Source organism: Talpa europaea, assembly GCF_964194135.1.
Source record: "Talpa europaea genome assembly, chromosome: 10".
NCBI lineage: Eukaryota > Metazoa > Chordata > Mammalia > Eulipotyphla > Talpidae > Talpa > Talpa europaea.
Window position 1 is genome coordinate 73,668,601 of NC_140077.1, and position 121,896 is coordinate 73,790,496.

The following is a 121,896-nucleotide window of genomic DNA, read 5'->3' on the forward strand; positions in this document are numbered from 1 at the left end:
AGTGAAGTAACGAAAACAGGAAACTAACAGCCTCAGATTCTCCACTAGTCACCCATACCCTAAAATATGCTAATTTTCAAAAGGTACTACTGAGCAATCCATAACCTCCAAATATTTCATCAGCGACCAATTCAAATTTATGGATGTTGATACTGTTTACTCTTTTCCTAGCATGACATTTTAAAAAATAATCATTTCGGCTCTGCATAAAAATCCTAGAGTCAGTCAGGATTTTTAGTTACATGCCCCATTTCAATTTTTAAAAACTTAAAGGAAAACAGAAATGCCTAAAAATGATTTACCTGCTTAACTTGTTCTGGAGAGATCCTGCAAGCACTGTCAGACGTTGAACACTGGGCAGAGGTGGGAAATGATGTCATTTTGGCAGTGAAGAATTTGCAGTTTGCTAATAAGTCTAAAAAGAAAAGAATAATGTTTTCTAAAATAAAAATTCTCTCTTTGGCATTCCACTGTGCAGTTATAGTAAAAAATGTATCAGGGCATCCACACAATGTAATACACTGCCTGATTCTGCAAGAACCACAAGCACACAATTAAGAGTAAGAACCACCTATGCTGCCTTCAGGTGAAGCCTGAAACAGAAACAGGTTCGGGAATGCTCCAGCCCCCACACCAGTGATAATGAGTAAACTGTTTGCCCTGAAAGTCAAATTTACAATCATTATCACCCCAATGGAGATCAGATGGGTTTTCATTATTCCTCCCCTCTTAGATCATCCCCTGGAAGAGATATGCAGAACTGGGGGAATTAACAGGATTAATAGATTTAAGATTCCAACAGGCTGGCAAGGAAAACCTCTGCAACAAGTTGGAGCACGTCCCGGCAAGGGACCACAGGCAAGGGAGAGTCAAAATAGCATGAGACAAAGCAGTTTTCAAAATACGCCAACCCCAAAGAGTATAGGAACTAAATACAGAACGGGTTAAACCAAGGTGGACATGATGGAGGACAAGAATAGAAGACTGGAGGGAGGCCTAAGGAGACTAAAACCTGACTCACACATGGAGGTGGGGGTCGAGAGGAATAACATGATCATTAACCCAGCTATAGAGGTTGTCTGTTATAGGACAGGGAGAGGGGCAGCCCAAACCCCGCAAACCTGCCTATTCTAAATGGGTTCTGCCATCTGCCGCATCAACACAAAACATAGGAGACTTTAATGAGAAGGAACTTTAATAAAACTAGGAAACAATACAGGTAAGGCAAAGAGTCTAGTTTCTAAATCAAGAACCCAAAGTTACCCGTCCCCTCGTGGGTAAAACTCCATCCAAATGGGACTGGCCCAGAGCAAGGCACCAAAGCCTGCCACAAGTCTAAAGCATCTTCCAGTGGGGACCCACAGAAAAGGGCCAGAAATAACCAGACAAGCCCGGAAGGAAAAGAGCAAAATCAACATCAAGATAAAAGCTGCCATTGTCCCCTCCCCATGGGTCTCACCCACATCTGTGTCACCCAGTCCACAACCAAAAGACAAGCGCAGTTTCTTCACGTGTCTCTAGGCTCCATGCGCCTCCTCCAGGTCTCCTGGCTCCATCCTGCTTCCTTCCTCAGTCTCTTCTGCAGCTTCTCCTCTTCCTGCTCAGCTCCACCCTCCCTTGGGTGGGGCAGGGAACCTCCCCCTTTCCTGGGGACCACCCTGTTGCAGTTGAACTCTTAGGCACCAGTGTCTAATCACAAGGCAGGAGACCCAAGCAGGATCAGATGCTACAGGGAGTACAGCACAGGCCTGAGGATAAAGATATGGAGAGTGGGTCCACCCTGGAATCTCTGGTCCCCTTCTAGTTTTGCCTGTTACCCAACATCAGCAACAAGCAGGCTACTCCACGGAGCAGTGACCCCTCCCAAAGAGAAGAGGACTATATCAGTGCAGTCTCCGCACAGGCTCAGGGCAGCACTCCTGTTATAGGGCAGGGAGAGGGGCAGCCCAAACCCCACAAACCTGCCTATTCTAAATGGGTTCTGCCATCTGCCGCATCAACACAAAACACATGAGACTTTAATGGGAAGGATCTTTAATAAAACTAGGAAACAATACAGGTAAGGCAAAGAGTCTAGTTTCTGAAAGGTTTGGCGCAGTAAAGAAAAGGAGAGCCAGGCTACATTTCTCAAAGGGAGGGAAAGTTTATTGCGCCCCGGGCGGACCTCACAGACCCAAGGCGGGGGTCAGTGGAGTCGCGCACGTTGTTAGGGGGAAGCAGGGTTTTATAGGGTGGGGAGAGGTCAGGTGGGTAGTTGGGCTCGAAAGGCGGGAAAACTTTGTAGGGCAGGTAGAGGTTCTTTGTCTGAGATGAGACTCGTAGGGGGAGGGGGGAGGCTCATTGCCTGAGTCCTCCAGGCAGGTATCCGCATTCCTGCCCCCCAGGTGGGCTTCCGGGTAGGCTTTTGCATTCCGGCCTGCTGCATGGACCTTTCAGTTTCTAAATGAAGCACCCAAAGTTACCCGTCCCCTCGTGGGTAAAAGTCCATCCATATGGGATCGGCCCAGAACAAGGCCCCAAAGCCTGCTACAAGTCTAAAGCATCTTCCAGTGGGGACCCACAGAAAAGGGTCAAAAACAACCAGACAAGCCCGGAAGGAAAAGAGCAAAACCAACATCAAGATAAAAGCTGCCATTGTCCCCTCCCCACGGGTCTCACCCACATCTGTGTCACCCAGTCCACGACCGAAAGACAAGCGCAGTTTCTTCACGTGTCTCTAGGCTCCATGCGCCTCCTCCAGGTCTCCTTCTGGCTCCATCCTGCTTCCTTCCTCAGTCTCTTCTGCAGCTTCCCCTCTTCCTGCTCAGCTCCACCCTCCCTTGGGTGGGGCAGGGAAACTCCCCCTTTCCTGGGGACCACCCTGTTACACTCCCACTGCCCACCTGTGACGATGCAGGTGCTTCTTTTCACCAACTCTCACCCTCCGCAGGGCAGCAGCTTTCTGGCTAACAGTGACCTGTTCCATGCCGGGATGTCTCTTCACTGACCTCAGCGGAGGCCACTCTCCTCAAGGCCGCTAGCCTGCAACCATGCAGGCCTCTTAGAGCAAACCTGTCCCTTTCCCTTTCCCTAATAAACCTATTCTTCAAATATAACTACCGTCTCTATCTCGTGGAGAAACTCACCTGGGGAACTCGCCGCGTGCCGCTGAAACGGGAACTCTGGGGATACCTCTCCCCAGAGTGAACCCAAGGACCCCGCACTCTACAAAAACCACATCAGACATATATGATCAAGGGAAGAGAGAGCATGAATTGAAAGGGTAAGATTTAATTAAAATTTTCACTTCTAACTTTTCTCCAGAAAAAGAGCTACAGAGTTGAGACAATATGAAAGTGTGACATTTAGAGCTGACAGCAGCTTTCCTGTCCGCCTGTAACTATGCTGGTGCCTCTTTCGCCTTTTCCTGATAAACCTGTCCTTTCTGAAATGTATAAAAACAAACACTTCAAGCCGACATGGAATCGCCCAACATTCAGTTTAAACAAGTGGACTAAATCTCGAGGCGGCAGGTCACGGCCTAACATCTTGTTTACATAACCTCTGCCACTAGACTGACGACAGGTGACGCATTTAGACAAATGGTGCGATATCCTGACAAACGACTGTTTCACAAGTTCCTGGAAAGAGGGGACGGCTGAGGGCCCTGGCCATACAGATGATGGAAAAACCTGACCTAGAGTGACCGAGGTCTCATAGCGCGGCCCTGGTTGGAGATTTAAGATGCTAAAGTGACATGTGATATATGAAGTGTGGAACCCACTGCAATGCCAGCAACCATGCACAGAGTGAGGCTGGCAGGCCTCCCAGCCCCCCGCAAATCTTTACTCTCTCTGGGCTCTCTCTGGTGTCATCTCATGGTCTCTTCCTTTAGCAGCCGTCGCTCATCTTCTCAACGTTCTCCAGCACAGCCGTTTTCTGTTTGACACTGCCCTTATAGCCTCAGCCTCCAAGCTCAGGTGTGCCCACTTACACAGGCCCACACCATACTCCAGGTGTCCACCATCAGGCATGTGTACCCTGATGCCAGCTCCCAAGCACTTCCTGCATTCAAGGCCGCAGGAGATAGCCACAGGGGCTAGAGATGTAAAAGCCTGAGTATCACTTCCTTACACATGGAATTGCCCAACATTCAGTTGAAACTTACCCTCTGCACATGCCTCAGTGCAGTCCACCCTGATTAGATCCTTCAAAAATCCTTCCCTAGGGGCCTCCCTGATGGCACAAGGGGTTAAGCATCAGCACTATGAAGCTATCAGCAGCTACTGCAGCACAAGTTCAATCCCCAGCCAGGGAGCTGACCCATATGGCATGGCAGACCTCTCTCTCCTGTCTCGTCCGCTGCTCCCCTCAGCAGTGTATTTCAGTCAATCCGCCTGTTCTGCTCTCCACTCTGTCTCTGGTGAATCCTCTCACCACCCCCTAGCTCCTTTTGTAGAGTCAGCCTGGAAGGGTCCCTTTTCAGCACCGCTTCCTTGTGTTCAAGCTTAAGTCTACCATAGCCTTGTCTGGATTATAGTGTGTGGTCTCGTTAAATTCCTTTTTTTTAAACATACTTATATTTACTGCTTTTTTAAAAATTTATTTATTTATGCATATAAGAACTGGGGTACCTGCCAGAGATACAGGGGATGAGAGGATTCACCAGAGATAGAGTGGGGAACAGAACAGGCAGACTGACCGAAGTACACTGCTGAGGGGAGTAGCGGGCAAGACAGGAGAGGTCTGCTGCGCCATGTGGGTAGCTCCCTGGCTGGGGATCGAACTCGTGCTGCAGTAGCTGTGGACAGCTTCATAGGGTGCGTCTTAACCCCTGCACCACCAGGGAGGCCCTCGTTAAATTCTTTTACAATGAGTCAGAACCTCTGCAAAGCCTCCAGGTCCCTAACAAAGTTACCTTCACACCTTTTTCTAACAAAGGTGACAATAAACAATCAGTGAAATTTATGAATAAGCCACATCTCATAGAGGGTGGAAGGAGCATTCAACTGACATTTCAAACCTTATAAATAAAATACCAATCCTGATCTCCCCAAACCTACAAGTTGCGTAGTCTTCCTGTAGAGTTAACGATGGATCCCTGCGGTCCTGAAAGCATGTGTGGGCATACAGAAGTGGGTACACCTGGGCTGAGACTGGGCTTTTAAGGGCGGTGTCACTAGGAGGCCAGTAGGACACCAGAAGGGGAACGAGTGAGAGAGCATAAAGAGAAACAGAAGAGAGAGAACTAGACCACGAGAGAACACCAGAGAGCCCAGAAAGAGTGATGATTCGCTAGGGGCTAGAAGGCCTGCCAGCTTCCTGCCCCCACCCCCCCACCCCCCCACCCCGCACCCCCTGCCACCCCACCTGCTGTGTACCTGGTGAAATCCCAATAAAAGCCTGAAAAGGCACCGAGGGCTCCAGGACTCTCCTTTACCTTTGTGCCCTGGTCATGGAGATCCTGCTCTGTGCCTTGCTGGCACTACACCATCTCTTAACTGTATTAGCCTCCTAAAGGTTTTAGCTCCCACCCCTGGCCCTCTAACTCCTAACTTCCTCTTTTTTGTCTTTGCTCAAGTATCAGTTTAGAAAGGAAACCTTCATGACCACCCATTTTTAAAACTGCAACTCCCAAACCACAATCTTTCCTATCTCTTTCCTTGCTTTGTTTTTCTTCATGGTCCTTGTTACCAAATAACACACCACACATTTTTAATTATCAAGTAAAATACAGATGCAAATATAGACAGGGGCTTGCATTAACTGATCAATAATACACCCCAGTGCCTAAACTGACAATTACATACATATAGAGCGCATGATGGCCAGAAATAACAGGATGGTTACAAAAAGGACACCCAATGAACCATATCCCCCAACTGGTACTGTGACATATGTTAATCAACAGAATGCAGCAGAAGTGATAATGTGCCAATCCCAGGTCTGGCAGCTTCAAATTTTATGCTTGTGAAAGCCCTTGCTTTCTGTCTACTCTACCTGGAAACCATGCAGAAAGAATATATGGAAAGGATCAATTGTCCAGTTTAGCTTAGCTTTCTGGCCATCAGGGGCCACACATCTTGGCTATTCTAGCCCAACCTGTCACCTGACTACTGCAGGACAGACCACAATTGAGAAGATTCATCTCAGTCTACAGAATGGTTAGTGGTGGTGTTGTTTTCACTCATTACATTGTTGGGTGGTTTATTACATAGCATTAGATAATCAAAACAAAGGCACACTTATATAGAACTTACTCTGTACCTGCATACATATTAACCTATTTAATACTTAAATAATCCTATGGTATAGGCATTATGTTTATTTTACAGGCGAGGCAAGAGAAGAAAAGAAATGTTATTTGCCTAAAATCACATAGCAAATTGTTGGGGGTCAAGATTTCAAACTCAGAAGAATTCTGAAGACCCTATTTAGATATTAGATTACAATCCTTTCCTTCAAGACATATTATCACTGTTCATTCAAACATGACCTGCTTTTTTTAAAAAAAAGATTTATCCATACAAGAACTGGGGTACAGGCCAGAGGTGTGAGGGATGAGGATTCACCAGAGACAGAGTAGGGAACAGAACAGGCAGACTGACCAAAATACACTGCTTAGGGGAGCAGTGGGCAAGTCTGGAAAGGTCTACTGCACCATGTTGGTTGTTCCCTGGCCGGGGATCAAACTCATGCTGCAGTGGCTGCAGATAGCTTCTTAGGTTGCGTCTTAACCTCTTGCACCACCAGGGAGGCCCAAACATGACCTGCTTCTACTTGATTCTTTTTAACAGTGCAATATTCGCACCCACAAACTAAGATTTGGGGGGCACAAGGGTTAAGACACAACTTATGAAGCTATCCACAGCCACTGCAGCACGAGTTTGATCCCCGGCCAGCCTGGAAGCAATCCACATAGCACAGCAGACCTCTCCTGCCTCACCCGCTGCTCCTCTCAGCAGTGTATTTCAGTCAATTTGCCTGTTCTGCTCCCCACTCTGTCTCTAGTGAATCCTCTCACCCCCCACACCTCTGACCTGTACCCCAGCTCTTGTATGCATAATTAAATCTTTAAAAAAAACTAAGATTTTGACAATGATCTATACTTAATCATATATATATACCCCCACCACATTCCTCTGCCTCCCCCAACAATCATCCTGAATCCTGTTTTCATTTTCTTTCTTGCCATTTTTTATGCATTTCACTACCTCAAAATGGAATCCTAAAAAGTACATATTTTTGGTTTAGTTGCTTTCAGCTTTAAAAAAATCCCACAAGTATGTTAGTGATATTTCAGTGATTTTTATATCACTATAATTAATTTCTACCACCATGTCACTTTAAAACTGAACTGCAGTAAAAATTAACCATTTTTGGGCCTCGCTGGTAGCACAGGGGTTAAAGACAGTGCTATCAAGCGATCCCCGGCCAGGGAGATACCCACATGGCACAGCAGACCTCTCCTGCCTCGCCCGCAGCTCCCCTCAGCAGTGTGTTTCAGTAGATCTGCCTGTGCTGCTTCCCACTCTCTGGTGAATCCTCTCACCGCCCCCCGCCCCCCACTGCCCATACTTCTGGCTTATACCCCAGTTCTTGTACGCATAAATAATCTGTTTTTTTAAAAATCAACCATTTTAACTACTTTTAAGTATATAATTCAGTGACAGTAAGTACATTACAATGTTGTCCACCATCACCACTAACCATTTTTATCACCCTCAACTGAAACTCTGTACTCATTATACGATAACCCTGCAGTATCCCTCTCCCAAGACCCTGGGAACTATTCTATGGTCTGACGCAATGAATATGCCTATTCTAGGCACCTCCAATAATTATACAGCATTTGTCCTTTGTGTCTGAATTACTTCATTTAGTGGAATGTTTTAGAATTCACTCATATAATAGCATACTTTTATTTCATTTTTCACTTATCCTGACTGCCATATAACATCCTAGTGTATGATGGGACATCTGAGTTGTTTCTATGTTTTCACTCTTATAAATATTTCACTATTAACACTCTTATACATGTTATTTGATGTACATGTGCAAAAAGTATCTCTTGGGCCTATCTACGAGAGAAATTCCTGGGTCAGAGCATGTATGTCTTTTTTTTTTAAAACATTTTATTTATGCATGCATGCAAGAACTGGGTTACAGGCCAAAAGTGGGGGGGGGGGCAGGCCAAAAGTGGGGGGGGGGTGAGAGGATTCACCCGAGACAGAGTGGGGAACAGAACAGGCAGATGAGGGGAGCAGCAGGAGAGGCAGGAGAGGTCTGCTGCTCCACGTGGGTCACCTCCCTGGTCCGGGATCAAACTCGTGTTGCAGTGGCTGCAGATTGCTTCATAGTGCTGCGTCTTAACCCCTTGCACCACTAGGGAGGCCCCCATATATAAATCTAATACGGAATTCAATTTAAATATTTGTACCAATTTATAATTCAGAATGTATAAGATATTCTGTCAATCTACCTCTCCTTGAAAATTTGGTATCATAAAACTTAATTTTTGCCAAATAGGTATGACCTTGATTTATATTTCCCTGATCGCTAACGATGCTGTCTTTACATGTTTGTCAGCCACATGCATTTCACCTGTGATAGATGTTTGTGTCTTTTACACATTTTCTAATTGATTTTGTTATACTTACTTACAGTAGTTCTTTTTAATATTAGCTCTTTGTCAACTGGGTGTTCTACTAACATATTCTCCCAATTTGTAATCTGCATTTTCCAGAAGGCGTTTTTATGAGCAAAAACTTAATTCTTTTTTTTAAAGATTTATTTTTTTATGGATGTAAGAGCTGTGGTGCAGGTCAGAGATGCAGGGGGTAAGAAGATTCCAGAGACAGAGTGGGTAGCAGAACAGGCAGATCCACTAGAAATAAACTGCTGAAGGGAACAGCAGGTGAGACATGAGAGGCCTGCTGTGCCATGTGGGTCACCTCCCTGGCTGGGGATCCAACTCATGCTGCTGTGGCTGCGTCTTAAGCCCTTGCACCACCAGGGAGGCCCAAAAAACTTAATTCTACACATATCAAATTTATATTTATCACCTCTTTTTTTTTTTTTTTTTAGTCAATGACCTCCAGCTGGTCTAGCTAAGTAATCTTTTATTTCCCAAGGTCTTTTTAAAAAAAAATTATTTATTTATACAAGAGCTGGGGTACAGGCCAGAGACGTGGGAGGGTGAGAGGATTCACCAGAGACGGAGTGGGGAGCAGAACGGGCAGAAGGACTGAAAGCACTGCTGAGGGGAACAGCGGGGAGAGTCAGGAGAGGCCTGCTGTGCCATGTGGGTTGTTCTCTGGCCGGTCAGGGATCGAACTCGTGCTGCAGAGGCTGTGGATTGCTTCATAGTGTGGTGCTTAACCCCTTGCGCCACCAGGGAGGCCCCACCCAAGGTCTTATGTTTATCTATACTTTTTACTAAGACTGGCAGGAAGGCCTGCTAAAATTTTTAAACTTTTATGACATTTAAATCCTAATCCATCTGGACCTGACTTATTTTTCTTTTTAGAGATTTTACACAAGTGTCACTTTTTTCTTTCCATTTCAATGGTCATTTTTCCCAGCTCAATTTAACAATACCTTTCTGGACCATGACCTCTGTCATTTATCAAATTTCCCTTATATGCACCTCAGAGTTCTCTACTCTATTCCACTGATCAACCTTTCTGTGTTTACACAGCACCACGCTGTCTTAATTCCTGTGAGTCTTGCTATCCAGTATGGCAATCTTCCCCTCCCTGTTCCTTTTAAGAAGTGACTAGCTATGCTTGGTCCCTTAACTCTTCCATATAAATTTTAGTATCATCAAGTTCTATGAAAATCCCTGTTGGGATTTTGAATATTACATTTATAATGCAAATCAAATTGTTCTCTAATTCATTAACATGATATATTCTTCTACTTATTAAAGACTTATTTAATATCTTAGCAGTGTTCCTTGCAGTTCCTGAACATTCTCCTTAGAGGGCTAGTACCACTGCATTACAGTAATTTCTAAAATAGTTATGACACGATCATGCCTTCTCTTTCATTGATTTTTAGTGGTTTGTGCCTATGTAAAGAAATACAAATGACTCATTAATCTTATATCTAGTTCTCTTGCAAAAACTCACATAATTATTTCTATTAACCTATTTTTTCAAATCATTGTTCTCTATGTAAATGATCCTATCATCTGCAGGTAACAGAATTTTATTCCCTCTTCCCAATTCTTGTGCCTCTAATTTCTTCTATTTGTCTTACTACTTAGGACTATCAATGCAATGTTGAATATATATCAGGTTTCTTTGTCTCTGACTTTAAAGGAAGTGCTCTCATTGTTTCCCTACAACATATTTGCTTTTTTTTAAACAGCTACTCTTTTATTAGCTTAGAAGTCTCCCTCTTTTTCCTCATTAAATAAGACTGTAAGAGTGATTTATAAAGAGCTTTTTCTTTATTTACTGAGATGACCATTTTTGTCTTTTAATCAATGTGAATTTTGGATTTATGGATTTTCTAAATATTAAATCCTTACAAGGCCTCCCTGGTGGCGCAAGGGGTTAAGCACCACACTGTGAAGCAATCCAAAACCTCTGCAGCACAAGTTCAATCCCCAGCAGCCAGGGAGCAACCCACATGGCAAAGCAAACCTCTCCTGTCTAGCCTGCTGCTCCCCTCAACAGTGTGTTTCAGTCAGTCTGCCTGTTCTGTTCCCCATGTCTCTGGTGGATCTTCTCACCCCCCACATCTCTGGCCTGTACCCCACCTCTTGTGTGCATGAATAAATCCTTAAAAAAAAAAAAATTAAATCCTTATATACCTAGGATAAACCCAACTTGGTTTCTGGGTATTACCCTTTTTTAATAACCTGTTAATTTTGATTTGCTAATTATTTTGCTTAGGTCCTAAATCTATATAAATGAAATGGGTCTGCAATTGTCTACTGTTTTTGTCTCATCTTGATGTTAGGGCTATCAGGCCTAATAGAATGAATTTTTGAGTAGTACCTATTATTTTACTGTCTGAAAACTACAAAATGGAGATGTTATGGTTTTTGAAAGATTGGTAGAATCCACCTGCAAAACTGATAAAAGCCAGTGTTTTCTTTGTGGGAAGATTTTTAATCACAATTTTAACTTTTTAAAAAGATTTATTTATTTATGCATTACAAGAATTGGGGTACAGGCCAGAGGTGTGGGGGGCGAGAGGATTCACCAGAGACAGAATGGGGAACAGAACAGGCAGGTTGACTGAAATACAATGCTGAGGGGTGCAGCGGGCAAGTCAGGAGTGGTCTTTTGCATCATGTGGGCTGCTCCCTGTCCAGGGATCGAACTTGTGCTGCAGTAGCTGTGGATAGCTTCACAGGTTACGTCTCAACCCCTTGTGCCACCAGGGAGGCCCTCACAATTTTAACTTCTTTAATAAATATTATTCAAAATTGAATGCTGGGCCTCCCTGGTGGCGCAGGGGGTTAATACGCTGCCTATGAGGCTGTCCGCAGCCTCTGTAGCACGATTTCAATCCTGAACAGTCAGCAGGAAGCCAACATGGTGCATCAGACCTCTCCAGACTTGCCTGCTGCTCCCCTCAGCAGTGTATTTCAGTCAAACTGCCTGTTCTGTTCCCTACTCTGTCTCTAGTTAATCCTCTCACCCCACCCCACCCCCCACACCTCTGGCCTGTACCCAGTTCTTGTATGCATAAATAAATCTTAAAAAAAAAAAAATGAAATAAAATTAAAAAACAAATTGTAATGCTAATTCAAATATATTCAAAATTTTTGTTTCTGCTCCCATTTTGTTTTCAAAATTGCTAGCATACACTTGATAGGGTTCTTTTTTTTTTTTTTTAAAGATTTATTTATTTATTTATACAAGAACCAGGGTACAGGCCAGATGTGTGAGAGGGTGAGAGGATTCACCAGAGACAGAGCAGGGAACAGAACAGGCAGACTGACTGAAATACCCTGCTGAAGGGAACAGCAGGCAAATCAGGAGAGGTCTGCTGCAGATAGCTTCATAATGCTGTGTTTGACCCCTTGTCACCAGGGAGGCCCTATGCTTGATATTCTTCATCCCTGCTTATTTCAATAAGGATATTTGCTAATATTTCCCTGTTTCTTTTTTTTTAAATATTTATTTATGCATACGAGAACAGGGGTACAGGCCAGAGATGGGGGGGGGGAGAGAGGATTCACCAGAGACAGAACGGGGAACAGAACAGGCAGAGTGACTGAAATACACTGCTGAGGGGGGAAGCGGGCGAGACAGGAAAGGTCTGCTGCTATGTGGGTTGCTCCCTGGCCGGCCGGGGATCGAAGTCATGTTGCAGAGGCTGCGGACTGCGGATTGCTTCATAGCGTGGTGCTTAACCCCTTGCACCACCAGGAAGGCCCGCCCTGTTTCTTTTATAACTACCAGTCTAACATTAAAATGTTGGTCTGTTAAATTATTTCTGTGCTCTTCAACTGTCTTTGTGTTATTTTTCCTGGAGAACAGCAGCTACTCTGACAGGCAAACCATGTGGAAGAAGACTAGATTCCAACTCACATCAGTTGCAGTAAGATGAAGCAAGGTAGGAAATGAAAAAGTGGCAAGCGCAAGCTCCAGAACATCAGTCACTCTACACCCCATACAATCGCCACTGAAATCAAACATTCACCTTTGTTCCTCAGGGAGAAGAGGCATCATAATAGGGACTTGGAGCGACCTAAGGTATAAGAGGATAAGGGACAAAGTGACTGAGGAAGTTCAGTACAAGACTGTCATTGCTTGTTTTTCTCGACAAGATGAGACTCCTACAACACCCTGATTTACTCCTGAGGAGAGCAGGACTAGGGCTCTGTTGACAGCAAGAGTAGAAAAAGGTAATTTCAAGATAATGAGGGAGATGAGAAACTAAAACAGTAGTCCAACAGTTCCCTTCCCCATGGTTTTCTTCTTCTACAGCGGCGCCAGGCAGACTCCTGTCCTAGAGGTCAATACCCACACCTCCAAAGGAAACACACACACACACACACACCCCAGTTCAAAACACACCCATTTGTTTCCCATAGCATTTTTTTTAATAGTTCAAGAATGATTTCTGGGGAAAGGAGGCAGTAGTCACACAAATTCAGCATTCGAGTAGAAAGAGGAGCATTATAATAGGGACTGGCAACTCTGAAAATTTAAACCTCACAAGTTACTTGCAAGGCAGAGGAAGAGTAAGACAGAGTGAAGTAGTAGTGGAAGGACTTGTAAATGGGAGAATGCTGAGAAAAAGGAGAGAGAAAACATCATGAACAGAGTCTTTGTTCAAGGACATGTGTGAGAAATAGAGAAATCTTGTCCCTCTTCTACTTGCAATCCCTCTGAGTATAGGAAGGATTAGGTACTGTTATCTGCTCCTTAAAAGAAAAAACTAAAGGCTTAAAGAAGTAAATAACTTGCCCAAGCCTAAAGTTTATCATTTTTCCACTACACCCTGCTGCCAGTGGGTAGTTACATTCAGTCACGCAGACCAGAAGTTAGGATTCATCTTGACTCCCTCCTCCCCCTTATCACATCACCAGACCCTGGAGATTTTAAAGCCATCCCTTCTCTTTCTCTCTGTGACCATTTCCCCAAACCAAAATGTGTTACTTCTTGACTACTTCAATAAGTAGCAATAGACTCTTAACTGGTCTCTCAATCCAAGCTCCACACTATAGGCAGGATTCAAAAAACAAACCAAAACAAAAAAGCAAGTCCACCGCGCCCGCCCTGCGCAATAGCTTACTGCTGTCCTCAAGAGAAACAGTCCAGCCCTCCAGCCGCACTGTCTTCCCCCAGCTCCTGAGTCACCCTGACATTTTGGTTTCTCTACCAGGGCCTCTGCTTCCTGCTTCAGGGCTTTTGCACAGTGTCCCCTCACTAGGAGCACTGAGAGTGAGTTCAGTACAAGACTGACTCATCCTAAACATTCCAGTCTCAGGTTAAATGTCATCTCCTCAACAATCATTATTAGATGTTAAAACCATCTGATAGAGGGGGAAGGGGAGATTTTAACACATATGCAGTAGGATTAAGCACTTGACCCACTGACTAAACTTACCTCTAAAAATGTCAATCACACATCATACACTTTCTGATGTGAAGTATAAGAAGCACCCAGTACTTCCCCTATGAAATATTCTTTTTTTTCTTTTTTTTTAAAAAACTTTTCTTTTAAAGATTTATTCATTTATGTACACAAGAGCTGGATTACAGGCCAGAGCTGGATTCACCAGAGACAGAGTGGGGAACAGAACAGGCGGACTGACTGAAATACACTGCTGAGGGAAGCAACCGGAGAGACAGGAGAGGTCTGCTGCGCTATACGGGTCACCTCCCTGGCTGGGGACCGAACTCGTGCTGCAGTGGCTTTCTACAGCTTCATAGTGCTGCAACTTAAACCTTGCGCCATCAGGGAAGCCCTATGCAATATTCTTGATCCAAAAAATATATATTAAAATCTAATCAAACCTCAGATCTAACTAACTACATGTTTGTAGGGAAAACGAAGGGTAGAGGAAAGTACCTAATACTCACATAGGACTTCGGTTGGGTAGGAGAGTTGAACTAAGGAGATTGTTACAGAGACTTAAAAACACACACCTAAGGGCCTCCCTGGTGGTGCAAGCAGCTCAGACTCAGCACTATGAAGCTATCTGCAGCCACTTCAGCACAAGTTCAATCGCCAGCCAACGAGCTAACCCAAATGGCACAGCAGACCTCTCCTGTCTTGCCCACTGTTCCCCTCAGCAGTGTATTTCAGTGGATCTGCCTGTTCTGCTCCCCACTCTTTCTGATGAATTCTCTCACCACCACCACTACCCGTACCCCTGGCCTACACCCCAGTTCTTATATGCATAAATAAAATAAATCTTTTTAAAATATAAAATAGGGCCTCCCCTGGTGGTGCAGTGGTTGAGCACTGGGCTGCAAAGCTGCCTGTAGCCTCTGGAGCGCCAGTTCGATTCCCGGCCGCCAGCAAGGGGCCCAGATGGCGCACAGACCTCCCCTGCTGAGCCTGCTGCTCCCTTCAGCAGTGTATTTAGTCAGTCTGCCTGTTCTGTTCCCTGCTTTGGCTCTGGTGAATTCTCTCACCTTCCCTCGCTTCTGACTGTACCCAGTGCTTGTATAAATAAATAAATCTTTAAAAAATAAATAAAATATAATAAACCTAATACAGTGTGTATTCCTGTTCAAGTCTGGATTCAAGCAAGCCATGTGCAAAATGTCATATTTTTCTAAACAGTCAGGAAATTTTGAATGATGTAATATACAGCAGATACTATTAGAAACGATTAACTGAATGCATGGCAATCATTTTTTTTAATCCTGACCTGATAAGATATACATTCTGGCATATTTAAAGGTAAAATGATATATCCGTGATATGATTTAAATTATCTCATTTTAAAAGCAGGATAAACAGAAAAAAAATATGAATTGAAAAAACAGCTTTTAGTTACTTTATTGAATGGTATATATACCAAATGAGAAAATCACAAATATTGTGTTTATCTATAGTATCTTGAAAAATCTAGCCCTCTTAGAAAATACTTCAGTCCTATTAAAAGATTAAGTGTCATTGCTTTAACTCTCTGAATAAGTTTCTTTCCAATTAATAAACCCTAGGGATACGTAAAGAAAACTGAGAAGAATTTGTCTGCTTTTAAATGAAAGCAGAAAGCCCTTTTTGCTATTTTCTGTTGCTGTATTCAAAAGGGCCCTTCCTCAGAAGAGGTGTATTTACTGAAAGAAAAACCAATTTCACTACTTCTCCCATAATATAGAACTAGGAATATCCCAAGGTAGAGCAAAATACCTTGTTTTTTCAGAGCACTTAAGGAGCAAAGGACTAGCCGACATGGGCATGCAAAAGAAGCGTGCTGGACCCACAAAACAATAACTTATCAGAAGTTAGCAGAACTAATCATTTTTACCAATTCTTTAGAGCCCTAGGGATCTCTATTAAAAACTACTGTCTGATTCTCCCTCAACTACACAGAAATGATTAGATTTTTTCTTTTAATAAAGAAACTACTTTTCAGATCTTTTAGTTCTTACCAAGCCTACTTACTACACACCTACAAAGAATAAGTGTGTAGCAAGAGTAAACTCCAGCACAGTTTGCAAAACAACCAAGTCAGGAGTCAACCTAAAAATCCACCAAGGGGGAACTGATTAAAGAAACTATTGTATAATCCTGTAATGCAATATTATGCAAGTCTTTAAAGTATGATTTGTAAAAAAAAAAAAAAAAAAAAAACACTAAGTATAGTATGTATGCTTTATGGAAAGCTGTCCATGACATTGATATTTGAAAAATTTAAGATGCAGAAGAATACATACAAAATGATCCCAATGTTGTTTTAAAACGTTATGCATAGGGCCTCCCAGGTGGCGCAGAGGTTGAGCACTGGGTTGCAAAGCTGCTCGCAGCCTCTGCAGCGCCGGTTCAATCCCCGGCTGCTCCCTGGCCACCGGAGGAGGGTCCCACATGGCATGCAGACCTCTCCTGCCGCCCGCTGCTCCCCTCAGCAGTGTGTACTTCAGTCCTTCTGCCTGCTCTGCTCCCCGCTCTGGCTCTGGTGAATCCTCTCACCCTCCCGCGCTTCTGACTGTACCCAGTGTTTGTATAAATAAATAAATAAATCTTTAAAAAAAAATAAAAATAAAACGTTATGCATAAAAATAGAAAAAATATTATAAGACAGAAAAAAATCAAAGTCAACAAACAACTATAAACCAGAGACACACTATGGGGAGGGGGGGCAGGGAAAGGAGGGATTGGAGCCAAAATAAGGGGGGTGCAATTGTATGGGGAATATAAAAATAAAAATAAATAAATAAATAAATATAAAGTAGCTAACTGCAAGAGGTAAAAGGTTAGTAAAGATGGACAGTTAACTTTACATACTTCTATACTGTGTGCATTTTCTCAAACAGGTATGCACTTTTTTTAACTATTAAAAAAGTTATGATCATAACCAGTGCTTATCATGAAATAAATATTTATGTTTCAAATTACTTTTTCGCATCAGAATGTACGAGGGAAGAAGAGGAATAAACCTAAACTGAGAAGTAAAGTCTCTGACAGATTTTTGTTCCACGTGTAGCATCCCAAGGTATGCAGGGACTTCGCAACACAGACCTCCCCCTCAAAACAGCGGTTTTCAAGCTTCGTGGGATAAAAAAAAACAAACGGGAAGCTGATGACAGAAACACACATTCCTGAGCTCCATCTCCCGATACTCTGCCTGGGAAGCCTGGGCGTGGCCACAAAGGAGCTTTCTTCAAACGAGCCCTCAGGGTCTCTGAGACAGATGACCCGCAGCTCCGAGATTCTCGAGAGACACCCCAATGTCATTCTCCCCGCTTCCCTCTCTCGCAACCTTTTTTCCTCCCAAGTGCCTCAACATTCCTCCAATTCTGCGTCCAATTAAACATCGTCAATACCAATATTTCGATTTTAGGTTTGGAGCCCGGTAGCTGAATAGGTGACACGTCACTTCACCTCCATTTCATCTTCCTGGGGGGCTGCTCCTCTAATCCAGCCCCCAGCCCTTCTTCCGCCCGGCGCACCCGTCCCCACGCCGCCACCCACCCGCAAGCTCCTTCCGCCCGCGGAGACGGCCGCGCCGCCGCCCGCTCCCACTCCCCGCCCCCCCGCCGGCTTAAGTCCAGAGCCACACCTTAAGGCCGCTCCATGAGTCGCTCCCCCGCCAAGCGCGGGACAGGGGGCGTCAGTCACAGGCCCCGAGGCCTCAAGGCCTCAACCGCATTTTGAAACGGCGAGGAAAGAAGGCGCAACTTCCGGCTTCTCCAACGCTCCTCACAAGCGCTTCCGGTGAGGCCTCCGGAAAGCATCGATAGGGCAACTGGAGGGCTAGAGAGTTAGACCGGCCGCGCTCTCCTACCATAGAGTAGAGGCTGGTCCGGAGAGAGAGTCGCAGAGCGTGGGTGACGAGGAGTTGTAAGGTTTCAGGCGCGAGCATCTTGAGTACTCGCGGGGCCTTGAGGCCTTTGTAGACGTGCCCTAGGAGATCGCAAAACTGGGAGAGGAAAAACCCGAGAGGGTAATCAGAGGCGTCCTTCAGAAAAGCGCCTCTCCTCAGTTCCTCGGTGTTAACTTACTCTTACTCCCCACAGGAGGCTGAAGAGCGGAAACGCAGCGTGGGCGCTTTTGGGGGAGATCAGACTAGTAGACACCGGGCGACTGCAAGATGTCATGGGAAATGCCAAACGAGCAAAGCACGATGAAATGGGGTCCTCTAGTCTACGCTTTCGCAATATAAAAGTACTGTTATAGAGCAACCCCGATATTAACCGGGTTCCTGGCTGTGGGTCCTCACCCGCGCGCTTTAAAGGGACTTATGGGGCCTCCCCGGTGGCGCAGCGGTTGAGCGCTGGGTTGCGAAGCTGCCCGCGGCCTCTGCGGTGGCGGTTCGATCCCCGGCTGCTCCCCGGCCACCGGAGGAGGGTCCCACATGGTGCGCAGACCTCTCCTGCCGCCCGCTGCTCCCCTCAGCAGTGTACTTCGGTCCTTCTGCCTGCGCTGCTCCCCACTCTGGCTCTGGTGAATTCTCTCACCCTCCCGCGCTTCTGACTGTACCCAGTGCATGTATAAACAAAAAAACAAAGAAAGAAAGAAAACATGCCTCTATTAAAAAAATAAATAAATAAAATAAAGGGACTTATGAATACTCTACTACAGACACACACAAAAGGGTTAATAAAAGGTTTATTTACAAGAGAAAAGGAAATAAGGAAAATGTACAACTCAGGGAGAAAATAGGGAAATAAAGTCTTTAATGCGTCCTACCCGATCCGACGACCTGGAAACCCAAAGTCACTCTCAGAGCTGGCGGAGAGCCAAAATGGGGGGTCCCCAAAGCCCACGTGTCTGCCTTTTATATCCACCTCTGCCTTTTATATCCCTCAGGTCCCAGCCACCTTCCCTTTGGTGGTGATGGGATTTGGAGTTCCCAGTGTCTTTGACTTTGACCTAGGGTGGGGGTGGAGTCCACAAAGCCTATATGGAATTAGCTTTGGGACATCCTTTTCCCCCTAACAGTACCTTCAAACCTGTCGGACTGACTCTCTTCGAACTCTTGCTGGGACCAAGCGGCATTACCGCCCCTAAATACCTCATTCCGTTTAACTTCAGGGAGATTCTACCAGTTAGAGGGAGTCCTGAGCAGAGATAATGTTACTTTGCAATTTCTAGTGATTATAGTTCTCCTCTTTGGAGAACTGAGTAGTGTCTGTTCGGTTATTTGAAGACAGCTAGCATAAACCATCCCTACAAACTAAAAAATTTGATTTTCTACAAACTAAAAAATCCCGTTAGAGTCTCCAGCTATTTCTATTCGGCACGGCTTCAAGCCCCCTGCCACCTAGTCACCATCTTCTGAACAAGTACCCATTTGTCCCTTTTAAAATGTGGGGTTTTGAGGTACACACGGTCTCAGGCAAATGAAAATGGGGCAGTGAACTTTAATTTGCATATCGCACCTTCCTCTATTTCTGTCGCTGAGAGTTTCAGAGTTCTGTAAATAAGCTGAAGAAACTTTCTTTTTCACAGTTGTTTCCAGAGAGCTTTAAGTCAGCAACCACTCCTCTCAAAAAAATAAAGGGGGGAGAGGGGACGGAGGTGCTCTTTTAGGCGAACCACTGTCAACTCTTTCACCTGTGCAGTTAATTTTAATTTTTTAAAAATTCCCAAACAGGAATTTGTTTCTTTTAAATAGTTTCAGGTTAGCTTGGATCCCTTCCTACTGTATCCTGAACTTTTGAATTATGATCCCTCCTTGCAATTAAGCTTGTTTAAGATGGACATATATTTGTTGAATACCTACTATGTGCCAAGCACCAAGGTAGAGGATTCCAAACCTAGAAGACTTGGAATCTGTCTAGTGGAGGAGTCAGACTGTCCAGATCAAAAGAATGTGGTAAGTGTAGTGATGCATGGACTGCAGTTAGCCTCTCCTGAAAGGCTGAGAGAGATTAATTCACTTTTGCATTCTGCAAAATTTTTATCAACATATTTATCATCATTTAAAGCCTTCATAAATAAGTTGAATGAGACATGGTTAAGAATAGAACTTTTTCTCGTTAGAGTTGACACCTGATTCATGAAAATCATTCATCTTCCAGTGTTTTTCTTAAACCTCCAATGATCCCACATATTAGTGGTCAACATTTGGCAACATTTCTCTATCCTTTCTAAAGGAGTTCATAAAACTTCATCAAACTACATGCTATAATGAAAATAAACCATATCTGGGCCTCTCTGGTGGCGCAAGGGGTTAAGCACCACACTATGAAGCAGTCCACAGCCTCTGCAGCATGAGTTCCATCCTGGGCCGGCCAGGTAGCAACCCACATGGCGCAGCAGACCTCTCCTGTCTCATCCGCTGCTCCCCTCAGCAGTGTGCTTTGGTCAATCTGCCTGTTCTGTTCCCCATTCTGTCTCTCAACCCACCCCCCCCACACACACCTCTGGTCTGTGCCCCAGCTCTTGTATGCATAAATAAATAAATCTTAAAAAAAAAAAAAAGAAAGAAAATAAGCCATACCTATAATATCTTTTACCAGTCAAATAACCTTACCAAAAAAGAAAATGAAATTGGCTTAACATACTCATAAGTGACTTAATGGTCACCACTTCCTTCTCTTAGAACTAGACTCACAAACTACTGAATAAAAAGACAGGAAATCTGAGTTTAGTCTATTTGTAGAAACCAGAAAGTTACACAGATCTTCAATTTGTAATACACTGCTGAGGGGAGCAGCGGGGAGACAGGAGAGGTCTGCTGTACCATGTGGGTAGCTCCTTGGCCAGGGATCAAACTTGTGCAGCAGATGTTGCGGATAGATTCATAGTGCTGTGCTTAACCCCTTGCACCACCAGGGAGGCCCTTATTTTATATATTTTTTACATCACTCTTCATTTTTGTACAATGTATGCTTGCTTTCTCATCTCAGTTATAGTCCCTGTGAAATTCCCACCACCCATTCACCCATGTACCATCATCATAGTCCCTTGTGCTCTTCCTACCCCTGTTTTGATCCTACTCCCTTCTCCCCACCTGCAGAATGTCTCTGGTTTATAGTTGCTTGTTAATTTTGATTTTTAATTTATTATAATTAATTTTTTTTCCTAATCACATATTTGGTTCCTCTACATTCCTCCTATCAGTGATACCATCCAGTATTTTTCTTTCTGGCTTATTTCACTGAGCATGATCCCTTCCAGCTCCATCCATGTTGCTGTGAATTGCATGAGCTTATATTTTGATTGCTGAGTAATATTCCATTGTGTATTTATACCACATCTTCTTGATCCAGACATCTATTTTGGGGGCATTTGGGTTGTTTCCATAGATTACCTATTGTAAACAGTGCTGCAATAAACATGGGGGTGCAGGTGTTCTTTTGAATTAATGTTTTTGTGTTCTTTGGGTAGATATGTAGGAGTGGAATTGCTGGATCATATGGAAGATCCATTTTTGTGTGTGTTGTAGAGAGTAAAGTCACATATACATTATCCACTCTATTGGATCATGACAAAGCACTCTCCAGAGTAACAGTGTAACAGGGTGGTCCCCAGGAAAGGGGAAGGTTCCCTGCCCCACCCAAGGGAGGGTGGAGCTGAGCAGGAGGAGGAGAAGCTGAAGAAGAGAAGGAGGAAGGAAGCAGGCTGGAGCCAGGAGACCTGGAAGAGGCGCATGGAGCCTAGAGACACGTGAAGAAACTGTGCTTGTCTTTTGGTCGTGGACTGGGTGACACAGATGTGGGTGAGACCCGTGGGGAGGTGACCATGGCAGCTTTTATCTTGATGTTGATTTTGCTCTTTTCCTTCCGGGCTTGTCTGGTTGTTTGTGACCCTTTTCTGTGGGTCCCCACTGGAAGATGCTTTAGACTTGTGGCAGGCTTTGGGGCCTTGTTCTGGGCCGATCCCATTTGGATGGACTTTTACCCACGAGGGGACGGGTAACTCTGGATGCTTCATTTAGAAACTAGACTCTTTGCCTTACCTGTATTGTTTCCTAGTTTTATTAAAGTTCCTTCCCATTAAAGTCTCCTATGTTTTGTGTTGATGCGGCGGATGGCAGAACCCATGTAGAATAGGCAGGTTTGCGGGGTTTGGGCTGCCCCTCTCCCTGTCCTATAACAACAGGAGTGTGTTCTGTTGCTCCACACCTTTGCCAATCCTTGGTATTATCAGATTATTTAAAAAACAATCTGAGAGATGTGAAATGATTTCTCATGATGGCTTAATGTATATGTTCATGATTATTAGCAAGGTTGATTTTTTTCCCATATTTATTGATTTATTGTTTCTCATCTATGAGTTCTTTTACCCATTTTCCTGTTGCATTGTTTGTCTTTTGGTTTTTTGTTTATTTGTTGGTTGGTTGGTTTTTAAGATTTGTTTTATTTTTATACAAAAACTGGGGTACAGGTTAGAGGTGGGGGGGGTGAGAAGATTCACCAGAGACAGAGCAGGGAGCAGAACAGGCAGACAGACTGAAATACACTGCTGAGGGTAGCAGCAGCGAGACAGGAGAGGTCTGTTGCGCCGTGTGGGTATCTCCCTGGCCAGCCAGGAGTCAAACCCGCACTGCAGAGGCTGCGGACAGCTTCACAGCGCTGTGCTCAACCTGCTGCACCTACTGGGAAGGCCCTTGTTTGTATTTTGGTTTTGATTTGTAAAAGTTCTCTTTATAATCTGAATATCAATCTTTTAATCCTTGATTACATGCATTGCAAATAAGTTTCAAAAAATATATATATAGAGAGAGAGAGCTTGTTTTTGCTTTTTCATGTTTTCTTTCAATGAACAGAAGTTTTTAATTAAGTCAAATTGATTATTTTCTGTGTGTCTTATTTCTTTTTCTGTATATTATTTAGAAGATTCTTCTTGTATATTATTTAGAAGACATATCTTTATGTCTTTGAGTCATAAAGATACTTTCATATATTTTCTCCTAAGAGTTCTAAAGATTTTCTTTTCACATTAGGCCTTTAACTCACTTGGAATTGATTTTTGTGCACAGCATAAAGATCCAGTTTTATTTTTTCTATTTGAGTAATGTGACCATAAACTGAATGTCAGTCTAGTTTCTGGAATTAATCTTTTTCCTTCTTATTGCGAGTTTTATAGACAAGGTATCATTTGAGTGGGACCTTAAAATACTAATATGATTTCAAAAGGCAGAGATGGGAGAACATTTGAAGAAGAAGCAAGGCATAAATAGTGAAGAGAAGAAAAAAGATGAGGAATTAGAAGACATAATCTGACAACTGAGAAGAGTCCACTTTGATTGAAGTGGAAGATTTGATTGTGTATTAAATCACACTGTCCAAAATGAGAGTTACCAGCCACATGTGACTTGAAACTCTCCTGTCCAAAAGATGTACTATAAATGTAAAGTACATATGAGATTTCAAAAATTTGGTATGAAAGAAATCATGTAAAATATCTCAGTGTTTTATGTTGGTTGCACATAAAAATAGTAATATTTTGGATATATTGGGTACAATAAAATATTAATAAAATAATTTTGTTTTTTATTTTATTTTTTAAAAGATTGATTTATTTATGCATACAAGAACTGGGGTACAGGCCAGAGGTGTGGCGGGGGTGAGTATGAGAGGATTCACCAGAGACAGAGTGGGGAACAGAACAGGCAGATTGACTGAAATACACTGCTGAAGGGAGAAGCAGTCCAGACAGGAGAGGTCTGCAGCGCCATGTGGGTATCTCCCTGGTGGGGGATTGAACTGGTGCTGCAGAGGTAGTGGATAGCTTCATAGGTTGCATCTTAATCCCTTGTGCCACCAGAGAGGCCCTTATTTGTTTTTTTAATATTGCTAATGGAAAATTTTAAGTAGATACATGGCTTGCATCATATTTCTATTAAAAGGTGCTGACATGGAATCCTAGCAAAGAAGGATGTGGAGGATTTTGAATGCTGCTATAAATAAATAGTATAGAATCAGAGGGTTTTTTTTTTAATATTCAAAAGGTCAGGTTTGTTATAAAAAGGGAAGGGAAGTAAAGGATGCTTGCACAAACACACGTGGGCAGAAGGAGCAGCCCCTGAAAGGGACAGGTTTGTTAGGAGAGATGCCTGCATAGTCATAGGTGGGCAGCAGAGCGACAAGGAGAGCTGCCTCTGCTGCTTTGCAAAGGGAGAAGGTTGGTGAAGCACCTGGGTAGTTAGGTAGAACATTAGTGAGCCAAACTGTTGATAGTTCCCTGCTATTTAAGAGAAAAAGCTATTCATTTTTTGTCAAGAATTAATCTAATATTGTTCTCTGTCAGTTCTCTGTATCTCCCTCTACACCAGTCAAATATGTTAAGCCTTGTTGAAAGGTGGAAAGGGTGAAAGAATGATAGAGCAGAATCCATAGAAGCTTTTCTTGTTACATCATTGCATTGTCTTTGTGACTTCATACATTCTTATTATATGTCACACTGTTCTAAACAACTTCCATAGACCCATGTACTATTTCACCCAAGTAGCTTACTCCAAATCCCATGTGGTGTGAGGACTCAAACAAGGTACCTAACTTCAGAACCCAAACATTGCAGAAGCATTTATCCTTATATTGTACATACATTCAGTCAATTAAAAAAAAATTGATTTGAAATATTTCCTAATTTTAACAATATTTTGCAATTTTTCTCAAGTTGTATGGTTCCAGACATTAGTAATGGATGCATAACATTCCATAATAAGGCTGTACCATAATTTATATAGTTTGTTATGTCTCTTCCATTTTTTTCCAATTAAAATACCATGACGAGCTCTCGCGGGGTCAGGTCTGTTCAAACATCCCAAATTATTTCTTTAAGACAAATTCCTAAAAGTGGAATTGCTGGACCAGAGTAATCAGTTTAAGTCAGTTAAAAACGGCATGAAGAAAAGGAACATCATCTAACAAAACCCCCTTAACTCCCCACTCTAAACCCCACCGAGGGTGACTGTCAAGGCCGGGCGGGGCGCAGGCCCGCGCTCAGGCCGCGGAGGCCGCGGAGGGAAAGAACTGTCCGCGGCGAGGTCAGTAAAGCCCCGTGTGCGGGCACCGGCACCGGTCCCGTCTCCGGCTTTGCAGGCTGCGCCCCAAGGCTGGAGACCCCTTCAGGGTTTGCGTCATTTAAAATTACGCAGATGCCTGCAGGAGACCTACAGGGGAAGCTCCTGGCCCCAGACGGAATCCGTCTTCCGCGGCTAACCGCACAGTTCAACCCCGTTAGCTGCAAAACTGCGCACTCGTGCTCTCCCTCAAGCTGTTCATTCCCCCGCCGCCGATCAGACAGTCCTCGTGTCACTACAGTTCCCAACGTGGTAGACTTCGCCGTTCTCTCAACCCTGGATCAGAGGCCGCCATGAGAGGTTACTGGGCACATGACTCTCCGGCGCTGCTGGTGACGCGGCTGGGAGGCGCGCGGCGTCGCCTCCTCTTCCCGGACTCAGGAGCCGCGAGCGTTGTCTGGTTTACGGCGATCTCTCGAGCAGCGGCGCGCGGAAGCGGTTACACCAGGCGCCTCATTCTTATGTAAGGCATTACAGTAGGGGAGCTCCGTCGTGAGGGCCCGGATAGCTCAGTCGGTAGAGCATCAGACTTTTAATCTGAGGGTCCAGGGTTCAAGTCCCTGTTCGGGCGCTTATCTTTACCTGTCTTTTTCACGTTTTGTTTTTGGTTTCCTTTATTCTTAGCAATCTGAAAAAACTAAACTTCTTGCTGGGAAACCACCCTGCGTAAACCTGCGTATACTCTCCGAAAAGTTTCGGGATTTTACACTTTCTTTCCGTGAGAACAAACTTCTAGCAATTTCTGAAATCAATACTGAGATAATTGTGTTCGATTTAAAAAGAAGTTTGCTTCAGTGTTATAATTTTGCTAATAGAAAATATTTAGTAAGCTGTAAATGTGCAAAAGCTACAGACGCCCGAACAGGGACTTGAACCCTGGACCCTCAGATTAAAAGTCTGATGCTCTACCGACTGAGCTATCCGGGCGCTCTTGCGATAGGCTTTTCTTTTATTCACTTGATATAATTCTAGTAAGTTGTTTCTCGTGAATTAAAGCTAGATTCCAATTTGGCTTTAAAAATATGTATATTTTTGGCGTGATAAGGTGACGTCAACATTTGTTTTCCTTTCACGTAAGACATGTGTTCAAGTTCTTTCATATTTCACGTTTGATCAGTTGCCAATATCCACTAAACCTTCTAATGTTAAAAAGTTACCCCCCAAAAAAGGCCAAGACCATCCAAAATTCAGACATACAGTTGTAACCTTTTTTATTTTTTTTTTAAAGAGTTATTTATTTTTATACAAGAGCTAGGGTATAGGCCAGAGGCGCGGGAGGGTGAGAGGATTTACCAGAGATAGCAGGGAGCAGAGCAGGCAGATAGACCAAGGTACACTGCTGAGGGGAGCAGCAGGCGGCCGGAGAGGTCTGCCACGCCTGTAACCTCTTTGAACACAATTCTTCTGAATTTTATCTATCACTTCCCTGATAAATTCTCTTAATTTTAATAATTTCACTGAACCAGATTATAATACCTTTGATGAAAAATACACTTCCATCCATGATATGATGTTGCCATTAGATGAAGCATTCCTTACCACTAAAGAAGGAAAGATAAGTTTGACTCACGAATAGGGGCTCTAATAAAGGAAAATGAAAGTGACTATGAAAAGTGGGTCTGAATTGAGACTAAAGAAAGGAAGCTTAGATCCTGAATATAGACTTTTGGTTGATTCTTTGCCTTTCCCCCTCTTCCAGGCAAGTTGTAGATTTCAAGTCAGGCTCACAAAATGAGTCCTTCTAAAGCCCGTGCAGTGTTCAGGATGGGAGCAACTTGGAACCTGAAGAACAAAATTTTCCAGATTGGTCTATTTTTTCCTAAAATCCATTTCACCAATCCTGACACATAGGGTGTGGAACACAGGGTTATGAAATTTAACAGTCTGGTGAGAGAATTTATTCTTGTTTCTGGGAACTTGAGGCTTCTGAACACAATGGACAACAAAACAATTCAGCCTTACTAGGAAAAATTTCTTTCCTACAATTGTCTGATTCTTTCAAAACAAAGACTAACAAATTGTGTGATCCTGAATAGGCCTGGGTTTCCACCTCTAAAAAATGAGGGGAATTGATTAGATGACCTCTAAGATACCTTTCAATCTAAAGTTTCACCATTCTATTACTTTTCTCAGGAGGATAAGGTTAGACTCAAACTACCAGGAAGGAATGGTTTAATTCAACAAATATGTATTGATCATTTATTGTGGTTTCCTTATGGGCTAGTTCCAGACTCCAGAGATAGGTAAGACAGATTCTGTTCACAATGTAGGAAAGAAGGCAGATACACTAGCAAATAATCTTAACATATAGTAATAATGGCAGCAATAAAAATTCAAATACAAGCTTTGCAGGAGATGGGTATGGAAAGACAGAAGTTACAAAATGAGAGCAGGAGACTGAGTTTTTAGTCAAGGAAAATACATGATCAGAGTTAAGTTTAAACCAGTCACTCTTAGAGGTAAATAGAAACAGGCAACAGAGACATTCAGTTATCTATGCAGACATCTTGAGCAGCCCCTATGTTAGACAAGGAAAAACTTCTTGCTCTGTTTTTATGAATGAGGTGTGGAAATGTATAAAACCTAACATTTTTAATGAAAGTAAATGGAGTTCTGTCCCGGCCACTTTAAAGGAGCAAGAATAAAGGGGCCTTTAAGTTTTATCCTGCCCAATGATTTTGTTACATCATATTCACTTTCCTTCAGGATAATAAACAACCTGTTAACTAGATGGCATGGGGTTAAGCCATTAAGTTGCTTATTATCTACCACTTTCCTAACATTGAGGTAGGCACAGTGGGAAGGAAAATGATAAATCTGGAAGGAACGTGGGGAGTGCAAGCTGTGTTTGGGGGATGGTGAATAAATTAATCTGGCTGGAATGGAAGGAACTAGAGAGAGAAGGTGCCAGATTGGAGACAGCTGACAGGGTTTATTTCAGGCTTGGGAGAATAATTTCTTCCTGTAGGCAAAGCTTGACAGTTGAATTGAAAGTTCGGCTCGTTAACACTGCAAAGTCCCACCTGAGGCAGTGTGACCGGAATTGGCTTCATTTCTCTGCTGCATTTCAAACACCACAACTGTTACCTCTACCTTATTAAGCATAAGCCTTTTTCCAAAGTGCTTTTTGAAGCTTCTCACTTCACATACATGGTTGAATTAAATTCTCCCACTAGAGGACAGTCTAAACCCACAGATTCTTAAGCCTCCCTCCCCACCCCCTTTCCTGTTTCTTAAGCTTAACCTCCCCCACTAATTTTTTAAAAGATCCATTTTAACCTCCTACTCATCAGATACATCTGTCTTTGAATATCAGCAACCACTCTATCAAAACTGGGGTGGAGCAGACAGGCTTATCATCGCAGTTCTTGGCCCCAAGTGGCCCCGTTTGTGGACCTGAAACAGCAAGCCTTGGTTTAGCACCTTGAAGAGGTAACTGTTTTCTCCTGTGACTTGGGGTGAGATACTGTATGAGATTCCTACAATGGCCCATGGCTGTGTATCTAGCACAGAAATAATCGTGAGTTGAATATAATTATATTAAAGATCCAGAAAGCACATCTCCAATGGTGGGATTTTAGGGCAATGAGGGAAAGGTTTAATTTCAAGAGAATTAAGAGAATGGGGTCCTTTCTTTGCTTTTCTTTCCATGAGGTCATTCAGGTCTCCAGCTCATGATCTCCTGGTGCCTCTGACCTCTTTATAATGGATTCTACATCATTAGCCTAGAAGGTTGTTAGCCTAAAGGGTTTGTTAGTGGTGACAACTTCATTGCATTTAAAGTATGTATAGGGTAGGGGCTCCTTCTTTGAGATAGGGACAGTCACATCAGAATGTAGGTAGGTGATCTTGTCTCTCAACTTCCCAGTGCAGAAAAAGCAGTCCCAACACCCTTGATTAATGCTACAACCCAAGCATCCATCTATTAGGTGTGTCTAGACACTCAGGCACCCTAAGGAAACTTTTGGAAAGCTAGTCATGAGGTGCATTAGCTTACTATTGCTGCTATAACAAATTACCACAAATTTAGTGGATTAAAAAAGCACAGGTTGGACCTCCCTGGTAGCGTAGCGGGTTGAGCGCCGCTCTGTGAAGCTGTCCGCAGCCTCTGCAGCGCAGATTTGATTCCCAGCCAGCCAGGGAAAAACCCACATGACGTGGCAGACCTCTCCTGCCTGGCCCGCTGATCCCCTAGGCGGTGTCTTCAGTCCGTCTGCCTGTTCTGCTCCCCGCTCTGTCTCTGGTGAATTCTCTCACCCTCCCACACCTCTGGCCTGTACCCCAGTTCTTTTTTTTTTTTTTTTTAAAGATTTATTTTTATGTATGTATGTATGTATGTATGCAAGCACTGGGTACAGTCAGAAGCGCGGGAGGGTGAGAGAATTCACCAGAGCCAGAGCAGGGAGCAGAGCAGGCAGAAGGACCGAAGTACACTGCTGAGGGGAGCAGCGGGCGGCAGGAGAGGTCTGCGCACCATGCGGGACTCTCCTCCGGTGGCCGGGGAGCAGCCGGGGTTCGAACCGGCGCCGCAGAGGCCGCGGGCAGCTTCGCAACCCAGCGCTCAACCGCTGCGCCACTGGGGAGGCCCTGTACCCCAGTTCTTGTATAAATAAAATAAATAAATCTTAAAAAAAAAAGCACAGGTTTATTATCACACAGTCTATAGATCAGAAACCCAACATGGATTTCACTTAGCTGAAAATAAAGCAGTTGACAGGGCTGCATTCCTTTCTGGAGGCTCCTGGGAGAATCTGTCTCCTTGCCTTTTCCATTTTCTAGTAGTTGCTCACATCCTTTGACTCTGCACCTTCATCCTTTAAAGCAAGCAGTGTGGTAATTCCGACCATTTTTGTCATCACTCCCTTCAGCTGGGAGCAGAATTCCACTTTCAAGGATTCATGTGATTGGAATGGACTCACTTGGGGGGCCTCTCTGGTGGCTCAAGGGGTTAAGATGCAACCTATGAGGCTATCCTCAGCCACTGCTGAGGAGTTCGATTCCCTGCCAGGAAGATGACCCACATGGCACAGCAGATCTCTCCTGTCCCGCCCGCCAGCTCCTCCCCTCAGCAGTGTATTTCAGTCAGTCTGCCCGTCCTGTTTCCTGCTCTGTCTCTGATGAATCCTCTCACCCCCCACACCTCTGGCCTGTACCCCAGTTCTTGTATGCATAAATAATAAATCTTAAAAAAAATAGAATGGACCCACCTGGGTAATCCAGGCTACACCCCGCCCCCCATCTCCATGGCCTTATCTTATTCGCACGTGAAAATTCTTTTACCATATATTCATAGGTTCTAGCATTTAGGAGGCAGATACTTCCTCCTCTGGGAGGCCATTATTCTGCCTACCACATAGACAGCATATATATCAGGGAGCAGTCCTCTCTAGGCAGAGGGAGGAGCTTGTAGGAAGGTGTCCAGATGAGGATTGTGTGTGTTCTAGAAGCTGCAGGGAGTATAGTAAAGGCCAAAGCAGGGTCTATATTGAAATGAAGGAGGGTGTTATTCATTCAACACACTTGAATACCTAGTACATGACAGGCACTGCTCTGCGGATGCAAGGATTAGTGAAACAAAGTTTCTGTTCTCCGAGGCTACAGTGAAAATCCAGGGCCAGAGAGGAAGTGGCCCTGATTGTGGACTTGAGGTTTGGACTTTACCCAGGAGTTATGTGGAGCCATCCATTTGTTTGACAAGCTTTTCTTGAGTACCTGTTATGTCCCAGGCGCTGTTCATTCTCTGCTCTGGGAATTCAGGCATTTAAAGCACAAAGTAAAAAATCCTGCCCTCGCGAACATACATACTAGTCAGTTTTAAGCAAGGAAAACAGATGGTTGTGTTAGAAAGCACTTTCTGGCCAGGGCACCGGAGTGGCAGGCCTTAATGCCCATGTCAGCATTCATAACCTTCCTGCTTTGGCACCTCCTTTTCTTTCAGGAGCCCTCTTTTCCTTTTGTCTTTCAACTGGGTACCCTGATTTAACGCTTAACATTCCCAGTGCTGTAGAAGAAAATGGAAATATGGGTCATAGCCACTACATGATAAAATGGCCCATCCCAACAGGATCCTTGTCTCTGTGGGCAAGTTCCTTTCTTTTTTTTTTTTTTTTTTAAATTTTTTTAGAGGCATGTTTTATTTATTTATTTGTTTGTTTATACATGTACTGGGTACAGTCAGAAGCTCGGGAGGGTGAGAGAATTCACCAGAGCCAGAGCGGGGAGCAGAGCAGGCAGAAGGGCCGAGGTACACTGCTGAGGGGAGCAGCGGGCGGCAGGAGAGGTCTGCGCACCATGTGGGACCCTTCTCTGGTGGCCGGGGAGCAGCCGGGGATCGAACCGGTGCCGCAGAGGCTGCGGGCAGCTTCGCAACCCAGCGCTCAACCGCTGCACCACCGGGGAGGCCCCAAGTTCCTTTCTTGAAGGAGCTACCTTCTCATTCCTTCAGCAGCTATATTAACCTTGACCACTTTCCTTAAACATTCCTCCCCATTTCTCTCAGTAATTTCTTAGAGACTGTCAGGCAGCAACCAGTCCTCTCAAGGCCTAGTCTCTTGTGTATGACTCTGCACAGACATCTCCTTGTGCACCCTCCTCTCAAAGATGCCCAGGCAATGTCACCCCCTATTCCTGGACCCCAAATCCTCTCGCTCCTCTGGGGTTTTCTTCATTAATCATCTTCCTCCTTGGTTTTACCTTAACAAAATAGCATGTTTAAGTCTTTTCCATCTGAAAAAGAAAAAAATCATAAGATCTTCCTCTCGACCCTGCACCTTCCCCATCTACTGTCATATTTCTCCTTCCCATTCATTGCCAAGTTTATAGAAACAATGATCTACACTCATGTGTCTCTTTTTTTATTATTTTTTAAGATTTATTTATTTATTTATGCATATAAGAACTGGGGTATAGGCCAGAGGTGTGGGGGGGGGGGTGAGAGGATTCACCAGAGACAGAGTGGGGAACAGAACAGGCAAACTGACTGAAATACACTGCTGAGGGGAGCAGCAGGTGAGACAGAAGAGGTTTACTGTACCACGTGGGTAGCTCCCTGGCTGGGGATTGAACTCAAGCTGCAGAGGCTGTGGATAAGTTCAGAATACTGTGCTTAACCCCTGCAACACCAGGGAGGCCCTTCTCCATTTCTTTTGCAGGCCTCTTCCTCTGCATGTCCACTGAGGTGATCTCAGACATGCCCATAACTTCATTTACTACCTATAAACCAAGCAGTCCAAACTGGGTATCATTTGCCCATGCCTCGACTATGAGTTTAGAGTCTCAATTCACTGTCTACCAGGCAACCCCCCCTAAATATTCCACAGATAGCACCAACGAACACAAACTCATGATCCCCCCCATAGTTAGACACCCCTCTTTCCACCTTAGTGAACTGCCACCAATTCCTAATGCATCCAGTGGGGAACAATTTCTAGATCCCCCTCTCTCCTTAATTCACAACTTCCAACACATAAGCAAATGTTATTGATTAGGATTCCTAACTATCTCTTATATCTGTCATTTCCTTTTCATCTTAGATGTACCCTGGGCACAGTTTGGAGATTCCCTGATGGCACTCCAGAGGAAGCCAGGGCTCCCAGTCTGGGCTGCTAACCTGTATCAGGTTGGGGCAGGAAGCAAATTTGCACTCCAATTTGAGGAGTAATTTAAAGAGAGTTAAAAAAAAAAAAAGAGAGAGAGAGAGAGAGTTTACAAAGGACTGGCAGGGCCTAGGAAAACCACAAGGCACAGAGTGCAGCAAAGCAAGTTTCTTCATTTCCCCCCCTCCTCCAAAGGAAGTGGGTGATTACGAGAATTAAGAGAGAGGAGGGAGAGGGAAGGGGGAAGGGAGCTATGATCTTTGGTTGAAGGTGGCCACAGCCCACAGTGATCCCAGAAAGAGGGATTCTGAGGAATAAATATCCAGACCTCCCTGAATTCCAGCTCCCCTTCCCCCCATTACTGCCATGGCTCCCCACTGGTAACTGGTTCCAGGAAGCAGAGGGCCCAGAATGGATCTGGAGGGCCAGGGGGAAATAGTGCATCTTCCAAATGCTGTGTAATCCGCCAGCAAGTTTTCCAGATCACATCACTCCCAACTTCACCTGTCTACACCTGTGTCCTCTGTCACCTCCAGGACAAAATCCACTTGTGACTTTTCACCCCAAAATTGTGCCACAATGGGTCCACCTATAGCCACCAGGCTATGGGGTTCTCTCAGGCTTCTGAGCTTAGCCTGAGAGCAGGCACAGAATAAGTGTCATAAATATCTGTATTATGAACAGGGGGAGACTGGGGAGTGGAAGAATGACGGCTTTAGCCTCTGTGGATCTTAGGGATCAGGAATAGGGTCCTATGGACATTATGATTTATGTTATCAGAATGGTTCACTTCCATTCTCTCCTTAGATCTGCTCACACTGAGTGGTAGGGGAAGCTACGGTTATTGCAGCTCAGGGGGTGACTGGACCACCCAAGGTCACATCAGGAGGGGCAGAGAGGAGAAACAAACCTGTCTGCCCCTCACAGGCTTCTCCACCCTTTTTCTCTCCCCAGGGTTACCTGCAGGGTTACTTTGCATTTGCCCAGGTTTCATCTTATAAGAGACCAAGAAATCCTTCTGAATTGTCAACTCACTTTTTCCATTGCTTTCTCCCCTATGTAGGATGGCCTTTGTTTATTCAAATTCCATTTCCAACAAATAGTTGTCCTTTTATAGCACTTTAGAGTCTCTTCCAATTTTATAATATGAATCTAAGAATTCTGTTTGGGGTTGTTGTAAGCTTTTTAGTAATGAGGAACAATTTAAAGGTCCCGAGTCTTTAAAAAAAAAAAAAAAGTCCTATCTGAAACTAAAAGCTCTCATGAACCTCTAACGGACTGGAATAGTAACATCTTGGCAAATATTTCCTCGAAAACACGGAAGAAGATGGTTGGCAGATGTTTCTATGGAGCCCTGATTGGGAGTCTTGAGACTTAAATACCTGAAGGGGAGTTCAGAGGACAAGGCTCGGAACAGGTGTGGATTCACAGTCGGGCAAGAACTAAGGAAAAGGCAAGCAGTGAACTTTGAGATCAGATATCAGTCATTATGCAAAGCAAATGCAAACTGGGAGCTGGTCAACTGGCTTTCTTGAGGTGACTCCTGGGGGAGAATTCTTCTAGATACCACGCCTCCAAGAAAAAGTCTACATTTTAGGTACGACCTACTGTAAGAAAGAGGGCTCCCCCACCCTTTCCACCTGCTTCCCTCCTCAGGTCGTTGATTGCTATTTTCTGAGGCTCTGGGGGGAGCTTCCATTTGGGCGAACAGAAAAACGAATGGGGTCGAGTGGGGAAGGCGCGAGACAGCCCCCCCTCACCTCACCGCGGCCCCGAGGTAGCATCGCTGTGGATACGAAGGGAGAATTCCTCGAGCCGATAACTGGACCCCCAAACGCTGCCGTTTGCAGCAGCGCGGTTGGCTTTCACCTGACCCGGCGCGGAGGGAAGAGGAACGACCGTCGGCAGAGCCCTCACCTAAGCGGGGAGTGGAGACCTGGCGCCGGGGATCGCAGGCACAGCTAGACGCCGGCGCGCCGCGCTTCCCCTGCGCGCAGGGGGCGGAGAGGGGCGAGGTGAGGCGGGGAGGGAGAGGTGGAGGCCCCAGGCTCCGGGACCCGCCCTGCCTCCCGCCCGGGACGCGCGCTGCGGGCCGCCGGCGGGGTCTGGGGCGCGGGGCCGAGCCGAGCGCCGGCCTCCGGGAGATGGCTGCTCCGCGCTCGCCCGCGGCTCCCGCTATTGTCTCGCGCGGGGTGGCCTGACCGTGCGGGCTCGCGCACGCCCTCGCCGGGGACCTCTCTCTGCTGCGAGCTGCGCCCGGCGCCCTCGGCGGCCTCCCCCGCCGCCCGGGGTCCCCAGGGCCGCGTGAACCCGCGGAGGGGAGCGGCCCGGGAGGAGGCGGCGCGCGCGGCTCGCGCGGGGCCCCGAGCCGCCCGGAGCCGCCCGGAGCCGCAGAGCCGGCCGCCCGGTCGCCGAGCCCGCGGCACGTCGGCTGGGGCGGGAAGCCCGCGGAGCACAGGTAGGACGCGCCCCCGCCGACGGCGGCCGGGGGGCTGCGGCGGGCCCGCCGCGCTGGCCGAGCCGAGGTCCGGGCGCTCTCTCCAAACATGGCAACAGCCGAGGGGCAACAATGGAAGGAGCGAGGGTGGCGGGCGACCGCCGGAGCCGCGGACGCGGTAGCAGCCGGAGCCCCTGCCCGCCGCGCCGAGCAGGTTGCAGACCCCCGGCTCGCGCCGTGTCGGGGCAGCTCAGGCCCCCGGGGGGTCCTCGCCGACCACTTTCCCTCTAAGCACACTTCCTGGCTCCCGGCTGCAAGCCGGGAACCAACCAATGATTTGGGGATATGTTTGTTTAAGATGAAAAATAGAAGCCAGACCTGCCTCGAGTGGGGGGGGGGCAGGGGTGGTGCTTTCTCTGGTAGTGGATGAAAAGTCAGCGCCTAGTCTGGGGAATGCAAACATCTCTCAGCCAGAGGATGGTAAATGGGCCTCGTGCCTTATAAGGATACTGCAACAGAAGGAGAAAGCTTGGGAGAGGGACCCTCAGGCCTGGGTCCTCGGCCCTCAGGGTCGCTCTGCTCTCCCTGCCTGTGCTTGTCTCTCATTTTCAGCTCCTGAAAGCTGTGACTTTGATGTTGGGGAGCAATCGCAGCAGCAGGGAGGTTGCCAAGCTGGGGTGGAGTGGGGTAGGGTGGAGTGGGGTAGGGTGGGGAGCCTGGGGGCTTGGCAGGCTTCTGGCTCACTGGAAGAGGTTACCAAATGTATGAGGTTAGTTTTTGCCCACACCCTAGTTGGCTGAGGTGTGTGTGCTTGAAGAATCTGCCACTGCTCTTGCTCCTCCAGCCCAACCTTCTCTACCTCCATCTGCACTGCTTTTGGGTCTTTGTGGCTTCCCTGCCCAGGTTCCTCCAGCCATGCTTGGGGTGAAATCACTTGTCTGCAGCTGCCCTGATGTTTTTTCCTCAATTTCCTTGGAGAATTTTGCGTGCAAACTCTGCATACAAATCCCTGCCCAGCACCAGATTCCTTAGCACACAGCCACCTGGGCTTCCAGAAGTGGGCTAACAAGGCCCCTCCTTCTCTCTGAACTACCTGCCTGTCTGGGCTGTGGCCAAGCAGATGTAAGCAATTTGCACTGAATTCCAACCCTCTATCAATCTTTAAATGAAATGGAAAGATATTGGGAGAGAAATGTCCAGGGAATGACAAACCTGATTCCCAAATACTTCTTCTCCTCCCACATCTCCAGTGTGGGTCCCAGAGCAGAGGCTTTGGAATTGCAGCTCCTGCAGAGCCTGCCAGTCCCATCTGGGGTTGTGTCCATGGAAAAATTAAGTAGAGGTATATTTTATTGCTCTGCCTGGCAGCCAGCATCTGAGGAGATGGTAGCGCTGAGCTGGAGCCCCAGAAGCAGCTGCCACTGCTTCTCCTTTGGCCTTGGTGAGCCCAGGGCTTGATTTCCATGGCTCTGAGTTTACTGCTGAGTGTGCATGGGTGTGTGTCTGAATTTGATCAAACTCTCGGCCCTGGCCAGAAGGAGCTTATCCGTTTCCTTCTCCCTAGACAGGTCTTTGAGGCAGGCCCAGGGGTGTGCTGGGATGGAGAAACCTTTGTTTAGCTGGAGCCTTGGGCTTTTCCTGGGTTCTTCAGAATTGTCTGGGTGCTTGGAATGCCTTGGTCTTTGCCTTGAACTAGTGGCGCTCTGGCAGGTATCCCAGACCCTGTGGGCCTTTGGTCCCCTCTCTGTTTTTCCCTCCCTACCTAGGCATGGTGCTTTGCAGGCAGCATGTGTATGGACAGCCCTGCCCAGGCCTGGGGGGGTAGGGGCGGAGCGGCAGGGGTGGGGGTGGGGGGAGTGAGGCATCTTTGTTTCTGACCATAGACTTCCGGCTCCACGTGCTCCTGGGCTGTGAACGTGGACATGACCAAATGATAATATGGAGTAGTGGAGGAATGGCGGATGGGTTCAGTTTTAGGAGACCTAGCTTTGAGTCCTGGTGTGACTGACTTCCTAGCTGTGTGAGCGTGGACAGCTTGTGAAACTAAGATTTGGTGTGCATATCTATAAGATGGGGAAAAACAAATACAGGTTCACAGGATTGTTTTAAGAATAAAATTACACTGCTTACCATGAACTGAACAAAATCATATATGCAAAAGCACTCTGAGAACTGCAGAGTACTATACAAATGTTGGTTATTCGTCCTGGTTTAACCTCACTGACAAGGGAAGGAGAGCTGGCTGGATGGGGGAGGGGATCGGAGGAGAAGGATGGAGTAGAGAATATTCTGGAGCCTTTCCTTTCTGGCTAAGGGAGAGTGATATGACAATGCCAAGGGAATTCCATGGGTATTTCTCTTTAAATGGAGCTGGCAGGATGGGAACAGAGATGTGGAAAGGCTGCTTAGTGACATTTGTGGGTAACTGGAGAAGGACAGACACCCTCCAAAGACTAACTTCTGTCAATGGAGAGATTAGTGCTGAATTGGCAAATAATACGCAATTGCTAACACTTCCTGATTTCAGCCAGCTACCAATTGACGCAGAGGGATTAAAACAGGCCAATTTACTCCAGACCCTGCACTTGTAACCTTGATGCCATCATCTGGGAGATGTCTTGGGAGAACAGAAAGGGACAATGTTGCAGAATTCATTTATGTTGGAATCCTTGACTTGGCTTTCCTGGGCTATGAAGAGACTGGGCATACCTTAGGTAATAGGCCTCTCAAGGACAGGGGCCCAGGAAGACAGCTTTCCTCCACCCAGTTCCAGTTCAGTATAGAACCTTCTCATTTTCTAATTGTTTTGTGGTTGGAGCACATATGGGTGTGAATTTCCTGTGGCCTTACTCTGCTTTGTTATTTATATACCTCTCTTCAGCATAAAGAGAAGATTTGGAGTAATTAAATCAAGTTATTCTGCCACCTTCTGGGCAACTCCAAAAAGAGGTTTGGGACTTGGGCGGCCCTGGGACAATTAGGCAAATCTTTTGATATTTCCGTATCTGCTTTATTTTGTGTCTGTTGAAGGGAGACTTCTTGCTTTACCTAGGATCACAAGAGGCATTACAACTGGAAAGGATTTTGAAAATCATTTCCATGAGAAGTGATTCTCCCCACTAACCACAATATGAACAGGAAAAGGACCTTCCCTTTGGCATCTCAGAATCTTGTGTCCTCCCTATCAGCAGCTTCACTGTTAGGAAAATCCCTTCTCTTAGAACTTGGTGAAGGAATTTACTCACCTTAAATCTACACGCATTGGTTAAAAAGATGAAGGATGCTGAAGATACCATTTGTGCAGAGGCGCTCAAGCTCTGGAAAAAGAAGGAGAGAGGTTTGAGACAGAATACAGAACCCCCGGCCACAGGGATCTTTAGCAGTTCGCTCCTTCCTTTTCCTGTGAACTTCCTATAGGAAGTCACACGTGGCAAGCTTCCATGGTGTGTGGAGAAGCCAAAGATCATTTGCCTCTTTGGAAACTATTCATCTTTATCACTCCTGCTACCATTCCTTCTTGAAAACATTGCCCAACTCCCTTGGTCCTGACCCTTTCTCTATTTTTTTAAAAAAGATTTATTTATTTATGCATGCAAGAACTGGGGTAAGGCCAGAGGTGCTGGGGTGGGTGGGGGACTGTGAGAGGACTCACCAGAGACAGAGTAGGGAACAGAACAGTCAGACTGACTGAAATACACTGCTGAGGGGAGCAGTGGGTGAGACAGGAGAGGTCTGCTGCACCATGTGGGTACCTCCCTGGCAGGGGATCGAACTCATGCTGTGCTAGGTTGTGTCTTAACCCCTTGTGCCACCAGGGAGGCCCGACCCTTTCTCTATTAACCCTAACCAGCTCTAGTCACTGTGGGACGTTCTCTGGGGTAGGCATTTCTTCTCCACAGCTCTTCCAACTGTTCAGTGCCCCCACAGCCTCGTCCTAGAGGTCATGTCTGACTCCCTCTCCTCTCCCTGCATCCTCCCACAATGGAGGTGGGTGTCAGCATAGTAACTGCTCCACACATGTGTCTGGTTCCCCACAATACCTCCCTGGCTGAGCCAGGCCCCCCAAGACTGAGCTTGAGTAAAGCCATCCTTTGCAGTTAGGGCTTTTTCTCTGTCTCAGTCTAGTTAGTATCCTTGGCAGCAAGCCAGAAAGCAGAGAGTGAAGGGGAAAAGCAGACAACCAGGGAGATTCTCTCTTTTGAGGAAGTACTATAGTTTACCTTGCCAGGCAGAATAAATAAATATGGTCAAGCTCTTCTCATCTTGGGTCTCAAGCTGACCTAGAGCTCAGGTGAGAGTGACAAAGCCCTTCCATGAGTGTAGCTTCTCTCAGGAGCCCCGCTCTTCAGGAGACAGAGTGTCTGTCATGTTCCTGACTTGCCAAGCTGTCATGTCTCCCAGGGTAAAGGGAGTTAAAGTGACCCGGAGTGCCGTAAAAGTGTGTTGAAATCTGATCCAGAAAGGAGAGATGGTTTGCAACTTGGATATCATGGGAGCCTGGAAGAAGGTGATTTTATTTTATTTTATTTTATTTTGTTTTGTTTTTTAAAAAGATTTATTTATGCATACAAGAGCTGGGGTACAGGCCAGAGATGCAGGGGGTGAGAGGATTCACCAGAGACAGAGCGGGGAACAGAACAGGCAGACTGACTGAAATACACTGCTGAGGGGTGCAGCGGGCGAGACAGGAGAGGTCTGCTGCGCCATGTGGGTTGCTCCCTGGCCTGCCGGGGATTGAACTCGAGGCTGTGGACTGCTTTATAGCGCGGTGCTTAACCCCTTGCACCAACAGGGTGGCCCAAGGTGATTTTATTTTACCCCCAAAATTTATAACCAGGGAGGGTAGATTTCTACCCTAGACCTCAAGAAGGCAGAGAAAAGAGATGCAGTTCTCTGATGAGAAACTTTGAAAGACAGAGTAGTTCAAAGGGCTACCAATTTCTCTGCAGTGCAATTGTGACTGTCCTGTTGCAAGATGATCCCAATAAGGAAGGCAGAAGGAGCCACTTGAGCAAAAAGTCGAGCACCAGGAAAGAGCACGTGATAATATAGTCCCCAGCATTGACGGTCCACTCATAGATACTCAAACATTGTCTCAATTTTTCTTTCTTCCTATCTCTGTTGGAGGTAGATGGTGATAAAGTTGTCTCTTTCCCCCTTTACAGATGGAAGACTGAGGTTTAGATTCAAAGTAAGGTTAAGCAACATGCCTGAGATTTTACAACTACTAGCACACCCCAGAGATATTGTGGGTTTGGTTCCAGACTACCACAAACAGTGAGCGCCACAATCAAGCGAGCGCAGCAATAAAGCGAGTCACTGGCTGGATTGGGTTTCATAGTGTGTATGAAAGTTGTTTATGCTACTCTACAGTGTGTTAAGTGTGCAGTAGCTTTATGTTTAAAAAATGTACATACCTTGGGCCTCCCTGGTGGTGCAAGGGGTTAAGCACTGCACAATGAAGAAATCTGCAGCCTCTGCAGCGAAAATTCGATCCTGACCGGCCAGGAGAGCTGACCCACATGGCACAGCAGACCTCTCCTGTCTCGACATCTGCTCCCCTCAGCAGTGTATTTCAGTCAGTCTGCCTGTTCTGCTCCCCACTCTGTCTCTGGTGAATCCTCTCACCCCCTGCATCTCTGGCCTGTACTCCAGCTCTTGTATGCATGAATAAATAAATCTTTAAAAAAATATGTACATGACTTAATTAAATAAATTCTGTTGCTAAACATGCTAACCATGATCTGAGCCTTTAGCAAGTTGTTCTCTTTTTGCTGGTGGAGGGTCGTGCCTCCACCAATTTGTTGGCTGCTGACTGATCAGGGTGGTAGTTGCTGAAGGCTGGGGCGGGTGTGGCAATTTCTTAAATAACACAACAATGAAGTTTCCCTCATTGATTGACTGTTCTTTTTACAAATATTTCTCTGTAGCATGTGATTTGGTCTGATAGCATTGATCCACAGTGGAACTTCTTTTAGAATTAGAGTTAGTCCTCTCCAGGCCTGTGGCTGCTTTACCAGCAAAGTTGATGGTAAACTTCAGTCCTTTGTTGTTATTTCTTTTTTTTTTTTCTTTCTAAGATTTATTTATTTGTGGGCCTCCCCTGGGGGCGCAGGTGGTTGAGCGCCATGCTATGAAGCTATCCGCAGCCTCTGTAGCCCCAGTTCAATCCTGGCTGGCCGGCGAGGGTCTCACATGGTGCAACAGACCTCTCTTGTCTCACCCGCTACTCCCCTCAGCAGTGTATTTTGTCACTCTGCTTCTGTCACTCTGCTTCTTGTCACTCCGCTCTGTCTCTGGTGAATTCTCTAACCCTCCTGCGCATCTGGCCTGTACTCTGGTTCTTGTATAAACAAAAGAATAAATCTTTTCTTTTTTAAAAAAGATTTATTTATTTGTGCATACAAGAACTGGGGTACAGGCCAGAGGTGCGGGGTTGGGGGGTGAGAGGATTCACCGGAGAAAGAGTGAGGAACAGAACAGGCAGATTTGACTGAAATACACTGCTGAGGAGAGCAGTGGGCCAGTCAGGAGTGGTCTGCTGTGCCAGGTGGGTCAGCTGCGCCATGTGGGTCAGCTCCCTGGCTGGGGATTGAACTCTTGCTGCAGTGGCTGCTGTGGATAGCTTCATAGGTTGCAACTTAACCCCTTGCTCCACCAGGGAGGCCCTCTTTGTTATCATTTCAACAGTGTTCACAGCATCTTCACCAGGAGTGGGTTCCATCTTAAGATACCACTTTCTTACTCATCCATAAGCAGCACCTCCCTTATCTGGTAAAGTTTTATCATGAGATTATAGCAATTCAATCATACTTTCTAGACTTTGTTTCTTTTTCTAGTTCTCTTGCTATTTCCACCATATCTGCAGTTACTTTCTCCACTGAACTCTTGAACCCCTCAAAGTCATCCATGAGAATAGGAACCAACTTCATCCAAACTCCTGCTAATATTGATATTTTAACCTCCGTCCATGAATCTCAGATATTCTTTTTTTTTTTTTTTAAGATTCATTTTATTTATACATGCATATAAGAGCTGGAGTATAGGCTAGAGGTGTGGAGAGGGGAAGTGGTGTGAGAGGATTCATTAGAGACAGAGTAGGGAGCAGAACAGGCAGATTGACTGAAGTACACTGCTGAGGGGAGCAGCGGGCGACACAGGAAAGGTCTGCTGTGCCATGTGGGTCAGCCCCGTGGCTGGGGATCAAACTCATGCTGCAGTGGCTGCTGATAGTTTCATAGTTCTGAGGTTTAACCCCTTGCGCCACCAGGGAGGGCTTGAATATTCTTGATGGCATCTAGAGTGGTGAATCTTTTCCAGGCAGTTTTCCATTTACTTAGATCAGATCCATCAAAGAAATCACTCACTGTGGCAGCTAGAGCTTATGAAATGTATTTTTTAAATAATAATACTTGAAAGTTGAAATGACTCCTTGGTTCATGGACTGCAGAATGGTTGTTGTGTTGGCTGTCATGAGCATTAATCTCCCTGTACATTTCCTTCAGAACTATAGATAACCAGGTTCAGTGTCAATGAGCAGTAATATTTTGAAAGGGATCTTTTTTTCTGAGCAGTAGTTGCAATAGTGAGCTTAAAATATTCAATAAATGTGTTGTAAACATATCTGCTATCATCTAGGCTTTATTGTCCTGTTTATTGAGCATAGGCAGAGTGGACTTAGAATAATTCTAAAGGGCCCTAGGATTGTTGGACTGGTAAACAAGCATTGACTTCCACCTAAAGTCACCAATTTCATTAGCTCCTAACATGAGAATCAGCCTGTTCTTTGAACACAGACATTGACTTCTCCTCTCTAGCTATGAAAATCCTACATGGCATTTTCTTCCAATAGAAGACAGTTTCATCTATGTTGAGAATCTGTTGTTTGGTGTATCACCTTCCTGTATTACCTTAGCTAGATCTCCTGGATAACTTATTTCAACACTTGTTTCATTTTATACTTTGATGTTATATAGACATCTTCTTTCTTTAAACCTCATGAACCAACCACATCTGCCATCTTCAGACTTTTCTGTAGCTTCCTCACCTCTCTCAGCCTTCATAGAAGTGAAGGTTAGGATCTTGTTCTGGATTCGGCTTTGGCTTAAGGGAACATTGTGGCTGTTTGATCTTCTGCCCAGCACACTAAAACTTTCTCTATATCAACAATAGGTTGTTTGGCTTTCTTATCGATCACGTGTTCACTGAGTAGCACTTTCAGTTTCCTTGAAGAATTTTCCCTTTGCATTTACAACTTGGCTGACTAGTACCAGAGATCTTGTTTTGACCTAACTATCTCGGTCTTAGACTTGCTTTCCTCACTAAGCTCAACCACTTTTAGTTTTTGATTTCAAGTGAGAGACATGCAACTTTCCCTTTCACTTGAACACTTAGAGGTTCTGAATTGACATAACTTCTTTGTTATATCTCAGAGTTTAGGGAGGTAGGGCTAGGGGACAATCCGCGGAGCAGTCAGAACACATCATACTTATTGATGAAGCTCCTTGAGTGAGTGTAGTTTGTGGCACCCCAATTATAAGAGTAAGATCAAAGGTCACTGCTCATGGATCACCATAACCAATAGAATAATAATGAAAAAGTTTGAAATATTGTAAGCATTACCAAAATGTGACAGAGACAGGAAGTTTCAAAAATGGTGCCTGTAATATCGCTTGACACAAGGTTGCACAGACCTTCAGTTTGCGAAGACAACATCTGCTAAGAGCAATAAAGTACAATAAAATAAGGTATGCCCATAATTAGAGAAGAGCCAAAGTCTGAATCTAGGTCAGAGCACCCTCAGACCAGCATTCCTTCTGTGCCAGTGCGACAGTAAAAAAAAATCAATGACCCCAAGTTCTGTATGAGGTAGTGCTTCCCCAAAAGCCAGTGACAACAGAAAAGGCCTCTTAAATCTTCTCTGCAAGAAGAGTGATCATACAGGAATAGAAAGTCTGTGCAATAATGTTTAAAAAGAACTCGCTGGAGTTCTTCTAGTGACTTTAGGTACTTTCAACAATCCAGACAGAATTTACCAAATGGGAAATACAGGCAAGTAAGTGTGCTGCGGTAGGGGCTGTGGGGGTTCTTGGAGAACCCATAAGTGGGGCTTTCTGAGAAAATACTAAATGTTAGCTGAGATCTGATTGTCTAGAAATTGGGGTGGGGTGGGGGGTGTAGTAAGTGGTAAAAGAAGTGAAAGTGTTTTGTTTTTTTTTTAAAGATGTTATTTATTTGTGTGTACAAGAGCTGGGGTACAGGCCAGAGGTGTGGGAGGTGGGAGGATTTACCAGAGTCAGAGTGGGGAGCAGAACAAGCAGACTGACTGAAATACACTGCAGAGGGGAGCAGTGGGCAAGATAGGAGAGGTCTGCTGCGCCATGTGAGTAGCTCCCTAGCTGGAGATCGAACTCATGATGCAGAGGCTGCGGACAGCTTCAGAGGTTGTGTCTTAACCCCTTGTGCCACCAGGGAGGCCTGTGAATGAAAGTGTTTTAATCTGACCAAAGCCATCGAAGAAGTTTGTTTCGTTTTTCATTCCTCCATTCATTCACCCCATGTGCGAAGAATGTGCAACATGCTTGGGTCCTGCCCACCGCAGCCGATGAGGAAGGTGACCCCCAGCTTCTAGGACTTGTGTGCTGGGAGAACTTGGCTCACTAAGAATAAATCAAATCAAACTTCTTTGTTTTACTGACAAGGATTCCATACTGGTAGATCAGGGACATATTCTGGCTGACGTCAAGGAAAATTTGAGAATGATTTTTGTGATATTATTATGGATAATATAGGTTAGGTTAATTAATGGTTGGTAATTTTCAAATAAGAGCATCTTCAGTGCCTCTGCTCATTCTTTCATTCATTCATTCAATCATTCATTCATTCACTGAGGGGCAGTATAAGATCTACCTGGCTAAGACTTTGGCTCTGGAGCCAGATTCCCTGGGTTCAGAGCCTGGCTCCCCCACTGCTAGTAGCTCGACCTTAGGAAAGTTGCTTCATCCATCTGTGCTTCTGTTTCCTCACATGTCAGATGGGGATGATAATAGTACCAGAGGGGATAAAGGCTGTTGTGAAACAGAAGTGAGTTCACTGATGGCCTACCTGGCGTGTGTGGCAAGGGCTCGGTAAGTGGTGGTGGCTACAGTTATTTTGTCATTCCTCAGTAGCAGCTTTGCGCTGGGGATACAAACTTTGCGCTGCGTCCTGAGTTTGAGGTGACCGTGCTACTCCAAAGAAAGGATAAGATTCCTTTCGGAGTGGGGTAAACCTGTAAGCTCAGTCTGAGCCAAGCAGCACATGGAGTTAGGGAATCTTGGGCAGCATTTCATAGGCGTAGAGGAACTAGAACCAGAGAGCTTAATGTGGGGGAAGGGAGGCTCTAAATTCTGAGAATCTGCTAAATCGACCTGGAAAAGTAAATTACAATTTTGCTTTCTTCATCGAGTCCCAGAATCTCTGATCCCACAGCAGGGATGTGTTAACTCTCTGCTTTGGGCTGGCCCAGACTCCCTCAGAACACAGTATAAAGTACCTACACGGATAATAGTTATTTTTATTCCCATCACTGGGGGGGATAAATGAAACAATACAAGTACAGCAGAGAAGGCTCTGACAGAAGAGCAGACTTGTAGAGGACAACCAGTGTTCTAGGAGACTAGGGTGAGTGCAGGTTTGTGGGAATACTTGGGGCCCTGGGGAACGGTTAATAACCATCAGAGTTTGGGGGGACCAGGAGGCTGGGTGGTGCCTCAGTGTGGGGAATCTTGAGTAAAAGAGTAAAGGAGAGAAACAGAAACTTTTCCATCATAGAATGTCATTAGAGCTGTGTGGTGGGGTGTAGATAGTGTGGAGGGTGGCAGGGGAGACAGAGACTAATTAATTAGGATGCTGTTTTAATCATTGAAATAAGAGAAAGGAATAACAGTTCTTTCGCTGCCTAATTCATACTTTATAAGATTATTTCACTTAATGAAAGCAATCAGAAGCTTGGTAAAGAATGGACCAATTTGAGAGAGATTTGAAGCAGGATTTCCTTTCCCTGGAGGGTTTTGAGAAGGGGAGTGAGACTGGTTGGGGCTCAGTCTGGAAAGTTCTGGCACGGCCTCTGACCCTCCTTCCAGCAACTGGCTATGTGACTTCAGGCCAGTCAAGCCTCCCCTCTGGGCCATGGTTGGCTTAGCAAAATTATGCGCTTGTTTTTTCTTTTCTTTTTGAGTGGCCTGGGAGGGTGAAGTGTTTTGGGGTGTGAGGAGCGAGTGTGGGAGTGTTCCAGAATAATCACAGCGTTCATGTGAACATTTGGTAAACTGTGATGTGCGGGGTCTCCATGGCAGGATGAGGAAGAGACTGAATTTAGGGCTTAAGCAAGTTTCGCTTTGACTCTTGAATCTATTGGTTACTAGTTGTGTGGCCTTGAGCAAAGTACTCAAGACTTTTCCTGTTTTTTTAATCCATAAAATAAGGATAATAATATCCACATTTAAGGATTGTCATGAGGATTAAACAAGACAATATTTGGCACAAAATACTAGCGGGGGTGGAGGGGGGTGGGGAGGCAGGTCGGTTTCCTTCCTTCCCTTTCTGTCATTTACAAATTCACTTAGCTGTCTCCCCCACACCCCTCTCTGCCTACTTCTCTCTTCCTTCCACCAAAACAAGCATGATTCCCTCCCTCAGCTCTCCCTGGGGGTCCTAACTCAGTAGGCTTTGTCATGGTGTTCATATATGTGTAGTGGGGTTTCAGCAAGGTGCCTGGGACTTGTTCCCTCCCCTGTGCCAGTGCACACGCCTGCCCCCTGGTCACACTCATGCGACTGTGACCCTACTGGGACCGGCCTCCATTCCTACCCCGGGGTCCTTCTGGGGCTCCATGAAAGTGGGGCTGGTGGAAGAAGAATGTGCTCCACCATGCCAGGTGGCAGCTGAGTGTGCTGTGGTGCACGGAGGCTTGTCCTTGAGACCTTACTGTGCCAAGTATCGGGTAGAGGCAGTAGGAAGGCATCTGGGCAGGAACGGAGCAAGGCTGCCGTGAGTCCTTGCTCTGCTTCTCACCCCCGGGTCGCTTCTTACGTAGGAAATAAATCTTCTTGATCCTTCAAGCACAGAGGTGTAAAACAGTTGTTTTAACCCACCCAAAGCCACTGTGTCACTCCACCCAAGACACCAGGGCCATCATTTTAATCAGCCGTGTCACATGTAGCATCAGAGTGTCACGAAGCCCCTGAGAATAGAAGGAGTAAGGAGAGATGGAAAGGGTTGACTCGGGAAGGCTTCTGGAGTCGGAGTGGAAGAGGAAGGTGACCCCAGCTGCAGCCATAGCTCTTAGGCCCCGAGAGTCTGGAGGGCTGGGAGGAAGGGCCCGGGGCAGCCCTACCAGGCTGTACGTACGGAGGAGCAGGGCCGAGGGCCCTGGAACCCACTGATGGGACGAGTCCAGGGGGTGACCTGGCCGGGATCCCTGGTTCCTTCAGAACCAGTGCCTGCTGCGCCCCTTCCAGTCGCCCCATCTAGGTATCCCCTCCCTTGTGCTTTGAGGATTCTGGACCCCGAGAGGCCATCTTAGGGAGGCTCTCGTTTCCCATTTCCCTTGTTGGGCCCTGCATCCCAAGTGGGATTTTTCCCTTGACCTGGGTAAAATTGGATCCTTGGTGTCCCCGCTGGGTTCAGTGTCCTTGGCTGACCGGAGCAGGATATCCTCTGGCTTGCCAGCAGGAAAAGTGGAGGTTCCCTGCTTGGGGACTGCGTAGCTACAGGGAAGGCCTGTGGCCACCCAGGTCAGCATGGGCTGGCAACAGCCATGGTCAGGGGTTGGAGGGTCAGTGGCTTTCAGGGTAGGCTGGATAGTGCACAGCAGGCGGGGGTGGGTGGGCTCATGTTCTGGAATCCAGAGATTCCTGGGGCTTGGGAGCTAAGAGCAGGGAAGGCCTCCTTTTTAATGTTGAGAGAGTCCTCTCGGTGCTTCGAGAACCTTCCCATACCAGTTCCAGAACTGGTTGGGTTGGGCACTCCTTAGACTCTGCCCTTTAAATGCAAATGTCCCCTGGGAAGGACTGACACCTTGGTCTCTAACACCCCAGTGCAAATTACTATCTGAGGTTTGATGGTATTTTGGTTTTTGTGTTTTTTTTTTTCAAGTCTGAAATGTGGGGGCTGCTGGAGAGCTAGTGCCCCTTTCCTTTCCCACTCTAGTCAGTGGGGACTCCAGGGCTTCTTATCTCTTCCCAGATTTTGGAAATAACTGGCTACCCTTGGGGCCTGCCAGAAGCAGGTGGGGTGGGGGTGGGGGGAGGGAAGGGATGGTGTCTTTGGGTAAAGACCCTCCTGGGCTCATTGTCTGGAGCCTTCTTCCCTGGCATTCTTGTCCCCGGGTGCTGTCTGGCCTGCTGGGCCTGCCCCAGGGTGCTGGAATGCGGCTAGGCAGGGCCTGTTGGGGAAGGCCCTGATGGCTCCTGAGTTGAGCGCTCCTGTTTTGTTTTTTTCTCCCAGGTTCCACCTTCTGCCTGCTTTTCTGACTTCTTTGCCAGTGACACTAAGACTGCGACCTCATGGTGTCTAGGCCAGCATCCTTCCCTCTCCTTGGGAGTGAGAGAGCTGGCAGGTGTGTGGGGTGTGGGGGGGGCATGGGGAAGAGGTTGTGGGTATGTGTCAAGGGTGTGGGGGTTCTGGGAAGTGGTGGGTATGGAGGTTTGCATGGTGTGGCAGAGGTGTGGGGTGGGAAGGGGCAGTGTGTAAGGTAGGGAGGGGAAAGCTGAGGGGCTTGGGGTATGGGGAGGTATGGGGTGTGGGGTAAGCGTGGCATGCATGTGATGGCCATGACTTCAGGCCCCTGAGAATGACTACAGTCTCTTGGGGCTTTTCTTCCTTTTGGAGTGGGCAGGGCTGGGGACCCCAAGGGAGGGAAGGCAGGTCCCCTGGGCATGGTGTGCGTGCACATCTTCAGCTCCTGGCTGGTTCCCATGGGCGTCTGGCTGGCCTTTTTCTGCTTGATTTCCTTTCTCCTCTGAGCCGGGCAGATAGCAGATCAGCTGCTGGCAGCCCACCACCCACACGGCCTGTCCCTGTCCATGGCTTCTGCACCTGCCCCTGCTCCCAGGCAGCCTCCCGTCCCTTCCCACAGACACACCATCCCACTGGGCTGTTGGCCCACCATCGCCATTCTGTGGGAGACCATTGTGGCAACCACTTTCCTCCCAGGCTCTGGCATATTTGTGCCACGTGTGTGCGGGGAGAGCACAGGGTGGGGGCCAGGACTGTTTTTGAGGGTTGCCACCGTGGAGCCTTCATCTCTGCTGGGTTCCAGTGTGAGACCCCAGGCAAAGCCACTGGCCCTGAGGGGGCCTCATGTTTCTTACCTCTGACAGATTTGAGCGCCCTGCCATGGAGGAGAGATAGGGCACTTTTCAGAAAGGGGCACCAGAAAGCAACCCATGTGCCTTATAACAGAATGAATTGAAGATGCTGCCTGAAAATCAGAACCTTGATCCCCAACCGAGATGTCCTCCTTCAGGGTGTGGACAATCTGGCTTGGCTCCCGTGCAGTTACCCTGAGGCCACCGCCCCCTTGCCTCCGGTCAGGCCCACTGTGGTGCCTTCAGTGTGGCTCTTCGCTGTGCAGACTGAGCCCGCCCAGTGCTGAGGATGTGGAGTCAGGTCCGAACTCCCCTCCGCGAGTCCTCCATGTGGAGCAGCAGGGCTAGTCCTTGTTCTGGTGCTCCCGCAGGGTAGGAACAGTGACCTGTTTTCTGGCCCCCTCCAGGCAGTTTTCCCAGCCCAATTAGGAATCCTGGAGAGCTGGACTTCAAAGAGCATCAGTTGGGGAGCTGGACTGGAGGCTCAGCTGGAGGTCACACAGGCTACGGAGGGCCTAGCAGGAGCCTTTGGTTGATGGGAAGCAAATGGCGAAGCTGAGCTGAGGAGGGGCAACAGATGGGGCAGGACAGGACTAGGGGGGCTACTGTGCCCTTGGCCCAGCCGGACCCATCTCCTGACGATCTCCTTTATACTTCATGGGACCTGAGTTCTCTTCAGAACTACTGGGAGCTCCTGGACATTGCTATTGGAAATGTTGGCATTGTTTTTCTGATGTGGGAGGGGCTGGTGGTAAAGGCTCATAGTTTCCTCGTGAGTCCCCTCAGCTGGAGGCCAGGATGGGTGAGAGCCCCACCTGCCAGGCCCCACCCACACCACCCTCTAGTGTGCTGAGGAAGTTGCATGCTTGATTCTTAACCACCACGCTCTTTAGAGGGAACTGGCCCTTCTGACCTAGAAAGGCTGTAGTGACGCAGAGCAGATGAGGGTAGAAAACTGGAAAGATGGACCAGACTGAGAACAGCTGCAGCTTCCTTGTTCCTGGGGTGGTTCCGGGTCAGAGAGCATACTCTGCCAAGCCCTTTCTCTCCTGTTGCCAAAGCTCCCATTCTGGCAATTGGCAGCTCTTGACCCTGTCATCAAAGTCACTGACTCTAGGAAGGAAAGTCTCTGGAGGGGCCACGAGCCTTTTCACCTCTTTCAGCCCTGTCTTCATGCTCAAATCCCCAAGCCTGGCCGAGTGTGTGGTAGGAGCTGAGACTATCGGAGATTCTTTGTGTGGGTGAGAACAGAACCAACTGCACAAATGGTTGCTGAGCCAGGACCAGAGCCTCCAGGGGCCTCCAAGGGGCTCCAGGGCTCTGAAGGATCTCACTACCTTATATCCAACCCCAGGCCTCTTAAGCACCTTCTCTGCTCTGTGACACTACAGAGTAGCCTCTACTGTTGTGTTTTTTTTTTTTTTTTCCCCTCCACTAACTCTTGTATCCTCTTTGGCTTCAAATTATTGGAAAGTCCAAGATGGGCCTGGGAATAGAGAGCTGGAAAGTAAGTTCCTGTAGCAAAGGCTTAACCATGTGGGTCTGCTTTAATTTGGCTAAGGGGGCATTAAGAAGGGGCTGTGTGAGTGGGAAGAAAACACAAGCAGTAATTTTCTTTCCCCATGTTGGAATCCAGATGAGAGTCACTTGGAAGGAATATGGGCTAGATAAGAGAAAGACCTTGTTGGTGCTTGTGACTCAGTGGAGGGCCTGACGTCGGAGAAGCTTGGAGAGCTGTATGTAACTGATAGGTTCAGATAAGGACAACAAGGATGCAGGAGTCAGATACATGTGGATCCAGGCAGAGAGCCGACCTCCTTGAGCTTCCTGATAATCCTTCCTGCCGGAAGAGTTGATTCCTGGCAACGCAACGGGGCACATTGATCTTCCCTGTAGGAGCTGGGGCTGTGTGAAGGGAGAGGGCTGCAGGTGTGTGGATTGGAGTGGGGGGAACGGTCCCTGCCTGCAGAGCCACTGGGACTTGGGGCACTGGTGAGTGTGGCTTTTGGGGAGGGGGGTTGGATAGGGACAGGGCTCCTGTTGGAAGAGAAAACTCTGGAATCAAAAGGATCAAGTCCTAATGGCCTCCAAACCCTTGACCTTATTTGTCCTGAGGGAGGTTCTCGAGACACCTTCCTAGGGCAGTGCTAGAATGGAGTCCTCTCCCTTTAGTAAAAACTACAAAAGGTGGGATGCCCACGGCCAGGGGCTCGAGACCCTCTATGTTTTCACCATCTTGCCCAGTGAGGATGGGCCAAGACCTGTAGTACTTCCCTGCTTTGTGCCTTAGGGGTGGGGACTGAATTGTTTATGTCTATGTCTGTCACCTTTCCTAGATCTTACATGCCCTGAAATTGCGCCACAATTATCTGAATACTTTAAGGTCTAGCCCGGCTCCTGGTATGTAGCTGGAACTCAGTGCCCACTGGAAGTCAGTTCTGTGGCTCAGGCTGGGGGGAGAAGGTCACCCAAACCATCAAGTTGCCATGGCCCCCAGCGGCGCAGCTCTGATACCCTGGCCTGCAGCAGGAAGCCCTGTCCACAGCTGGTATTGCTGCTGGCGCCAGGCCCGCCCTCTCCTGCAGAGACCGAACACAGCTAGCTCCGCTGGAGGGAGTATTCCCTCCTTCCCCTTCATGCTTTGACTCTGAACCATTGTGTGGCTCTGCCCTGACCCTGTTTCCTCCCCTGCGGGCTCCAGCCATCTGTTGGCAGCTGTGGGGGCTATTTGGTGCCTGGTGCTGCTCTGACCCTGGCACTGACCTGCTCAGCCATAGCACGCCCTTTGCCCTCACCAGCTCACTGCCTGGTGCTCTCTGGGATCTCTTTCCCCAGTTCTCTTTTGCCGCCCTGGGGGTTCTAAAGCCCTTGTCTGTGGCATCAAACCTGGCTGCACATCTGAATCGCCTGAGGGACTCCAAAATACTGAGTCCAGGGACTCTCCCTACTGAAGCAGGCCTTTCCGGGAGAGGGCCAGGGACTTGCAGTGACAGGCTGATAATTTAAGCCTTTCAAATATGGATAATGAGAACCCTCTCTAAATTAGATAATACTGAGTCAACATTAAGTTCCATGGGTATGCTAATGACATTGTGTTATATAGGAGAATGTTCTAGTTCCTAAGAGTTTCAGGCTGAAGTATTTCATGGTAATGTGTTTGCATCTTACTTTCAAGTGACTGATCAGACAAAGAGACCAAATGTGGGGAAATGTTAACAATTAGTGCATGCGGGTGCCGAAAGGAAACTGACCGAACTTGACCTTTCAGACCATTTCCATCTGCTCTGAGAGATGGATACTGGAAGAGAACACAAGTCATCACGGCGCACAACTCCTTGGGGTGCCTTTCATATGGTTCTTTGTTGTGGTCAGAGGGTGTCCTGCACATAGAATGTAATGTGAGGGTGGTCCTGTAGTTGTGTGGGGGTGGTGCTGGCCCAGCCATGTCTTCCTGGATGAGCCACAGAGCAGCAAAGACCTAGGCCCTGGTCCAGCTCACCTGTTTCCTGGGACCTGCATAAATACTTGCTTTTTTATAGGATCCCTAAGGAATGTCTAATTTGTCAACCCAGCAGAAACTGGTAAAGAGGAGCTGAAATGGGGAGCGGGGAGGCAGGGAAAATGAGACTCCTGGGAAATGAAATTCAGGGCTTACTGGGTGAGCAAGCCAGCTTGCTCTGGCCTGGGGTCCCTGGGGCCGTTGGCGCTCCTGCTCTGACCTGCCCTTACCTTAGGCCAGCTCTCCTGGCCCTCAGGTGATGGTGCTTATCCTGCCTCCTTACCACAGATTTCTCAGGATCAAAATGAGTGAGTGCTGAGCCCTTTGGAAGCAAGAGCTGCCAGTGTGGCTATGGGCAAGAGATCTGTGGACAGGCCTGTGTGGCTGAGACATAGCGTGGTGGCTTCCTGGCCTGGAACCAGGGGTAGCTTGATTCCTTCTCTGACTCCCTGGAAAGAGCCTTAGAGCCCAGCCTGCCAGATCACCCTCAGCAGCGCCTTTTCCTCCCCAAGAAGCAGCCCGAGCCCTGGGGTCTGACTGTGGAGTCCTCTGAGAAATTGGCCTGAAGGGAATCAGTAACCCCAGGGCCAGAGGCTCTTGGTGTGGTGGTCTCGTCCATGTGCTGGCCTGCCTTTTCACATGCCAGCCTGTGTTAGACAGACCCCAGGGGAGGGTATCACCTCACTGTCTCCACGTCTGAGAATTCTCACCACCAAGATGCTCTGCCCCCCCCCCATCCCTCTCAGGTTCGACCCTCTCAGTGGGAGCAGGCTGATTCAGAGCGTGAGGAGCCTGGAGGCAGTGACAGATCCACACACTGAACTTTGAATAAAATATTTTAAAATTATGTTTGCTATAAAGAGCCTTAGTCCAATTTGAGGGTGCAGAGAAGGCTTCCTGGGGAACATGGTGTCTGAGCAAGGGCAGAGACAGCCACACAGAGCACTGGGAAGGGAACACCCAGGGAGGGAGGCTTCTCCTAGGCATCAAATCCATGGTGATATGTGCTTGGGGACGAGGCTGGTGGGGAGTCAAACAGCCAACCTTTGAAGGGGTTCAAGCAGTGAGTGGGATGATGGGATTTACACTCTACAAGAGCCCTCTGGCCACTGGAGAGAGCCTCAGAGAAGGAAAGAGGAGGAGGAGGAACTGAGGCCCTTGTAATGCCCAACTGAAAGATAAAGGTGAAAATAGGGCAGCAGTTAGGACAAAAAGAGGCACTAGACTTGGGACATTTTATTTGTTTGTTTATACATGCACTGGGTACAGTCAGAAGCGCGGGAGGGTGAGAGAATTCACCAGATCCAGAGTGGGGAGCAGAGCAGGCAGAAGGACCGAAGTACACTGCTGAGGGGAGCAGCGGGCGGCAGGAGAGGTCTGCGCGCCATGTGGGACCCTCCTCTGGTGGCCGGGGAGCAGCCGGGGATCGAACCGGCGCCGCAGAGGCTGTGGGCAGCTTCGCAACCCAGCGCTCAACCGCTGCGTCACCGGGGAGGCCCCTAGACTTGGGACATTTTAAAGAGGAAAACTGGCAGACCTCAGTGATTGCATGTGGAATGGAAGGAGGGAAGAACCCTGGGGGACTCTAGTTCAGGTGACCGGTGTGCTTGAACCAGGAGGGACAAGAAAGTCTTGGGCAGGAAAGAAAGCAACAGTTAATTTTTTAAAAAAAGATTTATTTATTTATGCATACAAGAACTAGGGTACAGGCCAGAGGTATGAGGGTGGGGGTGAGAGGATTCACCAGAGACAGAGTGGGGAACAGAAGAGGTGGATTGACTGAACACACTGCTGAGGTGAGCAGCAGGTGAGACAGGAGAAGTCTGCTGCGCCATGTGGGTTGCTCCCTGGCCAGGGATCGAACTCGTGCTGCGGTGGCTGTGGACAGCTTCATAGGTTGTGTCTTAACCCCTTGCACCACCAGGGAGGCCCCTGATAGTTCATTTTGAATCCTTGGGGCTTGGGATAGCGGTGGGCCTGTACACTTGAGGGGGGAATCTGCTGGGAGTCATTATCATGTGAATGGTATATGCAGGTAAGATTGCCCAGGCAGAATGGACTCTTGAGCCAACGGTAACACTTCAGAGGTAGACGAAGAAAAGGAGGACAAAGAAGGAGGTGGAGCACAGGTGCTATGGAAGCCGGGGGTTGGGGATCTGAGGAGGAAGAGAATGGCCTGTTGAGACAAATGCAGCAGCTAGAAGTGTCTGCTGAATTGGGTGGACAGGGCACTGTTGCTGGAGCAGTTTTTGTGGAATGTCGGGACAGCAGCCAGATGATGGTGGAGGAGTAATGGGAAGGGATGTGTTGGAATCTGTGTGTCATCTACCCTCATGCAGCTCGGCTGGGACGGGAAGGAAGAACAGGGAGGATATCAGCTGGAGGACAAAGTCAAGGGAAGATGTTAGAGAGTAGGTTTCTCTCCTCCCTCTTCCCCTCTCCTCCCCTCTTCCCCTCAGAGGAAGATACTGGGGAGCATCTTCCTGGAGGAGGTGGGTGGATGGGGCAAGAACTCTAGAGGGTTGTTCTGCAAAGGAAGAAAGGGGGGTCCCAGTGCAAGTGCTGATGTATTAGTGGGTAAGAGAGGTAGGAAGCTGAGAGAGGTTATTTCCAGTGTCCCTCTCCATAGTGTGCCAGGCTAAGGCAAATCTTAATACTCGGCTTGTCCCAGCTCCTGGCTGAAAATGCAGGGTCATTCTCTGGATTAAGAGAGGGCCAAGAGGGCCTCCCTGGTGGCGCAGGGGGTTAAGATGCAACCTATGAAGCTGTCTGCAGCCACTGCAACATGAGTTTGAGCCCCTGCCAGTGAGCTACCCACATGGCGCAGCAGACCTCTCCTGACTCGCCCACAGTTCCCCTCAGCAGTGTATTTCAGTCAGTCTGCCTGTTCTGTTCCCTACTCTGGTGAATCCTTTCACTCCCCACACCTTTGGCCTGTACCCCAGTTCTTGTATTCATAAAAAAATCTTTTTTTTTTAAAAAAAGAGAGGGCCAAGAGGAGGCAATATTTTGACATGCCTGTACCCTGTCAAGCACCTGGTTCTCACCTGTTGGCAAGCTTAGTTTTATTGTACATGTAGGTGTTTGGGGGGGAGGATCTTAGTGCCATCTGGGGTCTGTTTAGTAGGCTATATTGTACTTTTCATTTATCACTTTATTGATGCGTAATTGACATACACTAAACTGTGCATGTTTAAAGAGTACAATTTGAGGACCTCCCCTGGTGGCGCAGGCGGTTGAGCGCAGTGCTGTGAAGCTGTCCGTAGGTTCAGTGTAGGTTCGATCCTGGCTGGCTGGTGAGATACCCACATGGCACAGCAGACCTCTCCTGTCTTGCCCGCTGCTCCCCTCAGCAGTGTATTTCAGTCAGTCTGCCTGTTCTGTTCCCCACTCTGTCTCTGGTGAGTCCTCTCACCCTCTCGCACATCTGGCCTGTACCCCGGTTCTTGTATGCATGAATAAATAAATCTTTAAAAAAAATGAAGTGTACAATTTGATAAGTCTTGGCATGTGTGCATCTGTGAAACTATCAGATAATGGACATAGTCACACTCTTTCAAAAGGTCCAGTGACTCTTGCTATTCCATTGCTATTCCCACCCCTGCCCGGATCACCTCTGAGCTGCTTCTGTCACTGTGGCTTAGTGTTCATTTTCCTGAATCTTATGTAAGTGGAATCCTACACCCTCAGACTCTTTTGTCTGACTTCTTTTACTCGGCTTAGTTATTTTGAGATTCAGCCATGCAATGGCACGTATTAGTAATTTGTTCCTTTTTGTTGCAGAGTAGTATTCAATTGTGTGGATTTAAAACTTTTTTTAAGTTCATTTGCCTGTTGACAGACATTTGAATTTCCAGTTTTTAATGGTATGAATAAAGCTGCAATGAATATTCACATACAGTTGTGGTATGGCTCTGTCTTTCATTTTTCTTGGGTGGTAGCTAGAGGAGAGGGATAGTTGAGCCACAGGGTAATTTACCTCTACAAGAAGCTTCCTGTTTTCCATATTGTGGTGACATTGTAGATTCTCCACCAGCGGTGTCCCTTTTAAGCTGGTTGAAGGCCCTTGTTTTCTCTCAACTGATGCGCAGGGGCCCTCTTTTTCCTGGGTTACATGTGAGAGAGCTGAGGACGGGATTAAAGACCAGAAGTGGAGACATGTATACATGAATGGAAGGGGAGAGGGATGTAATAGATAAAGTTATCTTGGTATCTCTTTTCTCTTTTTTTTTTTAAGATTTACTTTATTTATGCATGCAAGAACTGGGGTACAAGCCAGAGGTGCAGGGGGTGAGAGGATTCACCAGAGACAGAGTGGGGAGCAGAACAGGCAGACTGACTGAAAGACAGTGCTGAGGGGAACAGCAGGCGAGGCAAGAGAGGTCTGCTGCACCATGTGGGAAGCTCCCTGGTTGATGGGAGATCCAACTTATGCTGTAGATGTGGATAGCTCCTCAGTGCTGTGCTTAACCCCTTGTGTCACCAGGGGGTCCTGGTATCTCCTTTATCATTTTTCTCTTTCTTTTCATCTATTGTAGGCAGTAAAGCAACAGACAGGCACAGGTGCAGATTGTGCTACCTGAATTAGATCATTAATATCTCTCTTTTTGCCACTCACCTACAGGTGCCTGGACACCATGCCACAACCCTGCAGACCTGACACTGGCAGAAAGTAGAGGCTGCTTGTCTCTCCATTGCCCACCCTCACCATGTCTTCGACTCAGGGCAGTGGGGAACACTGGAAGTCCCTGGAGTCGGTGGGCATCAGTCGCAAAGAGCTGGCCATGGCTGAGGCCCTGCAGATGGAGTATGACGCTCTGTCCCGGCTCCGGCACGACAAGGAGGAGAGCAGGGCCAAGCAGAACACAGATCCGTCCCTCATCAACTGGGACGAGCTCGACCTTGACTTCTACAGTAAGAACACAGGAAGGCGGAATGACCTCAAGCTCTTACGCGGTCTTTCTGGCTCCGATCCCACCCTCAATTACAACTCCCTCTCGCCGCAGGAAGGGCCGCCTAACCACTCTACCTCCCAGGGCTCCCAGCCTGGCCCCGATCCCTGGCCCAAAGGCTCCCTGGCTGGAGACTATCTCTTCCTTTTTGATGGTTCAGATGGGGGACTCTCTTTGTCCCCAGGGCCAGGGGACGTAGATGACTCCTCTAAGAAACTGTCCCCTCCTCCTCTGCCTCCCCGAGTCTCCATCTGGGACACCCCTCCCCTGCCTCCTAGAAAAGGGTCCCCCTCATCCTCCAAGATCTCTCAACCCAATGACATCAACACTTTTTCACTGGTGGAACAACCTGAGGGCAAATTGCTAGGGCATCGGATCCTCGAAGAGGAAGAGGAGCCGCGAGGTGGCGTTCCAGGGCGCCTGCTGGGGTCTGTGGACTACGATGGTATTAACGACGCAATTACCCGGCTCAACTTGAAGTCCACCTACGATGCGGAGATGCTGCGGGACGCCACTAGGGGCTGGAAGGAGGGCCGGAGGCCCCTAGACTTCAGCAAGGATACTCCTGGCAAACCCGTGGCCCGGAGCAAGACCATGCCTCCACAAGTGCCCCCTCGCACCTACAACTCCCGCTGCGCTAACCGCAAAAATGCAGCACCTGGGAAGAATCACCGGATCTCTGCTGCTCCGGTGAGGACCTGTGCATCTTCTGCCCCTCTTTCCTCACATCATCAGCCATCAAGAGTCCTCTCTCTCTCTCTCTCTTTTTGTTGTTGTTCCAAATCCAGATTTGCAAAGCGCTCTCTTCCCCTCCTCTCCCTTCACAGAGCCCCCGGCCCTGGCATGTGTCCTCTCGGTGGTGTAGGACCTGGACTGGTGACTCTGCCCAGTTGGCCAGTTGAGTCTGCCCGTCTGTCTCTTTTATTACCATTTAACCATTTCTAAGTGTGCAGTTCAGTGGCATTAAGTGCCTTTACATCGTGTGCAACTGTCACTACCACCCATTTCCTTTCACAGTGGAAATATTTAGAGAAAGTATGCAGGGTGACAATAATTCACTTTTACCAGTACATAGTATGAAATGACAACATAGCTCCACAGAGCACGGGGTAGCTCAGGGCAGCTTTGATCTTTTCTTCTGGGTTAAAAAGTATTATGTCCATGGTGTGTTTCGCCCTCCTCCCTGGAATCGCTGGCCTCAGGGGGCAACAAGAGGCACCTCCATGGCCCATTACTTCCGTAGTGACATTGCACCACCTGATTCCATGCCTGATCCTTCCATATCTATTGCCTAATGATCACCTTGTGTTGCCTAAGGGATCACCTGGTGTCCAGCAGCTGGGATCCTTAACAAGTCTTGGAAATCACATGGTCCTTCTTTCCTGGGCTTCTGCTAAGAGAGTCTCCCCAAAGCCGAATCAGCTCCTAGGATCAGTCCCAGCCCCGGAGCTTCGGGCTTTTTAAGGCCCTGCTCTACGAGGTGGGGCTGCTCCGGCTATTTATAGGGACAGGGAGATTCCTGTTCCCAGGGCACTGAGCTGGGCCTACTCACTGAGTCAGGCGCTGTGGTAGGTGGTCACCCCTCTTGCTCCCTTTCTCTCCTGCTTCCCCCCACTTCCTCACCCTTCCCCCAGCCCGTGTGTCATCAGAGTCCTGAGAGGGAGCTTGGTCCATAGTCTCCTTGAAGACGCAAGGACAAGCTGAAAGCTCTTGCCAGTTCTTGGGGGAATGCGGCCTTGGTCCTCCCCACCTCCACTCAGGAGGAGAGACCCCTTGGGCTCTCGGCCTGTACCACCACCCCGCCCTCGCCGGGCTTCCAGCCGGAATGATACTCCTTATCCCAGGCCTGTGGAGCCAGCTCTGGAATTGGCTGGCTCCAAATGTCAGCCTGGTACCCCCGCTGCCAGCCTCTGCCCGGCAGACCCCCCCAGCCAGCATCGGGCGATGCCATCGGGGCCTGCCAGCAGGGCAAACGTAAGTGGCTTTTGTTTTCTTGTGGAGCCAGTGAGTGGTACTGAAGGGGCCTGAAAATGGCCTTCAGTAGCCACTGTGTTCTCTACCCCCTCGCCTTCCCTTGCTTTCTGGTTCCTCTCCCTCTGTCCTTCTCTCTGTCTCACTCTTTGTTTCTCTCTCTCTGTCTTTGTTTCTCTGTGTGTGTGTCTCCACACTTTTATGGGTTAATTGCTGACAGTGGTGCTATTGTTTTGACTGGGACACAGGCACGAACTTGGCAGAGCTGGGGCCTCACATGTCATCTGCCCCCGCTGCTGCGCCCCCTCCATGCTCACCCAGGGGAGCAGGGCTAACGAGAGAGAGCGTCAGAGGGAACAATCTGGATATTCAAATGACTAGCTCAGTCGCTGCCATCTGCCCCAAACTGAGACTAGCCAGTGGGAGGACGAGAGGTGAGGTGTTGCCATGAGCAGAGACATAGACTTGATCCCCGGAAGCAGCTGCTGACCCCATCTGCCTTTACCGGATGTGGCTGGGCGCTTCATTGGAGCCACAGCTTCATTCCCTTGGGGTGGCTGCTCTGGGCAGCTGCTCAGGCAGAAACCCGTCATGCACCAGCTCTCCCTCTACTTCCTCCTGCCAGGGCTGGGCTGTAGGCCCTGTTTGGGGGTTCCTTTAGAAGTCTTCACAGGTGACTGAAAGCAGCTCTGTGATGGGGGACCATTCGAGGTCTTGTCCGAGAGACTATGCCCTCCTACCACACACATGCTCTTAGATAAGAAATGGGACCCAGGCTGACTTCCTAACATTCAGAACCAGATGACTTGGGAGGCAGGAGAAGCTAAGCTTCCATCAGGAGGAGCCTCCACCAGGTTCTGTCCTGCCGAGACAGCTGCTTTGACACTTTCTTCCTCAAATAGCATTGACCCAGAAGTCACAGGTGTCTGAGTCACTGCCTCCATCCAAGGGCTCCCACGAGGCTGTCTCTGCTTTGGGTCCAGAAGGCTTGCCACGGGTGTCGAGGCTTTTGCCCAAGACCTAGCTTCCCTGGGGACTACTGGGCCACACACTGGCCCTGGTTTCAGAGGTGTTTCAGGGGTGTGGCAGGGAACAAGTGCCTGCTCTGATCCCCACCATGCCTCTGGGAGCATCCCCCTTAAAGCCAGTTGTTAGCCCAGCCATGCTGCACTCTGTTGAACCTGCTGGATTGACCTTATTAGACTGCCCTCTCCGGAAGTGACTTCGGCCACAGTCTTGTCTGTCCTGCCCAGGCCTCTGTACTCAGCCAAGTTTTCAAGTCCTCCTTCTTGACTTGGCTTTCAGTATCCTAAGATGGCAAATATTTTCTTAGATTCCCCATATTTTCTTGTGCTAATAGTCACTGAACGTTGAATGGCTAGAAAAGTCTTTTTATTTTTTTAGCATGGATTTTTACCTCCTCTGGAGAATCAGTATCTCAAGTAGCTATTTTATAGAGTGAGGGCAAATTTTGCATAAATTTTTTTTTAAAATCAAAACATCTAGCACCAGCCATTAAACCCCCTTGGCCCTTTCTCACACCCTCCAACTTCTTCCTCTCTGGTAACTTTAGTTCTGTAGTACTGCTTTATTTTGTTTTGTCCATTCATCTGCTTTGTTTCTTTATATTGTACATACAGTTGAAATCATCGAATATTTGTCTTTCTCCTTCTAACTTATTTCATTTTACATAATCCTCTCCCATTTTGCTGCAAATGGCAAAATTTTCATCTTTTTCATGACTGTGTAGTATTCCACCATAGATATTTACCACATCTTTATCCAGCCATCTACCAGTGGGCACTTAGGTTCTTCCTATATCTTAGCTGGTCTGAAGAGTCCTGCAGTGCACTGTGGTACATATAATTCCATGTGTTAATGTTTTCATATTCTTTGGATAGATACCCAGAAGTGGGATTGTTGGATCACATGGTAGCCCTAATTTTAGTTTTTTGAGGAAGATCCATACTTCTTTCTAAAATGGTTGCACCAATTTATATTCCCACCGACAGTGTACCAGGGTTCCTTTTTCTCCACACCCTCACCCACACTTTACTGTCTTTTTGATGTAAGTCATTCTCACAGGTATGAGGTGAAAGCTCATTGTGGTTTTGATCTGCATGTCCCTCATAATGATGTGTATTTCTCCACGTGTCTGTCGGCCACCTCTATGTCCTCTTCAGAGAAGTGACTTCAGATTACCTGCCTGTTTTTTGATTGGGTTATTTGTTTTTCTGTTGTTGAGTTGCATGAATTCCTTTGAGAGCTTGGATATTAACTAGAAAAGTCTTGACACCTAGAGGTTAGGAGTTTCAGACTGGGAGCAGCCAGGGGAAGGTGATGCCGGCAGGGAGATGACACAGCTGCTCTTCTCTTAAAGGTGGGCTCCCGGCCCCACGCCGTCGCCAATGGCCATGAGTTGTTTGAGGTCTCAGAGGAGAGAGATGAGGAAGTTGCTGCATTTTGCCACATGCTGGATGTGTAAGAGTTAAAGAATGGGGGATTTGGGCGGGTTGTGGGGGTTGGGGGGTGGCTACCCCTTTCAGAACTTTCTTAGGAAGGAAGAAGAGCCTTGTTGATAACTCTCAATGTACAGCTCCATAGAGCAGGTGTGTGCAGGCTTTATGAAGTTTTAGCTGTGCTGTGTTTTTTGACAACATGCATGAAACTTTCATCTAACAGTTCAGTTATCCCAGTCTCTTGAGACTCAGTGGCCCTGAGGAGCAGATGCAACCCAGGAGGAGATAAGAACATCATCTAGAGAAAAAAGAAAAGAAATGGATTTGGAAATTTTCTTTGTTGATTGTAGTGTAGAAAGCTTTTTCATTTTAGAACTACCCCTACTGTTCAGCTCTGTTGGGGATACCATTTACAACTGTAGCAAATATGTGAAGAACATGGTTTTCCAGGGCTGCTCCCTCACTGCCTACCTGCAGACCTGGAGGGCCTTGCCAGCTATGTGAGCACTTAGGGGCTCCTGGGCCTCAGGGTGGAAGAGTCCCAGTGGGCCTCTTCTGGACTGCTCTCTTGCACAGCGAGGGTCCTTCTCTCTTCCTGCACAGACTTCGCTCAGGCTCTGACATTCAAGATTACGCCCTCACTGGATACGTCTGGAGTGCGGTGACCCCAAGCCCAGAGCACCTGGGGGATGAGGTCAACCTGAAGGTGACTGTATTGTGTAACAGCCTTCGGGAGCCACTCACATTTACCTGCAATTGTGAGTTAATGGGGAGGGCAAGGGCATCCCTGGAGGTGGGGCTGGGAGGACCGCAAGGTGGTGTTGGGACTGTGAACTCCTTTGTCCTTGATTCCCATGCTGCCTTGTGGCCCAAAGAAGAGGCCGTGGGGCAGCTCCTCTGGAGTGACTGGCTCTACGGCAGCCTTTTAGATCCACAGTTCCCCGCCTCTCCCCCACGCTGCTGTATCTGCCTGCTCTGCTCTGGAGCGTGCTTAGCTGGGAGGAGTCCGCGTGGGGAGGTTGAGCCCCACCAGCCCAGTACCTACCTTCACTGCTCCGCGGGCCCACCCTACAGGTTCCTCCACTGTAGATCTGCTCATCTACCAGACCCTGTGCTATACCCACGATGAGCTGAGGGAGGTGAACGTGGGTGACTTTGTGCTGAAACCCTGTGGGCTGGAGGAGTTCCTACAGAAGTAAGTGAGGGGCTGGGTCATGTGGGGTAGGAGGTGGGACCTGCCTGTAGGCAGCAGGACTGAAGGATGCTGGGGAGGGCTGGTGCTTGGCTCAAGCTCTGGGCTGGCAGCTCCACCCCAACCCCAGGCAGGACTCCTGCTTTCTGGGCACACTCACAGCCACGTCGCGCTTTCCCCGGGAGCTGCATCATCTAGGAGGGCTGGCTGAACTCCTGGGCCAAATCTGCTGTGGAAGAGCTTGGAGTTGGGCTTAGGCAAAGACGAGGTTCAATTTGCTTACAGACTTCATGCAGGCAGGTGGGGGGGGGTGGAGGCGGGGGTTGCTGGGGTTATTGCTCCTGCCCTTGATTACTTGTAGTGTCTTTATGGCAAGGGGCAGGAGGAGAACGGGGCAGAAATGCACTTATGGAGCCTGGGGAGAGATCACAGTTGCTCTCCTCTCCCGGCCAACCAGCCTTTCCTGGCTGGCACAGGCATCTGGTTCTCCTCCTCACCAAGGCTCGCCTCCAAGCACCTCTCCATCCCGTGCCCTTTGCATCAAGCAGCCTCCCTGGAAAGTCTGACGTGCCAGCTGCAGCCATTCCCCTCCCGCTGCCCTGGGGCTCTGGAATTGGGGTGGAGGGTAGTGGAGGATCATGGCCTCTCGGGTGCTGTAGCTGTGTGGCAGGCTGTGGACTCAGCCAGAGGGTTGCAGATCAGGAAATAAAGAGATCTGCATCTTCCAGGATGCCCCCTGCCCACTCCCTCTGGCCCCCTGGAGAAAGCGGGGCTGAGAGCAGGGGAAGCAGAGGCTGCATCAGCCCGTGGCAGTGCTGACCGGTGTCCTCACTGGCTCTTTCTCTTCCATCCAGGCCTAGATGCGTGGACGGTTGTTCTGTGGTGATCGCGGTTCTTGGCTCATTTCTGTTACCTCAGGGAAACAATATCCCATTCTGGCCCCTGTGCCCTTAGCTGGAAAGCTGAGGGGAGGAAAGTGGGGATGTCCTGTGTGGCACAACTCCAGGGGCATCGTTTGGACATATTCCATGTGTGCTCACTTTCCCTGGAGAGTAATAAGCAGTCTTAGCCTCAGGGTCTCCCGGCGCAGAGACACACACCGCTGTGTCGGGGACCTAAGAACACGGTGGGTCCAGTTCAGCTCCTGGCCACACCGCATGACTGGTTCGTATCCTGGTTGCTGCTTACTGACTTTAAACCCCGACCTACAGTTTCTTTTGTAAAATGGAACACAGTTAAATGTGATAGTCATCCAACAAGCCGTCGATGCCTGTCAGCAGGGAAGGACCAGCCCGAGGGGAAGGGTGCCTGGGGATCAGGTCAGATGGACACTGTCATTCATTTCCTTGCAGCCCCCCATGTCCTTGAGCTCCCCCAGTCCAGAGGTGGTCAATAGGCTCTCGGGTCCTGACAGACCCGGGCAGTGTTCAGGGTGAGGTGGAACAGCATGGAGGGGCTCCCGCAGCTGAGCTGAATGCACACCGAGGAAGCCCTCCCACAGGGCCTGTGTCCACAACTCTCATCCAGGAGACCCCTCAGAGCTCTGATCCTGAGCAAAGGTGGGGTGGAAGGGGCCCCAAAAACCTAGCCTGCAGGAAGCCCTCAGCTGCTTGCACAGGCCTGGCAGGAGGGGCTGGTGCTGAGGAGGAGCGCTGGGCCAGGATGCAGGCTGCTCACAGATAAGAGCCCTGCACAGTCCCCAGGGAGGGTTGGGTTTCCTGCCACCCCCCCACCACTCTTCCTTCCTCCCAGGGCACTCCCACCTGACCCAGCCCCCACGCACAGCCTCTTCTTCCACAGCTTTTGACAGCAGCTCAGTCCTGGCAGGTTGGAACCCAGGTGACAGGCTTGGCCCCTCAGGATGTGGAGGACCCCCTAAAGCCCTAGCTAGGCCTGGACTGGTCTCAGGCCTGGCACCTCTGTCACCTTTTGCACATCCCCTACCCTGGGCTTGTCTCCCCTCCCCCTCCCCCTCCATTTCTGGCCCAGACTCCCAGCTCTACTGAGGAAGGAAGTACCTTCCGGCTTCTGTTTACCAGTTGCCGGGACCTGGCCCAGGCCTGCAGGACTGGCCTGGAGTTTGGGTGCATTCTGGCCTTTTCTTGCTTTTCTTTCTGACTAAGGTAAATTTACGGGGGGAGGATGAGAATGGTCGACAGAAGGACTCCTGAAGCCACCCCTTCTGAAACTGGGGTCTCCTGTGATGGGAATGGTGTGCAAGTGGGTGTTGGCCAGAAAGTCTATAGCCATTTATATGGGCATTCGCCATCAGGCAGGGCCACAGGAGGGGAGAAGCAGATGGGAATAGAGATCTGGAGTCAGGGGTTGGCCTCAGCACCTGTAGGGAAGGGTTGGGGACGGGAGACCGAGGGCCACAGTGAGGGAGAGGCCCTCCACATGTGACTTCCACTGTGCCCCAGTATGTGTCAATACTTGCCCCTGAGACGCCCCTGTGTTCCTGACTCCCTCCAGAAGTCCCCGTCCCTGGAGTGAACCAGTGGTAACAACCTGTGGCGTAAATATCTAGGAAAGTGGGATAAGTGCCTCTGGCTGAGTGTACTGATGGCTTTTCCTTAGACAGCGCCTCCTGGAGCTCTACCACACCATTTCCTAGGAGCCAGGCTCAGGATGCAAGACAGCACCATCCCCTGCCTTGCCCTTCTTCCTGTTTCTCTCCCTGTTTCTCTCTCTGGGGGTCCTGGGATGCTAATGGCCTGTCCTCTTCTCTGCCAGCAAGCATGCCCTGGGCAGCCATGAATACATTCAGTACTGCCGCAAGTTTGACATTGACATTCGGCTGCAGCTGATGGAGCAGAAAGCCGTTCGCCGTGAGCTGGCCAGGACAGTGAGTGTGGGGGCTGCTAATGGCCACACGGGGCTGAGGGGTGCAGAGGGAAAGGGGTGAAGTTGAAGAGAATAGGAGCCGGGGGTGAGGTCAAGACACCACCCCTGAGTGGGAAATCTCTCACACAGGTGAGTGACGACCAGAGCCCCTCCACCTTGAACTACCTCGTCCATCTGCAGGAGAGGCCCGTCAAACAGACCATCAGCAGGTGAGACTGGGCCCATCTAGAGTGTGGGCCCAACAGGAACCATGAGGGGATCCCTTTGCTTCTCTTTTCTGCCGGGGCCCCAGGATCTTGTTGGAGGTAGGGCCAGGGTCTTATGGGGCCATCCCCATCCAGTGCATCTCTTCCCTTCAGTGGTAAAGTAGAGGGGATTTGCCCTCCTTCAGTCTTTATAGAACATCTGGACAGAGAGCGCACCCCTTTAAACCCAAGTCTGACTCCTGAGCTGTGAAGAGGGCTGGAGAGAATGGGTGTCCCAGTACATGGGGTCTGCCCCGACTTTCCTGTGACTTTTCCCTGCCCCACCTCCCCAGGCAGGCCCTGAGTCTTCTGTTCGACACTTACCACAATGAGGTGGATATGTTCCTGCTGGCTGATGTGAGTACAGATCTTCCGGCTGCTCCTGCTGCTCAAAGCACCCCTCCTTCCCCCCCGTAGTACTCCTGGCACCAGCGGTGCTACAGGGATCTGGAGTGGACACTGAAATCTTTTTATCCCCCGTGCTCATGGGCAAAGCAAGACTGCTGCCACACACAGTTGGCACGTGTGTGGAGAGGGGTCTGCTCCTCTTTTGAGGGAGCTAAGGCACCTGCTTTGATCCCGTCTCTAGAGTAGGGCTTCAGGGTTTCGAGTTGTCCCCTCTGCTGTGCTTGAGTGTACGTTGCCGTGCAGCCTGTGAGCTGTTCCCGGGAGCCTTCTGGGGTGAGAGGTTTTAACGTGCTGGTGTCACAGATAGAAAAATTTCAGAAGGGTGGAGGGACCCGAAGGGAGGGGAAGGAGTTGGCCAAGACTCTTCCCCCATATGCATATGGAGTTTTTAGTCTCAAAACCATGAGGAAAAACATTTGCCTCAAATGTTGTGAAGCTAATGACAGTCGGCAGTGGTCTTCAAAAACAGCGCTGTCTCTTTGCTCCCATGGGCGTTTCCCTTTGGGGAACTTCTGCACTGTTCCTCCCTCAACCCTCTGCCCACTGCCAGAATCCTCTCTCTGGCAGCCTCTACCCGAACACTTACAGCAACAGGGAGTTCTCGCAATACCTTTCCTGCAGTTGTCTGGCCCTGTGTTGGCGGCTGCAGGAAGAGAGCGTAAGAATCTGGGGAATTTGTGTTGTTAGAAAAAGAAATAATATAAAGCTAATAGCAGACAGAGCAGGATGGTCATGAGTTGGTCAAGGACCCTGGAGGAGGACAGATAGGGAAAGCTTTGGAAGGAGGCTGGATTTTAGCCAGTCCGTAATTTGAATTGACATAGGTAGTCAGGGTAGGGCAGGTGAGAAGAACCGCAGGAGCCAAGTGTGGAGAGGGGCGTGAGTGTGGTGTGCTGGGAAACTGTGATGGTGTTTGTCTGGCAATTGGTGAAAGTAAGAGAAAGAGCCACGGGGCAGGCGGAACCTGTGTGGTCTCCGTGGCCCTCTCCTCTCCTGAGTCCCTGTGGATTGATTTTTCTTAAAACTGCTTGTCTCTGGGGGAGACCTGTGTTTATATAGTGTAAGTAGACTGGCTGCGAGGGAGACTGGGAATCAGAGGAGGTTCAGGGAGGGAGGCTGGAGGCTGGGAGAATTGGGAATGTGGGCCTGGCTGGTGTAATTCAGTAGGAACAATGTTTACTGATGCTGGGGGTTTGAAAATAGAGCACGGATTCCATGCATTACCCCTGAGGTCATGGAGCCCCTGCTCCTCCCAAACCGTTTCTGCCACTCTCGGCAAGGGGCTGAGAGGCTGGCTGCCAGCCTCACTGTGCCGCCTCCCGCAGGGGGACTTCCCGCTGAAGGCTGACAGGGTGGTCCAGTCCGTCAAGGCCATCTGCAATGCCCTGGCTGCTGTGGAGACGCCTGAGATCACCAGCGCCCTCAACCAGCTGCCCCCCTGCCCCTCCCGCATGCAGCCTAAAATTCAGAAGGTACCGGGGCCCAGAGCGCTGTGGGGGGCAGGGAAAGACACAGTCACAGGTTCACTGTGTGATTAGGTGTCTGCTGACAGAAGTGGAAGACTCTTCTCTCCGCCTCCATCTTTTATGTTTGAACAGTTTAACCACAGATTTCTTGGGAAATTAATACCAAGTGTGATCCCTTCCGGGAAAGATGAGGGTGGGCTAAGGTCTGCCCTGGGGACTGATTGCCTGGAGGTCCAGGCCAACAAAGGCTTTACTTATAATCACCAAAGCCTTGGCAGTTGCTGGGCATGGCAGTTTGCATGCCCACCGGGATGCAACACCCACATCTTCCCTGAGCCTGCGCTTGGTGACTCCGCGGTGGGGGCTGTTGGCTGTGCAGATGGGGCCAGGGCAGGCAGCGCCGTGAACTGGGGAGGCCTGCGGGTAGGCGTGTCTCGTGTGGGTGGACACCATGATTTTATCCTCGGCCAGTCTCCGTCCATCACATGGATCTGCTACAGATCATTACTCCATCCTCCCAGGGGAATCTCTGCTTCTTAAATTTCAGCCCTGTCTGGTCCAGATGAGCACAGCTGTGAAAACCCTTCTTCCAGCTGTAATGGAAAAGGCCTGGCTCTGAAGCTCCCCTCCCTCTCCTTTTTCCCCAACAGGATCCCACTGTCCTGGCTGTGAGAGAAAACCGAGGTAAGGCACCCAGCCTTTGGCATGTCCAGTAGAGGTGGCTGACAACACAGTTTCTACCCAGATGCCTGTTTTCCCTGGTCCCCTTAATTAATGGTCCGAGTCTGCCTCTGAGTGCGTGTGTGCACGTGTGTGCATGTATGGGTATGTGTACGCTTGCATATGTGCCCATGTGTCTTCCTATATGAGGCATGGACGCAGCTGGAGAGCATATTTCTTTCCACAGAGGGTTTTCTCATTCTCTTTACTGGTTATTCCTGTGGTTCCCTGGGAGATGGTGATGAGGTGGTGTAAATGTGGGGGTGGGGCCGGTGAGGCAGCTAGCCCTGGCTTCCAGATGGGAAAACTCTCACTTTGGGTAGGTGGTGTTTTTTCTCCAGGCTCATCACCCCTGTGTTTCCAGTTTAGAATGGGCCTGGGAAGAAGGTGATAAAGCATTTTTTACTAGGCTTCCCCCTTGGAGCGTTTTAAGCAGAACTTTGCCCTATAAACCCCTTGACTCTGGGCTTCTTGGTCAGTGACTCCCAGCCTTCCTGATTTTGTGGACCAATAAATATCCCAAAAAGAAATTTGGGGGACCAACGCAGAATTTGTCAGCTTTTATTTTGCCAAGTAGTAACTTTCTGAAAGTAACTGACAATTATCCTTCCTACTAATTCCTAACAGAATACTAAGTAAGTAGCAATACATAAAAAATAAGGGCAATGTTTGAAATGGAATATCTATCATTTTATGAAAAGCTTATAACATGCTTCTGCTTTTTTCTCATTTCACCTCAAATGGGTGAACTTTGTCACAGCTGTCAGAAACCAACTGGCTTTGGGGACTGCTGTCCTAGAGTATCCCAGTCTAGCCAGCTCCATGGGAACGAGATAGGGCTGGTTGAGGCCTCAGGGCTTCCTGCTGACCCCATCCTTTCACAGAGAAGGCCGTGGAAGCCCTGACGGCTGCCATCTTGGACCTGGTGGAGCTCTACTGCAACACGTTCAATGCAGACTTCCAGACCACAGTGCCCGGGAGCCGCAGGCATGACCTGGTGCAGGAGGCCTGCCACTTCTCGGGGCCCTTGGCCTTCACAGTCTATGCATCCCACCGCATCCCCATCATCTGGGTTACGAGGTAAATCTATTATATGGCAGAAAGGAAACTTAGACACCAGGACTAATAAGAAGCAGGTTTATTGCACTGGTGCTGACTCAGCTGATTCCATTTAAAGGCAGAGCCCTGTTTGCAGGAAGTCAGGGGCTTATATATACATTCAGTTTCTACAAGATTCCAGGTGGGTTTGCATGGGCAGCTGTGCATAGCCAGATATGACTTGGCTACATACCAAGAGGTGAGTTGCGTACCAAGGTGTGAGTAAAGGGTCAGTCGTCATGGGACCCCCCAGGTCTATTCTGCCTCATGGCGGTACATGGTTTAACATGAAGCAAGATTCATACCAGGGACTAAGTTGTATCCTAGGAACTGAGCAAAAGGTTATTACTAAGACCCCCACGCTGCTTATCTCAGGTCACCATGCTTCAAGCACAGGGCTGAGTAGCCTATAGGGTGGGAGCCATATTTGACTTTTGGGAGGCTTCTCCTGGCTGCACAAGATCCTGCTGTCCCAAGTTTAGAATCTGTGGCATCGTGGTACCCAGTGGGCAAGCCAGACACCCGCAGGAGGCCTGGGACAACCCAGAGGAGACAGAAGGTCTCTAGGAGATGAGCAGGGGCAGCAGCAGATCCTGCCATTCCCTCTCAGCGCTGGTTGCACCGGCATCCCTGCCCCCTCCAGTCCAAGGCCAGCTGATGGAGACTTGGCGACAGATGGCCGCTTCCCAGATAGAGTGCATGCCCCATGGCCAATGAGTGCACTCCCCTGAAGATGCACAATGGGAGGGGGCGGGGAGGTGAGCGATGACCCTTTGTCTGGAGTTCCCCAGGCCTGCATGTGTGGGTGGAGGGGCGTTCATTTGGTAATCTTCAGCTTCTCCGCAGGGTCCCTGGCATCCAAGGCTTGGGGAAATAAGCCTTGACTCCACACCCCCCCTTCCAGACTCCCCTTCCTCCTCCTCCCCCTTCTCTCTTTGTTCCTCACTTAATGTATTCCTCTGGGCGATTGGTGGAGAACAAAGGAGGCAGCCTGGGAAACCAGGGCCTTCTCTGACCTCTTCTGTCAGGCACCTGTCACAAGCCACAGGGACCCCCATGTATTGGCATTCATGTCGGCATATGTCGTTTTCATCCCCCACCCTCTCACCAGCGCATGCGCATGTACACACGTGCACTGGCCTCCCAATGGACTGGAGCTCACTGTAAGGAGGAGGCTGCTGGCAGGTTCCCAGTAAGGAAGGAAAAACCACTGGCCCAGCCTGCAACCTGAAACTGGGCCTAGAGGGATCAAGACTGAGTTGCTCCCCGACCACACAGTTCCTCAAATACAACTTGGCTTTCCTGCCCTGAGACCCTTTGTTACAGTCCCCAGAGGCCTAGTGGAGTTTTACCAGGGGAATGGAGCTTGGCATAGGCTGGGTGGCTGAGCTGGGGCTTGGGAGCTCAGTGTCCTGACCTGCCCCCTTTTCTCTTGCAGCTATGAAGAATTTTTCCTCTCCTGCTCCCTCAGCCACGGAGGCAAGGAGCTGTGCAGCCCCCAGCAGACCCGACGGGTGCACTTCTCCAAGTACCTCTTCCACCTCATCATTTGGGACCAGCAGTAAGCCCCCCTCCATGCCTGTTCCCAGGTCTATGCCCAGACCCAGGCCCAGGCCACTGCAAACCCACTTAGACTTCCAGTTGTCAGACCTGGCCTAGAACCCATGCCCGGCTTACACCAGGCTGTCACCAAACCTAACCTAGCCAGCCTCTCGGCCTCCGAGGCTCCACTTCCCTAATGCTTCAGTGAGACCAGTGTAATTTCTATCTCTTGAGTTGCAGTGAAGTGCCACAGAGAAGTAGCTGTAAAGGACCATATGCATGTTAATTGTTAATTTTACTAATAACTCATTGTTTTGAACTCATCTCCCTTAAAAGTCTGATGGGTTCATATCCTCTCAAATAGAGTTTCAAGGACCGGGGAGTGAGGACTGTGCTTTCTCCCTTACGGGAAGAGAAAAGGAGGTTATTAATAGGAAAGAAGGACAGGCTTGGAACCACAGGAGCAAGCCTCCCTTTCTAGTTCTGTCTCTGGTCCTAGGTTCTCTTTGGCTTCTCTGGGCCTTGGTTTTTCAAACTGTAAAGTGGACACATTTGTTTAACTCCAAGACAGTTGTGGCACTAAATGAGATTGACAGGTTATAATATAAACATGAAACCACAGGCACAAGATGATATGAATCATCTTTTATCAAGGATAATTTGCTATCGGGAAGGTAAGCAAATGCCAAGCAAAGTAGGACATGAGGCGAGGGTGCCTCAAATGGAGGTTTTGGGGTGTTCACCTCTGAGTGCTTTTCCTGCGCTGTGCTCTGTCCTCCTCCAGAGCATCCAGACCCTGTTTGCTGGCCTCAGCTTCCCTACCCCAGGCTGTCTGTATCTGACAGTCTGCAGAGCAGATTTGTACCTTGACTACTTGGAATGCAGGTTAAAGAAACCTAGGAGGGCTCCTGGGGAGGCCAAGGATATGAAATGGGGAGACAAAGTGTCCGTGGACTTGGTGGGAGGGGCAGGTCACTTTATAGATGAACAACTGGGAGGCAGACCCTTTCTCTTGGCCTTACCCTTGTGTGAGTTTTGGGCAATAAAGGTGTAAATGAAAACCGTTAACCAAACACCCGCCAGGGCAGGAGAGACTCCTGGAGGCAGCTGATGCTGAGTTTCACCATCCCCTTGGGACTCTCTGGCCTTGGTTCTTTCCACTGTCCAGAGAGGGGTGCTGGACAGCTCTGTGGCCCAGGCCACAAAAAATAGGCCTTAGACCATTTTGTCACAGTGTTAACAGCAGAGTTGGGACAGTCTGGCCTGACTTGCTCAGTCTGCCTACTCTGGGGGTCCTTTCCATCCCCTGTCTGAGAGTTGTCCCTTGAATTCCGGAGGCTAGTCCTGGCCTAGACCTTGTGGAGGGCGCCATCTCAGCACCACCCATCCAGATGCCCCACAGAGGTCCTCTTGGCATCTTTTTGGTCAAGACCAAGGCTTTGGGGGCATGGTGCCACAGATTAGGGGTCAGAGTCAGCCATCACCCCCCTTACGGCAGGTATAACCTCTAGCAGCGAGATGGTAGTGGGGCCTAGCCCATGGAACTGCTTGAAAGCAGGTGGGACGTTGTAGGTAAAGTGCTTGGCACAGGATCAATGCTTTCTTCTTCATCTCCTTTGTTTTCTTAGTTAGGGGAGCCGCTCAGTTTCCTGTTTCAGTGTCTCTGTTTCAAGTGCCTGACACAGAAGATATTTGTGCATGAAAATACTGTACAGATAGCATAGTTCCAGTGCAGCAGCCACAGTGTCACATAGCAGAGTGCACAGTGTACACATGTCACAAGTGAAGCTGTGTCCCCTTTTCACTGATGAGGAAACAGATGCAGAGTTGTGAGTAGTTGTTCAGGGTTGTGAGTGGTAGAACCTGCACTGGAAGTTACACATCCCAGGAGTCCTTCCTGGAGGAGGCAGCCCCTATGATATGATATTGAGGAATAGGTTCCAGAGGGAAAGGAAAGGATTTTTCAGAAGGAGGTTCTGCAGCCAGGAGGAGGGCTGTCACCAGTGCACTAGTTATCCTGGCTGATCCTGGTGGAGGTGCATGGGCAGCTTTTTGGAAGACCATATATACTCAAGGACTGAGAAAGGGGCCTTGGCTGGTTCTCGGGGTCATGATTTAAGTTAGACAGTTTCATCATTTCCCTTTTCCTCCAGCTACGAAGCTGGAAGTCTCTTCTTGGATGAAAAGAGCGGGCGCAGGAGTAGTTCCCTCTCCTCTTGGCTTTGGGTCAGCTGATTCGGTCTCTACTGCAGTAGGATGGGGATCAGCTAACTCTTAAAATAGGTCCAGTAGCCAAGCCCTGGTCTGGCATGTCCACTGGCTGCTGGAGGGGCCCTAATTTTAGCTGTGGGCCGCCCCCCCCCCCCCCAGGGTAGAGGCAGCTGGGACGGAGTAGTGCTCTGCCAGTTTCTGGGGAGGGAGGGAAGGAGGGAGGGACTCACTTAGGTAGAGATTCCCCTGGAGGAGTGAGGGGCTGTGCTGGAGGGAGGCTGCTTTATCAGGAAACTGCCAGCCTGGGGGGTGGCCACCTTGCCTATATGCCCTCTGGCATAGAATCTGCTGGGCTTGGGCTGCCAGGGCCAGCCAGGAGGGTGTAACCATGTGGACTTTGGCCCAGAGACAGCTTCCCTGAAAGGTAATGTGGATTCTCCCTCTCTTTCCACAGCTCCCCTCCCCTCACACCCCACCCCAGCTCCTAATCCTGAACTTGGAGGGAGCGTCTGGGTGTGATTCAGGAGGAGCCCAGGAGGAAACATGTGGGCTTGGGTAGCGGTGGCCCTTGTGTCTCCGTTCCTTTCGCCCTACAGGTTTACTTCCCACAAACCCCCCGTCCCCGACTTTGAAAGCCCCTTTCCCTCTATCCCTTTGGCTTTGGAAATGTTCAGAAATGTTTTGGGGTGAAAGCAAATCACCTTGTGCCCGGGGACAAGGGTATAAGGAGAAGGGGAGGGGACGCAGAAGACGGACATGGGGAGGACAGTGGGGGAGGGTGAACCAAGGGCAGCAATTGGCACTGCTTCCTGGTGGCTCCCGTAGCAGGAAGAGGGAGGGTAGCGACTGGTAGAGGAAAAGGATTGTAGAAAGGAGCAGCTTCTTGGTGACCCTCTGCAGAACTCCTCAAACAGGGGAAGGAGTGTGGCTATGGTAACATGTGGTCACTCAGCACTGAGATGGCTCAGGCAGGGCTTGTCCTGCCCCATTCCCATGGAGCTCAGAATTGGGGTGTTTGCCTCACTCTGCTGAGACACCCCGGAGACACCATACCATGTTCTGGGAGCACGCAGTGTAGGCTTTGTCTATGGTGTCTGCAGGAAAGCTACCCCGGGGAGCACGTCTGATACCTTAAGAGGGAGGCCAAGTTCTCAGCCCCAACTTGACCTCCGGGCCACCTGCCCCTGGAAGCTGCAGAGACAGCACCTCCTGACCTGGCTTCCTGTCCTCCCTAGGATCTGCTTCCCGGTGCAGGTGAACCGGCTGCCTCGGGAGACGCTGCTCTGTGCCACTCTCTATGCGCTGCCAGTGCCCCCACCCGGGAGCTCCTCGGAGGCCAATAAGCAGCGGCGCGTGCCTGAAGCCCTGGGTTGGGTCACTACCCCGCTCTTCAACTTCAGGCAGTATGTGGGCCCCGGGCAGCTGCTGCATGGCCTTGGAAGGGAAGGAAGGGGATTGAGACACGGGCCCGGGCTGCTGCATTGGCCAGTGCCCCCCTGGAAGGTCGGCCATGTGGGGCTCATGGAGAGTCCAAAGGGTCCCAGACCTGTTGGAGGGGACCCAGGCACAGGACTAGGCCCAGGACAGTTAATGTAACCAGGTGCCACTGGGCCTGTCTGGTAGCCCAGGACTTCTGGGGAGGGGCATGAAAATGCTGTACTCGGGCAACATGGCATTGACTCTCATTGGAGGCCCTTAAAGGTCAACTAGCACAGCACTCAGACTGAGGTGCGGGTGACTCAGAAAAGCTTCCTGAAGGAGTGAACTTTTCTGGGCCTTGGAAAAAGGAAAAGGCCGTGATCTTGGAGGGGATGAGGGGAGGAGCTGAGTGGTGGCTTCAAGCAGAAAAGGCTGATTTGGGTGAAGGGGCAGCAGGAGGAAAGCCAGCTCTCAGCCACCGGGCCTGTTGGCTCATCTGACCTTCCTTTCTCTTTAGAGTCCTGACCTGTGGCCGGAAGCTTCTTGGCTTATGGCCAGCAACACAGGAAAACCCCAATGCTCGCTGGAGTGCACCTAATTTCCACCAACCGGACAGCGTCATCCTGCAGGTGGGGCCCCAGTGCCAGCCCCTCCTCCCCATCTACCCATTAGGACCTCTCCAGCTCCAGGCTTTCCTCTGGGGTTTTGGACTGGGACAGTAGGAGAAAGTTCTGGAACTTTGGGGATGATGTAACTAAAGCAACTAGGTGAATGTGGTTAGGCCCAGAGCGAGAGGGTGAATTTTGTGAAATCTACGTCCAAGGTCCCGGTGGTGAACTTCAGTTTCACACAGCCTGAAGTCAGGGTCTGAGATCCTCCCCTTGCGGGGCTCAGTTCCTTAATGCCCCCGACTGATCTCGTCACACCTGATCAGACCTGAGCTGTCCCCTCCTGGGGACCAAGGGGAGCACTCCCTGCGGCCAGCCACTCAGTGCTCTGGTGGGGTCGATCTGCTCATGGGGAGAGGAAAAGGGGTTCTTCAGGTTCAAGGTCTAGTAATTGGTTTCCGGCTCCCCTTTCTTGTGGTTGTGGGGTGCTGTGGTGTGTAATGTGGGATATCAAAGCCCACAGAGTGGCATGTAGTGGAAGCTCTGAGAGGCAGCCCTGTCGTCTTGTTCCTGTCTGTGCTCAGGGCCTGGGACGTTCTACTTGGTGCCTCTTAAGGTTCAGTTCTGTCAGATGAAGGAATATAGATCTCCTTTGGACAGCCAGCTGGCTCGGCTCTGATAGGCATTTTAGGGGGGTTACCATCTGGCAGGTGGAACAGGGAACCCAGCATCCATCACAGGCTGAAGAGCTGGTAGAGGTGTCACCCAGCACGCACCCAGGGGTCCACACCGGAGGCCCCTGTGAGCCAGCCCCTTTTGCTGGCCGGGGCCACATCCTCACCTCGCACATCTCAGCCCAGCCTCCTCCTCACGCGACCACTTCTCACTTCTTGCTGGAAGTTACAGCTGGAAGGCACTTTAGAGACCACCAAGTTTAACTAAGTCTTTCACAGAGAGCCCGAGGGCAAGCAGGGAGGAAAACAGGAATGCTGGCTCAAGGAGTGGCAGCCCCACTCACCTGCCGTCCTCTCTCCTTGCTTTGCTCATGCCATGCGCAGATTGACTTCCCCTCCTCTGCCTTCGATGTCAAGTTCACCAGCCCTCCCGGAGACAAGTTCAGCCCCCGCTATGAGTTTGGCAGCCTCCGGGAGGAAGACCAACGCAAGCTTAAAAACATTACGCAAAAGGAGTCCTTGTACTGGTGAGGTCCAGGGTGCCCCCATGAGTGGCTGAGGCCACTAAGTTTCCACGTTTTCCCTCTGTTCTGCTCACCTCCCAGGTCCCTGTCCTGCTTTGGGGGCTGAGGTGGGATGGGGTGAGCCTCTCTGCTGACGGCTGCCCCCAGGCCCCTCTTCGTTAGGGGACACTAGGCAAAGTGGAGCAGTCAGGGTCAAGAGGTGGGCTTGGGGGAGGCCTGTCCCTGCACTGGGAGCTTGGCCCAGACTCAGCTTGCCTTGGGGACCAGAACATCGCCCCAGCCCGGAGAAGCTGCCTATTCTTGCTGTCCATCGGGACAGGTAGCTGTGGTCCTCACCACCCTGCCCCACATCCTGCCCCTTACACACCCACAGTTTTGCATTTCTCTGGCCCTGTCACTTTCCAGAAAGTATCAGATGTCAAGGCAAGCTGGCAGCTCTCAGGGGTCAGGGAGTCCAAGCTGATGTCATCCTTGGGGCTACCCCTCACACCAGGATTGAAGAAGGGGGGATCAGTGAGAAATCAAGAGCAGGAGTTGCTGGGGGCGGGGGGGTGGTTCTGGGCTCCTCCCCTGCCTGCTCTCTGTGCATCTCTGGCTCCTGCACAGCCCTGTGTGGGTGGGGGCAAGTGAGAGGGGACACATCCCTTTCTCCAGTCTACCCAGGGCATCCAGAGCAGCTGAGTGACATCAGTCCCCCCTCTGCCACCCTTGCTTCATTAGCCCCTCAGCTCCCTTCTCCCATTAGACACCTGATCTCAGGCAAAGCCTAATTAGCTGCAGGTCCCATAAAACCTCCAGCTGGCCCCCAGAAGCCCCAGGGGGCCTTTGCGCTGCCCAACCCCTGACACGTGGGGACCGCTGCCCCCTGGCGGCTCCATGTGGGAGTGGAGGCCTATACTTTGGGGCTCTGGCTGTGACTTCCCTGAGTCTGGATTCCAGCTGACAAATGGGCCCTGGTTCCAAATTTTGCTTCACTCACTACAGCCACCCAGGGAGCTTTAAAAACTACTGATGCCCTGTGAAGCTGTACTTGCTGTCTATCAGGACCCTTCGCTGGGGTGGCTATAAATTGTGGCAGAGTCTCAGACCACTAACTTGGAGAGGGAAAGGGTGGAGCCTTTTCTTGGGAGTAAGCACCTTTACCCCCTGGCCACCTCAGTGTTCTCTCACTGACCCCACCATCACCCCCACCCCAGGCTCACTGATGCTGACAAGAAGCGCCTGTGGGAGAAGCGATATTACTGCCACTCGGAGGTGAGCTGTCTGCCCCTGCTGCTCTCCAGTGCCCCCAGTTGGGAGTGGGCTTGCCTGCCGGACATCTATGCTCTCTTGAAGCAGTGGACACCCATGAACCACCAGGATGCCCTGGGGCTCCTGCATGCCACGTGAGTCTGGGACACCCACCTTTCCTGACCACCTGTCCTTCAGATGCAGGGATGACCTGAGCCAGCCCCTGGGAAATGTGGGCATGGATGGCTCAGGCCTTTCCCTCTACCCCTTTGCTCTTTCTTCGTTTTACTCCCTTCCCCCCTGACATTTTTCAAACACGCAGCAAATTTGGAAATGTATCAGTGAACATCTCTTTATACCCTAAACTTAGATACTAACCATTAGCACTTGCTGTGATTTTTTTTTTTTTTGGTTACGTGTCTGTTCATCCATCAGCATCTTATTTTTTAATGCATTTGGAAGTAAATTGCAGCTGTCATCACTCTCTCCTAAATGCTTTAACATGCTTATCATTAACTAGAGGTCAATGTTGATGTTTTTTCTTTGTGGGCAACCTCACATATAAGAAGGGGCTCAACCTGTACCTGTCTAGATGCCGAGTTTGACAAATGCAGTCACCTGTGCACACCTATACCCTAACACTTCCATTTTAACAGTCGCTTCTTCCTTTTTTCCTCTGAAGGCTTCTCTGGGATGCAAGGTGCTGAGAACACCTCTCAGACCCCTGGGCTGTCTTTCCCAGATGGTACCCAATATTCTCAGATTCTTGCCACTCTCAGTAATTAAAATGTACCCGATCCATATGTTCCGCCTCTTTGAGACATCAGTTTTGCTAATCTCTGCTCAGAGCCTTCTGCCAAGGTGTTCAGTCTTATGTAAAGCCCCACACCCCTCCATCACGCACCTGGCAAGCTTTGCATGAAAGGAGGCAATAGTGCTTTAACCCTCACGAGGATGCTTTGATGGTGGGAAATTTGGGCCTAGGAAGAGTCAAAGAAGAGATCTTCAACTCACCCAGTTGATGAGTGTGGCTTCCATGGTCCAAGCTGGCTCTGACTGTGGGCCAGGGCTGTCTCGTGGAATGCTTGGCAGGTTCTGAAAGCAATGGCCGCTCTCCACCGTGATCCTGGGGCCCAGGTGGGGGATGCTTGCTCACTCCCGTGCTGCGGAGGAGGCTGGGTGATCATAGTGCTGGCTTCCATTTGTAGCTTCCCGGACCAGGAGGTGCGTCGGATGGCCGTCAAGTGGATCGACTCGCTCTCGGATGCGGAGCTGCTAGACTACTTGCCCCAGCTTGTGCAGGTGGGCATGGTGGCCTCGCTCCAGTTCTGGGAGCCCAATCCCATGCAGCCCAGTCAGTCTGCACTCCGCCCCCAGCACCGCGAGCTGGGACAGTGGTGGGTGCAGGCTACAGGCAGCCTGCAAGGCCTCTCTCTCCTATAGGCCCTGAAATACGAGTGCTACCTCGATAGCCCCTTGGTGCGCTTCCTTCTGAAACGAGCTGTGTCTGACCTGAGAGTGACGCACTACTTCTTCTGGTAAACCTGCAGCAGGACAGAGGGGACATGGCCTTCCCTGGGGACACGCAGGGCGGGGCCCTGACCTAGGTTATGTTGCTGACTCCCATGTGGTCTTGGGCTGGAGCGTCCTCCTCAGGGTAGTACAGGCTAAAGGGGGAGGCCCGCTCCTCACCCCTACATAGCAGAAATATGCTCTCCTGAGACAGGCCCACCTGGATACGATGGGCCTCTGCATAAGTCTGCACACAGTGTCTCCTTTTCCAACCTGGGGTGGGTTTTCCAGGGAGTTGGAGCTGGGCCTGCCCGTCCTCTGACGTAAAACCTGGCCTGCAGTTCCCTGAGCGCAGGACTCCCCACTCCTTTGCCTCGCAGGTTGCTGAAAGATGGCCTCAAGGACTCTCAGTTCAGCATGCGCTACCAGTACCTGCTGGCGGCCTTGCTGTGCTGCTGTGGCAAGGGGCTGAGGGAGGAGTTCAACCGCCAGTGCTGGCTCGTCAACACCCTGGCCAAGCTGGCCCAGCATGTCCGGGAGGCCGCGCCGTCTGCCCGGCAGGTAAGAAGGGCGCACACGCTCCCCACTTCTGGTCCTGGGCTTCTGCAGCCAGTTTTTGACTTCTCAGGCATACCAGCAAGAAGGACTTGACTGCCTGATTTAGAGGCTGGAAGAGGATTCTGTCTCTAACCCCCAGGCTATATACTGACAGCCTGCAAACTGGATACAGTGGCTGGGTTTGTTTGACCTGCAGAGTACTAACATTTTTTTTTTAAAGATTTATTTTTATTTTATTTATATAAGAACTGGAGTACGGGCCAGATGTGCAGGAGGGTGAGAGGATTCACCAGAGACAGAGTAGGGAATAGAACAGGCAGGCTGACCGAAATACACTGCTGAGGGGAGCAGTGGGAGAGACAGGAGAGGTCTGCTTGCCATGTGGGTTGCTCCTCAGCCGGTGGGGATTGAACTAGCACTGCAGAGGCTGCGGACAGCTTCATAGTGCTGGGCTCAACCGCCAGCAACACCAGGGAGGCTCCAGAGTACTAACAGTTTTATTGAACTGCTGGCCTTAAAGCCTAAGTCTGGCTGTATAAGTTGTTCACTGCCCAAGAGCACCCAGCTGAAAATGGGTATGGTGAGTGGTGGCTCAGGGTTGCCGCTACCGCCCCCCCACCCCAAACCCCCCCCCCCCCAGGGCATGTGAAGCTGCCCACACAAAGGGCCTGTGTCTTGCAGCAGTGCTCCTGGATGCTAACATTTACAACTCCAGAGACTTGAATGTCCAGTTGCTGGCTCCTCTTAGCAACTGTCTGAGCTGCTCCTCCCCTGGAGACGGGCTGCCTTTCTACTCACCATGGCCCATAGCCCGCATGGTGCTGCTGTCACCCTCCGGCCCCGGAGGTGTTTGGACTTCCTGCCTCACAGTCACCTGCAGACTGCCCATATTCTTAGCTTCTATTGGGCACCCACACCAGCAGAGGCCTGTTCTGAGGTGTGTTTCTGGGCCTCCTGCCTCACCTCTTCTCTCCTCCTCCCCTTTAGGGGATACTGCGCACTGGCTTGGATGAGGTGAGGCAGTTCTTTACCCTCAATGGCTCCTGTCGCCTGCCGCTCAGCCCCAGTCTGCTGGTAAAGGGCATCGTGCCCAGGGTGAGTGTCTGTTGGGCCTGGGCTCTCGGAACAGGGAGGACTCAGTGGAGGCCAGGTTGTCACAGACCCGATGTTGAGAGACAGGAGGAGGAAAGGCAGATTTAGGACCTCTTCTTAATCCTCGCATGTCAGGCTTTGGCCTGACAGCTGTGCCAGGCGGAAGGGTGAGGCTGGGTAGGGATGGTGTCTGATGCTGGGGTTGCAGTGCGGCTGGTGAAGCTGTCATTTCGGAGCTCTCTCTGTGCCCAGCGCCATTCTACGTGTTCCTTGCTAGTTACTACATTCCATCCTCTGCACTGTGTGAGCCCCATTTGACAGAGGGAAAAGTGCGATGTCAGTGGATGTGATTTACTGGAACTAGTAAGTTGCATGCAGAATGAACGCAGCTGGGATGAGCCACCAGCTGAAGCTGTAACAAACTGACCTGGGATGAGGGCTGTATGGAGAGGAGAAGGAATGTGGGCTTCTCCTCCCAGAGACATCTGGAAGAAACAGTGAGCAGGTGGATGGGCAGCAGTGTGACCCAAGGGATGGACTCTGCCCTCATAACTGCTCTCTCCCCATGGCAGGACTGCTCTTACTTCAACTCTAATGCAGTCCCCCTCAAGCTCTCCTTCCAAAATGTGGATCCCCTGGGTGAGAACATCCGAGTCATCTTCAAGGTGAGGTCACTTCCCTCAAGAGAAAGGAAGGGCTGGAGGGAGCCCGGGATGGCAGAAGCGGCCCCTGGGTATTCTCTTCCCACTATTCCCTGCTATCAGGACAAGGAAACAGTAATTCGGCATGCCCCAGAGGGTAGGAACCCGAGTTGGAGGGATAGGAAGGCCTCGAGAACTCAATACATGGGAGTGCTGGGGAGGCAAGATTGTCTCAAAATGGAGTGGGTGAGGTGGCGACCTGCCTGTCCCTAGGGGTATTCAAGTAGAGGCTGAATGATGTTGAGAAGGAAGTTAACCTACAAGGTGCAGGGTGGGCTAGATGAGCTCTGAGGCCTTTCTAACCGATCCATTCCTGATTCTGAGAAGTAAATGGTTGTTCCAGACCATGTAATCTCTTTGGGGATGAAATGCACTTACATGTCTTATTGGTAGTAACTTACATATTTAGAGTGTATAAGTTCCAAATGCAAGTTTTAAAATGGCTTGATGGTCAGCAGGGGCATCTTCATGAAAAAGAGGAACCTGAGCTCAATTCAGAGGGAATGTGGGTAGAGGGAAGAGCCGGAACAGTGCATGGGCAAAATGTGCAGGTTGCTAGTATGTCTGCAGTGATTTGACCGAGTGGAGCTGAGCCAGCAGGTCAGAGAGGGGAGGACTGTTCACTACAGTTGGGGTCAAGGTTGCTTGCCCGGGGAATCTGGGAGCCAGGGGACAGCAGGGGACATGAGCTCCATCCCTTTCCTCCTCCATCCAGTGCGGGGATGACCTGCGCCAGGACATGCTGACCCTGCAGATGATTCGCATCATGAGCAAGATCTGGGTGCAGGAGGGGCTGGACATGCGCATGGTCATTTTCCGCTGCTTCTCCACCGGCCGCGGGAAAGGTCAGCTGGGAGTGGGCAGGGCTGCGAATAGGCAGCTGGTGGGAAGGGGGCCCGTTGCCTTCTACCCTCTGACCCCTCCCCCAGCACAAATAGTTTGCTTCTCCGGGAAAATGACAAGGGCAAGGTCATTCTATTCGAAGCTGTGGAAAAGCGTGAATAAAGAAGGCAGGAAGAGATATGGTTCTAAAATCAGTCAGACTTGGGGACATAACAGCCAAATGAACTGTTGTAACTTTGGATCCTGATTCAGATAAGCCAGCTGTAAAAAGATTTTTTTGAGACAATTGGGGGTGATTTTGGATAGAGGCTAGGTTGGATCAGATCAGGTTGGATTCAAACTACTCGTTAATTTTTTGGATGTGATAATGTCATGGTGGTGTCTATGTTAGCTATACTTGGACTATTTATAAATGAAATGACATGTCTGGAATTTGCTTTAACATATTCCCATGGGGTTGAGTGAGTGACACTGATGAAAGAAGATCAGCAAAATGTTGGTAATTTTTGGAATTGGGTGATGATTATGTATGAATTTGTGATACTGGTCTCTTTATTCTTTATATGTATTTGACAATTCCCATAGGAAAGTTAAAAACCAAAAAAGGAGCAACAGCTGCAAATTGGGGATCCCAGAGAGCCAATCCGAGACCCGTGGAATGACCTTCCCTTCCATCACTGTCCTTTACTGCATTCTCAGACTTTGTCCAAATGCCCTAGAGCTTAATTTATAGGGAAGCATGCTGCAAAGTTCTTGTAGTCCCCCACTGACAGACCCTTCTATCTGGTCTGGAAAGTGACCCCCGTACCTCCTCTTGCAGGGATGGTGGAGATGATCCCCAACGCCGAGACTCTGAGGAAGATCCAGGTGGAGCATGGGGTGACGGGCTCCTTCAAGGATCGGCCCTTGGCCGACTGGCTGCAGAAGCACAACCCTGGGGAGAATGAGTACGAGAAGGTAGGAGGGGGTGGGGGCAAGGCTGCGGTGGGGGGTGGCTGGGCACATGGCTGTGTTAGCACAAGGCCTGAACATGCGCAGGGAAGACGACTCAGCTTCGGGGAGGCACATGGCACTCTGTCCTGGTCGCTGGTGCCTCCAGATGTCTCCGGGCCAGGCAAATAGCTGTTGTGAGCAGGCTGAGAAAGTTGTTATCAAACTAGGAAACCAAGAGTGGGTTCCCCTGGCAGGTGGAGTTGTGCAAGGAGGGGACAGCATCTGAGCAGCTGCCTGTGTCTCCTAGGCACGGGTCCTGTTCAGTTTCTCTTGCTCTCGGTGGGACTCAGTGATACTTAGGAAAATAAGAGTTGGTTGAGATGATGAAAATCCAATCCTTCTTTTTATAGGTTTGAATCAGGTCACTGGTTTGTTCCTGGTATGCAGCTGGTTTATGTTGCTGTAAAAGGAAGCCAGGGCTGAGGCTAGATAAGAGGCAGAGGTGGCAGAGAAGAGGCCTGGCCTGTCCTCAGGTGGAGATTTACTGAGTGGTAGGACCTTGGTGGCCTGCTGTGGTCCATGGCTGGTCCACAGCTTTCCCAGTCTAGTCTCTGCGTTAATTCAGTTTAGGGGAGGGAACAAGTCACAATAACCAAACTCACAAGAGACTTATTATAATCCAGAATGCTGGTTTATATAATTTAACTTCCTAGGGGGATCCAAATACTAATTTATATTGATCAATACATTGTATCCTTGAGGGAAAACCTACCAGAACAGCCAAATTATAATCAGAATGTTGTTTAGTGAACATATAATTAGATGATCTTAAATGGCCTTAAAATGTTTGCATTCCCCAGGGCTTAATTCCTGACCTGCTGTGCTCTCTTTGCATTTCTTGTGCCAGCTCATCCCCTCTTACTACTTTAAGTAACACCCACATGCACTTGCCTTCCAAAGCCTCCCCCTCTCCCCTGCCTTGAGCCACCTGCTTCCTGGACATCTCCACTTACCTTTTACCCACACTTCACGCTCAGTATAGGCAAAACGAAGTGTCTATCTCCACTGGTCCTCTTGAAACCTGCTTTTTGTCTTTCCTGTCAGTGAATAAGTCACCCAAGACACAGCTGTGAGTCTCCTTGCTGCTTCTTCCTGCCTCATCTCTGCAAACCCTCTAGATTCTTCTCAAATATCTTTTCAAATATCTTTTCTTCTCCTTCCACTTCCTCAGCTCTTTGCTGTGTGACCTCTAACCACTGATATCTCTCCTCCCATAGCCATCCTCTGCTTGATTTCAGAGCCCTTTTAAATTAAGTGCAAACTTGCTCAATCACGCCTTTGTTCTAAGTCCTAAAGATAAGTCCAACAAGAAGAAAATAAAGAAACAACAAAAAACAAACAGGGCCTTCTGGTGGTATAGGGGTCTCAGCGCTATCAAGCTATCACCAGCCACTGGGGCATGAGTTCAATCCCTGGCCAGGGAGCAACCCACATGGTACAACAACAGACCTTTCCTGACTTGCCTGCTGCTCCCCTCAGCAGTGTATTTCAGTCAGTCTGTTGTTCTGTTCCCCGTTCTATCTCTGATGAATCCTCTCACCCCCCACACCTATGGCCTATACCCCAGCTCTTGTATGTACCCCAGCTCTCTTTATCTTTAAAGACAAAATCTTAAAAAAAAAAAAAAAAAGAAAGACTAGAAGAGCCGAGAAGCCATCTTTGAACAACTGATATATTAAGGATTAAGCCACAGAGTTAGAGTCTCTGTGTATGTATTCTTGCATAGACTCCCACATTTTTATTCTCACTCCTTATTCTCTTGGCAGGAAGTAAGCCAGTACCAAGCATGCTGCTGGAGCACCAACAACTCCAGTACCAAGCACACTGCCTCCACGCGGTGCTGCTTAATGCCTGAAAAACACATGCTAGCATCAAGAGCACATGGTGGGGAGGAGGGATGAGAGACTCAGCATTTACTCCTTTCCAAAAGAGGACCCAGAAGTTTACCACATGGTGGCGGTAGATTTAAAGAGATGGGGAGGGAAGAAATGGCTTTCTAGGCAAAGGGAATCCCTGTGTGTCTGTTCCCTGGCCAGGGATTGAACTCAGGCCACAGTGGTGACAGCACTGAGACTTAACTCCTAGGCTACCAGGGAGCCCCTCTTCTAGTCTTTCTGATAGAATAATGCTAGTCTAAAGTCTCTTGACCACTTACTCAGCAAAGAGGGTACCTCATCCTCCGACAAGTGAAACCCCTTCAATCAGGAGAGCGTCCCATAGATAGAAAGACCCCCTGCCAGTTAGCAGCTAACACCCCACATAATGCAGGTGATGAGTGTTGAGTCATTAGCCACAGGCATCCTGCCGTGCTGAGTCCAAATAGGATGCCTATATTCCAGGTAGAAAGACTGACTGGAAGAAAGGGGGTGCGATGAAGGTCCAGACTCATTCTTCTAACCCAGAGGTTTCTTCTCGTTCATATACTTCCCTTCCATAGAAAGAAGTTTTTTTCTTCCACTTGGTGTAGTCGCTGATTTCTTTACAAACTTCTGTTCTTTGTTTCCTATGGATTCACCGTCTGCTTTAATCTGACAAGTTTGGGGGGTTTCTGTGTGAGCTTTGAAAGAGTTTCAAAAAAAAGTTTCAAAACTCTGTGTGAGTTTTCAAAACTCTCACACAGAGTTTTGAAAAGTTTTGAAACCTGCCTGGTATAAATAGGATTATAAATGAAAGAGGAGAAATCACAACAGACTCAGTAGAAATCAAAAGAATAATCAGAGATTATGAACACTTATATGCGAACAAATTCCACAACCTAGAAGAGATGGACAAATTGCTTGAAAAATGCCTTGTGAGACAGGCAAGAGCTGCTGGGAGAGGAACCCCCTGGCCCTGGGGCAGTGGAGGGGGAAGCCCTGAGTGCATCTTGGGTCAGGGGCTGAACGGGCTCAGTAGGGGAGGAGTCCAAAGGTGGTTGGGACTCTAGAAAGGTCCTTGAAGATTGGGGGAACTTGCAGAGGGAGGCCAGTCCATATTATCTGGGACGCTTTCTCCCGCTCCCCATTTTGATCCTTCCTGGTTGGCTCCGACCACCGCTGCCCCCGCTGAAATCCACCAACCTCACGAAGATTTAGAGGACAGGCGTCCAGTCATCATTCCTTGTACTTTTACTTCCTGGAAAGACAGATGAGGGAGCAGATGCTACAGTGAGGGGGATCAAGCCCTGGCCCCTCCCCTCCTGCTTTAAACTCAAAATACCTCTAATGCTTTTGCCAGCAAGAGATGTCTATTTCTGAGTGTAAAACACCCTGAGACGTGTTAAGCTGCCTCCACTCTTCTTTGGAGTGAAGGAACTGGAAGGAGATTAGCATGTAGTGGGTACCAAGGGCCCCAGGGATCTTGTACTGGGGCTGAGGGAGAATGGAGGGATCCTGAGCAGGGCCGGGAAGGGACCCTGAAGAGGCTGGTTCCCTAGTCTAGGCTGGTCAAGGTTGGGCGCCTCTGTCCCTCTCAGACATCTCCCCTGGCGGGGAAAGAGAGGCATAGAGGTGGGGGGGTGAATTTTAGACAAAGGGGTGGAGATTTTCTGACACACCTTCATCTCTTTCTACCCCATAAGAGACCAGAGACCTGTCCATGTGCAGGTGTTACAGGGCTGGGAGAGGGCCACCCCGGAACCCCCAAACCTGCCTGCTCTAAATAGGTTCTGCTATCTGCTGCATCAAGACAAAACATATAAGACCTTTAATGGAAAGGAACTTTAATATAATTAGTGTGCAATACAGAAAAGATAAAGAGTATAATTTCCAAATCTAGCACCCAAAGTCACCCATCTCCTCGTGGCTAAAACTCCAGCCAAACAGGATTGGCCCAAAGCAAGGCCCAAAAGCCTAAAGTATCTTCTGGTGGGGACCCATAGAAAAGGGCCAGAAACAGACAAGTCTGGGAGGAAAAAAGCAACATCAAAACCAAGATAAAAGCTGCCATTGTGAACCTCCCCACAGGTCTCTCACCCACATCTGTTTCACCCAGTCCAAGACCAAGAAGCAAGAGCAGCTTCTTCACATGTCTCTGCTCCATGTGCCTCCTCCAGGTCTCCTTCTGGCTCCCCATCCTGCTTCCTTCCTTCTCTTGTCTCCTCTCCAGCTTCTTTCCTCCCTGCTCTGCTCCACCCTCCCTTGGGTAGGGCAGGGAACCTGGAACTTCCCCTTTTCCTGGGGACCACCCAGTTACAGTGGGATCACCTGAGGGGTGACTGAGGCCGGGCAGGCAGGTGTGAGGGGCTCACAGAGAGGTCGCTGAGTTTGGCGCAACTGTGGCCCCTGCGGGCTCCAGGCAGCTGACGTCCTCCCTCCCCTCGGACTTCCCTCCTCAGGCCGTGGAGAACTTCATCTACTCCTGCGCGGGCTGCTGCGTGGCTACGTATGTCCTGGGCATCTGTGACCGACACAACGACAACATCATGCTGAAGACCACGGGCCACATGTTCCACATCGATTTTGGCCGCTTCCTGGGCCATGCCCAGATGTTTGGCAACATCAAGAGGTAAGTAGTCTCCTGAAGCCAGATGTGTGAGGGCCCCGCGGTCAGCAAAGCGGGTCAGAACCGAAACACAACCCATGACGGCAGGGGTTGCGCTACGGAGCATGGGCCCCAGGCTGGCCATAGGTCACGTCCTTGTGGGGACGGGCAGGAGAAGATGGGGACAGGCTGTTCTACCTGCCTAATGAGGACTGAGCAAAGGGAAGGCGCCCACACTGCAGCAAGAAGGAACACAGACGTGTGAGGGAAAGGACTGCTGGCTCCCAGAGGGGCCCGGCGAGGATGTCTCTGGGGGTCTGTAAGATGAAGGTAGGAAAGAAAAGCAAGATGCTAGGGAGCACCCCCTGACCTGGTTCGCACAGTGATGAGGGAAGAGGGGAAGGATCCCTGATGCAGCCCCCAGGTGGGCCCCTCCTCCACGCTGACTTTCTCCCTGTGTGTTCCCCTCGGCCCAGGGACCGTGCCCCCTTTGTCTTCACCTCGGATATGGCGTATGTCATCAACGGGGGTGACAAGCCTTCCAGCCGCTTCCATGATTTTGTTGACCTTTGCTGCCAAGCCTACAACCTCATTCGCAAGCACACCCACCTCTTCCTCAACCTCCTGGGCCTGGTGAGGCGCTCCGTCCCTTTCTGCTCCCTCCTCCTGTCATCTGGCACCATCTCTAAGACTCCCATGTCTTTCAAGGGTTCCTGGAGAGGCAATTCTCTGAGCCCGAGATACAGGCAGGGCCCAGACAGCGGGGACAACGGTGTCTGCCAGCTGCTCCAGCCCCCCATCCCTCTAGCCACTGCCCACAGCTCTGTCTACCACCCCCGGGAGGACCAGGGTGTCTCACTATAGAAAATCTCGCCTTATGGCGGAAAGAAACAAGAATTCCTGGTGGTTCCAGGTGACCTTTCTCCTTTGCTCTCCTTCCAGATGTTGTCCTGCGGGATCCCTGAGCTCTCAGACCTGGAGGACCTCAAGTATGTGTACGATGCCCTGAGACCTCAGGACACAGAGGCCAATGCTACCACCTTCTTCACTAGGTAACACCCTGCACCTGTGCGGCTCCCAAACCCCCGGGGCGTAATTTCCAGGCTGCCTGCTCGGGAGGAGCAGGGTAGGGGAGCAGGGGAAAGGCTTCGCCCAGAGGGCAGAGCCTGGAGTTGAAAGTGGTCTGTTGTCCCAGCTTTGCCTCAGCCTTGCTATGACTCACTTGGTGCTTACCTTTGTATATAGAGGCATTGCAGCCCAACTCTCACTCTCTAAAAAGGTCTTGGTCAATGCATGAAAAAATTATACATTATCTATGGGGCAGTGTATCAATTGGATTTTTAACCGTTTTTAATTCTCTGCATCAGCACTTTCCCCCTTATCAATCATGAAATTCCAGGGCTTCATTTTCACTATTTTGGGCAAACTGTGTGTGAAAGCAAGGAAATACTGTAGACTAATTTTTACGGTTCTGTTCACCTAGGCAATGTTTCCTTTCTCTTATGCACTATTTTTGAAACGTATCTAAATTTTCTCTAACACAGAATCTGTCCTTTTGAACTGCAGTCTCTAGACTGAACAGTAATTGGTAAAGTTCCTTTGTACTGAGCTTTGAAATTCAAAGCTGTCAAAGTTTGACAGCAATATTTGGATATTTACGTGGTGATCCTGCAGTGGAATCCCTGATTGCTTCCTGCCTTGGTTTAACTGCCTGTAGGTCAAGAGGGTAGCTAGGGGAGAGCCCCAGGAGCCCTATGAGTAAGCCACATGTGGGTAGTTGTCACCCACTTTATGAGGAGATGACACGCATGACCTGAGCCGCCAGGGCCCGTGGCTGTGGATTGCCTGGTCATGGCCGCAGGGACCTGGTCCAGGTCATATCCTTTCCCCTGTTCTCTGCACCAACAGGTTGATCGAGTCCAGCCTGGGCAGCGTAGCCACAAAGCTCAATTTTTTCATCCATAACCTGGCTCAGATGAAGTTCACGGGCTCCGACGACCGAATAACCCTTTCTTTTGCCCCCCGAACACACACCCTCAAGAGCTCTGGCCGCATCTGTGACGTCTTTCTCTGTCGCCACGAGAAGGTCTTCCACCCCAACAAGGGCTATGTAAGTGTGTTCTCCACTCTGGCCCTCCCTTGCACTCCAGACCCAGGATAATTGCTTTCAGATTCCCACATGTATGCTGTCTCCTGTCTCCACCCAAAGCCCTTTGCCCTTTTCCTTCTGGAAAGTAAACTCCCGCCCCTGCCTTCTGTCCCTTACCTGCCCCCTCGTTGGGTGCAGAGGGTTGGCCAGGTCTCCCATAAGCCCTGGTTGGACTTTTGCAGATTTATGTGGTGAAGGTGATGCGGGAGAACATGCATGAGGCCACGTACATCCAGCGGACCTTTGAGGAGTTTCAGGAGTTCCACAGCAAGCTGCGGCTGCTCTTCCCTGCTTCCCTCTTGCCCAGGTAGCTGCCCCTTCACTCTGCACATAGAGAGGGTGAAGGGAGAGGGGTCGAGGTAGACAGCCTGGGCTGGGGGCACGATGGCAGGGATGGAAGCCACCCTTTTGAAGTAAAGACTCACCTGCTTCTCTTGGCGATGCTGAGTTTGGTAACTAGTGCCCCCTGCTGGCCATGTTTTGTGCTGCTCCGAGGTTTCACCAACCTGCCCTTAAGGTTGGCCACCTGTTTGAAGGAGAGCAAACTAGGAGTTCACTGAATTCAAAGATGCTTCAAAGTTCCTAGTATTTTTCAAATAGATAAAATGTGGTATATAAGTAGGATGGGATAGTAAGTCTTAAAAAGGAGGAATTCTGGCACGTGCTACAACATGGGTGAACTTTGAGAGTATTATGCCAAGTGCAATATCGTGAGACATCCCACTTACATGAAGTACCTGCAGCAGTTAATTCATAAAGACAAAAAGTAAATGCTGGCTGGCAGGGCTGGGCCAGGGCTGGGGAGTTTTGCAGGATGAGCAGCATGCTTAGGTGGTGGTGGAGGAAGCCCACAGTAAATGTCTAGACACCACTTAGGAATGGGAAGTATTATGTGAACTTTATCACAAAGTTTTAAAAATGGTTTTTAAGTGAACTTTTCCCTTGATGAGGAAAACTGGGGCTCCAAAGCCCCTGAGGCACTTCTGGGGACCTCTAGGACTTGGCCCAACTGTTGGTCCTTGGAACTTGGGGTGTGAGGTGCCAGCACTGGGCACTCAGTACCCACCTGGGGAGCTGTAGGAGGAATGGGGCTGGGTGAGGGTCTCTTATCTCTGCTTACTTGCCTTACTGGGGAGAAGTGTGGGTCAGTGAAAATGTAAGTGAAATGTGGCAGAAGCCTGTTGTGTCTGAGTTTTCTTTCTGTTGCACCCCACCCTCCCCACGCCCCACCTACCTGTAGCTTCCCCAGTCGCTTCGTGATCGGCCGCTCTCGGGGAGAGGCAGTGGCTGAGCGGCGAAGGGAAGAGCTGAACGGCTACATCTGGCACTTGATCCACGCCGCCCCCGAGGTGGCCGAGGTGGGTGGGCGCACCCTGTTCCTGGCTGTTGGGGTGGGGGCCAGTAGAGGGTAGGGGCCAGAGCCAAGGCAGCCCCAGAGGACACCTGTCCCCTGGGAGTGTCCCATTGCAGAAGAGGGTGGGTGGCAGCGCAGCCTCACAAGTCCTGTAAAGTCAATGCGACAGGAGGGGACACAGCGAGCAAGAGACCTGACCCCAGAGCTGTGTCCTGCCTGAGGAAGGGAGGGCATTCTTGAGAAAAAGGAGTTTTATGAGCAGGTTGAGAATGTCTACACTAGGGTTTTTTCTCTTTAACCAAATAGCCTTATAATTTGCTATTACAAGAGCATAAAAACATTGTCTCTGGAGTCCCATCACCCCAACTAACCATCTGACCCCATCTTTTTTTTTAAAGATTTATTTATGCATACAAGAACTGCGGTACAGGCCAGAGGTGTGGGGGGGTGAAAGGATTCACCAGAGACAAAGTGGGAAGAAGAACAGGCTGATTGACTGAAATACACTGGTGAGGGGAGCAGCGGGCGAGACAGGAGAGGTCTGCTGCACCATGTGGGTTGCTCCCTGGCTGGCCAGGGATCAAACTCATACTGCAGAGGCTGTGGAGAGCCTCACAGTGCTGTGCTCAACCCCTTGCCCCACAGAGAGGCCCTGACCCCATCTTTACATTCCTTTTGTTTTTCCATATGCCAATGTGACATCCACAGTTTTATGGTGGTTGTAGTTTAAATATAATTCTATATTCTGGGGTTTTTTCGCCAAGATTTTAATAGTAAGCATAGCTTTAAATGTCTGTACCAAACTATACCTCAACTTGCAATTTCATAAGCTCCTTAGCCATTTGCCTCTTGAAAGATACTTTGCTTATGTCCATATTTTCTATGGGAACATTGGGCTGGGTGTCTGCACACGTCTTTTAGTTTTGATTTCCCTGATGACAGAGGATACCTGGTATTTGCCCTGGTATTTGCCCAAGGCTGGCTCAAGCTTTTCCCTGTATGTGAAGGGAGAGGGGGGTTGAAAAGAGCAGACTGCTTTTTTTTTAAATAGATTTATTTATTTATGCATACAAGAACTGGGGTACATGCCAGAGGTGTGGGGGCAGGTGAGAGGATTCACCAGAGAAAGAGTAGGGAACAGAACAGGCGGATTTACTGAAATACACTGCTGAGGAGAGCAGCGGGAGAGTCAGGAGAGGTCTGCTGTGCCATGTGGGTAGCTCCCTGGCCGGGGATTGAACTCATGCTGCAGTAGCTGTGGATAGCTTCATAGGTTGCATCTTAACCCCTTGCGCCGCTAGGAAGGCCCTCCCATACTTTTTTGAGCCATGATCCAAACAAGAGCTGCTTATTTTATGTATGTGTGTGTGTGTGTGTATATATATATATATATATTTTTTTTTTTAAGATTTATTTATTTGTACAAGCACTGGGTACAGTCAGAACCACGAGAGGGTGAGGGAATACACCAGAGCCAGAGTGGGGTACAGAACAGGCAGAGTGACGAAATACACTGCTGAGGGGAGCAGCAGGCAAGACAGGAGAGGTCTGTCGCACCATGTGGGATCCTCGCCAGTGGCTGGGGATCGAACCAGCGCTGCAGAGGCTGCAGGCAGCTTTGTAGCCCAGCGCTCAACTGCTGCGCCACCAGGGGAGGCCCTGCTTATTATATTTGATGACTATTTGTATAAGTGTCTTTAGTCTGGAATACTCCCTTTTCTTTTTTCATTGAAGAATGACCTGCTTTTTGCTTCCATTCCAGTGTGATTTGGTGTACACCTTCTTCCACCCCCTGCCCCGGGATGAAAAGGCTGCAGGCACCAGCCCAGCCCCCAAGTCCTCAGGTATGATGCCTTCTCTGCTTCTCTTGCCTGCCATTCCCTGGGAGCTGTCACTCTGAACCGTTCCAAGGGTAATTTCTCTTATCTCTGTTCTCTTGCCTTACTGCTCTGTGGGCCTGGCTGGCATCCCACGTAGCCTGTGGGCTCCATGGCCTTTGCTCAGGTCCCCCAGGAACTTGATATTTAGCTGGTGACTACACACTCCAACTGGCCAGACCCAACCCAAGTATGAACCACGCTCACAGACATGTCTTATGCAGACTCCCCATGGAGTGTCAGGAACCAGACTTGGAGATACTGTTGGGGGCGGGAGGCAGAGCAAGATAGAAACCGCCTGGTACCAGACGGGACAGGGCTGGCCTCGCAACCTTCCTTGATTTCCTTTGTCCCCACAGATGGCACCTGGGCCCGGCCCGTAGGGAAGGTGGGAGGGGAGGTGAAGCTGTCCATCTCCTACAAAAACAACAAGCTCTTCATCATGGTGATGCACATTCGGGGCTTGGTAAGTGTGTGCGCAGCCACCTGTGATCCTTCATCTTCCTCCAGCGCTGCTCTGACAGCTGGGCCTCTGCTCCTGTCTCGTGAGCACCCCACGCAGGCTCTCCACCAGTGGTGCTGCCCCCACACATTGGGGCCGCCAAGCAATTCCACATACAGTTTCTTCCCACCCGTGGCCTTTGGCTTTGGCATTAACCTTTGTTAACATGAGGAGGATGTTATACCCGCCCCAGTGGGTCATCATGGGGGTTAAATGGCATAGTGTATATTGAACACTTCATCTAAGTTAAGTGGTTTTTGGGTTTTTTTTTTTTTTTGCATAGAACTGGGGTATAGGCCAGAGGTATGGGGGATGTATGTGTGAGAGGATTCACCAGAGACAGAGTGGGGAGCAGAACAGGCGCACTGACTGAAATACATTGCTGAGGGGAGCACTGGGCGAAACAGGAGAAGTCTGCTGCGTCCTGTGAATTAGCTCCCAGGTGGGGGATCGAACTCAGGCCGTGGGGGTGATAGCACTGAGACTTAATTCCTGGGCCACCAGGGAGGCCCAATCCCTAGTATTATTACTATGATAATTGTGGTGATTATTATAAGGAGAGACCCAAGGGGCTTATTACCTGGTTAGATAGATAAGGCAGCCACATGACATCCTTTGAGCATAGTAAGGCTAGTGTGTAATTACTAAATTTTTCATTTGGTTTTAAGAATAAAGTGAGTGGCAGGGAACTTTCATTAAATACCTGCCAAGTGCTGGATTGGGGCATGGGTAGTTGGCAGAATGGAACATGAGCTTTGGAATCAGAGAGACTTATGTCTTACTCTCGGCATCACTCATTCATTCATTCATTCAACAAATGTTCATCAAGTGCCTACTATGTGCCAGGAATCAATACATTATCTCTGGGTACAAGGAAAAACAAATCAAAATCACTCCCCTCTTTTTACCATTCTAGTAAAAAGAGGCAGATAGACCACTGAGATAAGTAAATATGTGGCATGTCAGATAGCAGTAAATATTCTAGTGAGGACTAATGCTGGATGGGGGTGGGGTGGGGAATATGATGGTGGCACAGGTCGGGGAAGCCCTGGTGGATGAGGAGGTATTTAAGCAGAGATGGAAGGAGGAACCTCTTTCAGGTCCTTCTGAAAGAGGATTGTTCCAGATGGGGGGAGCCCTGAATCAGAGCCAGTGTGGGGTATGTCAGGAACTGCAAGGGGCCAGTGGCTGAAGCTCGTGTAGCAAAGAGGAGAGGTGTGGATGATAAGGTTGGAAGGGCAGAATGGTGCCCAGTCAGGACTGAGTGAGAACAGGAACCTGAGGGGGTTTGAGCCAGAGGCATGACTTAAGTTTTAAAAGGATCTGGCTAGGTGATCGCTAATTGACTGATCTTGAACAAGCAACTTTATCTCTCTGAGTCATTTCTTACCTCTGAGGGGTTACTTGGCTCAGATGACAAAATAGACAATGACTTGGGTCCTAGCAGGGAGATGCCTGGGGACATGCTGTTCATACCCTTGGCATTCTGGTCAGAAGTTTAGACAGGATATAATTGGCAACCTGATGTTTTAGCAAGATGCCTAATGTCATGGTAGATATTTGTATCAGGCAAATCAATTAGGTGTGCATGACAGGAAATCAGGCAAATGTCTGGTCAAGGTGTGATCACAGGAATGGCGAGAAAGAGACACAGAGAAGAAATTTCATCTTTTTTTGGGGGGGTTTCATTCCCTTTGTAGCAACTGCTCCAGGATGGGAATGATCCTGACCCTTATGTGAAGATTTACCTCCTTCCAGACCCTCAGAAAACCACTAAGAAGAAAACCAAAGTGGCCCGGAAAACCTGCAACCCCACATACAATGAGATGGTATGTGGCAAGGTGCTGGGTGGGCAGGGTTGGCCTGTTGCCCTAAGTCTTAGTGTCACGTGCCTGTACATCCTCGCTTAGGTATCGTCTGTGGCTGCTGCTTGTTCCAGCAACAGGGCCAAGTAGCAGTGACATAATGGGTCTCCCAGGCCTGAAATAATCACTGTCTGGCTCTTTATGTGAAAAGTTTGCTGAACCTTAGAGTAGGAATCTTTAGCTGAGCTGGGGCCTCCCTGGCCCATGGGAAGGGAGGGCCTGCTTACCCTGTGCAGATAACAAGGAGTGGCCCCAATAAAAAACCATGACCTGCTTGAACTCTGAGTGAAGAACAGAGTTCCTTAAAGCCTCTCTGGGTTCCATGTGCCTTCAGGATTCCCTTAGACTCTGTCAAGTCAGGCAGATGAAGTGGGCTTGGCCTCAGTCAGATCAAGTCGCCAGACTTAAGCGTCACTTCCTCCCTATCTGCCCCTTCGGAGTCCTTGTGCTTCCCCTCACCACTTGCCTCCTCTCTTTCTGGTGCTGTGCTGGCAGCTGGTATATGATGGGATCCCTAAGGGAGACCTGGAGCAGCGGGAGCTACAGCTGAGCGTGCTGAGTGAGCAAGGATTCTGGGAGAACATTCTTCTTGGGGAGGTGCACATCCGACTGCGAGAGCTGGACCTGGCCCAGGAGAAGACCGGCTGGTTTGAGCTGGGGTCTCGAAGTCATGAGACCCTGTGAGCCCCGTGGAGCCCCAGCCAGGGACCCCAGGCTGGGTAGAGCCGGGGGATCCGCTTTCCCCTGCTTGACTCGTCCTTTCCTTCTGAAGGGCAGGGCCCTTGGTGGGCCTCCCACTGTCTGTCCGATGGGTGAGCCTCCGTGATAGAAGCAGGGGGAGTGGAGCTGCTCCCGCTGTCTGCCCCTCCCCCCTGCAGACTGAATTTGGGTTGATTGTGCTGAGTGGCCCTTGGAGGTTGTGAGGTTACAGGAAAGTTTTAAGTTTACCTTGTGTCAAGGGAGCAATACCTGGTTTGGGGTGTGTGGGATGGACCGTATGAAGGAGCACTGGGGGGGAGGGTGGGTAGACATCTTTATTTTTATTTTTAAAAAATGAAATAGTAATGTTGTCCTAACTGGACAGGAAGCCTTGTGAGAAGGGACTTACATATGCCTCAGAAGGCAAAAGAGGAAGACTATTTGGACTTTTTTGTATGATGAAGGTTCTTATTGGACTTTTCCCTAGGGGTGTGTGTGTTTGTTTTTTTGTCTTTTTTTTTTTTTCTATCTATAGGAATTATTTACGGAGGGGCCCAGTGGGTCCTCCGAGCCCTCCCTCTCTGAGGGCGGTGGGGAGGGGCAGGGAGGACCTGGTGCTGGACTGAGGCCTGTGCTGCAGGGCCTCTCAGATTTTGCCTCCAAAGGAGAGCGACGTGATACCTATGTGTGTAAGGAAGGGCCCCCTTCCTGTGCGGTTCTGCGAAGGACCCGTATTCAGGGACCCACGCTCTTCCTGGGGGGCGTGTTTCTTCTCTCTTCTGCTTTGCTAGGACTCACCCTGAATACCCTCTTCTACCTTTTGTTCTCTTGGCCCTTTGGGGGCCACCTGGGCCCTATGAATATGCTGGGGTGCTCCTCTATTGGTCTCTCTCTTCACTTTTCTCTGGTGGGATAAAATGTTGCCTTGGCCCTTAGAGTTCCTGTCACCCAAAGGCATCTTGGCCTCGGGAAGGGGCCTTGGGCGACCATGCTGGGAACTTCCCAGGATGCTCCCTGCCCCCCCCCCCCCCACCGCCTATGCTACTGCTTCCTTTTGTGCTGCTTCCCTCCCAAACTCCATGTCTGTCACACTTTCTGTAAGAATTTCTTTCATTTCATGGGGCCACAAACCTTTTTACTGTGGAGCCAAAGGGATACCCTAACCTGAAGGAAGAATGGCATGGGGTGGGGGGGGGGTCCCATCAAATGATTGTTTTTCCCAGTGATTTTGGCTTTCTTTGCCTGTGAGGAGGCTAGATCAGAGTCACCCCTGGTGCAGCGCTGGGAAGAGAGACCAGCCTCTCTCGACTCCTCACACTCTTCATTCCTTACCAGAGGGACTTGAAACTCCCTCATTCCCTCTTGTGCTTTTCTCCAAAGGGTTGTCTTCCTTGAAAAAAGAGGGAGAGACTAGGAATTTGATAGTAACTTTTAAACCAGATTGGCTGGACGTGCCCTGACTGGGCAAGGGAGTGAAACACAGGTATTCTGTGAAGTGTCCTCCCCACAAGGCCCAGAAAGTCTCTTATGCTGACTCATTCCATAGCCGGAGAACGACGCTCAGTCTGTTGAAGCCACAGGGCAGTAAGGAAGTTTCAAGTTTTCTTTTATATTAGAATTGCCAAGGATGACACAGGCCCCTGTGGGCAGCAGCTGGCAGCTGGGAGCAGAGGTGGTGCTTCTCAGATAAATGGACCACAGACGCATTAATGGCTTTTTGCCCGGAGCTCTTTATTCTCAGTGCCCTGATTTAAAGAGGTCTGTACCATACTCACTTCCCAGACATCCTTGTTCTCCTTTCTCTGAATTGTATTTTCTAATAAATGACCTTTGAGAAAAACTATCATTTTCAAGATTGGTCACTGTTGAAATGTTTAGATGAAACAATCTGATGTACAAGATAAAATCAGTTGTGGTTTTACAGATGGTAACTGACGCAAGACTGGTATCCCACATGGGGCATTTCCACATCTGTCCACAAAATCACGTCAGCATGATTACAGGTGAAGAAACTGAAGCTCAGAGATGTGAAGTCATTAGCCCAAGGGCACAAGACCAAGAATTTGTTTTTTGTTTTGTTTTTTGTTTTTAAAGATTTATTTATCCATACAAGCACTGGGTACAGTCAGAAGTGCGGGAGGGTGAGAGGATTCACCAGAGCCAGAGCAGGTAACAGACAGGCAGACTGATGAAATATACTGCTGAGGGGAGCAGAGGGGAGCAACGGGTGGCAGGAGAGGTCTGCGTCTGTGCGCCATGTGGGACCCTCACCCGGTGGCCGGGGATCAAATTGGCGCTGCAGAGGCTGCGGGCAGCCTCGCAACCCAGTGCTCAACCACTGCGCCACCGGGGAGGCCCAAGACTGAGAATTTGAATGAGGTTTACTTGATTCCGAACTTTGTTACTTCTTTTACACAAAATTTAATAGAATTCTTTAAGTTAGTAAAATATTTGATAGTTTTCAAAATGCTTTAATAAACATTATGTCACTGTTCATTTCAGCTCTCTGGGAAAGCAGATGGGGCTCATTCACTCACTCGCTCTCTCACTCTGTCAGCAGGTGTTGGCTGTGCTGCCCAGGACCTGCCTCTGTCTGCAGGGGCAGCCTTGGGTCCTATGCCCTGAGCCCTAGACTGGTCACTAGGCTAAGAGTTACAAAGATAAGTTAAAACATTTATTCTCTGATTTTAAGACTTTTACTGCCTAATGACATTTCACCAATTCCCCCCCCCCTTTTTTAAAAAGATTTTATTTTTGTGTAGAAGAACTGGAGTGTAGGCCAGAGGTGGGGGGGAGAAAGGATTCACCAGAGACAGTGTGGGGAACAGAACAGGCATATCTACTGAAATACACTGTTAAGGGGAGCAGCGGGCGAGGCAGGAGAGGTCTGTTGAGCCATGTGGGTCAGCTCCCTGGCGGGGGATTGAAGTCATACCTTAGTGGTGATAGCGTTGAGACTCAAACCCTTGGCCACCAAGGAGGTCCTTCACCAATCCCACTTTAAGAGAGGAAATGGAACCCTGAGGTGCCTTGAAATTGCTGTTAGAGCAAAGTTCTAAAGCAAACTGAACCCCCTTGATGGCAGATGGAGACGATGCTCATGAACTTTACACAGAAGTTTCTGGGACTCTTCAGTGGGGAGCCATATTTTATGCTGGAAAATTTTGCAGGGCTTCTGAAAGATCCAAGATTTTTGGTAGTAAACAGACGTGTCACCTGCTGTTTCCATGTGATTCTGAGGTGTCACTGCAGTTCTGGAAAAACCCCAATGGACCTTTTAAAAGTTAGAACTTGAATCTGGTAAGAATCTTAGTTAAGAAAATTTCTTGGCCAAATAGGGCAGAAATCTGAACCTCCCTGAGGGAGTAGGGAAGTGGGTTATCCTGGGAGAAGAGAAACAAAAGGGACCCAGGAGGCATGGGTTCCTGAATTCAAAGAGAGGTAGTGATGCTGAATAACCTGACTTGAGTAAAAAATGAGGCAGCATTTTAAGCTGGGAAGGGATTCTGGTGACTGGGACTTGCCTGAAGAATTTGACAGCAGTGCTAGTGGCCTCCAGGTGAGGCCCTGTGGTTACTAGTATGACACAGACCTGAATCCTGTCCTCGAGGAACTCAAGTTTGTCTAGGGAGGCAGACATGGAAACATCTGGTCACAGTGTGGTGTCTCAGGGACAAGCAGGCAGAGGAGAGGTGGCTCAGGCAGGGCAGACGTCATCAGATGTTTGACTTAAAGTTGATTGGAACTCTGGATTTTATTCTTAAGTTGACAGGGACCATTAAGGGATATTAAGGGGGCCTCCCTGATGGTGCAGCGCTATGAAGCTGTCCGCAGTCTCTGCAGTGTGGGTTCCATTCCCGGCTGGCCAGAGAGATACCCACATGGCATGGCAGACCTCTCCTGTCTCCCCCGCTGCTCCCCTCAACAGTGCTTTCGGTCTGTCTGCCTGTTCTGCTGCCCGTTCTGTCTCTGGTGAATCCTCTGATCCTCCAACCCCTCAGGCCTGTACCCCAGCTCTTGTATAAATAAAATCTTTTTTTTTAAAAAAGATATTAAGGGGCCTCCCCGGTGGCGCAGCGGTTGAACACTGGGTTGCTAAGCTGCCCGCAGCCTCTGTAGCGCCAGTTCGATCCCCGGCCTCAAGGCGAGGGTCCCACATGGCGTGCAGACCTCTCCTGCCGCCGGCTGCTCCCCTCAGCAGTGTATTTCGTCAGTCTGCCTGCTCTGCTCACCGCTCTAGCTCTGGTGAATTCTCTCACCCTCCCGTGCTTCTGACTGTACCCAGTGCTTGTATAAATAAACAAATAAATCTTTAAAAAAAAAAAAAGATATTTAGGGGGCCTTCCTGGTGGCACAGGGGTTAAAGACAGTGCTATCAAGTTATCACCAGCCACTGCAGCATGAGTTAGATTCCCAGCCGTCCAGGGAGCTGACCCACACGGTGCAGCAGACCTCTCCTAACTCCCCGCTGCTCCCCTCAGCAGTGTATTTCAGTAGATCCGCCTGTTCTGCTCCCTACTCTCTGGTGAATCCTCTCACCCGCCGCACCTCTGGCCTACACCCCAGTTCTTGTTTTTTTAAAGACTATGCATTCAAGAACTAGGGTACAGGCCAGAGGTGTGGGGGATTGAGAGGATTCACCAGAAAGAGTGGGGAGCAGAATAGGCAGACTGAAATACACTGCTGAGGGGAACAGCAGGTGAGGCAGGAGAGGTCTGCTGCTCCAGGTGGCTAGCTACCTGGCCAGGGATTGAACTCATGCTGCAGTGGCTGCGGATAGCTTCACAGTGCTGTGCTTAACCTGTTGTACCACCAGGGAGGCCCACACCCTAGTTCTTATATGCATAAGTAAGTAAACCTTTAAAAAAAAAAAAATAGATATTAAGGGACTGGCGTGCTCTGTGGAAGCTGAAGAGAAGGCCATCGCAGTCGTCCAGGAGGGAGAGGAGGTGGCTTGGGGGTGGGGACACACTCGGGAAAGGACAGATTTGTCATGCAAGGGAAAAGGTTTCCAGGAAGCTTGAGGAGAAAAGCACCACAGTAACAGAGGAGCTGCCCTAGTCTCAAGGCAGCCAGCCCCAAGGTCAGAGTGGGGAGGAATGAGGGGTGCTCAGCAAGACCCTGCGTACATGTTCTGACTCAGACACTGCTGTTTCCTAAGCGGGGGCAAGGTGGGGGGGGGGCTCCTGGTATGTCTGGTAAACATATCACTTGCAACACAGATATCAAGGGACTCGGGCACTTCCACAGAGTAAGTGCAGCCACTTCTCTAAATTTCAGGGATGTTTCTCCAAATCTCATTTGTGAGAAATGGCTGAAATAGGATTCCGCAAAGATAATCCCATAAATGCATATCGTAGGGCCAAAAATAAATAGATACACACACACCAAACCTCTACACCATGAATTAAAGTAGTGCCACGTGAACATTTCAGGAAGAACCAGAGCAAGAAAGCTCATATGAACAGAAGATCCTCATCCTCCTCTTCAGTCAGACGATCCGGCCGCCTCTAGTACCTCTCCAGCTGCACTTTGTTTCTCCAAATCCGTCTCAGATTTTTCCTTAAGAACCTATTCCTTCTCCTGCATTTTCTTTAACCTGCAGAACTCTTCTCGTTCTGTCTCCCAGCTCCTTGATGGTATAAGCAGGGATATGTTCAATTCAGAAATGATGACGTGGTCACTGGCATTTACACGTCTTTATCTTAATAGCTTCACTCAAAGCAACAAAGGCCGCCTGCCAGGAAGTCACTTCCCAGCACTCTCCTCTGCCGCGGTATAATTCCACTTTAATTTAGCCAACTGCTGCCCACCTCTGGCTAACTGGTCCATAACATAACTATCAAGCCTTCAAGGTAATGTTGAACCACCAGTAAAGTAACACCTGCTACTTATCTTTCCTCACGCATATCTCCACCTGGGTTTTATTTACATTTATTTACATGACTGGTGCTAAAGTTCCCTGCTGTGAACTTGGCCTCAGCCAGTGAAAAAGCAGCTTCTCTCATCAACATTTTAGTCTTTATTATCGTCTTTCAAATCTGTCAAAATTGAAAGTTAAGCCATCAGATTTTTTCCTTCAGGGGATGTCCACTGTTCTGTGCTCCTTTAAATCGAAATTTCATGATGGTCTGAGCCATTTGTGGAGGGAAATTTTCAATTTGGTCTTTGCAGGACACTCACACTGGGCTTGGGTCCCAGCCAGACAGTCCTCTGAATTCTGGATGTATTTTGAAAGTAGAACTGTGGATGGGATGTGGAGATGAGGGAGAGGAACTGAGGATAACTCCTCAGTTTGGGGTGAAGAGATTGTGGGGGCATTGCAGGGATGGAGGGGGCTTGGGGAACTAAATTTAAGAATTTTATTTTGTGTAATAAGTTTGGGCTCTCTGGTTGATGCCCAAGTGGAAAGCAGGAGAATGGCATCAAAGCCCTAGAGACAAATCAGTCTAGAGTTCAGATACAGAAGTCATCAGCATTTACCGCGGATTTAACACCATGGACACATGAGCTCACTTACAGAGGTGAGGAGAAAAGGGAGCCAACACGGGGGGGGGGGGGGGGGAGGGCATGGAGGCGCAGCCACAGAAATTGTGGGACACCAAAGAACGGACCTGTTGGCTTTAAATAACAGCAATTGATTTTCTCACGCTTCTGGAGGCAAGAAGTCCAAGAGCCAGGTGTCGGCAGGGCTGGTTCTTTCTGAGGGTTGATTTGCTGGCCAGCTGGGGCGTGCCTTGGCTGCTAGATGCGTCACCCCAATGTCTGCATTTGTGTCCACGTGGTCTGCAAGTCTGTGTCCACATTTCCCCTTAGTGTAAGGACACAGTTATGTGAGGTCAGGGCCTGGCCCAAAGACTTCATCTTAACCATATTTTCAAATAAGTTCACATTTCACAGGTTCCTTAAGGGAGCACAGTTCATCCCAGAACAGAGAACCTGATTTGAAAAAATGTAACTTTGATAAAAGCTGTTTGAGCGATGGGGGCAGTGGAGGGGGTGGGGGGTTGAAAGCCACATTGGAGTAGGTGGAAGAGAGAACGGGATGGAAAAGAGGGCACTGTGAGTGTGCATCACACTTAAAAAATTTTGCTAAAGTCGTGCAGAAACTCAGAGGGGCATGTATCTAGGGAGAGTTAAATTTTTAGGTAGGTGATAGTGATCTATGTTGATGGCCATTGCCATGAGAGAGAAAAGTATATGTTATAGTAAGAAAGGGATAAGAGATACCAGTTTCCTTGCGTAGGATCTGGGGAGGCTTCTTTGCTCGTGGAGGGATGAAGGCAAGAGCGTGTTCCCGCTGCAGGTGGGTGGGTGGATCTGGTGGTGGACAGACCAGGTTGTTTACACCCAACTGCATCTATTTTTCTCAATGAAATATGAAGTGTGATACTAAGCTATGATGTGTGTTTGCAGGAATGACAAACATTTGAAAATAAAATTTGTAAAACAGTCTCGGGGTAGGAGAAGTGAGGTGGCAGCACTGATGAAGTGAATCAGTTGGCTTGTGGAGTGATGTTCTCCAGGAATGAAGAGCTGCATTTAAAAAAACAAACTTCAGGGCCTCCCTGGTGGCGCAGCGGTTGAGTGCTGGGTTGCAAAGCTGCCAGCAGCTTCTGTAGTGCCGGTTCGATCCCCGGCTGCTCCCCGGCCACTGGAGGAGGGTCCTACATGGGGCGCAGACCTCTCCTGCCGCCCGCTGCTCCCCTCAGCAGTGTACCTCGTTCCTTCTGCCTGCTCTGCTCCCCGCTCTGGCTCTGGTGAATTCTCTCACCCTCCCACGCTTCTGACTGTACCCAGTGCTTGTATAAATAAATAAATAAATCTTAAAAAAAAAAAAACTTCATTGGAGTGAATTGAAGATCTAATTGTCTTTTTTTAAAGCCATTAGCAACTAGAAGAAAGTCTAAATAGTGTATAAAACGAAAGGCTTTTATAGACAGGAGAGGGGGAGATAAGAAAATGAATTATTTCAGGCAAGGCCACCTTCCCTGGGGGACAAGAGGGCTAATCAGGCAGATTACCTTGCCAATGTTTGTTTTTTTTCAAGATTTATTTATGCACACAAGAACTGGGGTACAGGCCAGAGGTGTGAGGGGTGAGAGGATTCACCAGAGACAGTGTAGGGAGCAGAACAGACAGATTGACTGAAATACACTGCTCAGGGGAGCAGCAGGCGAGTCAGGAGAGGTCTGCTTGCACTGTGTGGGTAACTCCCTGGCTGGGGATCGAACTCGTACTGCAGTGGGTGCAGATTAGCTTCATAGTGCTTCGGCTTAACCCCTTGCGCCACCAGGGAGGTCCTACCTTACTAATGTTGACTGGGAAATTCCAGATTGATTAAAAGTTCATTCCTGGGAGGGGCGGAAACTGCAATTAAGTAGGTTATTAAGACCTGGTTTGATGATTTGGACCTTAGCATAAGGGACTCCATTTTGGGATAGTTGGCTGGGGATGAGTGGGTAGTTGGGCTCAACTAAAGTTAGAGTTTTGCTAGAAAGAATGTTGCAGTGGGAGACAGACTGTGAGTTGGAAAGACAGGAATTGGTAGTTACAGTGAAGGATACTAGGAAATAAGATTTTGGAGGCTATACTAAACCTAAAATAGGAAGTCAAAAGCTATAGACCCTTTACCTCAGGTCTGTCAAAATCTTTAAAAATAAACGTAATTAGGGTTTACTTTATCTTGCCGAAGCGCCAGTTGGCACTCAAGTTCTTCCTGTCCTCAGCAGCGTACATGTAGCCATTGCATGTTGTTATCTCCTTGCGCAGAGCTGGCCTCTCTCCACCCTTGGGCTGATAGCAGGCATGAGGAGGCCAGTCTACATCGTAAGTTCCTGTTGAGAGACTGACAAGACGAAGTCACACCTTCCTATAACTTTCCAGTCATTTATGAGCGCATTCCCTCCTCCCAAAATCAACTTCCAAGGTAAGGAAGTCAGGAAAGTTCTAAGAAATTATTTTCAGGGGCACGTGGTGGTAGTGACAAAGTTGACAGTGGAATGCTAAAGGTTTACTCACAACAAGATGCAATTATTTTAATGTATTATTGCTCTTCCAGTCATTCAACAAGCATTTATTAGTCACCTATTATGTGCCAGTCAACATGCCAGGCCAGCGATTCCTAAATTTTTTGATCTCAGGGGCCTCTTTACAGTGTTGAAAATATTGAAGACCCAAAAAACAAAAGCAAACAAAAAATATTGAGAACCCCAACAGACAAAAACAAAAAAAAAATGAGATCCCAAAGAACTTGTTTTTATGTGGATTATGGCAATTAATAGATTAATAGTTACTATTTTATAACTCAAAACTGAGGAGTTTAAAATACATTTCATTAAAAAATAATATACCCATATTAACAATAATTTTTGTGAAAAATTATTTTTTTTTAAAAGTTTTATTTATTTATTTATACATGCACTGGGTACAGTCAGAAGCGCGGGAGGGTGAGAGAATTCACCAGAGCCGGAGCGGGGAGCAGAACAGGCAGAAGGACCGAAGTACACTGCTGAGGGGAGCAGCGGGTGGCAGGAGAGGTCTGCGCACCATGTGGGACCCTCCTCCTGGCTGGGGAGCAGCCAGGGATCGAACTGGCGCTGCAGAGGCTGTGGGCAGCTTCGCAACCCAGCGCTCAACTGCTGCGCCACCAGGGGAGGCCCGAAAAATTATTTTTTTAAACAAAAAAAATAAGCAATAAGAGCAGCGTTGTTTTATACTTTCCCCCAAATGTATTCAATATCTGACTTAATGAGAGACATTAGACTCATATTAGCTTTTGCATTCAATCTGTTGCCAGGGGGCTCCCTGGTGGTGCAGCGGTTAAAGACACAGCGCTATCATCAGCCATGGCAGCATGTTCGATCCCCAGCAGGCCATGGAACTGACCCACATGGTGCAGCAGACCTCTCCTGTCTCGCCCGCTGCTCCCCTCAGCAGTATATTTCAGTAGATTTGCTTGTTCTGCTCCCCACTCTGTCACTGGTGAATCCTCTCACCACCACCCCCATCTTGGGGGTCCTTGTATGCATAATAAATAGATAAAATTAAAAAAAAAAACCTGTTGCCACCTCAGGCATCATGTACCTTCTCGTAGACACCACAGGACCCTCACAAGAAAATGAGTTAGGGCCTCCCTGGTGGCACAAGGGGTTAAGCAATGCATTATGAAGCAATCTGCAACCTCTGCAGCATGAGTTCGATCCCTGGCCCACCTGGGAGCAGCCCACATGGCGCAGCAGACCTTTCCTGTCTCGCCCGCTGCTCCCCTCAGCAGTGTATTTCAGTCAGTCTGCCTCTTCTGCTCCCCACTCTGTCTCTGGTGAATCCTCTCACCCCTGCATCTCTGGCCTGTACCCCAGCTCTTGTATGCATAAATAAAATCTTTTAAAAAAAATGAGTTAAAGAGGAAAACAGCTACTTAGAATTTTTAAAAATTTTGTTTTTATATGTTTTTTGCATCATTCTTCATTTTTGTACAATATATGCTTTCTCTACTTGGTTACAGTCCCCATGAAATTCCCACCACCCATTTACCCATGTACCATTGCCATAGTCCCTTTTGCCCTTCCCTCCCCTGTTTTGATCCTACTGCCTTCTCCCCCTGCAGAATGTCTCTGGTTTATAGTTGCCGTTGATTTTCATTTTTACTTTATTATAATTACTTTTTTTTTCCTGATCCCTTATTTGGACCCTCTATATTCCTCCTATAAGTAAAACCATCCGGTATTTTTCTTTTTCTTTCTGGCTTATTTCACTGAGCATGATCCCTTCCAGCTCCATCCACGTAGCTGCGAATGGCAGCTATTTAGAATTATTTTTTTTAAAGATTTATTTATTTATGCATACAAGAACTGGGTACAGACCAGAGGTGCAGCGGGTGAGAAGATTCACCAGAGACGGATTGGGGAGCAGAACAGGTGGATTGACTGAAATACACTGCTGAGGGGAGCAGTGGGCAAGACAGGAGAGATCTGCTGTGCCATGTGTGTAGCTCCCTGGCAGCCTGGGGATCGAACTCATGCTGCAGAGGCTGCAGATAGCCTCACAGTGCTGTGCTTAACCCCTTGCACCACCGGGAGGCCCTACTTAGAATTATTATGAAAATATTTTTCACCTTTTGGACCCTTGGCAAGGATTTTTTTTTTAAACATTTATTTATTTATGCATACCAGAGCTGGGGCACGGGCCACAGATGTGGGGGGGTGAGAGGATTCACCAGAGACGGAGTGGGGCACAAAACAGGCAGACTGACTAAAAAACACACTGCTGAGGGGAGCAGCAGTTGAGACAGGAGAGGTCTGCCTCGCCATATGGGTTTCTCCCTGGCCGGCTGGGGATCCAACTTGTGCTGCAGAGGGTGCGGATTGCTTCATAGTGCAGTGCTTAACCCCTTGCGCCACCAGGGAGGCCCACCCTTGGCAAGGATTTTAAAATGGAATCCCAGGCATGTTCTAACCATACTTTGGGAGCACTGAGCTAGGTACTGGGATACGGCCCTCAGAAGCTGAGACCAGCAGGAGAGAAGAACACTTACAGGTATAGACAGTGCAGGGTGGTAAGTGTGCTAGTAGTATAAGAATTAATTCTGAGGCCTCCCCGGTGGCGCAGTGGTTGAGCGCTGGGTTGCGAAGCTGCCCTCAGCATCTGCGGTGCGGGTTTGATCCCGGCTCCTCCCCGGCCACCACCGGAGGAGGGTCCCACATGGCGCGCAGACCTCTCCTGCTGCCCGCTGCTCCCCTCAGCAGTGTCCTTCGGTCCTTCTGCCTGCTCTGCTCCCCACTCTGGCTCTGGTGAATTCTCTCACCCTCCCACGCTTCTGACTGTACCCAGTGCTTGTATAAATAAATAAATAAATAAATAAATCTTAAAAAAAAAAAAAGAATTAATTCTGACAGGGAAAGTGAGCAGACTTCAAGAAGTTAACATTTGAGTTGGTCCTTGAAGCTTCAATAGGTATACAACCAGGGAGGTGAGGGCTTATGTTACTGGAATAGGCCTGGGTTCTGCTGCCTGTCACTTGTTGGCCAAAAGCCCACGAGCAGGAATTGAATCTCTAAGTACTTTTATTTATTTATTTATTTATTTATTTTATTTATTTATTTTTATTTTTTATTATTTTTTATTTTTTTAATTTTTTTAAAACATCTTTTTTTTTTTAAAGATTAATTTTTTAAATTTATTTATACATGCACTGGGTACAGTCAGAAGCGCGGGAGGGTGAGAGAATTCACCAGAGCTGGGAGCAGAGCAGGCAGAAGGACCGAAGTACACTGCTGAGGGGAGCAGCGGGCGGCAGGAGAGGTCTGCGCGCCATGTGGGACCCTCCTCCGGTGGCCGGGGAGCAGCCGGGGATCGAACTGGCGCTGCAGAGGCTGCGGGCAGCTTTGCAACCCAGCGCTCAACCGCTGTACCACCAGGGAGGCCCAGTACTTTTATTTTTCAGATCAGTGGCCACTGATCTGAGAGGACGGACAGAGGGCATAGCACTCTGAAGAGACCGTTCTGCCATCTCATCTCAAGCTGGCCTTTTTATGAGTTAGACAAAGACAGTTAGTCATAAGCAAATAGCCTGTCATAATTGGTGTTCTTGGAATTCCCTACATTCAGCTCCCAGAACTTACCAGGTTCTGGGTTCTAGGTTATCTTGACTCTGGTACATCTGATGACTTCAATGTCCACCACTCATTTGGGCATCATGGGGGCAGGAATCTCTGTTCAAACAAGAGTTTTAATTTAAAGAAAACAGATCATTAGTCACCTAGTGTGTAGGTGCAGCCTGTGCTGGGTGTGGATGTGCAGATTCCTATACTAGGTATGGTGCCCTTCCCTTCCTGCCTAGTCCTCTGTCACTTTCTTTTTCTTTTTTCAAGATTTATTTATTTATGAATACAAGAATTGGGTACAGGCCAGAGGTGCAGGGGGTGAGAGGATTCACCAGAGACAGAGTGAGGAGCAGAACAGGTGGATCTACTGAAATACACTGCTGAGGGGAGCAGCAGGAGAGACAGGAGAGGTCTGCTGTGCCATGTGTGTCACCTCCCTGGCCAGGGATGGAATTCATGTTGCAGTGGCTGCAGATAGCTTCATAGGCTATGTCTTAACCCCTTGTGCCACCAGGGAGGCCCCCTTCTATCACTTTCTTGATTGAGACAAGCCCAGTGTTTGTAGAGTATAACCGGCATGAGAGAAGTGGCTGAAGAGAGGGCTGGAAAAGGGGCACGAGGTGTATGTTTATTTTGTGGGTGATGGGAAACAATTGAAGATTGTAGAGTTAACACAGTATTAACAGATGTTGTACCCCTACTCTGGGCGAGGCACGGTATCAGGAACTTACTTTTCTCAATTCTTTGAAAGATGAAGGTCTCACTTTGCAAGGGAAGAAACTGAGGCTTTAAGTACTCAATTTGCACAATTGGATTTCTTTTCTATTATTAAACTGGCTTCTATTACTAATACATTTTTTAAAGTCATTTTTTAAAAAGATTGATTTATTTATTTATACAAGCACTGGGTACAGTCAGAAGCGCGGGAGGGTGAGAGAATTCACCAGAGCCAAGCGGGGAACTGAACAGGCAGATTGACGAAATACACTGCTCGCCTGTGGCTGGGGATCAAACCGGCGCTGCAGAGGTTGCGGGCAGCTTCCCAACCCAGCACTCAACCACTGCGCCGCCGGGGAGGCCCGTATTACTAATACATTTTTTTCTGAAGTTCTTGGAACTGAAAAAGAAATTTCCAGAGATATGGAAAATAGATCAGAAGGATACACCACAGAAATTGAGGACCTCCTACTTTCCTAGAAAGAAGCGGCTACTCTTTCAACCCCTAAGTAGGAGGATATGCTGGCCTCCTCCGGCCTCCCAAAAGATCTTTCCACGTCCCTAGTGCTCATTACTGCTATCCCCTCTCTGTAAGAGATACTTGGTTTCAGGGGTATTGATTAAAAACTTTTAGCAGAAATGAGGACGTGAGCTAAGCCCAAACTCACAAGAGAGAATCAAATATAGCAACTAAGATTTTCGGTCAATTTTTTCAGAGGATGGTGGTGGGGGTCTGTGCTTCCTTCTATGGGTTTTGTGTCCTGTGGTTCTGGAGTCTCAGGATATTAAAAACGATTTGTTGCCTGTAGAAATATCCCTTATTCATTCGTCCACTGACGGGGCTAGTCAATCCTGAAAAACACAAGCTGATGGCTGGGAGGATGAGGGGGTGGTGGAGATTGTATGGAGGTAGGGCGCTCGAAGGCCTCAAAACTAGATCCCGGGCAAAGCTAGTGATTAGAAACCCTAAAGCTGAGGGTGCAGAAATGCATAAGGTTGATTCGTTTTTCCGCATAAAAATTTCACTCCTATGATTCACTCCAGATATTCGCGTTTTAGCTCTACATACGTATTTACACAGCAACGCCCAACTCTTACACTAAGAGCTCAGGATGATGACCTATTTAGCACTCAACAATCCTGGAACCCCGATAATGCAAGCCTAAGGCAAATGTTTCCACCTGGGGATGTAATGGGCCATTAAAGAGACTCCAGGGAACGCTCTGGTTCTCTAGAAACCCTAACACCTCCGCAGATCGCTCCCTTTAGTCCAGGGGCGGGGCGGGGTCTCCAAGGAGACCGCCGGGAAACCAATGCGCACGCGCACAGGCCGGGTCAGGCTGATGCAACCTCCGGCGCGCGGGTCTGGTCTGCCGAGAGCAGGCCGACGGGGACCGGAAGGCCAATCAGCGCCCGCGCGCCAGAGCGCGGAGACACCCGCCCGTGCGGCCAGCGAGTGACGTTCGTCTGCGCGGGGCTGGTGGCGTAGCCGGCGCCCTTCCTCCGTCTGGGCGCGCAGCTCGTGAGTCCTGCTCCGCGCTGGCCCTGCGGCCATTTTGAGCTTCGCTTCCACCTTCGCCCGCCAGTCGGCCCAGCCCTTCCGGGGTCGCGCCGTCAGGGTTTTGAACCGCCCGTCTCTTCCGGAAAGTCGCCGCCGCCGCCGCGGGAGGGCTCCTATCTATGGTGGCGAGGCCCGTGGAGAACTAGGACGCCTCCTTCCCGCCAGGATGTATGTGGCTCCTGCCGCCGCGGCCCGCGCGCGCTGTTCCGGACTGCGGTCTGCCCCCTGCTGCCGAAGCCGCTTTCCTCTGCGGCGCCTCTGCTGGCCCGCGGCTCGGCCCGGGACCCCGACTCCGCCTCTAGGCCAGGCCGAGACTGTCTAGGCCTCTCCGAATCCCTGCCAGCCGCCCAGCTCCGCGTCCCTCCCTGTGAGACTGCCCGGAAAAGAGGACATGGAGCCGGGAGCAGACGGATCGCGGAAACGGTCAGCCCCTTCTGCGGGCTCCGGGTTCCGGCTGCCCTTCTTCTTCCGTCGGCGCTCTCAACCGGTCTCTTCCAAGTTCCCCACGCCTCCAGCCCAGGAACATCCTGCCGACCCCAAACTGATCTCTCCCCAGCCCGAAGCTCGAACCAGGTACTGGATGAAGCTGCTTTTCCAGCTCTTTGCACCTCTCCCCAATTTGCTTCAGAAGCTGCTGATTTGGAGCCAACTTTTCGGGGGGATGATCCCGACCAGGTGGTTAGATTTTCCTGGAGGCTACAGCGTCCTGAGAGCCCTGCGGGCAAGGGAGGAGCCAGCCGCCCCCAAGGCGCAGAAATCCTTACGTTCTCTGGTACTCGACCCCTCCGACGACTCGGCTACCAGCCCCATTGATTGGCTGGAGGAGGGGATCCACTGGCAGTGCCGGTCCGCGGATCTCGAGTTGGAACTGAAACACAAGGGAAGAGCTTTGGACCCTGCCGCACATGATTTTCTCCTGGAGCGGCAGCTGTGGGGGATGGAACTCTTGCCCAGTAGCCTTCAAGCGCGTCTGTTCTCTGACCGGGAACTTGGCTCGTCGCCCTCCCGGCCGCTAAACTTTGAGCGCTTAAGCAATTTCAACGTCGTCTCCTATTTGCTGAGCACTTCCTATCTCGACTGCCTGCCCCGGGCAGAGCTCAGCTATCAGAAAGGCTTGGCCGGTGGTGAGCTAGTTGATTTACAGACGCTCACCGCGGAGAGCAGCTGCCTGACTGAGGCTCATTCCCATCCCCAGCCTCTAAATGCAGAAATCACTGGAGGCTCGTGGCAGGGATGTCCACCTCTCTCTAGGGAAGGCCTGCCTGAAATCCACCATCTTCGCATGAAACGGCTGGAATTCCTTCAGCAGGCTAGCAAAGTGCAAGCGTTACCCACCCCGGACCAAGATCATGGCTACCACAGCCTGGAGGAGGAACACAGCCTTCTCCGCGTGGACCTGAAACACGGCAGAGAGAGTTCCACAGAGTTTGTTACTCCTTCTGGAGCCCTTCCCAGAACCGCCCAGGAACCCATCGAGGAGAAAACAGAATTGTTGACCAAAGAGGTTCCACTTGCTTTGGGAAAACAGGGCCCTTCGGATAACTGTCCATCTTATGAGACACCTATGGCCAGAGAGCCTGAAGAAGACCAAGTAAGTGTAGCTGACTCCTCGGACATAGAAGATGACCTCCCCGTTTCTGCCAGGCCAGCGTGCAGTAACAAGCTGATAGATTACATTATGGGAGGTGCATCCAGTGACTTGGAAACAAGTTCTGATTCAGAGGGTGAGGATTGGGATGAGGACGCTGAGGATGATGGTTTTGATAGTGACAGCTCACTCTCAGAATCAGACCTTGAACAAGACTCTGAAGGGCTTCACCTTTGGAATTCTTTCTACAGTGTAGATCCTTATAATCCCCAAAACTTTACAGCAACCATCCAGACTGCTGCCACAATTGTCCCTGGACACCCTTGTGACTCAGAGAATTTATTTGACAAATCTGATCCAGAGACTTCTCCTCTGACCAGAAGCCTTCCCGAGTCCCCTGGCCCTAATTCTGGGGAGGAAGATGACTGGGAATCTAGTGCAGATGAAGCAGAGAGTCTCAGACTGTGGAACTCTTTCAGTAACTCCGATGACCCCTACAACCTTTTAAATTTTAAGGCTCCTTTTCAGACATCAGGGAACAAGTGGAAAGGCTGTTGTGTCTCAGAGAGGTCGTCTGAGTCCACTGTGGCCATTACTGAGTGTCACACTTTACTTTCCTGTAAGATCCAGCTATTAGGGAGCCACGAAGGTGAAAGTTCAGACTTGGTTCAGGGTGGGGTTCTTTCTGGAGAAAGACACACGCATATCAAGAGAAAAAAGGTTTGTTTCAACCTGCCTGATAATTTGTTCTGACTGTTTTGAATGGTAAAATATAGCCACGTAACTGTTTTGGAGGCTTAGTAGTGCATATTTTTTAGAAAGGCCTCTAAATTCATACACATGAATTGAGAAGTGAGCTCCCCGCCCCACCCTTTCTCCTCATGGAGTGTCAGACCTTCCAGATGGAAGATGCCAGTGTGGAGATGGTAGCAGCAAAGTATTGTTTGCACTTGGGTTGGCAGCTGTGGGCTCTTTCTATACCCTTTTTAAGGAACAGACAAAATTAAGACTTTTTTGATAGGTTTAATTTTTCTTGAGATTGGGAAATTTCTATTAGAGCCATAGAATTTTCAGATTCACCTGCAGACCCTTAATACTAGGTACACATGGTAACAGTGTCTTCATTCCAGCCTATTAGACCCTAAAGGATTGATGGTTCCAAGTCGCAGGTCAGATTTAGTTTTTTTGCTGTGGAAGAAAATATTAATTTCAGCCTTAAGAACTTTTTGACAGGTACAGTGACAGTGAGAAAACAGGAGAGAAGTAGTATTGCCTTGTCTTTAAAATACAATACTAGTTACTATTGGCCGGCAACGGGTTAATAGTCAAATGTAAACAATGATAATCTCTTACTTAGTTTATCTCCTTGTGGAGCATTTTTATTCTTTCATCACATTGGCAAAGTAGTCTTATTTGGGAGTCTTCTGAGTTCCCCCCCCCACACTTCATTCAGTTAAAAAGTTGCTAATTGGAATTGAAGAGCACTCCCCCAAACACACAGGGTGACTTTTGCTCACCAAGTTTCTTTACCTCTACAGTTACTTAGAGAAAGAAGTGGGTGTGTTGTTGCTGATCTCAGGTTCTGCAGTATCAGGGTGATTCAAGTGGGCAGTGCCATAATCTCTTGGTTCCATATGGCCGGCTTAATACTTTGAAACTGTTTCTGGGCTTGAAAAGGTCTGTAAATGGTGGAAATCATATTTCTTAACCTGTAGAAGCAGAGTAAGTCATGTTAAAAATTGAATTTTAGTTCATACTTTCACTAATACCATGATAAAAGAGCTTTTCTCTCTTTTTTTTTAAGGGGTCCCTGGTAAAGTGACCCGTTAAGAGTAAATTGGTAAGAAGCAAAGTGGGGCAAAGAAATGAACACTTGGCATCTGGAGACCTGCGTTGCCTGCACCTGAGTGTTTAGGGCCGTGAGACTTGGGAAGGCAGCCAGAGCTGGGAGGGAACTCCTCATAGCCTTGATTCACTCATTTATCTGATCGGAATAGTAATAAAAATATTTGTTATAAGAGTTAGTGCATGATTTAAGTGAGATAAACAAAACTCTTTAATCCATTGCCTCACTTTTAAATAGTACTTATAATTCAGGACCTCCAACTATTCTCTTTGCATCCTGTTCATTGGGTCAAAATGAGAGGAGTGAAGTAAATGCTGAGACTGTTGACTATGAACTAGAAGTAACATTTGTTAAAGATAATGTTTAAAGTCACAGTATTGCCATACTTTACATATATGGGAATTATGGGTGATGCCTAATTCTTAAAATGAGGCTTTCGGGAATTCAAATTTAAATTGCCTTATTTTAGAGCATAACATGGTGCAGGCTGTGGAGCCAGACTCAAGTGTTTGAATCCGGCTTACACTTCATAGAAGCTGATTGATTCTAACAAGTGGGTTAACCGGCCTGCTTCTATTTCCTGAACTCTACAGGGGGAGGTACTAGATCATATACCCTTTAGAGACCTTTTCTAGCCCACCCTTTAGGATCATGTGAGGGTTATGTGAGGTGAAAGTTACAAAGTGCTTTCAGAGGAGCCTGGCATATGGCAGACACCATGTTGTTGTTGTTGTTATTGTTATTTATCTTAGTGACACAGGGAATGAGTAACACTAGAATGCAATATCTAGTAAGGTGTTACATCCCTCCTAATTGTCCTCGGGGGCATTCCTTGGCCTGATGTAAAGGGAATGAAAGTAAGGAGGCCACAGTGGGACTAGCTGATGTAACCATTGAACATACTTTAAAGCAAGTATAATATTTACTTTTGGAGTTTTCAATCTTAGAAACTTTTTTATTAGAAATTAAGTAGAGATTAAAAGACTCAGTCACAATTTTTAAATATATAGTGATAGCATTTGTAGAGGAATACAGAGGGTTTTGACTACAAAATCTCTAGAATAACATTTCAAGATTTGTAAATTTTGCTATACTTCCTTTACTAAGTAGTTTCCTGTTGTATATTCTGATTAACAAAGTAATAATAAATAAGAATAAATTACATGTTCATGATTCAGAAATTGGAAAGTACTGAAAAGTGAACTTTTTTTAAAAAAGGAAAAAGAATAAAAATTAAGTGAAGAGCCTCTTAAAGCTTTGGTGCTATAATAAAAGCATAAACTTCAGGAATGCATTTCTGAAATACTTCTTTGGGAACGTTTGTCATTTTGGGGAAGAATATCATAGAATAGTCTTCCCCTCAGGATTAAAAAAAAAGTAAAGATTAATAACAGGAAAAATTACATTTTCCCAGCTGGATTAGCTGGATTCATTTTATTAACACAAAGTCAAGAGAGGTGAGAAGGAACAGAAAGGTGACAGGTGGGGGATGGGACTGTGTGCGAAATTAAGGCAGCTTTTGCTAAATGCCATCCTGTCAAAATTAATTCTTTTTTAAAATTTCTGTTATAGTTGCTGCCAAATACTCTTACAAGAGATTTGATAGTATGAAAGGATTAGTAACAAAAGGGTTAATTACCTTGATGATTGTATGATAAGAATGAGTGATTGAAATTAGTCTTTATTGTGATAAATGTGTGTTGTTTCAAACCATTAAATTTGTGGTAATCTGTTACTTAGGAAATTAATAGAGTCGGGGCCTCACTAGTGGCACCAGGGGTTAAGTCTCAGCACTGTCAGGTATTGCCACGTGTTCGATCCCCACCAGGGAAACTAACCCACATGTGGCACAGCAGACCTCTCCTGTCTGGCCTGCTGCTCCAGATAGGAGTGTATTTCGGTAGATCTGCCTGTTCTGCTCCCCACTCTGTCTCTGGTGAAGCCTCTCACCTCCATACCTATGGCCTACACCCCAGTTCTTGTATGCGTAAATAAATAGATTTAAAAAAAAATGAAAATTAATAGAGTGAAGCCTGTTCTGGTCATGGAATGCTATCAGTTAAACAGTTTTTACCTTGCACCACTCCAGACTAAATTAAAATTCATCTTTGTCTTTATAGGTAACCTTCCTTGAGGAAGTTACTGAGTATTATATAAGCGGTGACGAGGATCGCAAAGGACCATGGGAAGAATTTGCACGGGATGGATGCAGGTTCCAGAAACGAATTCAAGAAACAGAAGATGCTATTGGCTATTGCTTGACATTTGAGCACAGAGAAAGAATGTTTAATAGGCTCCAGGAAACATGCTGCATGGGATTTAATGTTTTCAAGCAATGTTAAAGATGATTGGACAACCTCTGTCCATGGAGGCACTACCTCTTATTTGAGAGGTTTCTTTTAAAAACAAAAATTTGGCAGCTGCCCTTTGACTTTATTTTAGAGAATATGCAACTTGGATGCAGTGACCTAGTTTTACTTTTTTTTGCAACAGTCCCACTCAGAAATATCCAGGTTTGCAGCCAGGCCCTGATAATGAAGGAGGAGATGGTGTGATTTCTAATCCTTCCTTTATTTATTGGGATGTTTTTGAATGCCATTTACTTAACTAAGGTGAAAAGTGGGCCTTTTAAGGTGTGAATTTGCACTTTCAAAATTTATTTTCTTGGGGAACAATATTTATGGGGTTCAAAGCCCATTTACACTTCTAATTTAAATTATGTGTCCCTGGATAGACTTTGGACTCCTCTCCTCCTGCCCACCCAGCATCTTGTAATTAATGGACTTTCATGTTCTCTGTTTTTTCCCAGCTCAGTAATTTGGCACTTTTACCTAAGGCACAGAAAATCATCTTGTATATGTTATCAACTTAACTTATATTACCTTGTGTCACTTTTTGTTCCTTCTAAAAATGACTGATTAAAAATGTGTGGTGGGTTTTTATTTCTTGATTAAGTTCTACTTAAAGATATTTACAAAGACTGCCACAGAACCTACATATGCAGTGTGCTGCTACTTTGGGGAGCTGCATCTTTCTGCCAAATTTTAACATCTAATATATTTAATTTCTGTACAAACTGTTCTTTGGAGAGGATTCTTGTGTGTTGTAGTTCCTGGTTGAATGGTTCTTTGTATCTCTCAACAGGTAGAAATAGTTGTAGAAGATGCCAGAAAGTAATAATTGCATCATAGGCTTTTATTTATTTATTTTTCATTTAAAAGCCTAGAATTTACATGAGAAAAGGTAGGAGACATCTTAGAGCGATTTGGTTTTGTTGTATATACTCTTAATATAGAAAACCAGTGTTATTAATGTTATGCCTCAGCACTGTCACTTTTAAAAACCTGTCAGGGTGACACTGTAAGCTTGGAAAATGACAGTTCTGAATTTTCCAGTTTGAAATGTAAAATATAGACTTCAGTCAGTGTCCAAGTTTGTGTTCTATTTTAAGGAGAGGCCTATACTTACGGGAAAGGCTAGAGCTGTAGATTTAACAACTAGAAAGTCTTACTATCTTTAGCCCAGAGTTTACTTTTGAAGTTTTTGCAGTGACTGGTTGTGCTTGGCTTATTTAATTTGTTAGGCTTATTTAATTATGTGCATATGTTAGGTCAAGAGAATGTTAACCAATCCCTTAATGTTCTGTTTTACTCCATGTGCCTCCTGTCTCAAGTAATGGAAAGCGTAAGAGATAACCCTCTTAATTTTGAACTTGTTTCATTGTGGGAACTAATTTGTCATCAGAAGTGCTTATAGACTTACTACCTCAGTTTTAATCTACTTGGTCATTTTATTTCTGTCTGGTTTGCTCTAAGAACTGCATCTGGTGTTCCATAAAGTCACATAAACACACTGGTCCGATTTTTGCAGAGTCCTTATTCAGTGTGTTTTGTGCACTTCCACCTTAGGTCCTCCCAGGGAATGCATTTAGTCTTGGTAGGCCACCACAAAAACAGGATAGTTTCAAGCACCAGCCATGTCAATTGGGAAGAAGGTATTGTTTGCCTTGAAAAAGTCTTTTTGAAAATGTATGAGCATTCTCTTCAAGCAGTCTAAAGCACACATTTATTTCAGAGATTTAGGTTGCATCCTGTGTTTCTGAAACCTAGCACCTCTGCAAATTTGAAAATGGGATACCTTTTTTACACGTTGGATTTTGGAAACTTGTTCCCAGAGATTCCAACCTTACTACCAAATGAGTAAATGCTTGGTCAGGAATTCCCTCACTTACTCTCTTAAGAGGTCAGATGGATGAAAAGGACAGAAAGGACATTTTAAAGTTGGACTGAAGGAGAAAGCCAAAATTCTTAACAAATTTCATCCCAATTGTAGTTTTTAGAGCAAATTTAAACCCCCACAATCTTAAAAAGAAGATTGGACTTTTTAATTGAATACTTAACGCATTCAAAGTCTTGCAGTGGTGCTCTCAGTATCCTTGTAGCATGTGAAAGGCTTGTACAGACAGGTAAGATTTCCTTTTCTGAGTGTTGAAATATAATAGCACCCCTTCATCTTTAACTTGAAATCAAAACTATCAGATTTTATTTTTTTATAATTTAAGGAAGGTGAAGTTAGGGACTAGCAGACTTCTAAGTTGGCTTCTACAGATACAGTGATTTAAATGTAACCAATTTGTTGGAATTTTATAGTTAAAATTATATTTGTGTATATAACTTAACTAATCTGTAAGTTGTAATAAATATATTTGCAATTAAAATTATTACATGATATTTTGGTTCAACTTCCTATTGAATGTTTCATAGTATTTTGCGTTGGTTTTGAAATTAAATTGCACCTCAACTAATTGAAGGGGAGGACTGGTAGGATATAAATTATTATGACCCATATTTTAATGATAGAAGAATTTAGTTTTTAGGTTATGGAAAAGCCCTTCTAAAAGACTGGGTATTTGATTCTGAAATTAGATTAGCTGTCCACTTTGTGTGCTTACAAAGAAAAATAATATATAAGAATAGTCATAGAAGCTGTAGCACTCATGCTGGGCATAGCATAGTCTTTCTAACAGGCCTTTTTCTTTTTTTTTTAAACTTATTTATACAAGCACTGGGTATAGTCAGAAGCGCAGGAGGGTGAGAGAATCCACCAGAGCCAGAGCAGGGAGCAGAACAGGCAGACGGACACTGCTGAGGGGAGCAGCGGGCGTGGCAGGAGAGGTCTGCGAGCCCTGTGGCACCCTCACCAGCGTTTGGGGATCGAACCGGCTGTGGGCAGCTTCACATCCTAGCGCTCAACTGCTGCGCCACCAGGGGAGGCCCCTTAGCATAGTCTTTCTTAGAAAATATTTTCTGTTTTGTATTCATGATAACCATGGTTATTGTAAATAATGATGGTCTCCCATTTACAATATTGAGTAAATGACGGTAGCATTAGAGAAAACTTCTTACCCTGAAGAAAACAAACCACTAGTGGTATGGCAAGCCTGATTGTGGATTAAGGAATGATAGCATTACTCATTTGGCAGTTTGAATTTTCCCAGCTAATGAGAAATCGTTACAGGTGTATTTCTGCACTGGACAGAAGAGACATTTAGCTGCAGATGTTTGGTACAGATTGTATTGACAGTCCCAGGTCTCACTTTATTTTTTTTTACCATCTTGGAGATACTTAAGCATTTTTGACTTTCCCCAGGCAGGTTTATGAAAATAGCGATATTCATGTCCTACCACATTTGCTATGCTTACCCTGACCGCCTGAAGAAATTTTTTTTTCTTTGATACTTAAAGTTTAAAGCAAATATTGCTGACATCAGAAATTTTGACAGGGCCTCCCCGGTGGCGCAGCGGTTGAGCGCTGGGTTGCGAAGCTGCCCGCGGCCTCTGCGGCGCCGGTTCGATCCCCGGCTGCTCCCCGGCCACTGGAGGAGGGTCCCACATGGCGTGCAGACCTCTCCTGCCGCCCGCTGCTCCCCTCAGCAGTGTACTTCGGTCCTTCTGCCTGCTCTGCTCCCCGCTCTGGCTCTGGTGAATTCTCTCACCCTCCCGCGCTTCTGACTGTACCCAGTGCATGTATAAACAAAAAAACAAACAAATAAATAAAACATGCCTCTATAAAAAAAAAAAAAAGACTTTAAAAAAAAAGAAATTTTGACAGTTGTACACAGATTTAGGAATTTGGTTTCATTCAGAGACTAACGAAAATTAAAATAGCTTCACTTTTTTTCCTCAAAAATACATGTTATTTAGGGTCTCCCTGGTGGCGCAGGGGTTAAAGACAGCGCTTTCAAGCTATCACCAGACACTGCAGCACGAGTTGATTCCCAGCCAGCCTGATCCCTGGCCAGCTGGGGAGCAACCCACATGGCACAGCAGACCTCTCCTGCGTGGCCCGCTGCTCCCCACAGCAGTGTATTTCAGTAAATCTGCCTGTTCTGCTTCTCACTCTGGTGAATCCTCTCAGTCCCTGCAC

The 121,896-nt window shown here is 48.5% G+C and overlaps 3 protein-coding genes across 10 annotated transcripts in view; 2 read left to right on the forward strand and 1 right to left on the reverse strand.

The window, feature by feature from the left end:
* The window catches only part of MDM4 (MDM4 regulator of p53), a gene marked incomplete at both ends in the record, with an annotated part of 17,722 nt that extends 17,333 nt beyond the window's left edge, over positions 1-389 (reverse strand). For 6 of the 7 annotated variants that reach the window (XM_084245952.1, XM_084245949.1, XM_084245951.1 and 3 more), the window contains one exon: positions 303-380. In XM_084245952.1, coding sequence (XP_084102078.1) covers positions 303-380 — 78 coding nt within the window. Of the gene's footprint in view, positions 1-302 lie in introns of all 7 variants that reach the window. The other variant, XM_084245950.1, reaches the window with a different exon arrangement.
* A 57,239-nt stretch (positions 390-57,628) lies between these two features.
* On the forward strand, positions 57,629-97,138 carry PIK3C2B (phosphatidylinositol-4-phosphate 3-kinase catalytic subunit type 2 beta; the record flags this gene model as incomplete). 2 transcript variants are annotated; one of them, XM_084245989.1, is made up of 33 exons in its annotated part: positions 57,629-58,626; positions 62,288-62,388; positions 62,970-63,124; positions 63,441-63,561; positions 66,292-66,403; positions 66,532-66,611; positions 66,941-67,004; positions 68,381-68,527; positions 69,172-69,205; positions 70,126-70,321; positions 71,778-71,900; positions 75,328-75,495; positions 76,029-76,140; positions 77,178-77,320; positions 78,514-78,571; positions 78,656-78,702; positions 79,756-79,849; positions 79,991-80,085; positions 80,440-80,620; positions 81,605-81,712; positions 82,282-82,374; positions 83,126-83,255; positions 84,074-84,210; positions 88,562-88,731; positions 89,184-89,340; positions 89,650-89,759; positions 90,616-90,817; positions 91,039-91,163; positions 92,097-92,214; positions 93,973-94,054; positions 94,447-94,553; positions 96,290-96,418; positions 96,950-97,138. In XM_084245989.1, the coding sequence occupies exons 1-33, from the start codon at positions 57,694-57,696 to the stop codon at positions 97,136-97,138; spliced, it is 4,821 nt and encodes a 1,606-aa protein (XP_084102115.1). In that variant the 5' UTR covers positions 57,629-57,693. The 2 variants fall into 2 exon arrangements, with proteins under 2 accessions (XP_084102115.1, XP_084102114.1); XM_084245988.1 differs by having other exon boundaries at positions 78,514-78,702.
* A 15,274-nt stretch (positions 97,139-112,412) lies between these two features.
* PPP1R15B (protein phosphatase 1 regulatory subunit 15B) lies at positions 112,413-117,812 on the forward strand (the record flags this gene model as incomplete). Its single annotated transcript, XM_084244861.1, has 2 exons — positions 112,413-114,344; positions 117,591-117,812. The coding sequence occupies exons 1-2, from the start codon at positions 112,428-112,430 to the stop codon at positions 117,810-117,812; spliced, it is 2,139 nt and encodes a 712-aa protein (XP_084100987.1). The 5' UTR covers positions 112,413-112,427.
* Between the last annotated feature and the right edge of the window lie 4,084 nt (positions 117,813-121,896).